Genomic DNA, 117,466 nt, shown 5'->3' on the forward strand with positions numbered 1-117,466 from the left:
TCAGAAGAAAAACAAAAAAGGGCAAAAAAGTTAGGAATAGCCCACTCCTTTCAATTTTCAACTAGTAGGTCCGAAAAATTTGGCGGGAGATTTTTCATCTAGAGAAGATTCCAACTTTCAGGTTTTTAATTTTTCAATATTATATTTTGAATAATGTTATAATTGCCATCTAATCTACTAAAATAATATATAAAATATACATATCATTATTTAATTTATTTATATTTAACTATATTTATTTTTTAAAAAAATTCATTTATCTATGTATAGATTATATTATTATATTAACTAATTAAATAATAATAAATAAATTTATAAATATTTTTACAGATGTAGGTAGTTTTCCTATATTAATTTTTTATTTTATGTTATTTTAAAAAGAAAAAAAAAAGCAGGCAAATGGTTTTAGGTTAATATATATTATTAATTTTTATTTTTTTTGGTAAACAATATTTACATTATTAGTTGGTGAATGTTTTATTACACACAATAAGTTCGACACTTTATCGGTGTAATTATTTGTTTTTAAAATATATAGCCAACCTACCATCAATTATTCATATATTTGACCCTTTTTAAAAAGTAACCTTATTTAAATATAGATTTCCTGTTTTTTTGCTTTTGGAGGAGAAGGCCAATGTGCAGTGCTGCCTTTTTGTTTTCACTCTCTTATCAAATTTAGGGTTAAATATACTTACTTTTACTGAAAAGGGTTAAACAGACTTAGCTCATGAATTATTAAGCTTTTGCATTTTTACCTCTCGACTTATCAATAAATATCATTGTTCTTCCCCTGAAAAAAAAAAATAAATAAATATCATTATCAAAGTGAGTTCAGTGATTCGAGCTTAAAACTTTGGTTATGTAAAATCCAGGAAATTGTATTACACTGTAGTTTGCTTAGAGAAGAGGAAAGGAAAAATGGTCCAATTTTCTCTTTTAAAATAAAAATAAATAAATGTTATCCATGAAGTTAAGGCAAAATCTTGACAACAATCAAAACAAATTAAATACATCAAATTACTAAATAAGAAAATCCTAGATTATTCAGTACACTATATATATATATATATATATACCCTCCCTTTTATATAGGATGTGAATCTCATCATACAGGGTCTACAATCAATATTAAAAGAAGGATATACACACATGGTGTACTGAATAATTTTTGTTAATATACATTGATCTCGAAATATTATTTATAAAACATTTAAAGTGCGATTAATTGATTTCTTATCATGCTTCCTGAAGAATATAAACAAAGTATTATTCATAATGCGAATTTATTATTATATACTATGTTTATTACCATTTAATTGGTATAAGGGAGCAAAGAATAAAGGAATGCAGATTGTAGGCTCCAGTGTTCCCTGAAAACGCTGCTTTAATGGATTTAAGGTTCATTAATCTATTTATATATATATTGTTGGTGCAGGTAAAAAGTGAGTGGCAGAGAGACGTCCTTTTGGAGTGAAAGTAGAAGATAGGGAACTATTTAATATTTATATATATAATCAGCTTTTGTAAAACAAAGTATCCGTACGGTTTTATTAAAATGTTTTGTATATCTCTATCTCTTGAGAAGTGAGAATTCAACTTTGAACTCAAATTAAATAATATAATGGTCATAGGGAAAGTCAAAAATGCATGAGAATGCCAACCAAGAGTAAAGCAGATCACAGCTAAATTGAATACGAAGCAAAGCCAATCTCAAGTGGCGTACGTGGAGAGAGTTATTATTTGGCAGATAAGTAGGTCTGAAATCCTCGTAAGCAAAGCCGCGTTTATGTGTAGTAGTAGTTGCATTTGCAGCTCATTGACAGTATAGGTTGCACAAAACATCATTAACTCCTAATCATCACACAACTCTATAAGTAATTATATGGAGTAATTGTGATTAATAAATTATTTTTTACCCAGAGGTTAAGCAAGCTTGATTGCTAGCTAATCAAAAACAAAATAACCAAAGAAAGCAAATGTTTGAATCTAATTTACTGCTGTACCCCTTAGATTAGCTTTGGATTTGATACATGCCAAGTTTTGTATATGTAGGTTTGAGGACAAATAAAATGGACAAATGGCATTCACATGATTGTATTATATATATTTATTTATTTATTTTTTTTGCTAGAGGAAAAAGGTTGAGAAAAACAACCAAAACACCCAAAGGCTCCAAAGCCTACAAACGGGAGTTGACCAACAGGCCAATCTCCTGGGTTACAAAAGACGGAAAGATTCCTGGAAGAGAATCTATGGGAATACTCCCTACAAAATTAATAGAAAAACACCATCTGCTCACGAAGTGGGCTATAAAATTAGCTTCTCTAGGGATCCAACGGAAAGTGACATTTTGGAATTCTTTTTTGAGATTAATAATGTCTGCTATGATTCCATCTGACATCCAGTGGGTATAGCAGCGATGATGATTCTCAAGACGCAGGATTACGTTCCTTGCGTCGGACTCTGTCCAAATCTGCCTCCAACCTCGCTCTTTGGCAAGAAGCAGACCCTGCAAAACTCCATAAGCCTCCGCAACCTCGGGAAGGTCGGTTTGAAGCTGAGCTGACTTAATGGCAAGTACTGAACTTGAGTGGTCTCTAGCGATTATGCCAATGAAACAAATACCGTCCTTGACCGCTGCGTCGGTGTTGATCTTGATAAAATGAGATGAGGGTTGAATCCAAAGGTCTCTGCGATAATGACAATCCGTGCCCGCAATACTCTCCTTAGAAAGAGTAAGTTTAAACTCTGAAAACATGTGTCGAAGCATGATCATAGTCTTTTCAATGGAGAAGGCACTGTTTTCCATTTTAACTGCATTTCTGATCTTCCATAACTGGTCCAAAAGACGAGCGGCGTAAAGGAAGAAGTCCTCCTTGTCGGAGAAGTGCACGGGCAGAAATCCGATTGGGTTGGCCAGAAGATGGAGTTTTTCCTCGACTGATAGATGAGCCAAAGATTCCCATTTGATGTTCCAGGGAGAAGAGAACCATAGCATCTTAGCCACATCGCAATGAAAGAAGAGATGATTGTCTGATTCCTCACTGTTGCATCCGTGTATGCAGTCCAAACAGCTCACTGCAATGTTACGCCTTCTTATATGTATGTATGTATTCTACGCACACACACACGCACACACACACATATATATATATATATATATATATTAAAACTTCCTTCGATATATCTTCGTTTACTGATATGTTGATTTTATTTGATATTTAATAAATTTTGTTCGTTAAAAGTGTTGGATCAAGTTGTAAATGATGCGATATAAATTACAAAACGTGTTCAGTGAATAAAAACTGAACTTCAGATTCAATCATTCATCCCGAATCACTTATCATATATATGTATTCAAATGAATTATATTTTTATTGAAATTTTACTTATTTAATTTATTTAGAGGGCCTTAATTAAAACTTTTTATAAAAATTGAAGGGTACTAAAATGTATTTAATTTAGTAACGTGGGACAGTGGGAGACATATATATATATATATATATTATAAATACAATCACATAGAGGAATCGTATTTATTTAGCTATGATATTAATCAATGTCTCATAATGAAAATTAATATGTATGTGGAATTAGAGTTGTATGAAATAATTTTTCACTAAATATAAATCTTCATTGTTTTAATTGTTATATTTGGATGCAATGGTGCGGGTACGGTTCAGGCCCAATCAGTCGATGACGTACCAACCATTGACAAGTCACCTTGCTGTGACGACTTGGACTTCCATGGCAAACATTTTTAGTCCTCTCGCGGTTGGTGATGGTTATGCAAAATACTAATTTAAAATAAAACTAATTAAATTAAAAACAAAAGAGGGGGAAAAAAAAAAAGTCAGTCTAAAAGGTTTTTTTTTACTTTAATCAGGATTATAATATCTTATAAATTAAAGGGTGGTGGAATTTCAGAGTTGAATTCAAAATTTTATGGTTGAATTAAATTTACGAATACAAATAATCTAAAAATAAGGGTAGGTTTCTTTTATTATTATTTTTTTTGCTTGGAAAAAAAAAAAAAATCTCATGGTAGTATCGGCATTAAGTCATATTTCTATGCTATCAGATATTACGGTATAAAATCATCCGAAATAATAATGGTATTTATCATACCTCGTAATTTAATTTTTAAACTTGTAAATATATAAACTTAGGAGTTTCTTTCCGATAACCTACCATCAACGCTGATACTCATTATGGGTAGTTTACATTGCAAACAATTGTAAGATTTCACAAGATGAAAGTTTTTAATTTGATGGTATTGTAATATAAAATTTAAAATATCTTGGCGTATAAATTTATTCAAATATGGCATATTGTCTAGATCTCACTGTAAATGAGACATTCCAGCCTCCAGGGCAATACATGTTAGATTTGGAAAAGAGCTATTCAAATCCAGCAAACAAATCTTAGACACTCAAAATGTAGCTGATCTATAATTCTATATGCATCAAATGCTTCGACCTAACCCACTTAACTTAACGTTTTATTATTTTTATTCATTTATTCTCCCTCTCTCTCTCTCTCTCTGGTACAACCAGGGATAAAGCCCCAAACAAACAAAACTAGACACCAACCAAACGCAGATAAGGAAACCCAATACAATCAGCTAACAAACAGATCTAACCTCTCTTGGAGAATAAAGCATAAACTCCCAAAGTACAATAACGACGAAAATTGGCAAAAAAATCAGCAACTTCTTTATTAACCTCCTTGAAAATACGAGTAACCTGAATTTCCTTATCCTTCTCAAGCAACTCTTAACAAGGTATTTTTTAGGCGGTTTGAAACTTTCAGGGACGAGAGATTCTAAACCCCAAATGGACTTTATACGGTCTCAATCCCTAGCAAATGACTATGGATGTGGACTGCGTGTAAAATGAAATTATTTGAGACCAAGAGAATTTCCAAGTCCAGCCCAATCTTATTAGATCAACCAACTTCAGCCCAAGATGTGTTTAATGAAGTACCAAGGCCAACAAATTGCGTCAGTTTGCCAAAAACTGGTAGACAAATTGATTATTGATACTATTTCAAAAAATAAAATAAAAATTGATTGTTGATATTTAAATCCCAGCATTGATTGGTCTATAACTACTCTATGGTCTCCAATCTTGATCCAAAACTTTGTAACCAAATTTAAGCAGTACAAATTAAAAAACAGGTACTAGGTATGAAAAACCTAGTGATTTTAATCGTACAAACTTCTTGATTTCCAATCGCCATCTTAAAATCAACAAATAATAATAAAAGATTTTATTACGGCAATATCTTAGATAGTGAATATATTATGACCTTTTTAATTTTTAATTGGGAGTAAGGGATTTGAAATTGGGACTATTAGCAAGAAAACATTAATTTTGCTACTGCCTATACCCGCAAAAATTGTTGTAATGCAACTAGAAACAAAGTTATAATTTAAAATAAAATAAAAAAAACTAGAAATTAAAGTTTATAGCATGGATATAATTGTAGCTATAGCAGTTTTAACTAGTGTTCTAAAAAACGTGAAAAGAAGACGCCTAGACGTGATGTTTTTAGATAATTCCTCACATAATAACAAGGTTTAGAAAACTTGACCGTCTAATAGGTGCCTAGGCGCCAAAAAAAATAAACCTTTTTGTTCAAATTTTTTTTTCTAAAGTTATTTTTTAAAAAATGTTTAAAAAACAATTGATAACAATTGAAGATGAGTTGGATAAAATGTAGATATTGAATTTGAATCTGATAAATAATTAGACAAAAGTTAGATTATGGCAATAGCTAAAGTATGTATTAATCTAGGAATTATTAGATACTTGTAGGTTTGTAATATATATTTTTTAAAATTAATATGCTGTTGCAAACTTGGAAAACATGAATTTTCATAAATATACTATCATCAATTACATACTAATTTATATTTATTGCACATAAAAAAGTAATATAGACTTATATTTATTTTGACATTTAAAAGATAAATTATGTTGCTCATTTAGTAGGCTTATAATAATTAAAATAATAATATAATTATGAAACGTATTTTCACTACTAGGCTCGTAATGATTAAGGCTTAACCTTATCGTTCTACAACGTTTTATGCCTTTTAGAACATTAATTTTAACTGTGAAAATTTTTAAAAATCTTTTTTCACATTTAATTTGTTTTAATGAGTTCGGATAAAAAGAAGTTTGACAGGTGCTTAAATCACATAGTAAAGCACATTCAAGATATTTAAAGCCTTTGGAAACTTGAGGCTAAGTATTAGATCTAGAACCCTAGTGTTTTATCTATATCTCTCTCTCTCTCTCTCTATATATATATATATAGAGAGAGAGAGAGAGAGAAAGAGAGAGAGAGAGGTATATTAATTACAGATAGAGAGACTGGAAGCACATAAGATTTTTGCCTGAACAATTAGTGGGCTTTGCCACAAAACTATTCCCAATGGGACACCTAGAACTCTATTATTTTCAAAATTGATGAAGGGCTTCAATTTAGAAAACCTTAATCAAGCGCACTTTATTACTGACTAGAGTGTTTATTATATATTATCCCAAATAATACATCTATTCCTACCCACATGTTTTCTTTTATGAAACTTTGACGAGTGGAGACTGTTAGGAGAAAATCTTCAGTGCAACGGTGGTACCAACTGATTTGGTACCACTTCAAATAATTGAATGCCATTTGTTAAAAATAATCATAATTTAATGACATATGCTGAGTTTGCTATGTCATTTAAAAATGTCCAGTTTACTATTTTAATTTTTTTTTATTCCAAAAAAATAAACCTTTGTAGAAGAATAAATAAATAGGAAATGGTAAATATTTTAGCCGGCCATTTAAGGTTTCATTCTTTTCCCCTTTAGCCATGCTTGAAGTCACTGGCTGCTACTGTGAGACCGGTCGAAAATTTTCAAGGAGCAGGATTCCGACTCAGACAATGAGCTTCGCTTTTTAAACTCTTCTTGGTCTATATGAAATTGTGGTGGTGGTATTGATTTGGTGAACTAAAATGGAGGATTTTGGTAGAATTAGTATGCATTTCAATATGTAATTTCTATGCATTCCATTTTGAAAAGATAATAGATAAAGAGGTTTAGAGAATCGGGGTTTATCCTCCAGATTCACAAACAGCCGACGGCAGGCCATTACTGTTACTTCTGTTGCCAAGTAATGTTGGTAGGAGAGGAAGAGATTTGAAAACTAAACAAATATTAAAAAAAAAAAAAAAAAAAAAAAAAAAAAAAAAAAAAAACTGGAACAAAGCCCAGCAGCCACCGCCGGCGATTCTCTAGCGGAAATGGCTGCTGGTTGCCATATGAGTATCTACCCTAGATCTAAGTTTGAAGAAGAAGATAGAAGGTAAAGGTATTTGAGTAAATTAAAATGAAATTAAATATATAAAAGTAAATAAAATGGCAATTTGAAAAAAAAAAAAAAAAAAAAAAGCTGATGTGGCAAAATTTTAGCAGATGTCGTTAAACCATTTGGAGTGGTACCAAATCAGCTGGTACCACCGTTGCACTGAAGATTTTCTCGACTGTTAGGGATGGGCTCAGGTACTAGATACGAAAAACCTAATGGTTTTAATCATACAAACTTCTTGATTTCCAATCGCCATCTTAAATCAACAAATAATAATGAAAGATTTATGGTATGGCAATATCTTAGATAGTGAATATATTATGACCTTTTTTTTTTTAATTGGGGGTAAGGGATTTGAAATTGGGACTATTAGCAAGAAAACATTAATTTTGCTACTGCCAATACCCGCAAAAATTGTTGTGATACAAACTAGAAACAAAGTTATAATTAAAAAAAAAAAAAAAACACTAGAAATTAATGGTTATAGAAAGGATATGATTATAGCTGTAGCAGTTTTAACTGTGAAAATTTTTAGAAATCCTTTTTCACACTTAATTTGTTTTAATGAGTTTAGATAAAAAAAAAAGTTTGACAGGAGCTTAAATCACATAGTAAAGCACATTCATGATATTTAAAGCCTTTGGAAACTTGAGGCCAAGTATTAGATCTAGAACCCTAGTGTTTTATATATATATATATATATATATATATATATAGAGAGAGAGAGAGAGAGAGAGAGAGAGAGAGAGAGAGGTATATTAATTACAGAGAGAGATTGGAAGATCATAAGATTTTTGCCTGAAAAATTAGTGGGCTTTGCCACTAAACTATTCCCAATGGGACACCTATAACTCTATTATTTTCAAAATTGATGAAGGGCTTCAATTTAGAAAACCTTAATCAAGCGCACTTTATTACTGACTAGAGTGTTTATTATACATTATCCCAAATAATACATCTATTCCTACCCACATGTTTTCTTTTATGAAACTTTCACGAGTGGAGACTGTTAGGGATGGGCTCAGATTCAAATGAACAGTGCAATGTACAATTTGATTACACGTATTCAAAAAATAAAAGAGTATTCAAACTGCAATCCCACTATGATATTTATTTATGCATATACATATGACCGCAAGTCTAAGAAGAATGGTTTAATCATTAAATATATAGAGAGAGTAGCTAATTAAATATTGTAAAATGGTTTAGATTTTCTCTGCGTTCAAACCAATTAGCATAATGAGTCGAGAGAAAAACAAATATATGTAACCTAGCTTGCATTGGTGGAACAACTTTCAGCTGGACTGCAGCATAGAATTTGGTGAGATTAATTATATATAATATTATCAAAATCTCAGTTGATTTTAATAATTCTAGAGCTTAGTTGTCATTCCATGGAATTATGGTTTGGATGTTTGTGGGTTAGTTGATGCTATCCGTTTAACTTACCCTCCTAAATAGATTCAAACTTTTATTTTGTATTATATCAAAACAAAACACTGCAGCTAAAACACTATCAGCTTGCAAAGTTTGATGTGGCAGTAGAGCAGTTGAAATGACCACATGCAGGCAAAGTTCGTGGAACAAGTCGCTTGCCAAACTCCAAATCCATTCATAACCCGGATTGGTTTATGCAAATTAAACATAATATAATATAACCCACTTTTTCTTAATTTTGGGTCCCAAAAAACAACTTTATATTCCAAAGTTTAGCCATAAATTCAAGCAAGCAATTTCTTTTTCTTTTTTTTAAATATTACTATACATTTGTAGCTTGCAGACTTGTTGTAACTTCCAACAAGAAATTTTCTTTTTCCCCAGTAGATTGCAGACTTGCATAACTTCCAAAAGAAGTCTTCTTGGTACTAGATGGAATTTTATAGTCAAGTTCATTGTGGTTTTGTCTATATCATGACAAAAGTGAGGCTGATGATAAATATATATTACTAAATGCTTGAATTTTTTCGAATTTATATTGTTCAAACATCTTATCAGTGATGACCAATTAATTTATTAAAGTTGATTTGCATTTTGGTAAAGCTAGGAAAATATATGCACGTACTTGAACTTAGGGAGAGACACGAAAGTAGCAGCTTCAATTAATGGGTGGGGATTTTGTGATGGTTAAGCTAATTAATTCTGTCATGATGTGTTTTGTCGATTAATGCATGTTTATTTTCCAGATGATACATACATATATACAAATTAACATTCATACATCTCGGGAATAATATTTGGTTGGATCCTAGCTTTTGAAGTAGGAAATTGCCACCTGTCTTGCTTATCCTACTTATTATTAGTCGGCTTTTGACGAAAACAGTACACCAAGACCATCACCAATGGTTCACCACCATCATCTATTCGTTGTGACAATTCCATAAAAAGACGAACACAAAAATGTACATAACCGAAAAAGAAAATGGTTGTTATATAATACATAGAAGCCATTTCATCTCTATATGGGGTAAAAACAATTAAATTCAAAAAATATTTCATCCAAAACCCAAGGAGATTATTTTAATTCCATGCCTGTATATGAAATATGATTGATATACAGCTTAATTAACTTTTAATATTGTATTGTATTCTCACTTTGCCTGTCTACTCCTAAATGGGTTCAAAGTTAACCTACTATTAGAATAAATTCTAATACTATCTTATCACTTACAATAAGATATACTGTTATTTTTCAAAAACAAAAGGAATTAAAACCTCATAATGATCTTTATAATTAATATAGCTCTCTTGTATGATTGTACGTATACCTTTCCATATAAGACACTCTGAAAGCAATTTGAGCTTATAAATGTACATTTGAATTGGCAATATTGAAATCATTCCCCCAACTATATAATCTAATTTGATGCATGTCCCAAAGCAGTACTAGTCATAAAACTCATACCACCATCATAAATGCGAACTCTGTAGGTAATGATTTTAAAAGAAATAATAAAATTGAACAATTAAAAAAATATATAGTAAAGAAACACAAAAAAATAAAAACTTTGCATGCCCAAATCATCATTTAGCCTACTATGGTCCTATATATAGATATATATATATATATATATACATATATATATATATATATGTTAACCAGCATGGGATGGTACCGTAGGCGTGGTGCAAGGTAAACGTAGAACAGTCTAGTGTCCCACACAATTACCTGTCCAAAGTCTTTTAAATCTCTAACAAATTTGGGACGCTGGGTTTAATGCACCTGGATGCTTGGTGGCTCATCCTTATATCTATTTGCGGCTAAACGCAACCAACCGACCCATTCGAATTGGTTTTAAAAAAAAATAAAAAAAAGGAATTAATATAAGAAAATTTTCCAGTACAACAATTATATTACGTTTAATTGTGTGATAAATCAATGTCTACCATTCCATATAATAAACATTTAGGTGGAAATATCATATATGCATTTTAAATTATAAATATTTTTAAAATTTTCTATTCACAAAATTTATAGTATATAGAAGGTAAATGCATGTTTATATAAATTACAAAAAAAAAAGAAAAAAAAATATTAATAAAAGAGAAAAATTGAGAAATGAAGAATAAAAAAATCTTCGCAATCACCGCATCACCAACCGGTAATAAGTAAGACTATTGAATCAGAGTTGCCCTGTTGACCAAACAGCAGTCAACCCCACCTGTACTAAGTGCAATTTTAATTTTCCATCGTTCTTCCAGTTATGTTCACCTCCGTCAAAATTAACGCCGTTAAGTCTCAAATATAACAAAGTTTCCTCACATAAAAACTGAATCAAGCAGCCTTGAGTCTTTTCCATTCAGGACTCTGTCTCTGTTTCTCTTTGTCACTCTCTTCTCTCTCATGGAGAAGAAGAAAAATTAGAAAAGCAAGTGATAGAGGTTGAAAAAGTATAGTTCAACCAAAAATTATTAACAGAAAAAAAAAAATGAAAAACTTGGTGAGGTATTTGATTCTTCTGGGACTGCTTGCAATGGTGGTGGAATCTTCTACATGCAATAGTAGAGACCAAGAACTGGTTTCCAAGGCCTTCAAATTAGTGTCTGGTTTCAATATCTCCTGGTTTCAACATGTCGGTTCGAACTGCTCAAACCCACCAATCAGAGAACTGAAGCTGTCGTCCAAGAAGCTTAACGGGTCCATAGCATGGGGTTTTCTCAGAAACATGTCTCGGTTGCAAAACCTTGATCTTTCAAGGAATCTTCTGAGGGGGAAAATTCCAGGTTGGTTATGGTACTCTATTCCAAGCTTAGTCGAAGTTAATCTGTCAATGAACAGGTTCGGAGGTAGCATTGGATCCGAACTCGCCTCGGGAAATGGTTCTTCTTTTTCCTCGATTCGGGTTCTTAATCTTTCAAATAACAGGTTCACCAATTTGGCTCGGCTTTCTGTTTTCCCCAAACTTAAAGTTCTCGACCTTTCGCATAACGATCTGAGAATTCTGCCTTCTGGGTTTGAAAAACTCACCGAGCTAAAGAACCTGAACATCTCGACCTGCAATATTTCTGGCAGTCTGAAACCCATTTCCGCTATTCGTTCGTTGAAGTACTTGGATGTTTCAAACAACAAGATGAATGGTACTTTTCCCGATGATTTTCCTCCTTTAGGTAAGCTTGAGTTCTTGAATATTTCGGTCAACAACTTCAGTGGATTGGTCAGCTCCGATAAGTACCAGAGATTCGGGAAATCGGCGTTCATTGATGCAGGGAATTTCAGTTTCAATGGTTCCAAAACGCCAATTAGCTTCAATTCTTCACATCCACCACCACACCCACCACCAGCTGTGCAATCAAAAAACAGAACATTTCACTCTCCTCTGCAGTTCATGGGTCACCCCCACAAAACCATAAACAGAAACGACATGGGAGAAAAACCCAAATCAAAAGTCAAAAAAGCTTTGGTTCTAGCTTTGTCTTGTGCTTCAGCATTTGTCTTGGTTTCGCTGGCTGTTTGCTTAGCAGCTTGCTTTTACAGAAGAAGAAAGCAATTGGCGAAAAGGAACAAATGGGCAATCTCCAAACCGGTCCAAGTACCTTTCAAGATCGAGAAATCAGGACCGTTCGCATTCGAGACCGAGTCAGGCACATCATGGGTCGCGGATATCAAAGAGCCATCTTCGGCTTCCGTGGTCATGTTCGAGAAGCCGTTGATGAACTTAACATTCAAGGACCTGATTGCGGCCACGTCACACTTCGGCAAGGAGTCTCAGCTCGCGGAGGGAAGGTGTGGACCCGTCTACACTGCTGTTCTTCCCGGAGACATACACGTGGCGATCAAGGTGTTGGAAAACGCTAGAGACGTCGATCAGGATGACGCGGTTGCAATGTTCGAGTACCTTTCGACATTAAAACACCCAAACTTATTGCCTCTCTCCGGTTACTGCATTGCAGGTACTGCACCCAAATTTCTCTCTAAAATCTTTGACCTAACGCATTAATGCAACTCACGGGTTTTAATGCTTTCGAAAATCGAAATTCATTTTTCACACGTAAAATTTGAACCATTTGCTATGATTGCATATAATCGAGATTCGTGTCCTTTTTTTTTTTTTTTTTTTTTATAATTTTTGACGGTCTTAGATTGCGTTTCTGTTTTTGTTTGCCCTTTTTGTCAGGGCAAGAGAAGCTGGTACTCTACGAGTTCATGCCCAACGGCGACTTGCAGAGGTGGCTTCACGAGCTCCCTACCGGCGAGCCCAACGTGGAAGACTGGAGCGGCGACACGTGGGAGCACAACACCGCCATCAATGGGTCCCACTTGTCGTCCCCGGAAAAGAAAGGTTGGCGAACACGTCACCGCATCGCCGTTGGCATAGCCCGTGGGCTGGCTTATCTCCACCACGCGGGTTCCAAACCCGTGGTGCACGGCCACCTGGTGTCTTCCAACGTGCTGCTGGCCGAGAATTTCGAGCCCCGGATCGCTGATTTCGGGTTGAGGAATTTCGGTCGCCCAGATGTTACGGAGCGGGAAATGTGCGTTAGTCCTCCAACGGATGTGTACTGCTTCGGCGTCGTTTTGATGGAGCTGTTGACGGGTCGACCCGGTACGGCGGAGACCGTGGTTTGGGTGAGGAGGTTGGTGAGGGAAGGACAAGGTGTGAACGCGTTGGACCCGAGATTGAGAATCGGTGAGTCGGAGGAGGGTGAGATGGTGGAGAGCCTCCGAGTCGGATACTTGTGTACGGCCGAGTCACCTGGGAAAAGGCCCACCATGCAGCAGGTCCTGGGTTTGCTCAAAGACATACATCCCCCACGATGGACTTTGGGCTGAGTTGACTCGTCCCATCAGCTGATCCAAGCCCACGTTTCATAAGCGGCGCGTAGAGTTATATAGCCCCCACCAAAATAGCACACGCCAACTTGCATTCCTCAAAAACAGCCTAGTTAGTTGTTATTTTTGCCGTTTGATTTTGATGTTAGGCCGCCGTTTAACAATGAAAAAGGCGGTGGTCTTAACGCGACTACTTGTCGCGTGAAGTGGCTTTTATAATTTTTTTTTTTTTTAAAAAAAAATTACACTACCATGTTTTGTTGTCACCATGCTCACGGATTCTATTCTATTTTGTTATTTTGTTATTTTGTGGAATCTAATGTATAGATAAAAATGTTATATTAAACAATTTTTTTTTTTAAAAAAAAAAATGCAAAATTAGGTGGCAGGGTATGGGAAGGCATGGGAACGGTGGAATAGATGTAGAGGTTTGGGCGGGCATAGAGGCCACAGAATCCCACTTACTATTTGTCTCTTCTCTACGCCCGATTATCATTCATTTTTTATCTCTTTATTTATATATATATATATATATATTTATATTTTTTTCTTTTTGTTTTCCTTTTCCTTTTCCCTTTCTTTCTTTCTTCTTTAATTTTTTGTATTTTCTTTTTTGTTTTCATTGTGTGCTTTATTCCTACAGTGTTTCTCTTTTTTCTTTTATTTTTTTATTTTCACCTTTTGTTAGGATTCTTCCTTTAAAAAAATTTCAAGGAACTATTCTAATATAAATCGTATATATTATATATAAATCAAATAATTCAAAATAAAAGACTTTCTCAATTTAAGATACATGGACGTTGTTATGAAGAAACACATCTGATGCTTGAACTCATGCTGTGTACTGAGCATTTTCAATAGATATTGATTTGTACTAAATTAGTAATGCAAGATAACGATTGACAAGGTATTTTGGAATTTTTAATTTTGGACGACGTACTTGTTGAGTGTGTTGGTCAAATTTGTAGGCTATTTTGTCTGCTGCCACTCTAGTCAACATTCGTTTTGGTTCATCCCACAACAATATTGGAATTTTGTTTGGAAAAAATGTGTTAATTGCTTTCCAGAATGTATACAATATGATGTTTCAATGAATTCTTTCCACTTTGTAATCAATCAATAGGAGAAAAGCTACATCTCTTTTCTGTCTATTTTACATTCTGTTTATGATTAAATTTTATGGACTCCTACTAAAATTCAATATAATTATATGAAATCATCATTTGTTTCATCAGATGACTTTTTTTTTTTTTAGGTGATAAATTTTTAAGTCATTATTATATATGTTGATATAATTTAATAGAGATCAATTTCTTATATCTCTTTCTGTCTTTTTTTCCATATCATTTATAAATATTTTTTTTTTCACAATAAAAACTGTAAGGAAATTCTACTGTATGATGAATTATATCTAAAATTAATATTTTTTTGAATAAAAACGTCAACTTTGATATATAATGTACACAAAATCAGCATTTTCATTTAAAAAATATCAATTTTTGGATATATTTATACAGTAAAAAATAATATATATATATATATATATACATGGAAATTCTATGGTGAGGACGGTCCGCATGAGGACCGCAGTATTAGTGATGAACGATGGTTTTTTAAAAAATCGTCACCAATACTATGAAAAATCGTCACCAATATTATGATCCGTATGAGAATCTTCTGCAGTATAGACAGACTATATATATATATATATATATATATATTATAGCTAGTGGCCGGTGAGAGGGGTGGAAAGTGGATGGAGGTCACTGTCCAAGTGGATGCGGGAAGGCCTAAAGCTGGTCAATCTGAGTCGGAAGAACAGGTAGAAAAAGCTTTGGGTAAATAATGATGGAAAATCAGTGGAGTCTAATACATATGAAACATTGAAGGTGACACTTCTAAAGTGAATTGGAAGTACATGCAGCGTGTAATCAAACACGTTGAACAAAAAAGCAAAAGAGATAATCCAGTGAGTGATATATCAGAGTCACTCTATTTATTCTAAAGCAGATTGTGATGGATCTATAAAGAGAAAGCTCTCCAAATTCCGTGCACATCTGGGACTTCCAAATACCAATTCCATATATATCTATCTATAAAATCTATCTAGGTACTAGTCCATCTAACCATACATATTCATTTCTACCCCAAAAAAAAAAAAAAGAAAAAATATATATATACTATACAAATTCATGGATTTCAACTATATTTTTGGTAGTTACAAAAATTTAGAGATGGGCTTGAGCTAAAAAACATGGATTATTTAATATGATTCAACTATTTATAAAAACTATCCTTCTGATTCCACACATAATTTGATATTGCGGTAGTTGTTTGTAAAATTTTCATTTAGCATAAGGGAATAAATATACAAATTATATTCTATATTATTAAACATAGCTTAATATATATATATATATAATAAACTCACATCCTAATACAGTTTAAGTTTTGAAAGGTAGTGTTAATTTAATATGGTATGATTTTAAATGCTGAAATAATTCAAAAATGTTGACTTTAGCAAATAATTATTAACTATTATTTATTTTTAAATACGAAAAGAAAAGATAACCGAAAAAAGAAAAGAAAAAGGGTATGATGATTCTACCTACATATCACAATCTGATAATGAAGATTAGCCTTTATTTATATGAACTAAACAGATACGCTAATTAAAGTGACAAATTCACTATCTGCCTTATGTAAAAGGTCTGCCAATTCAATCCCTCGCCCCAATATAAAAAGAATAAAAAAGTATTGCGAGGAATTGGTGGTGTACTTTTTGGAAGCCAAATTAAAGAAATATAAATGTAAATATAAAAGCAAACGAGTGACAAGGTTGGTATTTAGTAATTAATGAACAAATTGCTTCTGGTCTACGTTAGGAATACCTGTTTACCAGATTATTTTGAATCTAAAAAATTAGCTAGGAGTATATTGGCAGAGTCTTAAGATTTTCCTTTGGATTCTGTGTTGTAAATAAAATGAGAAAAGCGTGTTGTGTGTTGAGGAAGTGTTCGAAATTTAGATGGAATGTTTCAATCATTTGATGCGTGTGAAAATGACTTCATGGAATTTACATCTAACGTATCAAATTAATTTCTTTTACAATTATCCTTAAATCATATTCATAGTCAAAATCAAATTAACGCATATATGGACGGACTAACATTTGGTAGCTGGAGATTGCATTTTAGTATTGGATTTTATTTCCTTGATTACAGTAATGAAAACCAACCAATAATTAATCTTGGAAAGGCTAATTAATTTTTGAGAAGACCATCAACAATTTAAGGAAAAGGCTCCAATAAATAATTAAACCAACAAATCTATTAGCTAATAATTAACAGATACCAATTAAGTTTAACGTTGATAAATTTGATGATCATTAGGGTTAAAACAAGTGGATAAATTGTTTGAAGCTCAAGCTTTTTAAATCAGTACATATACAAGCTGAAGCACACGTAGCTTGGAGATGAAGTTGGGTATTGAGTAATCCAATGTAATGTATGGACCAGTAAGAAATATATAATCTTTGTTGGTAACCCCTTTGTTTTCCTGGACAGTTGTAACTTATACTCAAGACAAGAAGTTTCCTACTTTTTTATCCTTTTTTTATTTTCAGCATAGATTTTGGAGACTGTGCATAGCAATATTGGACTGAAAAAGAACATCGAAAGCTAGCTGTTTATGTGGTCCCGATTCCCAAGTTCATCAGATTTGTTCTTCATAACCTTGGCATATTTGCAATACTCATTCTGTGAAAACCCACAAATCGATAAATGCTTCACAAATATTTTGATTTTCATTTTTTAAAGTGTTATTAATACTGGAAAGTTAGACAGAGATGCATGCTTGAAGAGAAAGAGAGAAACACTTTTGTTTTTCATAATTGGTATTTCAGGGAGAGATGATTGAACTTTTGCTTTGTATACTTTCCCTTTTTTAAAGTTTTGGTTTTGGATGAATATTGTTGGGATTTTGGTGCTTAGCCATATACGTCATGGCTTGTGAATGTTATTATTCATGAACTATGTGTCAGCATGTGCTTGGTTTGCATTTATTCACCCACTGGTTTGCATTTTTACGATTTAGTCATGCATGGAGCATCTCCATTTATGATGAATCCTTTTGGAAGCTGTTTACTAGCAAGAAAATAAGTGCAATGCCACTGTATGTATATATATATATTCTATAAAATCTTGAAGGGAAAAAAAAATTCTTAAGATTGAAGATCGAGAACAAAGAGAATGTTCCTCTTAAGTAAGTAATTACAAGCCAAAGCAAAAAATAAAAATATATTTTTAATCATGCATCTAGCTGCTGATATTACAGAAGAGAACTTAGGAACATCTTTTCCTACAACAAACAACAACAAGAATATATATATATATATATATATATATGTTTTTTTTTTTTTTTTCCTGGGTAAGATATAGAAAAAAAGCTTAAAATATAGGCCGAAGAACTAAAATATGGACTGCCCCATCAGTTGAAGCGGCGCCCAAAGGACGAAAAATGTGGGCGTAAATTGAAGGATTTTAAACGAGCCCAAATTCAGCCCAGAACACCCCCAGTCACGTCCATCACTTTTAATCTGGTATTTTTTTTTTTTGAAAAAAAAATTTCTGTTCTTTTTTTTTTATTTTTACCTTCTGCTTTGTAATCGTTTCCTTCCCTCCTTCCCAGCTACTGCGCTAAACTGGTAAATTGGTGCAATTCTTTCGAGAACCTCCAATTCCGAGCTTCAACAAGCTTTTTCCCACCTCAACTTAGCCATTAAATCAGTGAAAAGCCTCTTTCAAAACGTTAATTTCAGTCATCTTCAACTTAGCCCTGGTTTCTTTTTGGATCCAGAACCCAAAAACCCTAGCTCCCATGGCATCGAGGAAGAAGCAGTCCGAGGGAATCGCTTTGCTGTCCATGTACAACGACGAGGAGGAAGACGATGAAATGGAGGATTTGGAGGAAGGCGGAGAAGAGGAAGGGCAGCGAGAACAGGGGGAGAACGACGATTACGTGGACCCAAGAAGCGCGGAGGATGCTTCAATGGTAGATGCGGATAGAATGGTTTCTGGTGATTCTGGTAACGATGATAGCACGCCGCCAGTCGTTGAAGATGGGAATTTGTCACCGGATAAGGGCTTCGGGCCTTCCACGCCGCAACAGCCGCAGGTTTCTTCTAAGTCTCCGCCTTCACCACGACTGCCGCAGCAACAATCTGCTGCTTCTTTGGATAGTTTGAGAAGCAGAAGAGGAATTGTGGATTATGGTCATGATGAAGCTGCAATGTCTCCCGAGCCCGAGGTGTTTTTACGTTTCTGCTTATTTCGTGCTACTACTATTATCGTTATTATCTTTTATAATGGTTTCTTATGAACATTAACCGTTAGTTTTTTAAGAAACATGAACAATGTTGTAGAAATTGATTGATTAGGTTGCATTTGATTTGCAATATGAAAATTTTTTTGCATGATTTAATGGATTTTGGTTTGTTGCTAATTTGATTGCAGGAGGGGGAAATAGAAGGAAGTGGTCGTGTCAGGGTTGGTGTGCATCTTCAATCAGCTAATGGTAGGAATTATGCTTTTTCATTCTGCATATGTATTTGAATTAGTTCTTATTTATGTTTGCCCAGATGTCTTTGTTCCTATCCGGTAGATAATCTTTGAAATTTCTACAGCAGAAGTTTTGAAGTAAAATCTGATTATCTTGAAGAAGTATGTTTTGGTAGTTTTATGTGAATAATTGATGAGACTTGGTCTCTGGTCTATAAAAATGCTTGCTATTTCTGGATAGCAGCTGCATTCTGCTTTGCATATAGTTGTCAAGGATCCCGACATCCCGTTGAGTTTCATTAATCTATTTGTTTGATGTCTTCTGTTTCTAATGGTGACTTAAGGTGTGTGTATTAAATTGAATTGGAAAAATATGCAATAAGCAATTTTCTTTTTGATGATCATGATTTAAGAAGGTGGAGAGGTTCTTTTCATTTTACAATTTGTTGAATAATCTCTCTACTTTTGATCTTGGCCCTACTTTCTGTTACCAACATTTGTGAAATTGTTGGCTTCAGGTGATTTTCATGATAAAACACCTCCTGGAACAGTTCAGGTTCTAACTTCTAGCAGTCAAGACACTCAATTGTTTGATCCATCACAATCTGATACAGTGAACAATGATGTGCATGATTCAGAGGGTGGAGATGCTACTGGGGCTCTATTAGAAGAACAAAAAGATGTTGATCCACTAGATAAGTTTCTTCCACCACCACCAAAAGCCAAATGCTCAGAGGAGCTTCAGGTACGTACTTTGCAAATGCTCGTCTGGTTTAAAAATTAAAGTTACAGGGTTAAGTGAAAAGGGGGAGGGGTTTGGTCTTTGTTGATTTCGTTATAACTGTTGTTTTGAAGGCTTTTTATTTTTTTATTTTTATTGTTTTGTGGGTCAGTTGTATATCTGTTCCTGTGTCATAAGTTTGTAAGTTTTATAAGTGTTACTTTTGACTTTTGAGTGTTGTGTATAGGTCTCATCTTGATACTGATATATGTGTATATATATATATATATATTAATGTTTTTGCAGAGGAAAATTAATAAGTTTCTTGATTATAAGAAAGCTGGCAAAAGCTTCAATGCAGAAGTACGCAATAGAAAGGACTATAGGAACCCTGACTTCCTGTTGCATGCCGTGAGGTATCAAGATATTGATCAAATAGGATCTTGCTTCAGAAAAGATGTATTCGACCCTCACGGATATGACAAAAGCGACTATTACGAAGAAATAGGTCATTGTTAATTCATTTATTTGAGTTCCATCTTAGTTGTTCTCTGTTTGTTGAATTTAATATGGCCAGTCAAATTTAGATTATGTCAGTATTTGATGTGGACAGAAGATTCAAAAAGTGGTTCTACAAAACCCTTCTGCTTTCTTGATGGTTGCTTCTATTTTTTAATTCATCTTTTAGTCTACCCAAGACGATCATAGGATGCTTAGATAGATTAAAAAGAAAAAATGAAAAACCTCCCATGCACATTATGTTTTTGAATCTTCTGATCTCATCAATTTCTTTGTTTGATGGATGTTGATTTCATAAATTATCTGACTAATTTATATTCATATAATATTGGCTTGAATTGAACTCCTCTTCAATGCTTACATTTCAATGTTTTACAAAGCAGAGGCTGATATGAGGCGTGAGATGGATAGGAAGGAACAAGAAAGGAAAAAGAATCAAAAAGTTGATTTTATTTCAGGAGGGTCCCAAGCTGGAATAGTTGCCACTGCACCCAAAATTAATGTGCCTATTCCAGGTTAGAAAAGCAAGAAAATGTTTAAATTCTGTTTATACTTTTTTGTTTTTAAAACCTACCCAATCCCAATTCTAAAAATTTGTCACTTGAGCCAAGGCTCGACTGTAACTCCTTATTCCTGATCTAATGGGAGAAGATGGATTTTCCATATATATATATATATATATATGTATATGTATATGTATATATATGTAATGTATATGTATATATATATATATATATATATATATATATATGTATGTATGTATGTATGTATGTATGTATATTATTTTCTTAAATTTTATTCTGTTACATTCTTATGTCAAGTAATTTTCTAGGTGTTTCGGCAATGGCTGCTAGTGCTCTGCATTCTTTACCACCAAGTGCTGATTCTGTTGCCAGGGATAGTAGGCAGAATAAGAAGTCTAAGTGGGATAAGGTATATTATCTTATGGATGTAGTACAGATATCTTTCCTGTGGTGTAAGATATAATCAATAAAGTTTCCTTTTGTATTGGTTTATGTTGTTCAGGTTGATGGTGATAGAAGAAATGCTCTTCCCTCTATAGTGCAGGATTCTTTATCTGCCGGAGCTCATGCAACTCTGTTATCTGCTGCTAACGCTGGTGCAGGATATATGGCTTTTGTGTAAGTTCTACTTATGGCTTTTGACATGTAGTATTGCTCATCTTTCTATGATGTTTATTTCAATTCACATGTTTGACTAGTTATATTGATACTGAATATGTCATATGTCTTCCTGAGTTTCGGATTGCATTGCTGGTTTTGTGTTTAAGAAGGAAATTAACAGAAATATGGAGACTCACTGAATAAGGCTAATCTCCCTGAGGTATTATGATACAATACTGAGGAGAATTCTGTACTTAACATTACTTGTAAAGCCTCCCAGTGCTTACGATTCACAACTTGGCCATTTTAGTTCATATATCAAACTACCTGAAGCTTGTTTGCAAGTTTCAGGCCCATGGTAGGAAAGGTAAACTAGATTATGTTTTTAGTTCTTTTTTATCCTATTTATGGGTTCATATATGTGATTACAGGTTTTCTGTTATGTTAGCTGGAGAATTTTTACCTTCTTAATTTTTTCTATAGAGTATGAATAGAATTCGGAAATAATCAAGACATGAGAATGAATGGCCGGGGTCCAATTTTCTGTAATAGTTGTAGTCAATGATAAAGCTGAATTATTGTTACCAATGGAAATCTAGGAGGTTGGACTTACTGTATGGAGTAGAATAGTTGTCTAATAGTAATCCTCTAATTCTTTCTTTGACAGGCAACAAAGACGAAGAGAAGCAGAAGAGAAAAGATCTAGTGAAAGGAAGTTGGAGAGAAGATCTTAGCCATATTTTGTAATCCTAATAAGAGGATAATAAGTATACAGTTTTGATATCTGAAATGGATAAAGTGGCCACTTCCCGGGTATTGAATTTTCCCCACTTAAGTTAGAGATGATGCTGTAGGTTTGTAATTTCGTTATCATGCATTATGTAAATGGGTAAGGGAGAAAGTTTGTCTCGCATCATAGCTGATATTGATTACTAATCCAATTGTTGTTCAATTCACTTCCATTTAAAATTATACTGCATTTTATTGCGGTGGTCACCTGTTACTGAAGAATTGCACATTCACAGTAGTCACCTGTTGCTGAAGAATTGCACATTCATATAGTAGACGAAGAGAACAGTAAACGCGGCATGCACATTATATTAAAGGGAAAGGTGATATATGAGAGAGGAAAAGGTGAAGAAATATTTTTTATATATACATATATATATATATATATAGTTTTATTTATTTTAGATACTGTAGTACGAATTAGTGGCAGACCTGCTTCCGCAATCTCGTACTCGATGTGCTCTTGGGGTTGAAAGCCCAAAGAAGTAAAAAAGCAGCTAGCGCATGGGCTGGGTTATAAAATAAATAAAAACGAGACCTGATTTTTGCACAGCTAGTGCTAGCATATTGGTGCTTAAAACAAATATTTGTGCGCAGAATTAAAAGGGTTTCTAGAGCCAGACTCCTGGAAATACAAAGTAACTATTTCATTCTTTCTTTTATAGGTAGAGAATTGTTTCATTCTTTCTAAAATCACAGAGTTGGACGAAGATAACAGCGAAATTGCTTGGGCCGTCCGGCCATAGGACTTTGAAGACCACATCACGACATACCATCTGTTAAAGAAAACAGAAAATGAAGATTGAGAAGCTTCGACGACGGGTCGTTATTTATCATACAAGAAAGAGGGAGTTTGTAATCGGTAGAACAGTAGATGGCAAATGAAATGGAGGTGGGTTTTGGGCACAGCCCAGAGAGACAGTACAAAATGTTGTCTTTATTCCGATTAGGGGAACATATAATATCTGCACCAGCCCTACAATGCCTTCAGTAGTTGTACTAGTTACCTTATCAACAAGGCAACAGAAGTGTCAGAGACAGTCTGCGGACTCTCAATCTCATCTTCGGCCAAGTAAATCTTACCGCCAATCATTTTTCCACTTTGGCTTTGATCTCCCGCGTAAAATTATTGGTAAGGACTAAGGAGTAGGTCATCAGTGCTAGTCTATATGGTCGTATAGATGGACCCAATGTTTCTGCTAATCTTTGAAATTTGGCATTACAACCGAGATTTATGAGCTTGTAGATGACTAGGTATATTGTCCAAAGTTAGAGACAGCCGTGTTGAAAATAAGGAGAAAGTTTATACATATATATATATACACACATATATATATACACACAATATGCTATCCAGCTTTCCTTCTCCCTTTAATATCTACGGTACCCCCACTACCCTACTATCCTATTCCGGTATTATTCTATTCATTAATAAAAGCGAAATTAGGTTTGGAATTATGTCCACATACTCAAAAAGTGTAGTGATCCATTTTGGATTATGTTGTTTTAAGTCAAAATCACCTTTTTCACCACGCATATGCGCAGCATGACCCATTTCAACTTCTGTAGCCGAAAGGAATCCCCTTTGAAAAAATGACCCTACCATCTTAGTTAACTCCCACTCATTTCCATCTTATACCCAACTAATAACTTCTTTGGCCATGGCTTCCTTTCCTTTTTTTTTTTTTTTTTGGGTAGATAGACTTCCATTTTTTCTTGGATATATATATATATGCATGGAGCATACTTCATCTTACAATCTTATATTAATATATATTCTTAACCAGTCCTTTCATTCTTAGTCTCTAGTTTCCTACTTGGATCGGTTGCTGATCAAAAAGTAGTTCTGGTCAGCGTCAAAGGAATCGATATCCAAGACCCTCGGACAAAATCATCATCCTGGCCTCCACTCATTCTTTATGCAGTACCCCATCTTCAAATGTGATAATCTTTTTTTCTGTTCTCTCCTCATTATAACTTCACTTTAGTTTTTATTATTATTTTTATTTATATGATTAATTAAGGATTCGATGCTTACTTATTTAAACTAAGTGCATTTGGAATTATATATATATATATATATATGTAAATTTGTTCATTGTTTCTTTTGAGATTACTTCATCATTGTCATCATAGCTTTGCTACTTTTGTCTCCCTTTTAAATATCCCAGAACATTTATATGGGTTAATTTGCAACTTTTCTTTTGGGGTCACTTCTTTATGTGTGTATATATTTTGTTATTCTGTGCGTGAATGTTGAAACATATGCTGTCATAGACTTTTCAGTTCAGACGTGCAATTTCGAAGATAATGCTTGTACTTTGTACTGATGAATCAAGTAGCTAGCAAGACCATTTATAATATTTATAAGATCAAGAATCAGGATATATTTTTTTTTTAAATTTAATTTTTCCATCTACTTCTGAAATAAGTGATATACATGTATATATGGAGGTGAGAGTAGGTATGTCGTTTTTTTATACAAAAGAAAATAACATCAATAAAATTGTTCCTTTTAGGAATGTTACTCTATTGTGAAATTAGAATTAACACCCTCTAGTTTATTAAGTTTTAACAGAGAAATAAAAATTGCTTGACTTAAAAATGAGTATTTTTATCAAATCCACCTACGTATTCTTTTGAATGTCTCATAATCTCTAAGTGAAGTACTTTGGCGATTAATTGTTATTATTTTATTATTATTTTTAAAATGTAAAACCAAAATTTTGGAACTTTGCAACCTGGCATTGTTAGATCACTTCCAATACATTAGATTATAATGTAAGTATCATAGCCAGATTAATAATTTTATTATTGGCATGACTCTCCATACAATTGTTAAAATGACGAAGCCAATATTTTTTCATACGGCACTCTAAGGACAACGCTTAAAAGTTTTTCATCCTCTCACCAAGTTACTATAATTAAAGGATACGTACATTTAAAAAAAAAAAATTAACAATGTCAAATTGTTATGCTACCATAGTTGGTTATTGCTAAAATATATCATCCTCCATTGGAGATGCAAAAAAGTGATGGGGAATGCTAAATTTTAGCATTGAAGATGTTCATCACATGGTGTTAATAATATTGTTTAGGTAGAGATGTTGGAGAAATAAGAAACCAGCATTGGGCATTGTAGGCCCTTGAAGATGTAGTGGTACTCATAATCGCCAAATATGTGTATAGTTGTTGCCGCAATGCATGAATATGTATATCAAAGTCATATCAATTCTAATCCATTGACTTTTTTAATTATTTGGCAATTGTCAATTTGCACCCATCGTTTTCTTCTTTTTTCTTCCCTCGTTCCTTTCATTTATTCTGGCGGGAAAAAAGATTCACCCAAAAAGCATCACAAATCTTTCATTTTCAATTTCCTTTTAAACTATATGAATCACACATATGGACAATGTTAAACACATTTTCTTCAATTACTAGTTCTGTTGTTGGTGATATTCAGCTAGTTTCTTCATACGCGCGCTATAGTTCTATTATACATTGGGTGTTTTGAATAAAAAAGATTACAAAAATTAAAAAAGAAAAACTAGTAGTAACTCCTTTTTTTTTGGAGTTTTGGTAAAATATACCATTAGCAGCAAGATTTGTTTTGCATGTTTTATAATTTGAATTTTTAAGACAGATGAAAAGGTACCGTTTGATTTGAAAGACAAAGAAACAGACAGTATAACTTAAATATGTTAAAATGAAGTGTGGCAGAAGATGTAGATCCCCTCATGTACGACCAATGTATGTTATTTATATATGTGTGTATATATATATATAGGTAGGTATTTTATTGATTTCATAAATAAATAAATGTCGTATAATTTGGCAGAAGTTAAAAGGAGGGAAAACAAATGGGTGGCAGAGGCGTAAATAGCATGGAAAATGGGTGGCAGAAGAAGGTAAAAAAGCGAAAAAGTGAAGAGCAACATGTTATGTTACATGCAATGTAGGGAGAGGGCTGCAATTTCCATGCAAAGCCTTGTCCTTGTTTTGAAATAGAGACGTTGGCGCATCGTACACTGTTTCTTTACACACGTTGTGGTCTACTCATCAGTCAGATACTGTTTCAATTAACTGCCTCTCTTTCTCTCTCTCTCTCTCTCTTTTAATTATTATTATTATTTTATTTCCTCTATTTCAAAACATTAAGATTTTCTTTTTGTTATTATTTTTTCTTTCAATTTTTCTTTGTCTCCTATATGAAAAAAATAATAATAATAGATTTACCACTAAGCCACATAGCTGCAAGTTAAATATATGAATAAATTAATCCAATACAACAATCTCACAACTACCCAAAATTTGGTAAATGCCAAAAGGTATTATAACCAATTATTTACTAACAAATTAATAGGACCTATATACAAAAGTAATTGAGACCTAATACAAAACCAATAAAATAGTATCTCATCAATTAGTATTTGTTGAAATTTGATCAGCAAATTTATTAAGTATTCTTACCTCTGCCTTTCTATTTTTTGTTCCTTCTTGCTTTTAGAAAAGCCTTTATGTTTCATCTTTATTACTATAGTCTTCAGATTCATACCATACACCATATATTTGTAATAAATTCATGAAAACAAAAGCTAGACAAGAAAAAAGAGTACAAGTAATTTACAATTTTGAGTTAAAAACACTTGCTTGCTGGTCAAATATGGTTTTATAGTCAATGTAGTAACTGTTATAGATGCCAAATAAGGATAGGCCACACAGAATGATAAAATCTAATGGGATATGAAGTCAAACGGACGTCGGAGATGATTCAGCCAAATTAAAGTAATTAGTATATATACATGGTATTTTTCACATGGTGAGAGAAAGCCAATTGCTTTTAAGGAAACAAATCATGAATCTGTAACAGATAAGATGAAAAACAAGAAAAGCTTCACTAAATTTAAACAAACCCTTTTATTTATTGTTTTCCCTTTCTGAGTGATAAAAGTTTTATTTTTGAAGCACAGAAAAAGTAGTTTGAGCTGTAAATGTTAATGACAACATTGAGGGCAACGGTCACATTCAGTTTGGAAGTTCCTTAGGGGGCAATTTGGGAATTTAAATAAAAGTTAACGGAACTTTTTTTCTGGTGTGAATCAAAAAGCAGAAAGAGGGAGAGAGGAAGAAATAAAAACTAGAAAGCAAGCGTATTAGTGGGCGGCAAGTGCTTAATTTTCTCACTGCCTTTGTATTCTCAGCAGTGAAGTCTTTCTCAATCTGAACCCTTTTTTTTGTTTTTTTTCCTTTTTTTTTGTTTTTTTTTTTTTTTTTTTTGCTGAGTCTTTCTTTTGTGTTTCATTGGCTTTCTCTTTCTTTCAGCTTTTCATTCATCATCATTGACTCTTCTGATTCATCTTAATCTCATTTGCTTCACTAGCCGTAGCTCTCTCTACCTCTGAGAAGATCTCTTTTTCTATCATCTTTTCTCTATTCTTTGTTGGGTTTATTGGATACCCATTTGGATTTTTGAGGCAAAACAAGGTTTGTGAAGCGGGAACAAATAAGCTATGGCGGCTCCTAAACCAGAAGAGATAAGCCATCCACCATTGGACCAACTTCAAGGCTTAGAGTACTGTATTGACTCAAACCCATCTTGGGGTATGTCCACTTCTAGTATTTTTTTATTTTTTTTATTTTTTATTTTTATCATTCCAAGTTTCAGTTTTGATTGATTCACTTTCTCAACCTATTGCTGCTTTGAATATGAAAACAGGAGAGGCAATAGCTTTGGGTTTCCAGCACTACATTTTGGCTTTAGGAACTGCAGTAATGATCCCCTCATTCCTTGTTCCTTTGATGGGTGGCACTGATGTGAGCTCATTCTTTTAATCAAACTGTTTTTGTAAATTTACATTGATCCTGGATTCTCTGATATCCTTGAAAGACTTCTTCTTTCAACTTTAGATTTGAATTTGTGTAGCTTCTCATTATAGATATTATTATTTTTTTTTTACACAGAAGGAAAGAATCTTTCTTAATTTTTTTTAATTTTGCTTTTATTGGTTGTCAGTGCTGTGTTCTTGTAGCTGATCTGGGATTTAATGTTTTTTGCTGATCATCAGGGTGATAAAGTGAGAGTGGTACAAACTCTGCTTTTTGTGGAGGGAATTAATACACTTCTACAAACTCTATTTGGAACCAGATTACCAACTGTGATAGGAGGATCTTATGCATTCATGGTCCCGGTTATATCCATTATTCATGATTCGTCATTGGCAAACATCGAGAACCCTCATGTTGTAAGTCCATCCATTTTATTCTTTCTTCTATGCCTGCTTTCTTTCTTTGTTAATAATGTATTGAATTAATGTTTCTTTTCCTTCATGACTTGTTTGCCATTATAGATTTTAAAAATATGACTTGTTATGTCTAATTATTATCTTGTTCACATTTCTAGAGATTTCTTAACACCATGAGAGCAGTACAAGGTGCATTAATTGTAGCATCAAGCATACAAATTATCCTAGGATACAGTCAAATATGGGCCATCTGTTCCAGGTGAAAATTTTATAACTCAGCATGAAGGACAAAAAGACTTCTTCTTGACTTCTTTTTTAAAAAGTAATATTAAGTACCTTTATTTTCGTCATTGCAGGTTCTTCAGCCCCCTTGGAATGGTTCCAGTTATTGCCTTAGCGGGTTTCGGCCTGTTTGATAGAGGTTTCCCAGTGGTATAATAAAATAGAAGCTGTCATTTTGCATTTTCTTCTCTAAATTTTCTAAGAGACATAAAATTGTGATCTTTGGCTCCGAACCATTGCTTTAATCTCTCTTGCTTCACTGGATGCCCTTCAGGTTGGAAGGTGTGTGGAAATTGGCATCCCCATGTTTATCCTATTTGTGATCTTCTCCCAGGTGTGCTTCTACTATTCTTACGGTTGTCCTAGTCAAAAAGTTGAAACCAAGTTCTTACTTTCTGTGTGTTTATTCTGCTGTGTACAGTACCTAAAGAACTTCCACGCAAGACAGATACCAATACTAGAACGATTTGCTCTCCTTATCTCAATCACAGTGATATGGGCTTATGCACACCTCTTGACGGTCGGTGGCGCATATAAACACCGGCCAGAGCTAACTCAACTCAATTGCCGAACAGACAAGGCCAATCTCATTTCTTCTGCTCCATGGTTGGTAACATAACCGGTGTCTATAATGTACAAAGTGCTCTGATGGTGCTAAAAATATTGTGCACATTATAAGAATATATATACATATATATATATATATGTATATATAAATGTATGGTACTCAACACTCTGAAAATGAAAATACACACCAGCATACATAATTGTTACTCTGTAGGCATTCACCCATGTTATATTAAACTTAAGAAATGTTTACGAAGTTTTCTCTACAAACAGGATAAAGATCCCATATCCTCTTCAGTGGGGTGCACCTACATTTGATGCGGGTCATGCTTTTGGAATGATGGCTGCTGTTCTAGTCTCATTGATTGAGGTATAACTCATAATTGAATTTTTGTTAAAAGAGGAAAATTCATCATTTATAATGCAACTAATGCTTTCTTTTGACAGTCAACTGGGGCATACAAAGCTGCATCACGTCTAGCAAGTGCCACACCACCACCGGCTCATGTTCTTAGCCGTGGTATTGGCTGGCAAGGGATTGGTATCCTATTTAATGGACTATTTGGGACATTAACTGGTTCATCAGTTTCTGTGTAAGTACTAGCGCTTGTTGCTCTCAATTTCACATTTAATGGAATTTGGGGACTAATTTTTTTAAGAAATACAGAGAAAATGTTGGGCTTCTTGGAAGTACTCGTGTTGGAAGCCGCCGGGTTGTCCAAATCTCAGCCGGTTTTATGATATTCTTCTCAATATTGGGTGAGTCATGCATAAAAAGACATGTCCAGCTGCAAAAAATTGGAACTTTGTTCGTATTACTAATATGACTTCATGATCTATGGCAGGAAAATTTGGAGCTTTGTTTGCATCAATTCCTTTCACCATATTTGCTGCTCTATATTGCGTTTTGTTTGGTCTTGTTGGTGAGCATCTGTTTTTTTGTTTTTGTTTTTCTGTCTCTCTTTGTTTCTTTGTTTTTGTCTGTTTTTTGGTTTGCTCTATTTTTTTTTCTTTTTTTCTTTTTTTTTTTATTAGCACCACTTCTCTACTTTTTGTCTCCATCTGATAGTGAATCTATTATTACTTTTCAGCTTCGGTGGGGCTATCATTTTTGCAATTCACAAACATGAACTCGATGAGGAACCTCTTCATCACTGGTGTTGCACTCTTTTTAGGTTTGTCTGTCCCTGAATACTTCAGGGAATACACTGCAAGGGCCACACATGGCCCTGCTCACACCAGTGCTGGATGGGTGAGTATCTATCTCCTTCAGTTCTGCATTATTTTTTCCTTAAAGTTTTATTTTTAAAAAAAAAAATGCAAATTTTTAACAAAGATCAACTTGTGTTTGTTTCTGATGGTGTGCAGTTCAATGATTTTCTTAATACCATCTTCTTCTCATCGCCAACGGTGGCGATGATCGTGGCGGTCTTCTTAGACAACACACTTGATTACAAAGACAGTGCCAGAGACAGAGGAATGCCATGGTGGGTGAAATTCCGAACATTTAAAGGAGACAGCAGGAATGAGGAGTTTTACACCCTCCCTTTCAACCTCAACAGATTCTTCCCTCCATCTTGAAGGTCTTTTGGCAAATTAATTACCAAAGAAATATGTTTTAGAGGAAAAGCATCATTTCCAGATAGGGAAAGGAGGGAATCAATGATGATGATTGATGAGGAAAGTTGAGAGAGTATAGTAGTTGCGCAGCTGATACTACTTGTGCAACAACTGCCTGGGAGGCGATAACAGCACTTTCGCTTCCATTTTTCTCTTTTATTTTATAAATATCTCTGACTAGGATTGTTCAGGTTTAATCCAAATTAATTTATTTGTTTGTCCCCTGCATTTTCAAGTTTTGTTCAATGGATAAAATTCACCATACATCTACTCAAATTCTAATTACTCAAATTCTAATTTTATCCTACCAAATATTTGCTGCCCCAATTTATCGTACTACATGTCATTAACATCATATTCAAAAACCACACGACAACAATGCAATTTGTCAAAGCTATAATTTTCATGGCTTAGGTCTTTAATTAACAAGTTCATCTGTATTGCACAGCATCTGGATTCAGAGAAGGGCAAAGTCTGAGCAGGAAAAACAGTTGAATTTTCATTTTTATTGAATTTTATCCAATTAAATGATTTTATACACATTTTAGCTGCATTACATGTAAATAATTTTATTGTCTTTTCTTTTCCCCTTTTTCACCATTTCGTATTTGATTCCTTAATCCTGAAATCTGCAAATTATTCCTAAACAGTTATAAGTACATTCTTGCCTTTGAAGAAAGTAAGAACTAAAAATTTAAAAAAAAAAAAAAAAATCTAAAAAAGGGAGTTGAAAACAGTGAGACACGTGTCATCTGCTTAAAGGATTGAGGAGTTGAAGGAAATGTACTTATTGGGATTTGCACATGCATTCTGGGCACCTTGGCTGTCGATAAATGCTTCGACCAAAACCCCTAACACGAATCCTCTGGCCTTCCTCAATCATCTTTTTGACTCTGTCTTCAAAACTGTTCCATTCAATGGTGCTATTATCTGACAAAATTTGTGCTAGCCTCTTCTTGTTAGGCCTCAAACTAGGAGCATGACCTTCTCCATAATATGTTCGATAACCAGACACCAACGACGATAATTGGCTCCCAGAATCAGTCATTGCAAAAACATCAGCACTTGCACATGCTATGAAGTCCAATGCTGCTAGCTGAGAAGAGAAGTTTCTGAAAGGTGCAAGTTCAGTGTGTGTGAGGAGAGATTCCTTCGTGACCAAGTTAGGATAGAGGCTGGTGAAGGATTGCATTCTGGATTTTCCACCATATACATGAGAGCCAGCTAGATAAATGTATGTTCCCCGCTTAAAACCAAGACCAGCTAGAACAAGTGCTGCTTCTTCTGGTGTCAATGGACACCTCCCCAACTTTCTTAACTCTGTTGGAGAAACAGGCCTGTCAAATATTGATGATATCAGAAATAAATATGTCATAAGACTCATAATTAAAACATGCTCAACAGATGTAAAAGATAATGCAGGAAATTTGTACTTTGAATTCTTCAAACGCTCAATGAGCAGAGGAAAATGGATTTCTCTGTAGGTCTGAAGTTCCTTTCTCTCAGTGCCACCACCTCCAAATTCACAAAGAGAGTAAGCAACCATATCAACTTCAAACCTCAGGTGTAAAGCAAGATATTTGGAAGGGCCTTTTGCAACTTCATGCTCCTTGTAGGAAAGGCTAGGCATGAACTTTCCAAACAATTGTTTATCCAACATACTATTTGCAGCATCGTATTTTCTTATCCTTCTAACTAACAGTGAACCAACTTGTTGAATCTTTGGCACAAACTTTAAAGCATGGAAATTACACTTGCATCTCAATCTCTGCAATTAGTAAAAAGAAATATATTCAATTTTAACAAAAACCAATTCAAACTTCTATCTGAAAACTGAGACACTGCCATGTCTACCCTGTAATGGTTATATGAGAACCTGAAGCTCAAAAGGCAATGGATCAAAGCCAAGCCGATTTCCAAATCCCAGGAAGTGAACAACTCTGTTCTTCAGGAGGATAGGTAGTACTATTCTTATATAATCAACTGGCTTTGCCTCTTTCACAATATCAGAATCAGTAATCTGGAAAAAGAACATGTTATTAGGCTTGCAAAACTTTTCTCAAGAAAGTTTACCTTAATCATGCAAAAAAAAAGTTATGAAGTAGGACAATAACACATACAAGACTACCAACTGCTTCAATCTCCACTGATTTCAAATCAGGAGGGAGTTCCTTAACAATATCGATTTCATCCTTCATAATATCCATAAAATATGTCTCTTGGTAAATATCACCAAATTGGCTGCATGTTCATTAAGCAAAACACCAAGCACTCAGTTAATGTAACATTGAATGCATGGATGAACAATTGGAGAAAATAAACCAAAATTACTATTTCTTATTTACCAAACTAATACAATAATAAGAAAATATAAAACTACTTGAATGGGTCAGGATGTCAGGTTGAGCACCTAGGATCCTTCCATACATTGCTGTAAAGAAATCTTGGCAGAACAAGAGTTGCATTAAGAAGTGATGCCACGGCGACAGCATTACAAATCTGCAGGTTATAATAGCCTGGTCAACCCATTGGTCAACAATGTAAGGGATAATAGAATCATTAAGAGAAGATACTATTTAATTACTGCTGAAAAAATTAACTAAAGTGGAGCAACATATTAATGTGAAAAGTAAAAATCAAACAAAAGGTTGAAACTCTCATTTTCACCTTTTATATCAATAAAAGTGAAGTTCTTAACTTTTTTCCCATATGAATGTAAACCTATCAGAAATGAATCACATAGACATAGGATATTTGATTTTGACATTTCATTTATACTGTCTCACCAATAGCATAACAGAACCTAGTTCAGAAGCCTTCAACTAAAAAGTAAATTGTTCTTAGAGAAGTCACTGACAGACTTGAGCATACTGTCCTTTAGGGATCATTTTTGTGCTTCACAATATGTATAGCAAACTCAAGGTACTTGTATACTCACAGCAACTCGTTGTTGATTAAGACCACCATTCGCACTGACTAATATGTAGCCATTACTTTGATCATGTCTCCCTGTCCCAAGAACATAAATGGAACTGCTTATTTTATGGGATCACAAATGTCAATAAATCAAACTTATTTAAACTTGATAGCAAAACTATTAGTTCTCCAAAACAAAATTATTTTGTATTACATTACTCATAAAGTAAAAGGTCAAGTAAGGATCATATACCTCGACTTGTAGAAGGTTTTCTATCAGCACAAGGTTTCCATATAGATGCCCGGTCGTATGGTTCATTCCAGAAATTTGACGGCTCTTGCCTAAACTCTTTCTAAAGAAGGTTCCAATTTTAAATTTTACAAAGAAAAACAAAGCATTTAATCACCTAATTTTACAAGCCTCCGTGAAAATATTTTCTAGAATTGAAAGTCAAGAAGCAAACCTCTGTAAGAGCACTAGAAGCCAAATTAAGAAGCCGGTCATACATATGCACTGGTGATTTTTCTCTTTCAATGTAGCTATCTCTGTCATCTTCCTTTGGACAAAAGAGCAATAGATCAATATCTTAATTAATCCCTATAAATCAAGAATATTTTTCATAAATAACAGCTAATAAATTATCTAAAATTCTCAAACTATGGGAAAGATGTCTGCCACATAACAGTTACTTTGTATATGATGCAGACCACTCCCAAAGTGTGAATTATCATGCCCACAGAGCAGCTAAAAATCCTGAGCCTCCAGAAAACAAAGATGATTGCATACTCACTTACAAAAGTTAAAGTCTTGAAAATAAGAAACTATAAAAGAAATAGACATATGATAGGTAACCATAAAAGCATAAAAGACCTGCCTTGCATCATATGCAAACGGAAGATGATAAATTGCATTTGTTAATGAAAACGGTATTGATGAATTAATTTGAACAAACCATAACGATAGCAGTCAGACCTAATATCTCAACCAACCTAGTGAACATAACATTGATGATACAAACAAGAGTGTATGACTAAGGATACAAAAGTGAAGAAATGAGACAATAAATTTGAATTTATAAACAGAACATACAATATGCCAGTAGAAATTATATCACCGTCTTTGTGCATAAATGTACCTTAAGCCCACTTGGTTTATCGGGAACTGAACTAGTCTCAAGACTTGTTGAATCAAAAATAGAAACCATAAGAGAATCTAGCAGGAAAAGGAGACCCATCAACCCAAACATGAAAAAAATCGACTTTACATGCTTTCGAAGCCATAAATGCTTTTTCCCTATATAGCTAGTCTTACAAGTAGTATATTTTGCATTATCATTTTTCCAACCATAAGGTAACACCATCTTGGAATTCCAATGGTTATCTCCCCCTGACATTCTTCTCCCAATAGAAGGATCATTGCCATTTTCTGAAGATCTAATCTGACACTCTTTCATCCTTAACGATAAGTCATCGTCCAGGGGCTCTGGACGTGGACTTCTTGGGGAATTTTGCTTTCCCATATGCTATTTTTTATTCAATAAAGCTTCAAGAAGCAACAGAGATGGTCACCAGTCCTTACAAAAATCGCTGAGAAAACTTTGACATTAACAAAACACAATAGCAGAACTAAACTTGTAAAACAACTGTAGAAAGAAATTCTAGGATCCTGAAACAATCATCCATTTCTATGATTCTCACAATCTAAAACTTGACCTACCAACCCATTATAGACCCATATTAAGCAAATTCAGGTTTGGTGTGGCACAAAAATTTGAGACCCAAAATGAAATAAAGAAGGAAAAAGTTAATGGAAGAAGAAGAACATCCAAAGTATGAATTCAAAGTGAAGCTAAGAAGCAGTTGAAAGTGAAAATATACAAGTAGATGAGTGATTTGTAAGCGAAAACTGAAAACTCAACAATACTTTAAAACTAACCTTACAGAACAAGAATCTTATGTGGAACAGCTACACCGCACCTAACAGAACAAACTTCGGTTTTGAGCTTTCCTGGGTTTCCGTTTGATTTCAAATGTTCCAACATAGAGCACCAGATGAAGAATTTCAATTATAGTTGGGAGTTTTCATAATTTGTTAGATATGGCGGGCCATTTTAACCAACTAAAGGTATTATTTAAAAATTAAAAAAAAAAAAAAAAAAAAAAAACAAGTGTTGGGATCGTGACCGTGCTAGAATGTAGAAGATGCTGATCTGGACGTTTGATTTCTTTGGTCAAATTAGATTGCCCCAGAATTACCATGTTTGCCAAATCTCATGGGAGATTGAATGCCAAAAATAAAATTTCCATAAAACACATATACATGGAGTAATACGGAAGAAATGGATTGCTGAAACACAAAGAAAATCTTACCATTTGAAGCCTATAATTCAAACTAAGTCGGCCGTTTTCATTGGTAAGTTTGGATATAGCGTAGAACAAGCCCTTTTCGTAGGACTTGCCCAACCTTCCAAATGGTCGATGTTATCTAGTTTTAATATAGCAGAGAAGGGCATGGTGGTGGCCGGATGAATTAGGTGAATTAACTTATCAGCAAATTAAAATTGTTGACTGTTGGCGCACATTAGGTGTTGAAATGATGCATTTGAAAGTATTATTATTCAATTCTCACGTTCACATAGATATTCGAGTTAACCTTATACTAATTAACTCTCTCAAACCTCTTTCGTAAGCTTTAGTTTGATCTTGTTTAGTGCAACTGCAACATGTTTCATGGTTGGCCTCTCTTCTGGTGACATTGCACAAAATGCTATAGCCAATCCCATTACAGAGCATAAACAATCCTTCTCCTTGGTACAATATTTTTCATTTGTCCTGAGCAATTTGGAATCTATAACTTCAATTATTGCATGTGGCATTAAATTTGCAACCCATTGCTTTTAATCCGTTTCTTCAGCAAACATCTTGTCTGTTGGCTATTTTCCGGTGAAAGTTTCCACAACCATAATACCATAGCTATCTCCTTTTCTTGAAAGAATACCTTCCAATCCATACTCTGTATGAGGGAAAAAAAAATTATATATATAAATGTATATGTTCATTTTGTAAAGATCATATAAGTATTTATGTACTTATATTTGAAAAACTGATTAAAAACATGTGAATTGAGAACATCACCTGGAACCACATATCCAATTGTGGCTAAGATCATGGTTTGAGTTATAGAATCCCCACCACCTAAGAGTTTTGAAATGCCAAAATCAGCAACATGTGCAATTCCAATGCCCATGCAACATCTATCAAGACTCCCATTAGGCATGTAATTCAGTACTATGGCGTTGTAATCAACCTTATTACTCCAGCTGCAAATGATTCTAATAAGGTTTCGATGACGAATATTACATGATACTTCACATTGAGCTTCAAAATTCTTACAAGCCTCTTCTTACTCCAGATTGAAAACCTTTATTCCACCAACCATGCCATCTGAAAATTTTCGTTTATATACAGAGTCAAAACTCCCAATCCCAAGCAAATTGTCTTCATTGAATCCATTTGTGGCCCTCAACATTTCTTGGTAGGACACCCTTCCCCATGCTGCTGGTGGTAAAATCGTAGTTTTCAGTGAAATTTTAAAGCTCCTTCTTCTGCACAGAATGAAGATAATAAATACCAGTGCCACAAGGAGTATTGTTGAGAAGATAGCAGGTACAATATATTTTACTACTAATGCGCTAGCTTTCCATGATTTTTTATGTCTAGCAGCTTGCAATTTGGAACCTGTAGTCTAGGAGCACCGCATAGAGGTTTATTGCCCATGAATGATTGAGCAGAGAAATTATCAAAAGGTCCGTCAGATGGTATTCCTTGTTGTAAGTTGTTAAAAGATAAATCAAGATGCTTTAGGTGCAAGAGCTTCTCAAATGACTTTGGAATTGTTCCCAGCAGCTGATTATTACCTAAAAATAAGTCATACAGGCTCTGATGATTACCTAAAAATATGTCATACAGGCTCTTTCCCTGACAAAGTTCAGATGGAATGAACCCTTGCAATTTGTTGTGATTGAGATACAAACCATGGAGCTTTTCTAGTCTTCCCACTGAAGTTGGAATTCGTCCACTCAATCCATTTTGTGATAAGTTTTGAGTTAGCAAGCTACTGAGGTTGCCTATTTCCTCAGGAATGTTAACCCACAATTTGCAATTGCCCATATCGAAGTATGTTAACTCAGAAGTTGTAGTATCCATGGTCAAGTTTTTAGCCATCAATTTAAGCCACTGGAGGCTTCTCAATGTGGTAAGTGAATTAGGAATAAATCTGGAAAATGAGTTATGATCCATGTGTATGAAGGTAAGATTGGAATCACTGGAAATGGAACTGGGAATTATTCCAAAGAAATTATTGATTGACAAATAAAACTCCTCTAGCTTTGGAACCCCCAAGGCCTATGTTAGATGGAGGTCTACCAAAGAGCATATTATCAGTGAATGACATTCTTCTTATTGTGGAGCTGTTGAAGATTGTGGACGGGATGAGTCCATTAAGTTTGTTCATTGAGAGTGACTAAGACCTCTAGATTATGAAGATCACCAATCTCATTTGGTATCGTATCTGCTGTCAACAATATTATATGATTAACTAAAGTTGTTTTCAAAAAGTTTATTTTCTTTTACATTTTTAATTTATGATAGTGCTACAGGATGTGGTTATTCATACTTGTCAAATTGTTGGAGCCAAGAAAAATTTGTCTTAGTTGGGTCAAATTTCCCATATCTTTTGGTACACTTCTATAAAAATTGTTTAAAGACATTGATAATGTAAGAAGCTGTCTGCATTGCCATAATTTGGATGGAATATGACGAGAAAGCTGATTGACAGATAAATATAGTCCTCGAATTCTAGGAAGATGTTCGCACATATTATCAGAGAGGTTACCATTTAGGCTATTTCCTTTAAACCCCATAGAAGCGAGAGAAGACATGTTGAAGATGAATAAAGGAATAGGCCCTTTAAGGGCATTGAATTGTACAGGCAACTCTTCTAGTAGCTGTAAATTAGTGATATCCTTTGGAATTTCTGTAGAAATTAATGAATATTTACAACAATCAGATCCAAATTAAAAATTAAATACGAACCAAAAAAATGCATGAAAATAAAGGCTAATATCCAATAATATACCTTTGGAATTGTTATGGTCAAGATACAACAGCCTTCACTCTTGTTAGGTTTCCAATTCTTTTTGGTATTGCTTCCTGACAAATATTATGCACGGAAGAAGAAGAAGAACAAAACAAAACACTTATCTATTATTGCTTTTTTTCTTTTCTTTTTTTCTTTTTTTAATAATAATCAGAATATAATCTTTTAGTGTATACATTATATACAGTCAACCACGACTAAAAGTCAACTAACTAAGAGGAGTCTTCCATATAGCTAATTGTTACCTGACAGCTGGTTATTGTTGAGATTAATAGTATCCACTGAAGGTGAGTTGACACAGAGTTTGGCATGGAACCTGAGAACTTATTACCATACAAAAGAAGCAAGCTTTGAAGTTTAGGTAAGGACCCCAACCATGATGGAATCTCTCCTTGGGAGCTGTTGTATCCCAAGCTTTTAACTAGAGACGACGAAAACCAGCTAGTTCACTTGGCAAGCTACCATGAAAGCTGTTGTTTCTGAAGCGCAGCTCAACAAGGAATGTGAGGTTTCCAAGATGTGGAGGAATGGTTCCAGCCAGACCCATATAAGAAAGATCTAAAACTGTTACTCTCAGGTGACTTGCGCTGCAAGTAACACCGACCCAGTCGCATACTGAGTTAATGATAGACCAGATGCTTGCCAACACGTTATGTGGATAAGTTTCTGATGTGGGATTTGAAGGCCAGAAGGCTAGCTTGATCTGTGGTAGTATTGGTTTGATCATGAGCATGAGCTTCCATGGAATTCTTCAACAAGAAGATGATAGACAAACAAAAAAAAACGACTTCTCTCCATTGAGTAGTGCCTCTGGAGACTAGAGAAGATGTGGAATAGAGAGTTTATGCGGATATTTAATGTTGAGTGACTTTTAAATGAAGAAGAATCAAATAATACAAGGTTGGCTTAATTTAGTAAGCTAGTAGTCTAGCACTGTCCCCTGAAATTGTATTAGAGGAAAATTGACTTCACATATTAATTAATTAATCAAATATTATATTCATTAACATTAACTTCCCTGACGATTAGGATTTACATTTGACAATCATAAAGAAGTGTTTTTTTTTATTTTTTTATTTATCTTTCTTTTGCTGTACCTTAATAGAATCTTAAGCAAATTTTATTTTCACAAAGATTGTCTTCGAGTGGAGACAAGAAAAGGAAATGAAGTGTACTAAGGAAAGAAAATTAGTACAAATAAGCTCACCCCCTTCCATGTTTACTTGGGTTACACAGCTTCTTTAAATAAATTGATTTTGGTTTTATTTGAGTGTGAAGGCGACAATTTTCATATCCATCCTCTCTTGTAGTGGCATTGCACAAGAAGCCAGAGCCATTATTATATAAGAAAAACATTCTTTTATTAACAGAATAATCTTCATCACTTGCACTTAGTAAATCTGCATTTATCAGTTAAATTTTTGCATGTGGAAATTTACTTGCAATCCATTGCTTTAAATCCATTTCTCCAAAAAATATTTCATCAATTTACTTGCAAATACTTCGCATTCAACATCAAAACTCTTTAAATGCCTGTTCCACCTACAAATATCCATCACCATCTGAAAGTTTTCCTTATCATATGCCGAACCGAAACTCCCCATGCCAAGTAAAATCTCTTCATATGAATCCATTTGGTAAGATACTCTTTTCAATGTTGCTTGAGATAATGACAAGGTATAGTCTCGGATACAAGCTCTGCTTTTTCTTTTTTTCCTTTTTTTTTTTTTTTTTTTTCGGGGGGGTTTGTAATTAAGAGAATAGTTAACGAGATACTTTGGTATAGAATATACTAGTTTGCGGTTCAGGGTCAAGTTAACTCATTAGCTTTAGTCCTGTTGGAACTTGGAAATTTTCCCTTGTATGTAGCTTGTTGAAAGATACATTGAGATCTTTCAATTGCAATAGTGTAAAAGAATGAAAGATTAGATTGGTCTTTGATAAAAATCCAAAAGCTCAATAATTAATAGGTGACCAAATGAATCAGGAATAGAGCCTTCCAAATAATTGTTTGCCAAGGAAATAACTTTGTAAATCTTGAACCAAATCCTTCCTCGTCCTTTTTTGTTTTTTTATGTTTCCAAAACTGTGATGCACTGGATCAGCCCCAAAAAAAAATAATAATAAAAAAATTAAAAAAGGCGTTCAAATCAAAATGTTGAAAGAAAGCCCAACCATCTAATCAGGATTTGAATCAGGACACGTGTTGGTGTCTGGATGTTGATGTTCAGCTTGTGTACATTCACTACAGTGAGAAGCTGAGTAGCAGAGTAGCAGGCTGGCCACAGAGAGCAGTCACAGTAAGCCAAAATTTTTTCAGCTTTGACCAAAAATTCCTCATATTGCCTATTCAATTCATGAACCTTGGTCTTACCCTCTGGCTTGACCACCGACGTACCCACCACCACCCCAAGTTAATGGATGGGTCTGAGACCCTCATGGCCTGGTATTGCCTGGCGGTCATGAGTCTGAGAGTCTATCTCTCAACAGTGTAAATGGAAAAATACAATAGGCCGGTCTCAGACAAAATGATTAGACTACTTTCACACTTTGCCTCTGTGGTTTTCTAAAGAAACCGTTTTAGCACCCCAAAAAAGTAAATAAAGTGGTTCCCCCAAGTCTTAAAGCTCGATTTTATTCCTCTTCTTTGAAAAAATGGAATTTTATTATTATTTTTACTAATATCATATAATTATTCAGCTGCATAGTTGGACCATGATTTTGGACTGCTTAATGTTTTTCATGTGCATTTATGATTTCTGAAAAGAGATTACATTTTTCATTTTTTTTTTGGGCAAAATTTTCAACCTCTTTTTCCGGCTACCCAATAACCAAATATTTAATAGATAATGCCCTTTGTCATGATAAAGATAAAGGGAATGTAATGGGAATAATAAAATACACAAAGTTCATGAAATGGTCAATGTAGTCTTTCGAGACTAAAAATGACAATCTTACCCTGACAAAACTCTATGCAGTAGCGGACTGTACGATTCACTTCTCTTCTTTTACCTATTTATTTTAATTATTTTTATTTTTAAATTGTGTATGTATAAAAGATAGATTTGTATTTATTATAAATAAATTTAATTGAAAATGAGATAAAATAAATAAATTTATATTTATTATAAATAAATTTAAATAATAATTGATTAATTTATTTAATATAATTATTAATTATATTATTTTTAGATTAATTTATTTAATTTAAAATTAATATATTAGGATCTATTTATTAAATATATCAATTTTAATCCGATATAATTACATATTTATTAAAATTTATTTAAATTATAATTTTATTTACTAATAATATGTTTTTTAATAAATAAAATTTTTTTATAAAAATATTTTTTTATTGTTAATTTTTTTAAAATAAAAAAATCTTTAATAAAGCATAAAAAAAAACTCATATCAAAACTCCTCCCCACCATACTATCAAAATTCAGATAAAAAATATCCATATATTTTATTTTATATTTGAGACTTATGTATTATGGATTAGAATTTACAAATATAATTAGAAGATATATTACTATAAAATTTAAATATTATATCTTAATTTTTTTAATATTTAAATTATTTTTATATTATTTTTTGATTATTATTTTTAAATTATTTTCAAATAATAAAGCTTAATTTTCAAATTTGTATAATAAATATATTAATAAACAAATTAATTCCAATAAATAAATTAATTTTTAGATTAACAAGTTAATATTTAAGTTAATAGGTTAACAGATCGATAACGATCTATTAAAATAATTGTATTAAATGGATTATATCGGGTTTACCTATTTATAAATATGTTGGATTAGTATTTTAGATAACTAACATGATTAATAATTGAGTTGAATTAGAATTAACTATTTTTGATACTGTATTAAACAGATTGATACGAATCCGACATGTAAACATGAATTGCCACCTCTATCATGACCACTAAACCCATATGCCTTTACTCCGTCACCTACTATTGATGTGGCAAAATCACTGTCAAATTAAGTTGGGCAGCTTAAAAATAAAATTGAGTTGCATATAAATTCAAAACTTCCTAATGAGCGGCAAGCTGGCACCCAGTTGCCAAAATACCAGCTTGCACTTTGGACTTTTTTGGACATGGCCACTATAGGTTTAATTTATACTGGGGCCTTGAAGGGAGGGTTCAGCAAACAAACAGATACCTATATAAGCTAGTGATATTCTTATTCTTTCAAGATCTGCATGCAGCTTAGATGAAACTTTTTTTCAATATGCAGTTGATTCACATATAACTCATGTAAATCTCATAAAAAATTTTGTGGTTTCCTTTTTCTTTTCTCATTTTCTTGTCATACATTTTGCATACCATATTTCACCCTCCCTTCTCCGCTCTTCTATAAAAGAAGCATTTTCTCCTTTGCAATACATGTACTATCTTTTCTCATCCTGTCAAACAAATTCTAAAAAACAAAAAAAAGAAAAAAAAAATAATCCGAACATGATAACAAATTCCATATTCATTTTCTAACTGATGCAGCTTAAACATATGTTAGAACAGTATAAGTTGATGTGATATGACTTCGTTTAATGGAATTGGAAAACCTAGATTTGTCCATCAAAATGAGAGCATGCCAGGTTAGGCTTGTGGTGTAACACAAGTTGTAATGAAGAAAAAAACTAGTTTTGTATGTTAAAACACAGAATGGAAATATGTAAGAATACCAACTCACGAAAGTGCTTTGCCAGAAATATTGATGTGGCGTTGAAGTGTTTTGATTGGCTACTGCGTTATGGGTATATTTGAGAAAATCCTCAACAGATGATGTAAGAAGCATAAATCTTTATAAAACATGGAAGAAGTACTGTCCGTAAGGTAAAGTGAACTGAGCTTTGTAGTTGGTTCTCGAAATTAAAACCAAAAAAAAATAAAATAAAATTGCTGTGCTCTGTTTTCTCTGTTCTGCGACTCTGCATGTTGATATCTGCTTCAGGTCCTAAAAAGTTTGAATTTTTTTGTGAAAAATAATAAATATAAAGGAAAAGGACAAACGGGCAATTTAGTCCAATCATATTGACGTCGGCAGGTTATCTCACACTCAAGGTTAACTCTCGTAATTCCCTCAAACAATGAGGGTCTTTATTGAATCAGGAATTGAAAAAAAAAAAAAATAATTAAAAAAATAAAAAAGGAAAACCCAAAAGGAAAAAAAAAGAAAGAGCTGTAATCACATGGGCTTGTTGTTTGTCTCTGGCTGGGACCTGCCTTCTCTTCCTTCGTCTACCTCCTCAACCACCATCACCATCACCATGAGGATGAGCATGACCATGACCATCATCTCCATCAACTCTTAGTCCCTTACTAAGATTCCCCATCTCCTCCTCCTCCTCCTCCTTCTCCTCCTCCTCTTCCACCCTCCGCCCCTTCTGTCCCGCCGGGCCTCCCTATGGCTGACGATAAGGTATTCTCGCTCCATCTGCTTCTCTTACCCAATTCCTTTTCCTTTTCACTCTCCCGGAAAGAAATTTTGGGTTTTTCTCTTTTGGGTTGTTAGGGAAACAATGGCTGGAGAATTTTAAGTCAATATCTCAGTGGAATGTGATTTGCTCTCTGCTCAATTAGAGAATGGACATCGAAATTCCACGTTTTGTAGCGATTATTCTCCGCCACCAAAAGAGGAGTTTTTATTTTTTTTGTTTTTTTTTATTTTTTAGGGTTTATCTGTAGGTGTCTCTGGTTGATTTCATGTCGATCTCGTTTGCTGAGCTTTACCGAGAAACATTTGAGTACACCATTTGGTTTTTTTTTCCATCCTGATCTCTGCTCTAAGCGACGTGCTAGTTTTATTTCTTTTTTTCGCTCCTGATTTCTGCGAGATAGATGTTCGTCGAGCACAAGGGTTTGCTGCTGTTTCTGATCGCACCCTGCCAATCGGAAGCATTTTTAAATCTCAGTTCTTGTTTATATTTTCATGGGTTTACTTGGGGCACTCTTGAACTTGTCCCGTAGTTGGATCATAATAGGATTACCTCTAAGCTTGATCTGGTTTCGGTAATAGATGAATGTCTTTTTAATCGGTTTCGTTTTTTCTGTTCTTGATGGCTTCCACTGGATCATGCTAATCCTTCGGGAAATTTTTTTTTTAAAATAAATTTTTGTAAGGGATTTCCATGTTTTTTAAGATTTGGTTCATGAGGTGGGTGGTGGGTCTAATCCTTCAATTTTTTGGTATAAAATTCTTGTGCATAGGCTTTTGAATTTTAGTTCTCAAGTCTTTCTCAAACTACTGTAATTCTGTCTGGATCTTCTCTACTCGTCTGTAGACCAGTGAATACTCCAAAAGCTCATGTTTTTCTATTTTCTAGTTTTTGTGTTTACCTTTTATAGCTTGTGCAATTAAATATTGCAGGAAATTTCTGCTTCTGTAGTTGATGGGAATGATCCAGTCACTGGCCACATCATTTCGACGACTATTGGGGGCAAAAATGGAGAACCCAAACAGGTACGGGTCTAGCCTTTCAACTCGCTCTTTCCTTTCATGATGAAATATATATGTGCTTGTGTGTATGTATGAAATTTAACTTATTATGGTACTTTAGATGGTCCGATTGCTGACCAGGTTCATTGTCTGCTCTCTTGAAGTTGATTTCTTTGGTGTGATGCTTCTTGCAGACAATTAGTTATATGGCAGAACGTGTTGTGGGGACTGGGTCGTTCGGAATTGTTTTCCAGGTACACATCTAACTGATATCCTTGTAACTGTTGCTCTCTTGGTACCACCTTTATCTGTCATGTCTCATCCTCATTGTTATCTTCTCTTAGGCAAAATGCCTGGAAACTGGTGAGACAGTGGCTATAAAAAAGGTATTGCAGGACAGGAGATATAAGAACCGGGAATTGCAGTTAATGCGTGTAATGGATCATCCAAATGTGATTTCCTTGAAGCATTGTTTCTTTTCAACTACGAGTAAAAATGAACTTTTTCTGAACTTGGTCATGGAATATGTCCCGGAGACAATGTATAGAGTTTTGAAGCATTACAGCAATGCAAATCAGAGAATGCCACTTATTTATGTAAAACTTTACATGTACCAGGTATATATATGATACAAACTTACGGACTTGTTTTTTAATATTCTTCCTAATGCTAATAAGGGCATTGTTCAGATTTTTAGGGGGCTTGCTTATATACACGCTGTACCTGGAGTTTGCCATAGAGATTTGAAGCCTCAGAATCTGTTGGTATGTTCTTTGCTGATCATACCTTGAAGAAAAAAGTTGTGATTTACTAGTAGAAATCTCTCTGGTCAACATTTGTGTACTTGTACAATATGGACTTATTATATCAGATTCTATTATTATGATTTGTGACTAATTTTCTGAGTTCGTTCTTGGCTCTTTACAGGTCGATCCCCTTACTCACCAAGTTAAGCTCTGCGATTTTGGAAGTGCAAAAATGCTGGTATGCTGACCTATTATTATCAATATTATAATTGTTTTCTTTCTCTTCCATTGTCATGGTAGGTTGGTTACTTTTAAGTTGTCTAGTTTTCTTCCCTATGCTTATTTATAGATATCAACAAGGTATCGCCAATTCATTTCTTCAAAACAAATTACACAAAGACAAGGAAGACTTGTTGTATGACTATGAATATGACAGTTAGCACTAATGTATAACTGAGTTCAATCTCATCTTGTAGACTACTTTACTGACTGCCATGGATTTAGTCTAACGAAATTGAGTCTTTAAGCTTGAGTACCTTTCTATTTGATGGTGATATCAAGGAAAATGTTCACATAAATCTCTAGTTCTTAGAGCTCTGTTAATTAATTTATTTTGACATCTTCTTGTCTTTTATGTCCTTAAACCTATTTTAACATGTTCTTTGGCTTTTCTGTTGATCATGTCGTGCACTTACTATTAATCTCCTCATCTTCAGGTCAAAGGAGAAGCAAATATTTCATACATATGTTCACGTTTCTATCGAGCTCCAGAACTTATATTTGGTGCCACAGAATATACAACTTCAATTGATATTTGGTCAGCTGGTTGTGTCCTTGCAGAACTCCTTTTGGGTCAGGTTAGTGTTTTTGTTATATAGCATTCAAAAACTTTTCTTTTTTCTGATCATGTTTGTAAAAGCATTTTTGTTCCCTTGAAATCTCTGATTTTTTTGCTATCTTTTGGCAGCCATTGTTTCCTGGAGAAAATGCAGTGGACCAGCTTGTAGAGATTATCAAGGTATGTGCCATTCTCAAGCTTGAATTGTTATGCTTATTTTCTCTGTAAGTCAGCCTTTTAATTGTTGGTTACAGGTTCTTGGCACACCAACCCGAGAAGAAATACGTTGTATGAATCCGAGTTACACAGATTTCAGGTTTCCACAGATAAAAGCTCACCCTTGGCACAAGGTTGTCTATTCTTTCCTTTGATATGTTTGTCACCCTTCCAGGTTTTTGTGGATGGGTGTCTATGAAATGGCATTAAGAAATTTTCTATAGTAATCCTAATGAGATGAACAGTTTTCTTGCTTGTCTAGTATTATATTGATGTTTGTAGTCTAAAGGACGTGATTAATTTGGTTAATAATGGAGTACCTAATACCAATTGTGTGTGCGCTCTTTTTTTCTTTTTTCCCTTTGACATGGTACATTTCCATTCACTGGTAAAATCTTGATATTAGGTTTTCCACAAACGGATGCCTCCAGAAGCAATTGATCTGGCTTCACGACTGTTGCAATATTCACCAAGTCTTCGCTGTACAGCTGTAAGTTCAAAGTCTGCTACTTTTTTAATATACATGTAATTATGTCTATTATGAGTCCTCAGTCTCAATCTGTCTGTGAATAAAGTCAGTCAAGAGGTTTGAATTTGATAATTTTTTTGCCGCCCCCCCACCCTCTAGAACATTTGTGAATGGTTTTTCCCCTGATATGCATTTATGCGTCATTTGTTAATACTTTTTCAGTATTTGTTATTATACGTGGCTGTCAATTATTAAAATAATGAGAGCTTTGACTGAAAAAAAAAAAAAAAAAAAACAATTATTGTTATGTACTCATGTTATCTTTTGACATTGTCTGATGGAGATTTACTTTTTCTTTGCAGCTAGAAGCATGTGCACATCCTTTCTTTGATGACCTTCGTGAACCCAATGCTCGACTACCAAATGGTCGCCCATTTCCACCGCTCTTCAATTTTAAACAGGAAGTATGTTGTCTTATCTTTTGTTATTTGTTTTTGTAGTCTGAATATGCTTTTCCATTAGAAGATGTGTGCGATATAGTATATGATAGATTTTATGTCTTTTTACCTACGTATCAATGTGAGATCTCTTTAGTTGACAGTTAATGCATGGATGTGTCTTAATCTATTGATCCTTCTATCATGTAAAGTGATTTGTGATTATAAGTTGGTTATTCAATTTATCTTTTTTGGGAATGGAAATGGAATATGGTTGATAGATGATGGATTTGGATAGCATTTCATAAATTTTTGCTTTTAAAACATTTTGTCATAGCCAATTGCTAATTGGATGTGTTTGTTCTTGCAGTTATCCGGTGCTTCTCCAGAGATTATTAACAAGTTAATACCTGAGCATGTGAAGCGTCAATTAGGTCTAAATTTCTTGCATCCCGCTGGCACATAATTGTGGAAAAAGGTTATATTAAGTTGATATTTTTCCAGTTGATGTCTGACCTAAAGGTTGTCATCATTGTGGTTAAAACCAGTATATACTTCTAGGCCCCTACCAGCGTTGTTTCTCACTCTCCCAGACGAGTACAAAGACTAAGGCAGCTGGATAACTGCATTTCCCTAATGGGTTCTTTTTTTCCTTTCCTGTTTTATCCTTTTCTCCATCCCCTTTTCTTGAAACACCTTTTTGTTTTTGTACATGTTCGATAGTAAAAGATAGCCTGGAGTTGGAATGCAAAGCTGCTAGCAGAGGAAAAACTAGTTGAAAGGGTGTATCTATATAATAGCTAGGAAGAGGTCCCACTATGGAATGGCTGAAGCAAAAAGGGATGGATTTGTTGGGTTCTTGGGTTTGGTTTACTTAAAATGTTGTTTCTTATTAGTGCCGAGGTGATTTGTGGTGGATGACTTGGAATTGCGGACCAACGTTGTTACTTACTGTTTGTGAAAACTTAAAAAAGTAATAATTTTTCTATTTAGTATACTGTATTCTTATTCTGTCTTTGGTTTAATGCGCTCATGTTTCTAGTATTTTGCTTTGCTCGAGTCTCAAAGCTTTGGTAAATACTGTTTATCATACTTCCCAAAGTAAGTTCTTTGTTGATGTTAGTTTTTGGAGTTAATTAGAGGAAACAAAATTAAGTGAGGATTTTTCATATATATTCTATGTGAAGGTAAAAAAATATGCAGACATTGTGTTTGGTTTTCTTTCAAAAGAAAAGCTATGAGAAAACTATGAATGTTTTACGTAGTTCTGTTTTTCCTTTTTTTCTCAAGAAGTTTCCATACTCCATAAAGTAAAAGCAGTGTGACCCGGGGGCTGTTGGCTAGGAACTAGGTTGATGTTTTGGTCAAGAACTGCTTGTGAGTGAAACTAGAACAAAGTAATAGTCGGTACATTTGGACATATCTTCACTAGATTGAACTTTGTATCTTCGCCAGATTGATTTTGAACCATGTCAATGCTGAAATAAAATGCGTGAAGGCTGTCTGAAAAGCCATCAGCTGAACTAGCGCTTGGAATTCAAAGTTGTTAATAAAAAAATGCACTGAAGGTAAGTGATAAGATGACCCAAAAAAATTAAAAAATAAATAAATAAAAAAAATAATCTAAAGATGAAAGCATCGAAAAAAGTGACTATCCTTACCGGCGAACACCAAGTTGGCGCCACTAGCGAGCAATCCCAGACGGAGACTCAAATTTTCTTCACTCCTCTACTACAAGTAACACCCATTCTACCTGCACTTGCACACCGCCAATATAATCTGAGCCCTCGATCCGTGTCCCTTTTAAAATTGGGGTATAAATCAAACGGTTAAGACAGGATGATACGTACATGTAGAGTGTTTAGAATCCTGGTCCCCACAACATGGAATCCAGAGCCGATGGAACTCTGGGAGACAGTCGCTGTCACTTCCCAAATCTCGAGCTGTCTGCCCGGTCTTTACCAAATTTTAATAATCAAATTTTATATTTTTCTTCTTTTTTGTTTTGTTCCATTATAATAACAGTGAATTAGTTAACTTTTATTTATTTATTTATTTTATTTGTGTGGGGTGGTGGTTTTCGAGGAAAAGTGAGATTCCAAAAACAGGTTCAATGAAAGGAAGTAAAAGGAGGAGTTGAAATTCCACCGAGGAAAAACCCCACTCTGCAATGGAGGTGAAAAAGGATCAAAAGATCCAACTTTTCCAAAAGTTTTCAAGAAAACTTGTCTGATGCTTGCTTTTCTTCTTCTTCTTCTTTACTACTTTGTTGGTTCATTTCCATCTTGATGATGGAACGCGTAAAGGTTGCCTTTTGCCTTTTCTTCTTCTTGTTCTTCCACTACTACTCTTACTTCTACTTCAATGTTGCTTTCGTTGGAGCCTCTGACAGTCATTTATCCCCCAAGGGTGTCAACTATGAAGGTCTACAGCTGCAAAAGCCATAAACCATTACTTAGCTTTCTTCCGGGCCTACTAGGAATAAAGACCCGTTTCTTGTTTTTTTCTTCTTTTTACTGTATTTTCGTTTCCTTGAACCCTTTTTTTTTTTTTTTTTTTTTTTTTTTTGTAACTTAAAAAATCAGTTCTTTATTTACTTTGAAGTTTGTATCTTTGTCTTGCATGGAGCAGTGGCTGCATTGATGCCGATGAAGAGTAAGATGAAGGATGAGTTGAGGGTGATGGATGGTTGGGATATAAATTCGGTTGATCCATGCACTTGGAACATGGTCGGTTGCTCTTTGGAAGGCTTTGTTATTTCCCTGTATGTATACCTCATTTTCATCATGATTTAATTCTTTTCTGGAAATGAAGCGAAACAAAAAAAATAAAAAATAAAATAAAATAAAATATGTTCCCCCTTGTAACAAAAAGAGCGGATATTGACAAATTCCCAAAGGGAGTCCTTTCCCAATTTACTTTACTTGTTAGTATGTTTGACTTTGAGGCTGTTAATTCTTTGCAATTGGGTTGCCTTCACTGTCATGAATGCCAATCTGAAATGGGATTTTGTATCTAACCTTGATAGTGAAATGACCAGCATGGGATTATCTGGAACTCTTTCTCCGAGTATTGGGAATTTGAGTCACCTCCGGACTTTGTAAGCTGACTATCTTTGGACTTCTTGTCTTTTTAACATTTGGTTTTTCTTTTTTCTCAATTGAGCTATCAATTCTTAATTAACAAGTATCCAAATTGTTTTCTATTCAAGATTAATGTGGACTTAAACTTTTCAATTGATAAAGCAAAATGGTGGAAAATGACTAGAGGTAGAGTTATCATAATTTTAACTTTTATATGATTATTGCATGCATTTTTTTATTCATATGTAGAGGAGACAAAAGTTTTTGGTAATCATAGTTAATAAAAATGTGGGTCCTTTTTAGATGGGAGGGGCTGCCTAGGTTGTTTCTAATGAACAAATTAGCATGCCATAGATACACTGCTAGGGATCATGATACAATTTTCCTTATTTCCAATCAAGTAAAGTCACGGTATCTTTTGAACCTTAACTTCGATCAACCATAATAATAATAAAAAAAGAAGAAGAAAGGCAATTAAACAAATAAAGAGAACAAACAATTAAACATTTAACCAATGATTCTTTTATTTTGATTTTCATAAATGCAGGTTGTTGCAGAATAATGACATAACTGGTACTATCCCAGCTGAGATAGGAAAACTTTCAGAGCTTCATACTCTTGACCTTTCAGGTAACAATTTTGTCGGAGAAATTCCAAGCTCGTTGGGGTTTCTGACTCGTCTAAGTTACTTGTGAGTATGGCTTACACTAAATTGGACATTGAAATTTTAAGTATTGATTTTCAAGTGTGTTTTCATCTGTCCATTCATAATTTGAACATTTTCCATGCCAAGTTTTACAGGCGGCTTAGCAGGAATGAATTAAGTGGACAAATTCCTAAGCTTGTTGCAAGTCTCACTACTCTTTCATTCTTGTATGTATTACATCGAATTTTGACTTTATTATCTTACTGATTATTTAGAGTGATTCTGATTTTGATCTATTATACTGCATAGGGATTTATCATTCAATAATTTGAGTGGCCCACCTCCAAAAATACTAGCAAAAGACTACAGGTGAGAAGTTCTTGGAAAGACGTTCCATCTTGTAATCACTGTTCTATGTCTTACCAGTAGTTACCTGACTCTAGGCAGAATTATGATAGGATAGTTGGGTTATTATATGTCTGTGCCTTGGTCATTTAGAAGGCTGTGTTCATTCTACTGTAATGATAACCCATAGCAATGACACGTTCACATTTTGTTGTTAGAATATATTATGCACAGTAGTTTTGCAATATTATTGAACTTTTTTCCTCCTTTAGTTTCAGTTTACAGTGTACATATTTTATTGCAGTATAACCGGGAACAACTTTCTCTGGACTACTCCATCAGCTCAAATTTCTCCAGCTGTTCCAAAACCAGTAGATAGTAATATAAATCCAACTTCTCGAATCCTTTTCTGTTGTTCAATTCATCCAATCTTTTTCTTTTTTCTAGTTATTAGATATGGATATGTTGATAATGGTTTATTTGCAGGCACAAAATCACTGGAGAAAGTCAATGGTCATCATCACCGATGGGTGCTTTCTGTTTCCATAGGTATTAGTTGCACATTTGTCGTTTCGGTGATGCTGATTGTTTGCTGGGTGCATTGGTACAGATCTCGTCTACTCTTTACATCTTATGGTACTTCCTAAACTAGGCTTATGCTTCTTTTCTTGCAAATATATTATGGTGCGTATTGTGAAAATTTTGTGATGATTTATATTTGCAGTGCAGCAAGATTATGAATTTGATATTGGTCATTTGAAGAGGTTCTCATTTCGTGAACTGCAAACAGCTACAAGCAATTTTAATCCCAAAAACATCCTAGGGCAAGGTGGATTTGGAGTTGTTTATAAAGGATGTCTTCCGAATAGGACACTGGTAGCAGTAAAGAGGTTGAAAGATCCAAATTACACTGGAGAAGTACAGTTTCAAACAGAAGTTGAAATGATTGGCTTGGCTTTGCATAGAAACCTATTACGCTTATATGGATTCTGTATGACTCCCAATGAGAGATTGCTGGTTTATCCTTACATGCCAAATGGTAGTGTTGCTGACCGCTTGAGAGGTTCGTTCCATTTTGTTGCTTGTGTAAGCCTGTGGGCTTCTGAGCGAGAGGCATGTGATTCTACTTGAGGAAATAGGAATTTTGTTATGTGATTTAGATATGAGATAGTATTGTTTTTAACTTCTTGGTTTTTTGGTTAAAAAAAATAAATAAATAAAGAGCTTTCGGGGAAGATTTTGTTAACTAAATTAAAAAGAAAATATTATAAGATGGACATTAGAATTTCTAGAAGATATTATCTTTATAACTAGTATGACATATTAAAGTGTCTTTCATGATTGCAGCAGTTTAACAATTGTTGTGCAAAAATGTTCAATTCAATGTTGGATCTTTTTCCATGGATTTAATACATGGTGTGTGATTCATTTTTAGCTCTAAAATCTAAATTAGAACCAATTACTGCTTATATATTTTATTTATTTGCCAGTAGTTCCTTATCAGCTTGATTTCATTTGCAGAAACATGTGGGGAAAAGCCATCATTAGATTGGAGCAAGAGACTGTATATTGCGCTTGGAACTGCTCGGGGACTTTTATACTTGCATGAACAGTGCAATCCAAAAATTATTCATAGGGATGTGAAAGCTGCTAATATATTGTTGGATGAAAGTTTTGAAGCTATAGTTGGGGATTTTGGTCTTGCAAAGCTGTTAGATAGGAGGGATTCACATGTTACTACTGCAGTGCGGGGCACTGTAGGACACATTGCCCCAGAGTATCTTTCGACGGGACAGTCTTCTGAAAAAACTGATGTTTTTGGATTTGGTATACTACTTTTGGAACTCATAACTGGACAAAAGGCATTAAATGCTGGAAATGGTCAGGTTCAGAAGGGAATGATTCTTGAATGGGTAAGTAATTTGTAAACTTCTTTTGATAATTCATATAAGCTTACTGCCTCATGGAAATGGTTGATAGAAGTCTGTTAGTCCTGTATAAGTGCCAAAGACTAGCATCAACTCCATGGCCATCTATCCCTTTTCTCAAAACAGAAAATTTTCTTGTACAAGTGTATCCAAGTGGACAACACATTTTCAGTTGGTAATGAAACTTTATTTTGTTTGATAAACCTTAATAGTATATAAAATTATGTAGATTCTAATGTGCATTGCTAATTGTTAACCTTGCTTCGCAAATTGTTTCCCTGCTTTGCTCCTTTGGTTCCCATCTTCGCATTATCCTTTGTTTATACCTGATGGCTTTGCATTATGCAGGTAAGAACCTTACATAATGAGAAACGGCTGGGAGTTTTAGTAGACAGAGATCTAAAAGGATGTTTTGATCCAATAGAACTGGAAAAATCGGTGGAGTTGGCTCTGCAATGTACTCAATCAAATCCGTACCTCCGGCCAAAGATGTCAGAAGTCTTGAAGGTTTTGGAAGGTCTTGTGAGTCAGTCAGGACATGCCGAGGAATCACAAGGTGGTACCAACCTTAGTGAGGCAAGGGCTTGTAGTTTCTCCAGGAATTACAATGATGCTCCTGAAGAGTCATCTTTCATCATTGAAGCCATGGAGCTTTCCGGACCTCGGTAACTAGACTTTCAAAGTTAAAATGTAAATGAATTTTGCATCTAATAGTTGGTATATAAAGGGTATTTATTTTATTTTATTTTTGTCTTTTTTGATTTTCTATGGAGGGGAAAAGGAGAGTAACTGGTTGATTGAGTGTCTGGTTTCATTATGTGCAAATAGAGATAAATTTCAATATCTTTCAAGGTTATGGTGCTGGTCTTAAGCCAGTATTCTATAGAGGATAAAATTGACACAAGGGATGGTATAAGTGCTAATAATATCCATTCCTCTGGTATGGTATGGGATAGAAAGGTGAAAAGAAGTAAAAAAAACGTTTAGCTGCTGAATCACTATTTTAACTATTTGTAGTTTTTGTAATAATTCCATTTATTTTGTTTATTACCAAAATTTTTTTAAACAAGGAATGGACTTTCCTTCTTTGTTTCTGTCTCCCCCTTTCTCTTTTCTTCCACTTTTCCTCTCTATCAACGTCCAAGCATGGATACTTTTTCTCTTTTCCAGCTAATAAAGTCATTTGATTTTGCGACCATTACTAAATTAGACTCAATTTCGGAAGTACTCAATTATTTTTCACTGGAATTAATATGTGCATACTAATCATTATGGCATATTCCTTTCTCTTTTTTACGTGTTCATTATATTTATTTATAAATTTCTAATAACACGAATAATGTATCTAAACATGAGAATCATTACTGTGTATATGATATTAAATAACAAATTAGTTGGACTAGTATTATAATACAATGCCCAAACTGTTCAACTACAAATGATCCCCATTTACCATAAAAAAAAAAAAAAAGAAAAAAAAAATTCCCCCTTTGACCCTCATCATCTCTGACGTCAAAGATTTAGGAGCTAATTTATATTCAAAGTCGATGCTATATTTTATATAATTGAACTGTAACATTTCAGTCCTCAGATATCTTCTGTGAGTGAGTATTTTAGTTGGAAGAAGACAGTTTCATATATAGTGGGTCTACAACAGTTTGACAATCCTAATGATCTAGGATTAACTTCAATTTTGGACCCTCCATTTTATTCTCAATTTCAAAATGGTCTATACTTTTTTCTTCTTTAATTTTTTTTTTAAAATTAAAAATGTGGTTTTTGTCAAAGAAGTATGTAAAACAAATGCTTAAAATGTTTTATTAAAAAAAAAAAAAAACAAATGCTTAAAAAGACGTGTTACGTTAAAAATTGAAGCTTTAATTGAAAATTTGCACCTATATGTATGGCTAAAGTGATGGCGTAATGGATGGCAAAATAAAGTGACATCACAATTCCGACATGTCCAATCCATCAATAAATTGAATTAAAGACCATTTACCAAACAAAAGAAAAGAGAAAGAAAAAAAAAAAATTATACCCCCCAAGTAAAACACGAACAGATAGTTTTTATTTATTTATTTATTTTTTAAGATGAGTTTTATTAAACCCAAAAAAAAAAAAAAAAAAAAAAGAGACTGGTCACAAATCAAGATGTGGCTCTCTAGCCACAAGATCATGATTCACAAGGTCTACAAACTGAGAAAGGAAAATCAACCAAATTTACAAAACTAGAAACACTATTCCTAGAGCCCCAATTACAGACAAAGTGATCCTAAGAATTTGACTCCAAGGGGTCCAAGCAAAAAGACAAATTCAAAAAGTTATGACTTGAGTCCAAAATGCTCTTCAACACCCATCAAACATAAAGCAGAAAACATAAAACCGATGGGTTATGTTTTACCAAACATAATGTCATAATGGGCTGGCAGGCAGAATATATATATATATATATATATTCATGGCAATGGCTTTTTTCTTCTTCATTTTTTTTTTTTTAATTTTTAAAACCACATTAACAGTATCTCAGTCTCTAGTCTTAATTATAGGTAATGACGTGTACAATTGCTTATACTTATCCGAGAAAAACTTGTCGGTCCAATCCTTCCTTCCTTGACTTTTTAAGCCAAACAACTTGGTATTTTCATATATAATTAAATCTTCTTCATTCTGGGTCATACTCTACTTGCCTGCGCAACTTCCTTGGCTTGCTGCAACACGCAACGTATGCATGCATCTAAGCTGAAAAAATGTCATTTTTATTTATGGAACATTAATGAAATGATTAAGTAGATTCCATAGGATTTAAATTCAAGACTCATATAAATATATATATATATATATTTTTTTTGTGTTATTATTATTTTTATTTTGGGAGTGGTTGTAAGTTGTAACTTCTATTTATTGTGAAGTTGTAAGCACTTATCACATGTCATTTTAGGAATTAATTTGGCATCGATGTTATGATGTTGTGGATGGCGAAGAGAAGAACGAAACGACTTGAATTATGAAGATTATGACAACTATATAATATAACTTTCATAATCAACAACCCAACAAAACCCAGAATAAAAAATAGACCGAGTAGCCTAATTCACAAGAATCCTTAACTTGCTAGCAGTTGGTAACGATGGAGTGAATATTAGTTAAAAGACATTCTTAGCTCAAAGCGTAATATATATATATATATATATATATATATATTATGATTAATGAATGCACAAGGAATATTGAATGAATGAATACACACAAAATGGAAAAAAGGTAACTCAGAATATGTTCTTTAATTATGTAATTTACTCAGCTTACTCTGACAATTAATTATCAAATCGTGTACTTTTGGTATACCTTCCTTCCCCATAGCCCACAGAAACAGAAAATTAAAAATTTTTACTATCTGGTTAGATAGCTGATATTTGAATCTTCTCAGAATTTTTCCTTTGCTTTTCTTATATTTCTCGCATTCTACATACATATACATGGAAGTATACAAGAAACCTCGTTTGGTATAATCCTATATTTGGTTTACTTTTGGAGTCGTCTTGGATTCTTGTGGTAGTGGTACTCTTTATAATTATTATTATTATGTTTTTCCACTGGATACCTTTTCAAACTTATATAATTTATAAATATAGAGAAATTTACAAAATGTTTATGTATTTATTTGTTAACAGATATACTCTTTTTTTTTTTAAATACTTTTGTCTAAATAATAGATTAATTCATTCTATTAGATTTTTTCTCCTCAATAAATGATAATATCTTTAAAAAAAAATGTTAATATCTATGAAGCAAATTGTTCTTATATTTAGAGATATTAATTCCATATAAATATTCCATATACTAATACATATATCCATACAGAAATTCTATGGTGAGGACGGTCCGCATGAGGACCGCAATATTAGTGACGGTTTTTCATAGTATTAATGACGGTTTCTTAGAAAATAGTCACCAATATTATGAAAAACCGTCACCAATACTGTGGTTCGTATGAAGACCGTTCGCACCATAGACGAACTGTATATTCATATATAGGTATGTAATAAATAGAATTTTGATATCACAATATATATTTGCCTAATTATTATTATTTTTTGGGTAAACAATTTGCTTAATTAGTTGTTGCACATTTAATAATTTTTTTTTCCTCATTTGTAAAATTTATAAGTACTGACTAAGGTTGTTTGTATATAAATTACCTACACAACAAATGCAGACATACATTTATATATATATATATATATATATGCCAAATTCCCTTTTTTCCTAATTTTTATCCTTATTTAGATGTGTTTTTTTGTTTCTTTTTTGGTAAATAATCATTTGGATTTGTGGGGTTTTTTTTTTTTTTTTTATTATGAATCTTTGGATTTGTTATTAAACAATAATAAGGTGCAACATACACATCCGTCCTATCAATACAGCTTTCTTGTGACATTTACAACTTTGTGACCTTTTGTCCCTTTTTTTTTTTTTGGGTAAATTTGTAATTTTTTGTTCCTTATAGGAAGCAACAACAATCAATCACATTCCATAAAATTAAATTAAATTTTGGTCAAATTTGTATATATATAAATAAATTAAAGCGTGTTGAATAAAAATTCTAAGCATGCAAAATAACTTTTCATGATTAAGATAAACAACCAGTATTTTTCAGAGCTATACTTTATATATACTATTTGTCACAGCTATACATATATTAAATATTATATTACATTCCAGCCTAAAATGCAAATCCGGTTACATTAACTTTTATCATTTGCTAATCATGCCATATACATATATTAAATGATTAAAAAACACAGCAAACAAAATTAAATCAGAGAAAAAAACAAAAACAAACAAACAAAAGATTTAAGAATCAAAGTAAAAAAAAGAAAAGCGATTCAAAATGAGATGGTCAAGAATTCTAAAATTTGGCTAAAACAGAAGAGACAGCATACTAAACCTACGGTGTACAAACCCCAAAACAGAAAAATCCAACAATTTGGTTTGTTTGTTTTTCTGTTACGGCATTAAGAAGCAGATAATTTGCAGAGAGAGATTTTATAATTATACTTATTTGAAACGTCATCCAAAAGTCCAATATAATAATATAGTTTTAAATGTATTACCCAATAAAAAATATATATATATATATATATATATGAAAAGAAACCAAACTGGGTAGATGGGAAAACCATGATTTACGTCTTCATTATTTGTATTTTTTTTTTAATGGTTAATTTTTTTTTTTTTTTTTGGCTCTAAAATTCAATTCATATTTGTGCCTGGATGATCATATATGTACATCATAAGTAACACGTAGAAGAAATTAAAATATTATCCAAAATCAAGCGGCATAAAGTGTAACTTTCCCTTATCCTTCTCAGTAATTCCCAATGCTCACCCAGTAATCTTCCTGGTCTTTCACCAAAAAAATAATCTTCCTGGTCAATTTCAATTTCAATTTTTTCACTTAAACCTCAAAAGAGACTTTTTTACTTTTTTATTTTTTATTTTTTATTTTTTTATTTTTATTTTTTACTATTTTCTAGTTCCTTTCTTCACCTAAGTTGCACACTGTCGCCAATATATATTGAGCACCCAATTCCCAGAGAAATGAGATCACACAGTTGGTGCAAGATGAAATTTTGAGAGAACCCCAGATCTGATATTCCTCATATTTTAATCTCTGGGGGATAAAAACCGTTCCTTGGCTGCTGGTCGGAGCTCTTTTCCGCTGGAATTGAACTGGTCTGTGGCAGATAAGGAAGGCTCGGGTATTTTGTTTCTTTTTCGTAGATTTAGCCGTTAGATTTTGTTTAAAGTTCCGGTGAAATTCAGTTCTTTTATTAATTATAATGTTGGAAATTGTTAATAGGAGCATGGATGGCTTATTTGGTCACTCCCAGTATTATAATATTGTTTCTTGCATATCATAAAAATATCGGATATTTAATTGGGTTCATGTGTATACTTCTTGCACATTCAATTTTTTTTATTTTTTATTTTTTTACCCCTTGATATTTGGAAATTCGTTTATTTAATTGGGTTTATGTCGTTGTTGGGATTTTGGTGAAGTTTGTTATCTTTCTGTGGGTTCTAAGACGCGTTAACTGAGTAATGGATGAAAAGGAACATGATCTGCGGGATAGTCATGAGGTGTCGTGTCGAGTTGATAAAAGGGTGACTGAGACTTCGGGTGATTCTGTTGATAAGCCTGTTGTCGAGACTGTCAGCGTGGCTAATGGGGATGAGCCCGGTAGCGTTAGAGCTGAAAATAAAGATTTGGAAGCAATGGGTCGTGAATCAAATAAAATATCGGCAGAAGAAGGTCATGGTGAGGTATCAGGTGAAGGTGAGCAAGCAAGGAATGGGGATTCAACAAATCCGGTTGTTGGGGTTGTGTTTGAGACTACAGTTGTGATTAATACTGCTGAGTCTCCAATGTGTGGTGGAGATAATAGGGGGCTTAATGCAAAGGTTTCTGAATTGGGATCAACTAAGGTATCAATGGAAGAATCAAAAAAGATTGTCTCTGGAGCTGATAAGCAGTCGTGTGTGATTGATGTAAACTGTGGGAATGGTAAAGGCTATGGTGATAAATGGGATGCGGAAAAGATTTGTAGGATTTGCCATTTGACCTCTGATCAATCGCCCGACAGACCAACAACAACAACAACAACGACAACAACTACTGTAAAGTCTGCTGTAGATTTAATTCATCTGGGCTGCGGCTGTAAAGGTGAGCTCGGTATCGCTCATCGTCACTGTGCAGAAGCATGGTTTAAGCTAAAAGGAAACAGGTAAATGTTTCCATTTTTATTGAAATATGGATGTGTATATAGATTGATGTGTGTGTGTGTCTTCGTGAATTTGCAAATTACATTGTTTTAAAAGCATATTTGGGTTCGGAATTACATTATGGATTTGGGTTAAGTTAACTAATGACTAGTGCTTTCTAAATTATATACTCATAACTCATATAACAGTTATACAAGTATCACGAAATAATATTTCACTTATAATATAAACCATATCCTAGCTGCTTCATTTCTTTTTTCATCTTTTCTTTTTCCATACCCAGTTACTTTGAATTACATAGTCTCATTCAAAAATTTTGTCCTAGGAAGTGATGAATGTGAAACATCAAAAATTAAAATTTATAAGTTTAGGAATAAAAGGCTGGAAATGCATTTATACAAGAATGACAAATAATCAGATTTTATTATTATTTATGGTGATCTAAGTTCTTTATCTCTTTCACCCCTTTTCCATTTTCTGCCTAGTTTTAAGTTGAATTGTATCTCATTTCACTATCACTGGAAAGAAATGTATCTCATTCAATTTCACGGGAGAGGAGTGTATCTCATTTCAGTTTGATATGATATTTTACCAACTTGAGGCTTAAATACATTTTCCTTCTTCTAACTACCAAATGACCTTGTGATGGGGTTTATGGACACGTCATCATTTGTCTTTCTCTCCTCCTCATGAAGCAGAATCCATAATTTTGGTTCAAAAAGATGTGATCTGATTTATGTTGCATGGAGATCCTTTTATGAAGATGTTTAGGTTATTTTGACTTTTAACGAATGCTTTCCTATGATGTGCCTTCTTAAAGTATCTTTAAATTATCATCAACCCTAAAAGCTTAAGCTACTGAACTATGAGCCTTTAATATATGTTAATTTATCATCAATATCAAAAGCTTAAGTTGATAGGAAGTAGAGCCAACCATATATATGATGCCAACATACCACACATAACAGGTATAATAGATGAGGGTGGAAAGATAGGTGAGACCAACAATAAGAGAAAGGGTTAGGTTCTGTTCCTGCATCTCAATTTATGCTAATCTATTGATTTTGGGCTTTGTTGAAACATTGATCCAATATTTCTTGTTGGTTGTTGTCTTGTCCCTGTCTTGAACTCCTCTGTTATGCTGGATAGGCGGCTTTGTCTCTTGCTCTGAAAATAGTTGATCTCACTGTCTGAGCAATTTCCGTTATATAAAGGTAGCCAAATCCCATCCACAACGTGGGAAGAACTTTGTAGTTGGTTTGGGCCTACCATCTCCACTTTCATATCACAATTACTTTGAAAGATGAGGGAGATGGATTATGTGACCTTGACTTTAGTCAATCTTTTGGTTAGTTAGAAGAAAATTACTGACTTATTCTCTGGTTTTGGGTGAGTTCAGTCAGTCTGGTGACTCATTTTTAATTTATACAACTGGCCAGGCAATGCTGATTGTGTTAAAAGGCTTAAAACATATGTTGTTAGCTTAAAAATAATAAGGAAATCATGTATAGAGGATACGACTTCTAAAAGGAAGAGTGGGAATGTTATTCTTATATTTTCTGTTTAATGGAATATACTGAAGATTGTTTACTCCTTGTGAATTTGCATCTTCATTGACTTATCCTAATCGATGTTTAAATGCTGAATTCTAATTTTTTTTCTGTTTCTTTTTGTTTTATTTTTAGCTAACTATTTTACTTAGTAAGAATCCTGAAATACACCATAAAGTCTCTGATAAGATATCTTCTTGGAATTGCTTTGAATAAGAACCTAATGTAATGATATAAGATAATCCAAATTTATATACATTTTCTCTCTCCTTTTTTTTTTTTTTTTTTTTTTTTTTTTGGGTTTTTGGGGTGGAGGTTGTTGGGGCTCCCCCGGGGGGGGGGGAGAAGATTTACACAGGTTGTGCAAAATTTATAATTTATATTGATTTTCTCCTTTTTTTTCTTTTTTGTGAATTTACACAGGTTGTGTGAAATTTGTGGCAAGACTGCTAAAAATATAAGTGGCGTAGGGGATAGCAGATTTATGAATGAGTGGAATGAAAGAACATTCACTGGTAGCAGTATTAATTCTTCTGGTAATAGTGGAGGATGTTGGCGTGGACAACCATTTTGTAACTTCTTAATGGCATGCCTGGTAATAGCTTTTGTGCTTCCATGGTTTTTTCGTGTAAATATGTTCTAGTAGGGATGTGAATAAAATATGAAGGTTATTTCCTTGCATAAAAAATCTTTCAATCCCACATCGGCACCAGGTGCATCTTGTCCATTCTTCTGGTTCAATACTGTCCTGAAATTGCAATGGAAGTTCGTGATTTAGCACCCCATTATAGTCTGAGATCTATATTTTGCTCTTGAAGATATCGTTGGTGTCATATCTTTGGTGTCTGATAATTAAATTTCCCACCGAACCCCTGCATTTTAGGATCAGATTGTGGAATTAGTTGCTTCAGTGCTGCAAGAGTGTGACAGGTGATAATAGATATTCCTTTATTGGTGTTGATATTAATTTTCATGTTAGAGGATGAAAAGAATTGTTTTGGATAATATTAGCTGTATCTTTTCTAGGTTTTTCCCCTTTTTTTTTTTTTTTTTTTTTTTTTTTTTTAAATCTCACTCTCTCCCCTCCCAAAATTTTTTCTGATTCCTTTGTGCTCATATTGGCATGTAAATTTACTGCAGAAATCACATTGTACATATTAAACTTTTTTTTTCTTTTTTGTGGTCTGAATAAAAGCTTGATTGTTTATTTACCATAGTTTGTTTATTTGATGACACCAAATTGATCATGAGCATGCTTCATTGGTTGGGGCTCCGAAACAATATGGACTTTGTGCCCTATTAAAATGAAATATCCTTTTATGGAGAGCACCATGACTTGAATTGCTCTTTGGCTGTCTGATCCATCTTATGTAACTCCAAGGAGTGAGGCTAAAATCGATGGCTTTCACTACAGCCATAATTTTGTTTTATTTTATTTTATTTTTCTCTCCCCCAGCATATATTAGCCAACTATAGCTGGAATTAGTAAAAGAGAACCATTAAATTACATAAGAGATGAAAAATATTTAAGACTCAAAATGCAAGAGGCTGTTAGGTCCATGTTTACGCTTAGATTCACCTCCATTCAAGCATTTGAACGATGTTACAAAACCATGCTTTTGCTTAAACTGGGAAACAAACTGAAAAACAAGGAGAAAAAAAGTTATGTTCACTTGGAGAGTGGTAAGAAGCAGAACTCAGAGCTATGTCCACAGAGTTTCCTATCCGTAAACCTACCTAAAATTCATTATGATGATCCATTTGACATTGCAATATTTGTTGAAATTGAGATGGATTTGGTTTCAGCTGAGCTCATGATTTAGCTAATTGAAATTATAACAACAGCTGAACTATATGTAACAATATTTGGATATTGAACATGAGTCGTTTGACATAGTCAAATGGTTTTAACAATTAAAAGAGGTTAATAATTAGAGATAAAGGGGGTGAAAAAAAAAAGAAAAAAGAAAAGGGGTTCAAATACTTGAGCAATTAAAAGTTGTTGAGAATGAAGATGTTCTATGTTTACCAAATGAGGTAAATTTATGAGTGAGCTGTGTTATAATTTCTCTGTGTTAAAAGAAAAATCCAAGATTTCATTGGTATGGTAAATATCAGTTAAATAAATGGTTTGTTGGTGTGGGATAAGTTATAAATTGTGTCCCCAAGTGAAAATCCAAAAAGGAAAATCATATCAAAAAACTATGTAATTAAATATTGATTAAAATGCCTGGTCAACTTTCCGTTGTAGTCTAGATGGTTAGGATATTCGGCTCTCACCCGAAAGACCCGGGTTCGAGTCCCGGCAACGGAAATTTTAAATTTTTTGTTTTTTAAAAATTTTTTGCCAGTCCATCAAACAGTGAAAAACCCTAACCCCTAATTATATATATTTGGGAAGCTTTCTTTTATCAATCTGCTTCTTCTGGTGGTCTGCTGCTCACTCTCCTCTTCACCAAAATGCAAATGGTTTCCCTCTCCATCTTCAACCTAACTTTGATTTTCTGATCAATTTAAATTACATACTTTTGTTATTGTATGAATTTTGGTTATGACTGCTGTGTGTGTTTGAAAATGCAAGCAGGCTTCAGAGAAGAAGCTGGCAAACACCATGAGGGAGATCAAAGTCCAGAAGCTTGTCCTCAATATCTCCGTCGGCGAAAGCGGTGACCGTCTTACCAGAGCTGCCAAGGTTCTTTTCCCCCCCCCCCCCCCCCCTCTTGTTTGTTTCCCGTGAAAAGATTAGAAAAACTCAAAACTACCCAATAATATAATAACGGGGTTTTCTTATTGTTCTTAGCGAATTTTTTAATTTTATTTTCTTCGTTTAGGTTTTGGAGCAACTGAGTGGCCAAAGTCCAGTCTTTTCCAAAGCTCGCTACACGGTTCGATCGTTCGGGATCAGGCGTAATGAGAAGATTGCTTGTTATGTGACGGTGAGGGGCGAGAAGGCTATGCAGCTTCTTGAGAGTGGCTTGAAAGTTAAGGAGTATGAGCTTTTGAGGAGGAACTTCAGTGACTCTGGCTGCTTCGGCTTCGGCATTCAGGAGCATATTGATCTCGGAATCAAGTCAGTACCCTTTTTTGTAATTTTTTTTTTTTTGGTGATTTTTAGATTTAATATCCTACTCTGATAGTGTTTATTTAGTATTTATGTATTGTGGATTGTATAGAATATACTATTATGTTTCATTTGAGTATATATTTTTGGTGGTTAAAATGCTTGTTGGTTGGAATATTGTGCAATGTATATGACCTTGAATGTGGTTCTTAGGATTTTCTTTGAAATTTGATGTCTATTGCTGAATGCTTGAAATTAAGAGATATCTACATGCTAATGCTCATTGTGCTTCCCTGTATTTGTTGTGCTTCAGAAAACTAAATCTGCATTTCACTTGTGTCGTTATATTTTTTTTATTAAGAAAATTTGGTGTTTGCTAGGGGATTCTATTTTAGAGCTACTTTCATGAATTGAATTTACAATTCAACTTTGATAAAGCTTAATGAGCTTGGACATATTAATTTAGTATTTCCTCTGTGTTAAAAATTATGTGCTACGTAGAGTTAAATAGAGCCCAGATGGGTCCTGAATCTTCATATTTGCGTGACAAAAATAAAATGATGGTTTTTCCTTATATTTCCAACAAATACAAGGTTCACATTTGCTTGCAATTTTTTGTTTGATAGCTGCGTAAGCTTAGTTTTAACGATAGCAATTCCCACTTATGAATTTGCTTCTGACCCATCGTTTTATTTAGTGTTCTGGTATTTGTTGTACGAGTTTTGTCCCACGCATTTCATTCATGGGCTTGATTTTGTGTTGAAATGCCAATGGCATAGTCTAAATCAAGTTTTGTTGACTTGGAATAGGATGTAGTATGGGATAGGCTAATAAGGATTAGAGAAAATGTGATAGCACCTAACATTTGCCTCTCCTCCTATCAGGTATGACCCTTCGACTGGAATCTACGGCATGGACTTCTATGTTGTTTTGGAACGCCCAGGGTACCGTGTCGGTCGTCGTCGGAGATGCAAGTCCACTGTTGGCATTCAACATAGGGTTACAAAAGAGGATGCAATGAAATGGTTCCAGGTTAAATATGAAGGAGTCATCCTGAACAAGTCTCAAGCCATTACAGCTTAGATTGATCTTATTCAACATTGTATTTGTTCTTATTTTAGAAACCGAATTTACTTAACATGTTTTTTTGTGCCAGGAAAGTGTTTCCTTAAAAGAGATTTACCAGTCGGTTTAAAGTGTTCCTGTTATTAATTTTATTCTTGATGGTTTTCCTTGAGAGGTTTATTTATATCTTTATGGGTTTTTATTACCATTATTTTTTTCCCTTTCTATTTTTCTTATTTTATTTTTAAGGAGAGGGAGGTGGCGTGTTCTTTAGTGGTCGGTACTATGGTTTCACTAGCTTTACATTTACTCTGATTCAGACATAGGTGATGAATTTTAACCACCTTGATATGGAGCAATCTAAAGATGCTGATTTGACAAAATAACTGGAATATCTTATGAGCAGTATCGTGATGCCCTATCCTGTAGCAAGTCTCGTATAATCAGATGGCTGACCAACGGGTTATGCTCAATGATAATTTAGCTGGGTGACAACCAGAATCATAAAGAATAAAGAATCTGTAGGCCGTCAAAATGCATGTGGTTAATTGCTGCTTCATCTCAATGCGGTAGTCATATTTTGCCATTGTCGTTTACAAGACAATTTAGATCTGTATCTCGGGTAAACTACTAAACTGGTAAGGAAAAACAAAAGAAAAAGGGAATGAAAGAAACATATCTGCTGCATCATATAATGGAAATTAAATAACCTTGTTGCTTTTGGTATCTAATTATATCGACCAGCAACCACAATTTTCTCGCAGCAAGGCTTCACATTATACTAGGATCTCAACAAATTCACGAGCTCGCTCTTCTTCAGTTTTGAGTATCCTCTGATTCCTCTTGACTTGGCTAACTTTTTTAGTTCAGGAAGTTTCATCTCCTCTGGTTTTAGCAAATCTGTCTCCGTTCCATTTGTGATTGGCAATGCTTCACTGCTCAGCTCAATAGACTTTCCTCTTGGGGCTGTTAGAGATGGAATTGGGGATATCTTCACAAATTTAGATGGTGGCCGAGTTAACTTGAAGTCCGTAACTGGTGGATTACGCTGTATTCCCGGCTCTTTCTTAGGCACACCTCTTCTCTTTGTTAACACCTTACCCTCTTCCTTGTTCGTAGCTTTTCCTGAAACAGTTAAGAGAATCTGTTAACAAATGATATATAAAGACTAGGATCATATTTTTAAACTGGCATTAACATTCTTGCTTTCAGAGTGGTGAGACTTTAGGCTTCTGCGTTACGTATTGCAGAAGTAGCTAAGACATGATAGAATGTTGCCAATTACAACATTTATACACTACAACAAAAAACATCGGTTTTGACCACCTTTTGCTTGCTTCTTTGATCTGCGAAGAACCTTTAGAATTGATTCGGCAGAGTTATTAGAATGTATCTCCTCAGCATTCGTAGGTTCTTCCTTTGAAATTGAAGATTGTATCCGTCTGAATAGCGCGATTATCTCTTCCTGGTTAGATGAGTTTAATTTTTTATCAACAGGTGATTTCTTATTTTCTTCCTTCTTTTTTGTTCTTCTTGAAGCAGAACTTCTTTTTGGAGGAATGCCTCTTCTATTTTCATCGGCTCCTATGCATGAAAGAGTTAACTGAGTGTCCGTCCGTTGAAAGGATGAAGGTACATCTGCAATCTCAGCCAAATTTAACAAGCTGCATCAAAGAATGATCCCTCAGTCTGGTTGACAAAATTTAATGGCCACCAAAGTTAAAGGTATGCTGCTATTGAAATTCAAAACAAGCCAATAAAAGGGGAATGATGGATTTATTTTTGCAACCGAAAGTAAAATATGTGAAAGCATTTGCAAAAAAATTTAAGTTAGAAAATAAAAGAAGAGAAAATTCTGAATCTCCTTTTTTTGTTTTCTCATAATATAATATATAAACTATTTTTGCATTATATGTCAGGTTAAAGTATTTTAATTTAATAAATCTACAGAGAAAATCACTGCTTGCGGGACATCTACAAAAGTGACCAGCAGCCAATCCAGGATCACAGCCTGTACGCCCTGATGATACTTTTCCAAAGTGGCTTAACATAGTTTTTGTCTCCAACAACAAACATGATTGGATCTATTAATTCTACTAAAAAAGAAAAAAAAAATGATTGGATCTATTTGCAATGAAACTCTATGAATCCCATAAAGAAAAAGTTAGGTAATGACGCCATAATTAGATTTAGGGTGCTTCTACATGCACCCACTCTTTCTTTTTTAAATGTTTTCTTCATAAGCCAATGCATTTCTTTCTACAGCCACCTACCATTAAAGGTAGAATAGAGACAGAAATTATTAGGGTTCATGTGAGACTGGTAGTGTACTTGACTTTATTTAACGAAAACGGTTATCCTAATCATAATAAAGTTGGCATATAAAACAACTTTATTTTGTTCATTGTTTCAAATTGATCACTATAGAGATTTCTCAACAGGGTGGACCATAAATGTTGGAGAAATGATGAGTACAGCTATTATTCTCACTTGAAGCAGCAATTGGTGGAATCCTGGAACTGTTTTAAGAGTGCACATAGGACTTCATTCAGATCCATAAAATGTCCCCGAGTCTAAACTAATACATAGTTTGTGGGTCTACCATCTGTCTAGAAATTTTAGATTCTTTCTGCAAACGAAAGAAATCCCAACAACTCCACTTCCACTCAAACACCAAAACCCAACAAATGTTTTATTATTACAAATATGAATCATGATTCAAAACTATTGAGAAAAATATGAATGGTGTTCCACACCTGTAAGATATCTGAATCACATTTTCTTGAAGCAGAATTTAAATGGTCATGGTCATGGACCCAAATGCAGTTATGATTATGGATAACAATTTTAAAGCATTTCTAAGAAGATTTGATTCTTAAAAATGGTAATGGTAATGGTAATGGTAAAATAAGGTTAAGGGTGCAAGGTACCTCTTAGAGAAAACATGGGGTTTCCTAACTTCCACTGCTTGGTGATAACGGAGAAACCAGGAAAGCGAAACACAGAATGAGAATAAAAAACAATCAGACCCATTTCTTTCTTGGAAAATTTGAGATCGCGGAAAATGAGTATTCCCGGAATATTTGGGACTGAATATGCAGGCGATTCTCCTTCTGTCTTCTCAGCCTCTTAACATATAAATTGTAGCGAAGCTATAATTTTTATTTCAAAAATAGCTGGTCCACATCTTCCCGAGGCGTGTATAACCACGCGCCCAATCCTTTTTCTCATATATATATATATATATATATACACACACACACGCACACATTTATACTTTTCCCTAGTCCAGTGGTTAGTTTTTTATGTGGTATATTGAGATTTGCCCCCGCTATTGTTTGGTTGCAGCGAAAGAACCATGTTGATGGTGGCGAAATCGTCACCGAACTTGTTCTGGGCCTCACCGCCTTATCGTGATTCTAAGTCCGATACTGTGAAGATCCCAAATGGTTGTATTTTCTTTAAACCCTCTTCAAGAACCTCCCTGTTATCTTCAAATTCAGGCTGTTCTTGTGCCATAACCGGCACTTCTGCATTGCTTGCTGAACCCACCAGCTGTGATATTATAGATTACAATGCGAAAATTATAAAGTTCTGCGAAATGGGTAATCTGAAAAACGCCACGGAATTGCTTTCTTGGTCACAAAAATCCGAGCTTGAGTTGAAGACTTACTGCTCCATATTGGAGCTCTGCGCTGAACATAAATCGCTAGCGGATGGTAGAAAGGTTCACTCAGTTATTTGTGCGAATGGTGTAGAAACTGCAGGATATTTAGGTGCAAAACTTGTTTTTATGTATGTAAATTGTGGGGATTTAAGAGAAGCCAGACGGGTTTTTGATAAAATTTCAAACGAAAAGGTTTTTCTTTGGAATCTTATGATTAATGAGTATGCAAAGATTCGTAATTTTAGGGAAGGAATAGACTTATTTAACAAGATGCAAGAGCTTGGAGTCCAACCAAATTCTTACACATTTTCTAGTGTTATGAAGTGTTTTGCAACCTTAGGAAGTGGAAAAGCCGGCGAAAATATTCATGGGTATCTGTATAAATTGGGTTTTGGGTCGTACAACACAGTTGCAAATTCTCTAGTAGCTCTATATTTCAAGAGTAGAAGAGTTGAAAGTGCACGAAAGGTGTTTGATGAATTGAGTGATCGAGATGTTATATCGTGGAATTCTATGATAAGTGGATATGCGTCTAATGGTCTTGCGGAGAAGGGAATTCAGATTTTCATAGAGATGCTCGGTTTAGGAATTTACATGGATTTGGCTACAATGGTCAATGTTCTAGTGGCTTGTGTAGATATTGGAACTCTTCGGTTGGGAAGATCGCTTCATGCTCATGCAATAAAAGCTTGTTTTGCTGGGGAAATCAAGTTCTGCAATACTTTACTGGACATGTATTCAAAATGTGGTGACTTACATGGTGCGATTCAAGTTTTTGAGAAGATGGGTGACAGAAGTGTGGTGTCATGGACTTCAATGATGGCAGGTTATGTTCGAGAAGGTCTCTCTGATGAGGCAATCAGATTATTCCATGAAATGGAAAGAAATCGGGTTAGCCCAGACATCTTTACTATCACAAGCATACTTCATGCTTGCGCTTGTAGTGGTTCCTTAGAAAATGGCAAGGAAATTCACGATTATATTAGGAAAAATAGCATGGACTCAAATTTGTTTGTCTGTAATGCTCTTATGGATATGTATGCTAAATGTAGAAGCATGGAAGATGCTCACTTGGTTTTTTATAATATGCCTGTGAAGGACATCATCGCATGGAATACAATGATTGGGGGTTACTCCAAAAACAATCTTCCCAATGAAGCTCTGAAGTTGTTTGCTGAGATGCAACAAAAATCAAAACCCGATAGGGTAACAGTAGCCTGTGTCCTTCCAGCTTGTGCTAGCCTAGCAGCTCTGGGTAAGGGCCAGGAGATTCATGGTCACATATTAAGAAATGGATACTTCACAGATCGATATGTTGTGAATGCGCTTGTTGATATGTATGTGAAGTGTGGGGTATTAGTTCTTGCACAGTTACTTTTCGATATGATTCCTGTGAAGGATCTGATTTCATGGACAGTGATGGTTGCTGGATATGGCATGCATGGATTTGGAAGTGAAGCAATCTCTGCCTTTGATGAGATGAGAGATGCAGGTATTGAGCCTGATGAAGTCTCCTTCATTTCTATCCTCTATGCTTGCAGCCATTCTGGATTAGTTGATGAAGGATGGAGATTATTTAACATTATGAGAAATGAATGCAAGATTGAGCCAAAGTTGGAGCACTATTCATGTATGGTGGATCTTCTTTCCAGAACTGGGAATCTGTCAAAGGCATATAAATTCATTAAAACAATGCCAATTAAACCAGATGCCACGATCTGGGGTTCCTTGCTCTGTGGTTGCAGGATCTATCACGATGTAGAACTAGCAGAGAAAGTTGCAGAACGTGTTTTTGAACTAGAGCCAGAGAATACCGGGTATTATGTACTTTTAGCTAATATATATGCGGAGGCAGAAAAATGGGAAGAAGTGATGAAGCTGAGGCAGAGAATTGGCCGGAAAGGCTTAAAGAAGAATCCAGGATGCAGTTGGATAGTTATCAAGGGCAAAGTAAATATCTTCGTTGCAGGAGATAGTTCCCACCCACAAGGGGGAAAGATAGAGTCACTATTGAAGAGGTTGAGGGCGAGGATGAAGGAAGAAGGTTTCAATCCTAAAATACGATATGCTTTAATTAATGCAGATGACATGGAGAAGGAAGTAGCTGTCTGCGGGCACAGTGAGAAGTTAGCCATGGCTTTTGGAATACTTAGCTCGTCGCCAGGACAAGTCATACGGGTCACCAAGAATCTGCGAGTTTGTGGTGACTGTCATGAGATGGCCAAGTTCATGTCTAAGATATCCGGGAGAGAGATTGTCTTGAGAGATTCTAATCGTTTTCACCATTTCAAGGATGGAAATTGTTCTTGTAGAGGTTTCTGGTGAATTTAAGTGATGGTAAAGTCAAAACGAGGAAAATTAGATGTAAAGGAGCTCATTGTGTAGACTCTAGACACAGCTCGCTGCCTTCTTACTAGTTGATTCTCAGTAAGTCGCGAGTGAATTGTTGTAAATTATGGTTCTTGATTGACATAACCAAATTCTGAATGACCATTTTGGATTAGGTATTCTTTTTATACCAGGTGAAATGAAAAAGGTGCTTATGCTTACCGCAAGCTTTTAGCTATTTGTGAATATGCTGAAAGGTCATTTACAATCTAGGAACCATGGCTGATCCTTTGCCTGTGGAACTGATGTTTGCTTGAAGATGCCTTCTACATCATGACTGTAGGTTGTGGAAAAGTGAGCCTTTAGCTGTGTTTTTATGAGAACTTTCCTTTTTAGTTCAAAAGTACAGTCCTCAGTTGCGAACCCATTCTAACACCCAGTAAAGATTTTGAATTAGAATTTCTCGACACCAAAAGTAAGAAAAGAAAACAAAATCCATCTTCAGTTCCATTGAGAGGCTCAGTTTATTACTAAATGGTGATCGTACCTTTTATCATCTTCACATAAGCACTTCAATGCGTTAGATTAGATGCGAAATATATTTAATATTAATAGCAACGCTAAAACATTTTCTATGAATGATATTTGTCTAGATATGCTCGCTCTTGCACTTTCATTAGGCATGTGATCCGATCGAACATGTATCTATGGGGCTAGGACAGAGGCTCTGCAAGGATCAGTTTGTCAATTTGAAACAATCCATGCCAGAGGAATCAAAAATCCATTTCTATGCCCGGTCAATATCATCTACATCACCTATATCTTTCCCCCCCTCTCTCTCTCTCTCTCTCTCTCTCTCTCTCTCTCTCTCTCTCTCTCTCTCTCCTGTCCCTCTCTTTATAATTCCTAGCTCATTTTAAATATTTAGTCAGAGTTCCTTGGATTTTATTTTTTATTTATGAATCTGCCAGGTTTGGAAGAACAAATGTCAATGGCTATATACCAAAACATTTAGAACTGTAGCAAACATGTATACTAAACAAAAGAAAAGCTAATCTCTATGATTTTTTTATTTAAAAAAAAAGAAAACTAACCTGGAAATGAAAAAAATTGGCAGCAGAAGCAAGTTTTTGATCGAAGCAAAGCCAGACAACTAGGATCCAGCCAAACATGCTCATGGTCCATGCTTTGTTAAATGGAGAATTCAAACGTCATGCCTCATATAGTTATCCACTTACAAAAGCCTCAATCATATCAATTAGGCTGTTGTCCTTTTCTCCATCTAAGTGAATAACCTAAACAAATAATTTGTTTTCAAGTTGTGCCAGCAATGAAGTACATTATTCCATTCCATCCCTTCTATAATTTCGAAGAATATTAACTGGGCATTCCTAATCTGTATTCTAAAAAAGGACATTAGAAAAGGTCATAACTAGTTCAGAAAGTATTTGCTGCCAGCCTCAGGAGCTTAGGGAACGAAATCAAAAGAAACAAACAAATTCATGATTTGCAAAGTAGTCCGGGAAACTTACAGAAGCTCATCCCAATTTTTTTTTTTTTTTTTAGGCTTAATTGTGTGAATACCCTGTTTAAGCTTCTTGATTAATTCCGAATAGATAGATGTCAAGAAATTTAAATAAATAAATAAATAACGCAGGCTGAATGAAATGGAAGCACAGATTATGAATAGAGAATGAATTAATATGAAAAATGAGAAAAAGCAAGGCTTGTAGCTCTAGAAAATTACATATTTCAGGTTAACAAATCAAACCCCTTTTCCCCTATATGGCAGCTAATAATAAAATCAAAGTGATCACACATGAACATGATAGAAAAAATGGAAACCTCACTGCTCTTTTACTCAGCAGGTAATAAAAAAGCAGTGAAAAAAATAACACACCAATATATTGATTCCCTCTCCCTCTCTCTCTCTCTCTCTCTCTCTTTCTCCCTCTTCTTCCCACTCTTTCTGCATCTCCTCTTCTTCTTCATCGAGTATAATAAATTAATAAAAACGAACCCGTCTTTGATGACCAATTTTTTCCCAATCTAAATTCTAGAAAACCAACCTACTAGCAAATTTCAATTTCAGCCACACCATTTTGAGAGAAGAACCAAGAAAACAATTAGAAAAACAATGGAAGAAAGCCCAATTGCCACACCAAGTACAACCTTACTTGGTCCGTGATGATGTTCCTTGTGACTAGAATCATCTGAATCAGTGTCATCATAATCTGAATCACTGCTATCATCCTCCGAGGAAGCTTCTTTAGACGGAGGGGGTGATAATGGAAATCCATGTTTATCACAAGAAGCAATCCCAAGCTTCATTTTTGATGACAAAACTGAATGGTTGTAGCACAGATTGGTATTCCCACCCACTTTGAACACAACCAACCTCTTGATGAACGAGGCATTGAAAGGCATAACTCCATGGAAGTTGTTGTTCGCAAGATTTAAGTACTTTAAGCTCTTCATCTCCGATAAGTACCTCGGAATCGTCCCGTTCAACTGGTTGGAGCTCAGATCAACATGAACCAAACCCGGTATAGCCGACATCGACTCGGGAACGGACCCAGATAAAGAGTTGGACGCTAACGACACGTTTCGAAGCGAAATGAGATCACCAAACGAACTGGGTATTTCACCAATGAGACCATTAGATGAAAGATTCAAGCTTACAAGGTTTTCAAGGAGGGTAATGGAGCTTGGTATCTTTCCCTTGAGCATATTACCCGAAAAATCGACATGGGTAAGGTTCAAACTCAAGTGTCTCGGAACACTACCAGTGAGATTGGCATGCGAAATGGTTACAGATTTGAGCTTCTTCAAGTTTCCAAGAATGACATAAGGACCACTGGCATTGACCTGTACATTAGAGACTGTAAGATCCGTGAGGTTTTGGAGGCGAGCGAGCCAGATGCCGGTGAGCTTCCGAAGGCTAGCAATGCATGTGAAGGAGCGCAGAGAGGCAACGAGATCGGCAGGGAAGCGAATAGGAGCAATGGGGCAATTGACGAACTGGAGGGACTGGAGAGTGGAGAGAGACTTGAGGGCGGTGAAGGACAAAGCGACGTCGTCGGAGCAGTTGGAAAGGCGGAGGGAGAGGAGGTGGCGAAACGGCTTGGAAGAGTCGCATAGTGTGGTATTGTTGTGGAGGAGGTTTGGTTGGGTGCAGGGGTCTTTGGAGGTTGGGATGTTAAGTGATTGCAAAGCTCTCAGCTGCTTTGGGTCTAGGCTTGAAGATGAAGAAGATGAAGGAGAAGAAGATGGTGAAGAAGGAGACGATGGAGATGAAGAATGAGAAGATGGTGAAGAAGAAGGAGAAGAAGCAGAGGAGGAGGAGTTTGATGGAGACGGAGAGGAGGTGGGTGAAGGGGTTGGGGTTGGAGAGTGTACTACTGGTGGAGAAACAGAGAAGCTGGTGCTGCAGCAAAAGAGGATCAGAAGGAGACTCAGTAGAAGCAATGGTGGCGGTTCCATTGCACAGAGAGAGAGAGAGAGAGAGAGAGAGAAAGTGAAGCTGAGCTCTTCAGCTTAGCTAATGGAAGAGAGTGTGTGGGTGTGTGTGTGTGCAGGTAAGGTAGTGTAGGAGCTGAGAATTGAGTGCGCTTGGGAACAGAGAAGGGATGGGTAGGATTTAGATTTCAGGGAGCAAGGTCTTTGAGAGTATTGAAAATACTTTTATGCCCTTGAGTTTTGGATATAATTGCAGGATTTTCAGGTGGGACTTTCTTAGAATGTGCATCTTTTTTGCATTTTGTTTTATTCATTCTTTTCTTTCATATGCTAGTCTCCAAAAAGGTTTTCCAAACTTCAGAGGCTGAAGTTGGGTCTCTAAAACTATTTTTTGGTAAATAGGTCTCTACTCAAACTTATAAAAGATTGAAGCTCATATTAAAATGCAATTGCATTGAAGCTGGTAAGGGGTAAGATGGATGTCTACACACTACCAACTCAAATTAATTACTATACAAAACACCATTTTTTTTCATTCATGAACATACAGATCCAAACTTAATGAATAACTTTGTCAATCAAAAGTTTCTTCACTAAATACAAGTTTGAAAGACTTTAGCTTCTTGTTATCAAAAAAGATGGAAGTTCAAGGTTTGCTTCTTCAACAATCAAATTGAAAATATTACTAGTTATAATTCGCTTAGCTTTTATCATTCTATTTGTAAAATATATTATATATATGTTGGAGGTTGGCGATGTAAATAATTTACAAGGCAAAGGGTATTTATTTATCAATTTAGGTGACCACATGCAACCACTACCGTTAAGAAAACAAGGACAGAGTTCTGATTTTTTGGTTTTTGGTGTTAGAAAAAGGAACGAGGGTCAGATGGGATAGATTTCAACAGTTTAAAGGGGTTAACCTGTACTTATTGTTAATTTAAATAATTAATATCTGATAAGAATGGTTGTCCTTTGAGGTGGGGTTTATGAAATATAATAAAAGTACAAAATGATAATTTTGGGTGGATGTGCGTGCGTGGTTTCCAGCTATTCTTTTTATTTTATTTTAGGCTCCTTTTTTTCATTATTTCTTTTTGGGCCCTACTCTTTCACTCTTTGGCCTTTAATGTATTTTTAACCGCGACAGCTGCACCCTTATGGCAATTCTTGAATTTGATAGACCCTCACCACCAAAATTTACAAATGAATTATGGGCCACAATTCACAATTTGCAGTTGTCGGTATAGTATAATGTACTAGCTGCATATGACACATTTAGTTATGTTCCTTCCTTTTCCCCTTGAGGAATGCGAGATAACATATATTGACCAAAAACAACATTATTGGTATATAATATGGTACCAATTCTGGGGTTTTCTCTCTCTCTCTCTCCCTCTCTCTTGTTTTTTAGTAGATAGAGAGTATCTCATTAACTTTCCCTTGGTATGTGACATAGTTATATGAAATCCACTATTGATTTTTTTAAACCCATCAGTTTATTTTTACTGTCATAACATGATTTGTCTAATTTCATTTAATTATAAACTATTGTACTTATAAATAAGAAAGTTAATAAACAAATTGCCAAACAGTAAAAAAAAAAAAAAGTTGATAAATTTTCAGACTAATATTAACTTCTTGTAACTATGATACATTGCCAAAAATATTATAATGCTAGTAGCTTTTGGACTTGAAAGTAATAATAATAATAATAAAAAAAATAAAAAATAAAATAAAAAAAACACAACAACAACAACAATAAAATCAAAACAAGTCCTCCATGAAATGGAATTAAAGTTGGTGGTTGACCAATCAAATCGTGAACTAATAATAAAAGCTTAAACTCAAATACTACACATTTTAATTTGGAATTATGAATTTTGAGTTAAATAGTCATCTCTAAATGGCACAATTAGTATTAAATATGATGCTAAAAGTTCCATCCACATTCTATTTATAGCAGGAGAGCTTGTTCTTTTTTGTTTTTTGTTTTTTTTGGGTAATAGAGATCTTGTGCTTTCCATTCACAAAAGCAGGCAAAGTTGATAAATTCATAGAATTGGCAAATGTTATATTATAATATTCTACTTGGGAATTCAGTTTCCCTACTTGTTACGTCTCCAAGACTTTCCTTGGCGGAAAGTGAAAGCCACCATTATACATATTTATGTAAGATTTTATTTGAAAGGAAACCACTATAAGGGTCCCGGAACCTACACAACCTGACGTGGTCCGTCCGGGAGACAAGACAGTCCAAACAGTTGCCGAACACGGCAAGGTCCAGAATGGGCTGGGTTTTCGACACCCACAGAATCGGTCTGGGTCTCTAGGAGCGGCATCTTCCGAACCGGTCCTGGATCTGGGAACTTTTGATCGTTTTGGGCATATCCAGGTCTCCATTCCCTTCCTGGAGTCTGGGCCCATTTGGGATATCCTGGCTGGGTACTGAATATTAAGAGATTTGAGAATAAAGTTGAAATATGTTGTTTTATTTTTTTTTGTAATTTTATTGAAATATTATTCAAAAATAAAAAAAAGTAAGTTATAATCTATAAGATTTGTCTTTTTCAATTAAGACATAAACATTTAAACTAAGTTAAAGAGCAAACAAAAAAAAAATGTCTTAATGAATTCAGATAAGTTTGTTTTAAAACTGACGTAAGGAAAAAAAAAAAAAAAATCCCATAGCATGTTTATTTTATTTTCGGTAATAATAGTATATGTATTCTTTACTTCTAGTAACTAGTAATGGTGAGAAAATATTATCTACTAGTAGACAAATACACACCAAAGAGAAAATTTCAACACTAGAATAGACAAACTTTTATACTTTAGGAAAACCAAATATAAATCTTGCAATCGTAATTACATATATTTAAATTTTAAAAAAATTATTAATTGTGTTGGCAGTAAAAGTGTATACTGTGATGACTTGACTCGCAGCTACCTCAATGGGTCACTTCCAACAGAATGGACTAAAATGAAGTACTTGCAACAGAATGTAAGCACATTCTTCCTATACAAACTGTATATCTAATCTTTACATAAATATACCATATGCAACTCTTGTACTGTCAAAACTTTTTTGCACAGTTTTAACATTCCTATTGATATTTTCTGCTGCGAACTTTCCTACAATAACTTTAATTACTTGGTCATCAAGTTGAACAGAAGACAAGTTAGAATAATTGTTTGGATGATTGGCTTACTTCATGTTTAACTTTTTTTGGACCTTAATTAGATTGTTTTCTTGAAATTTAAACCTTTCAGTGGCAATCAAATCAACAGCTATCGAAATTCCAGCTTGAAGAACCAGTAAGACCATTCTCATATTCCATTAAAGTGCCCAATAATTCTTATTTTTACAACGTTATGTATTATATATCTGTGTCATTTTAAGCAGAAGCAGACTTCTTACATGCACAGATACACAAACACTCAGCTGTCCATGTATGTATATATCTTCTTAATTCTCTAAACTATTACAAGTGAAGTGAAATTAGAAGTATGGTTGGTTCAAAAAGGATGAATTTGGTTTAGAGATTTTGATGAGTTCATCTCTGCAGGTCATAAACAATCAATTCATGTAAGTCGTAGGGGGAGATGATGAGAAAATTGCAATTAGTGCTAAAAGGAGCTTTTCATGTAAAGGTGACATGGGAGAAAGATATGGTGATATATTGGAAGTCAATGGGGATTTAGCAGGATAGGAGACTTCATGGATGATGATGAATCTGATACAGAATCCAAATATGTGGTTAAAATATACTTCAGAGGGAAATTTTGGGGACTTGGCCGCTCTCTGCACTACAGCGCATGGATCTCAATCCCTTGTCTCTCAGATATTATGCTTTTTGTCTTGACAATGGGAATTACTATCTCAAACTCCATTTCACCGATATCATATTTGCTGACAATATATCATATGGCAGACTTGGGAGACGCATATTTGATGTTTACATTCAGGGTAATTGCTTTCTCTACAATCCTACTCGATAACAATAGGGGGTATATAATTTGCAGGGAAAGATAGAAAGGAGGATTTCAACATAAAACAGGAAGCCAATGGAACTGGTGAACCCCATGAAGAATTCTTTAATGACGTCAGTGTTACCAACTATAACTTGGAGATCCGCTTGTATTGGGCTGGGAAAGGGACTACTTTCATCCCCTGAAGAGGGTCTTATGGTTATGGTCCTCTCATCTCTGCTATATCTGTATGCCATAGGAAGTTGTTGGTGTATATTCTTTCACAGTATTTTTAGTCGCCACAATGGAATAAAACAGTTTAGAAACTTGAACTTTAAATAAAAGAAACCGAATGAAGGTAGAAACAATAAAAATTTTGTATGTTTGTTTCCTGTTCGATATAACATGTTAGCTATTCCCGGATATGTCAAAGTTCAGTCATAGGAATTAGGATACATAAAATGCACGCACATAAGCTTTCTGTTTGTTTTAAATGTCCTAGTCTTTTACTTTCTCTTTTTGAGGCACAAATCATTATATATTTTGGAAAGGTCATACTTATTAGTGTAAAACTACCGAGGAAACAGAGGAATAAGTTTCTGTTATTTCTACATTCTTGATGTCCTGCTTTTCCAATTTCCTTAGGTGGTGAATGGGGGATTTTTCGGTGGCAAATGAACCTCTCATTTATACCAATTATTTTAATTTTTTCATCTGATACTGAAGCATGCATATGGTTCCTTCTTTCCAGGTTCCAAATCCCATTGTGAAGGTGAGAAATCTTAGACATCATTTCTTGTTTTCTACGTATGTAAATACTGTCTTTATGTTCCCGTGTTCTATACCGAACAATCAGAACCCCATTAAAAAAAGAAGAAGAAGAAGAAGAAGAAGAAGAAAAGAAATAGAACATGTTATGTGGTTGATGTGGTCACTTCGATTTCATGCCTAATTTTTCTGGTATTCATTCATCATTTGGAGACGCCGTTAAGGGGATAAATATACTAGAGCAAGAGGTGAGGGATTCGTAAGTACTCCATTTGTAATCATTCATAAGTACGCCGTTATGGGCATATTCATGATGGTCTAATGTAACTGTAAATAATACCGAGGGTGAGAGATAATATAAACAAACTACATTAGAAAAAACAAAATAATTTTTAATTTAACAGGAGCTTGCTGAAAATACATTATACACGAGTATGGAATAACTGGCAGGGACTGGGTAACGTCGGGCGAGGGAGGGACTTGAGGGGTTCAAGGGTGCCATATTGGCTTTAGGCAGGATTGTGGAATATGCTTATTATATGGGTCAGTAGCTGCAGGAATTAACAATCTGCCAAAAGAACCCTCTTATTATTCACCACAATAAAATAGTTGCCACTGCCCTCCCCTGTCCAAGTCTTTATCTTTTTCTTCATCTTTTTATTATGATTCCTAATCTCAATTGCCAAAACTCGAACTCGTACTCGTCTTTTGAGTTTTGTTTTCTTCGATACATCTGCGGCAATTGGTAATAAGCTGAGGCGGCAGGTATACATATTTGAGTCCATTTTAATGGTTTGAAGACAATTAAATGGTTGTTGGATAACCGTGTCATAGAGAAGCAGCTGAGCAACATTATCATCTAACGAGTCAGTTTGAGCCAAAAATATTTTGGTTTCGCTCCAAAATCCCAGGACATGTTGAATGCCATGAAGGGGTCCAATAGTGAATAGCTTAGTCCATGAATCTTTATCACCGTATTCACCTAATAGCCAAATATCAAAACAACTTCTTGTTCTATTATCATCCCTATTCCAATGTCCATGTTGATTAACAACCAGAGCAACGGAGTCATTGAGAAGCAGAGGAAAAGGACAATGGTGGTAATAATAATAGGGAAATTGATAAGAATAAGTAGGAATAATATCATCAGGAAAAGGGGTGATCAGAATCACCTCATTTGTGACGTCAAACGAGACAATTACATCCCTGCCATTAGGGCCGACAAGGCGGCTGAATCCTGGCCAGTGACAAAATCCATTGGCATATACCATGTCAATTTCATGTGAAATAATCCCGGAAGATTGAATGATTTTCCAAATTTTCTTCTTGTAGCTGTAGATCTCAATCTCCGTTTTAAACAAATAGCACTTGTCGCTGAGAACGATGAAGGGCCTGTAATCATTAGTTTTGGAATCAAACCCACATCCATAATTAGTCACATATAAATCATCTTCCTCACCACCATCATCACAATCACTTAAATTCTTATAATGATCGTAAGTTGGAACATCCTTGATATCTCCAGTTGCAGGGTTCCACAAGGCGAACTGTCCACAATTATTTTTAAAGCCGACAAACGAAACAAGAAGGACACCGTCACAGCAACAGTAGCAGAAAAGGCGGTGGGCTTGAGGTTGAGGCTGTGTGGGTGTGGGTCTGATGTGGATAACTCTGTTGACTGTTGCATCATCATCATCATCATCTTCGTCAGAAACGGAAACTACGCGAGTTCCTTTAAATGGGATGGAGATGAACATATAAGGATCCCTGTCACCGTCGAGGAGGGAGTATTTGGCTATGAAGTCGGAGCTGTTGATTAAGGAATACAATGACTTGCACACCCTCTTCATTTTTATCACATCCACCACCGGCAACCTCATCAGAATTTCTCTCACCAAGTCTTCTGTCAGATCATATACATTAACAAAAGACTCACTTCTTGATGATGAAGATTCAGATGATAATGATTCCCCAAACTCATGATTCATCGCCATCACGATAGATGATTCATACGATATTACGATAATCTAATCTAAACTCTATAAGAGAAGATGAAGGAGAAGAAAGAAAAGAATACCATGGATGGATGGAGTTTTAGGCATAAGGTTTAGGGATTTATTTGTAGGCTGGCCTTATTGCTCCTATCGGATAAAAACAGCAACGCCACACCACCCATTATTTATTCTTGCATATGCAGACTTACAGTAATTGTAGAATTATTTGTTTGCTGAGCTTTAAACTTTAGCTTACTCTGTAAGCTTATCCTAGTCCATCAATACATTAAACAACTGTTTCTGTCTGTATTCTTCTACATTAGTAAATTCCATTCAGGAAAATTTGTGAAAAAAATTGATGGAAACTTTTACATTTAAATTTTAATTGAATAATTAAATTCAATACTGTAAGTTTAAAGTTGTCTGTATTTAATTTTATAGTTATAGATATAATTTTACTTTTTATCATTATTGATAATAACCAACAATTTATATAATTAATTTTAATTCAATAATATTTAATTTTTTTATTTGTTATATTAAAATTTGTTTATTTTAAAATTATCATTCGACATATAAATTACATTAATATAGGATTGGATTTAGGCATAAATTTTATAAAACTTTGAGTGTACGTTCAAAACAAATATATGAGTAAAATTATTTTAATTAAAAAAAGCACCTAAAACCTTTTGAAAATTTATAAATTACTCAATTAGTAATAATTTGTTAAATAATATGTTAAATCCAAATTTAAAAATAAATATATATTTTACCCTAAAATATAAGTTAGAAAATATACCACACTCACACTGTTAATATTTACTCATACCACTCACAGTATTAATATTTACTCATTCTTGCTCTATTGTAGAGTCAGTTGCAAATTCTATTATATATTTAACATATCCCATGAATATTATTTAAATATCAAATAAATATTCAAGGATATTGGAATACTTTAAATATTTTAAAATTACTATTACTAGTTCGAGTTCTCAAAATTGGACTCTAGAGGAGTCCAACTATACCGTGACTTCAATTGGCCTATTGCCCAAAATTTGGGGTTTTTCTATTTATATTCAATTTTATGAAATTAAATATTTCATTAACCTCTATTAATAATTGAAATGTAAACGCAATAAAAATTTCTAGGAAAAACTTCCAACGCACACCAATTTTATAGTAATTACTAAAATCAACTCTAAAATAGTAATATTTTAACTATTCGTTTATAATTAGCAAACTATATACCAAATAAAAGCTTGTAAGCTTGTAAGACAAGGATTGACAATACTTAACTCATTAACCAAACTCATTACCAATGGCTGAAAAATGGCCAAAAAGTTTTGGCTAAATTTAGATCACCATATCTCTCAAACAACTTAGAATTTGAAAAAATAGAGGTTATATTTGAAATTAGAGGGTCCAAAATAGGGGGATAAAGGTATGGTTCGACTTGGGTTGGCTAGAAAGTAACCAAATCATCAAAAAATCAGTTTGTGTCATTGCTAGCTTCGAATGCCCGATCTAGAAGTGTTCGGGAACTGCTCACCATGATTTTCTGGTTGCAGGTTGGAAATTCCATGGGCTTTGCCCAAGTCTGATGTGTGTGGTGTATGAATGGTCGAAAAGTGGCTAATTCGGCCCCGGGGGGTGAAGAAAAGACAAAGAAAAAGAAATTGACATGTGGCCTTGTTAGATTGTGACATGTGGCATCTATAAATTTGTGATATATGGCATTTGTCAAAGATATTTTCAAAAATTCTTTTACACGTTTTTTGATAAAAACTATCCTAAAAAGTCTTTCTTAGAAAAATGATTTAAACTTTACAAATCTATAATTTTCCAACTGTAAATCTAAATTAATCAGGTCATTAGTTTATGAACTTGTATTAACGAGCAATATACGAATGGTACATAAGTCGAAGCCATAATTTATACATATAAAAAGTCAACCTTGACCTCGCTTGATCAGTCTAAACTTCACTTTGATCTTACCATAACTTTCTAATCTTAACTTTGATTTTGTCGTATTTCTAGTTTATGAGCAAATGATGTGTACTTCACAATGATGCCGTGATCAAAGTGAAACTCTAGCATGCTAAAAAGTTGACTGTAGAATTCACTTGGTCAACTCTAATCAAACTTGATAAAAGCATGAAAATTTTCCCTACACTTTGGTATGGGTTACAAAAAGTTTCTAAATAGGCTACATACTATAGTTCACAATAAATTGATCACCTTATTGTTAGGTGTACTTTAATGTGTCAATGGTAGATTCTACTAAGCTTAGAATGGCCCCTATTAAAAGTTATATGTAATATTTAGGATGAAATGATCTCTATTTTTTTTCTTTTTCTTTTTATGAAGCTTTTTTGAATACAATAAACTAAAGTCTTGTTCATATAAGATACTGCGAAGCTTTTTTATATATAATAAACTATAATCTTGTTCATATGACATACTGTGTATCATATGTACCATGTTGTATAGAGAAAGAGCAGTCTGCACACTCTTACCAAAACAACAAAAAAAGCAATCTGTATACAGTGCTTAATCTCATTGACTAACAATATTAATAAATTATTTAATCGATGAGATTAAGACCAATAAGATGTGATGACTTTAAAGACCAATAACATGTCAAAACTTGGGATGTTTTTGAAGCTCTAAACCAAATATAATGAAAAAAAAAACTTAAAAAAAAAAAACTTGTCTGTCTAAGGCCCACATCATAAACAGCAACCACTTTTTCAATGGACTTTGCAGCCTCTTTTGTTGTGATCTTTTGATAACAAAAAATACACAAAACTAATACAAAAAAATAAAGAAAGACAAAAGCACGAAAATTGAGAAGAAAAAGATGTATTAAAACTATGGAATTTATACATAAAAAAAGTTCTCTCAAACTCTCTCTTGGAGTCTCAAAACCTGTATTGTCTATACTGTGTGTTATGTGATACAAGACTAAAAAAGATTTAACATCTATTTATAATGCTCTAGACTCTACGGTTTCTAGGGTCGAAACATTAATGGATTGGGCTTTTGGGAGAAGGCTGGACCCCCACAATCCTCCCCCTCTAGCCGTATTTTAAAAACGTGATGGTCACCCACCATCTAAACCAGCTATGTCTCTACGAAGCTTCAACTTTTTTGGTGTGACAACCTTTGTAAACATATCTGCTGGATTTTTCTTTGTGTAAATCTTTACCAATCTGAATAATTTATGTTCAGTCACACCGCGTATCCAATGATAACGGATATCAATATGCTTTGTCCGTGAATGATACATTGAATTCTTGATCAAATCCATAACGCTCAGGCTGTCATAATGTATCTTGTAGTCATTCTGCTTTATGCTCAGTTTATGGAGTAAACGCTTTAACCACATCATCTCCTTATCGGCTTCCGCTGCAGCAATGTACTTTGCTTCTATCGTGAATAAAGCTACACACTTTTGCAATCTTGACTTCCATGACACAGCTCCTCCAGCAAAAGTGTAAATATGACCTGAAGTACATTTCCTACTATCAAGGTCTCCAGCCATATCTGTATCTGTATAGCCTTGTAGAACTGGATCACCTCCCCCATAACATAAGCATACTTTGGATGTACCCTTAAGATACCTGAGAATCTACTTGATTGCTTCCCCTTGTTCCTTTCTAGGATTTGAAAGAAATCTACTCATGGTACCAACTGCATAAGCAATGTCCGGTCTAGTACACACCATTGCATACATTAGACTTCCCACCACTTAAGAATAAGGCTCTAAAGCCATCTCCTTTATCTTTACTTTGGAGAAAGAGCACGATCTCTTGCTCAACTTGAAATGGTTTGCTAATGGAATGCTAACTGGTTTGGCCTTCTCCATGCCAAATCTCTTTATCACTCTTTCGACATACTTCTCTTGAGATAGCCATCACTTATGATTCTTCCCATTTCGGGCTATCTGCATTCCTAAAATCTATTGAGATGGTCCTAAGTCCTTCATATCAAATGACTTGGAAAGTTTCTTCTTCAGCTGACTAATTTTCATTGCATCTTATCTAACGAATTAACATGTTATCGACATATAGCAAAAGTGCAATGAATTTTCCATCTGAAAATTTCTGAATATAAACACACTGGTCTACATCAGTCTTCTTGTATCCTTGACTCACCATAAAAGAGTCAAACTTCCTGTACCACTGCCTTGGTGCTTACTTGAGGCCATACAAGCTCTTCGTTAGCTTGCAAACGAGGTTCTCGTTCCCTAAAACCTTAAAATCTTCTGTCTGCTCCATATAAATCTCCTCATGTAAATCATCATGAAGGAACACTATTTTCACATCCATTTGCTCAAGCTCTATGTCTAAACATGCTACTAAACTGAGAATAACTCGTATCAAATTCATCTTCACCACTGGTGAGAAAATCTCATTAAAATCAACTCCTTTCTTCTGAAGGAAACCTTCGACGACCAATTGGGCTTTATGCTTCACCACCCGTCCGTTGCCATCTTTCTTGAGCTTGAATACCCATTTGTTCTTCAGTGCCTTCTTTTCTCTTGGAAGCTCAACTAATTCATAAGTATGCTTCTTGTGCAAAGACTCCATCTCATCTTGTATTTCATGTAGCCAATTTTCTTTGTCTTGATGAGAATTAGCTTCTTGAAAATTCTCTGGCTCCCTCTATTCAGTAAGCAGAATATATTAAGATTCTGGATATCTCTTTGATGGAACACGGCCTCATTTAGATCTTCGGAGAGGTGTACCATCATTTGTCTACTGTGATGGTCCTGCAGCTTGAGCATCTCCCTGCTCAACATCATATTCTCTCTCCTATTCTGCTTCTGGTAATTCTCTATGCACCTTGTCGTCATCTATGGCGGGTTATGCTGGTGCTGGATTAGGAACAAAATCATAGGCACTGGTACTAGAAGACTTCATTGGCTTCTCAATGTCTTCTATAGTTTGGTTTTCTTGGAATACTACATCCCTGCTTCTGATAACCTTCTTTGCTTTTGGATCCCATAATCTGTATCCGAATTCTTTGTCTCCATATCCAATAAAGATACATGGAGTAGTTCTTACGTCAAGCTTTTGTCTAAGCTCCTTGGATACATGTGCAAAGGCTAAACATCCAAATACTCTTAAATGAGAGTATGAGGGATACTTACCAGACCACACTTTCTCTTGAATTTTAAAATTCAGTGGTACTGATGGCGATCTATTAATTAGATAGCAGGTGGCATGAACAACTTCTCCTTAGAATGACTTTGTTAACTTAGCCATACTGATCATACTTTTGACCTTCTCCATAATTGTCCAATTCATTCTGTCGGTTACACCATTATGTTGTGGGGTGCGAGGGACCATCTTCTCATGCTGAGTGCCCTGTCCTCTACAATAGGCATCAAACTCTCGGGAAGTATACTCACCTCAATTGTCTGAGTGAAGACACTTTAGCTTCTTTCTTGTCTCACGCTCTACCATGGCATGAAACTCTTTGAAGTGATCTAAAACTTGATCCATCGTCTTTAGAAAATAAACCCACACCTTCCGAGAAGCATCATCTATAAAGGTCAGGAAATATTTGTTGCCTCCTAAAGATTCCTCTTCTAAAGGTCCACAAACATCAAAATACACCAGACTAAGCAATTCTGATCTTCCCGTTGAAGAGAATTTAAATGAGACTCTGTGTTGCTTACCATACAAACAATGACTATAAGGATCCAACACAGCATCCTTGGAAATAGTGATAAGCTTTTTTATTCTTCAAGGTAGACAATCCTTTCTCACTCATGTGACCGAGTCTCTGGTGCCACAGATTTTGAGATATCTCTTCTTCTGTAATATTGAGGCTATCTGCACAAATCTTCACATGAGTCTTGTAAAGTGTTCCACAAATATGTTTCTCAAGCAACAACCATAGCACCTTTTGTCATTTTCCATGTGCTGTTGTAAAAATGGTTACCGAAGCCTTCTTTGTCAAAGGCTATTCCTGAAAGCAGATTGAACTGAAGGTCTGGAACATGTTGGACATCCTTCAAAATAATTATATGTCGAACATTGGTCTTTATCTGAATATCACTAGTTCCAACGATCTTAACGAAGCTATTATTTCCCATTTTTACTGTGCCAAAGCCTCCTGCTTTAGATGTTTTGAAAAACTCTACATGCGAAATAACATGGTAGGATGCGGCAGTATCAACTATCTACTTGACTTCTTAGCTTGAAGTGTGAAGGCATGATTCTTCTTATGTAGAATAATATGCCACTTCTCCTCTAACAGTGACCAAAGTTTCACCATCCTTTTCTGGCTGACCGCTTTTCTGCCCCTACTCTCGCAACATCTTTCTGCAGTACTTCTTCAAGTTTCCTTCTCAGCCACAATAATGACACTTATATGTTGGCCTCCTTCCATCTGTGGATCTATCTCTACTTTGGCTCCTGCCTCTCCCCCTATCATGAATACCTTTTTGCTGTCTCCCCCGTTTCTCTATGACAAGGGCATGTGATTGAAGTGATTGATCATTGCTAATGTCCTTTCTTTTATCCTCCTTATTAAATAGGGCATCCATCACCATAGCCATGGTAAGTTGCCGTTAGGGACCGAATTGCTGAGAGAGACTACTAGTGTCTTCCACCTGTCTGGAAGAGAGCTAAGAAGTAAAAGTGTGAAGTCCAACATTGGTTGGAAAGGGGAATGAAACACTCCTTATAACTAGGTGTGGATACCTTTCCCTTGTGAGGCCTTTTAAAACTGTGCAGGCTGGGCCCAAAGCAGACAATATCGCATGCGGGTGGTCTAGGCTGTTACAATTGGTATCAGAGTCAGTACCCGGAATGGTGTGCCAGCGAGGACGCTGGGCCCCAAAGGGGGAGGATTGTGAAGTCCCACATCGGTTGGAAAGGGAAACAAAATACTCCTTATAAGTGGGTGTGGATACCTTTCCCTTGCGAGACCTTTTAAAACTGTGCGGGTTGGGCCAAAAGCGGACAATATCGCATGCGAGTGGTCTGGGCTGTTACAAAAAGTGCTTGCTCTTCATCCCTAGTTGTAACTCCACCGCAGACAATTAGTTTACCAAGTTCTGAAACATACTGGTGTGCTCGACTACAGAAGTTCCATTCTTCAACTTCAAATTCACAAAATGCCTCATCAATAAGGCTTTATTCTAAGTATTCTTGGCTTGGTACATGTCTTCCAGCTTCTTCCTGAGGGTGTATGCATCTATCTCCTGTGCAACATGGTAGAAGACACTGTGGTTGATCCATTGTCGGATTTGATCGATCGTTTTCCTATTCATCTTCTTCCATTCTGCTTCTTTGGTGGGATCGAGATTCCTTCCTTAGTATCTAAGAGGTCAAATAAATCCTTGCAATTTAGAAGATTTCCATCCGAGGTTTCCAAAGTGCATAGTTGGTGGCAGTAAGCTTGATCATAACTCCTGAATATGACTCGTTCATTGACATCTAGTCCTGCAAAAAATTGGAGCTGAATTTGGCAAAATAGAGTCCACCATTGCATTCAGAACGGTAAAAAATATTGGATTTGACTCTTCTAGGGTCAAAATATGAATCTTTAAAATTTAAGATCAAAGTGCAATTTCCAAAACTTCTGGACCAATATGCAAATATCAAAACTTATGGGAACACCTGCAAATACCAAAAATATAGGGGTATTTCTACAATTTTAGAAAAGTATGGGACTGTTGCTGACATGTTGAATGATGTGGCAGCGAGTTGGTGGATGATGTTTCACAGCTCAGCTCGGATCGAAACTCATTGTGGCTCGGCTCGGATTGGTTGCAGCTCAGCCCGGCTTGACTCTACTTGAGGGGCATGTGGATGGCACATGGTCGTTGACCGGCACGTGAAAAACCTGCACAAATCTTTGACATGCGCGTGTAGGCGCATGCGGAGTCGGATGGAGGTCCCGTTGGGCTCATTCTCTTCGTCTTGGCGAGATCTACCTCCTGGTATGCTCAAATCTTTTGTTTGAGCTCTTTGACGGCGAATTCTATATTTGAATCTTGGCTCTGATACCACTTGTTGTGATCCTTTGATCACGAAAAATACACAAAACTAATACAGAAAAATAAAGAGAGACAAAAGCACAAAAATTGAGAAGAAAAAGAATTTATACACAAAAAAAACTTCTCTCAAACTCTCTCTTGGAGTCTCAAAACCTATATTGTCTATACTGTGTGTTATGTGATACAAGATTGAAAATGTTTAGCATCTATTTATAATGCTCTAGGTTCTAGGGTTTCTAGGGTCAAAACCCTAATGGGCTGGGCTTTTGGGAGAAGGTTGGACCCCCACATCCTTTTATATTAAGTAATTTTCATTAATGTATGAAACCAAATGATACTGTTGCAACTAGTGATTAAATACTTTACGTAGATTAACCATAACTATATGATTTACTTATAGGATTTATTTATATTAGTATTGGCTTATTTATTGATTTATATAGTAGGTTCTTTGAATTTGCTCTCTATAATAGTTTAGTTTGACTATTGAACTAAAGGATTAGCTCTTTCTAGAAACTCAATTGGCTTATCTAGTTTATTATTATTATTATTTTGTGTATATTTAAAGTACGGATAAGCCATATGACTTGCATATGATTTTTGTCTTTAAAAGGCTGAAGGATTATTAGTAGTATAAGTTAGAGTGATTTGGGATTATCTTGGATCTATTTAGGAACTTGAAAGAAATGCTTAGAAAATAGTATGTTCATTAGACATTGGTATTAGGATTGTTTTATTTTATTTTGCTTTCTATTTTGCAAGACCATAGATAAAATATTTTAATGGTTGTTTTTGGAAGTTAATTATTCTGATCAGTCGTGCTTATTCAATATAATTAATATAATGTGTAAGATCTATAGGTAATTATAGTCCGAAACATATTGAATGATGATTTGATTATATGAGCATGTTAGATTAAATTATTATTACCGCACTGGCACTAACTAGCTATCTCAATGTCACTTCAAAAGATCATGATGTGTTATATAAGCCTAACCAATGCAAGTTTAATCAATAGCCCTCCAATTGTGTCGTAGAAGAGAAATAAAGAAAAAGAAAAAGAAAAACCTAGAGACAAAAATAAGAAAAGAATATGTTTTCTCGACAAAATTCCTTAACCTTTCATTAACAAAGATAAGCCATTTATACAAGCTGTTTGAGCCAAAATATTAATTTTTCATTTTAATATTTTCAATTCATTGAAGTATTATTTTTGGGAGATTAATTAAATGGCTTTAGTCACATGTTGATTGGAGATTGAATGGTCATGTAATTGTCAAATGTATAAATTGAAATTTTGAAGTTGGAGTTTGGAAAAAGTCCCATATTGGAAAAGCATGAAGCAACTCAAAGTTCTCTAAATATATGAATTGAAGCTCCATTGACTTGGAAAAAGACCTCTACACACCTTCACAAATGACTACAAGAATATAGATTAATTAGTTTATTCTCTTTAGAATTTACTTCCTTTAGTTTATTATTTTTAGTTGTTTTCTAATTGAAATTTTATTTTCAAAAGTCCTTTAATCATTAAGGCAATTGGACCTTGTAAGATTATTATTGTTCTCTAATAATCAATACAATCGTCTGAGAAATTTGATTTATTTTCTTTTATATCTTTGAACTGTTACAGGTTTGAAGTGGCACACCCGCAAATTTAGGAGACGATAGATTGTTGGAAGTTTTCCAACATTGTTCCAACATATCTTTTTGGCACGCCCGGTGGGACTACACAAATTTTCAACTAAAGACAATGGTTCAGACTCGATCAAGATCTCTGGAGGCCGACACCCGTAACAACAACAACGAGGAAGAAGTTGCCAAGACTCTTGACTCGACGGAGATGTCCACCCAGGAGTCAATCCGTGAACTATCCTGAGATCTGAAGGAAGGTCAAAGGAAGATGGAGTTATTCCAAGAAACCCAATGATGTGATTCCGCCCGAGCCTGCTCCACCGATAACCCGTTGGGGTGCTGACTCGACACGGATGAAGACTAGGCCAATCACAAGAGCTCAAATTAAGAGATTTAAGGACAACCTGGGAGTATTTATACAAGGGGTAATCAATCTCAACAGAGCTCATCCATACTTGAAGATACAAAGCCTATTCTAAGCATCCAAGTGGTGGAAGCCGATACGGAACCGGGTGACGGTTTTGGTACATTTTTGGAGTCCGGGAAGCATGAAATGGTTCCAATGCTTTATGGGTTCAATACATATGCCTAAGAGGTCATGGAATCAAGTTAAATCAGCCTCAAATGCAATCAAAAAGGGCTTGTACGGACAGCATAAACAATTTGGCCGAATTTGCTGTATTGCTTGCTGACTTTACTATATTTTACTGTCTTAGCCTTTTCTTATTTTTCCAAGCATGGGCAACGTGTGGGACTTCATATTCAGCATATTTGGCATCCTAAAAAGCATTTAGAAGCTGATTTGGAGCTCAAAGAGGTCAAAGATTGATCAAAGTTAACTTGATCAAAAGGCTAGCATTTTTAGTTTCCTAATTTGTTTTTACTTTTTGTTTTAGGAAACTTCCATTACTTTTTTAGTTTTTATTTATTTATTTTCTGGACAAATAAGTTTAGGAAAGTTATTAATTTATTATTTCCATTGTAAATTAATTAATTCCTTTATTTTGAATAAAGGAATTAATTAATCAAATTTTGTTTAGGAAACTTAGTTTAGGACATATTAGAATTCGGCCAAGTTTCCTAATTCCTATAGGAGTCCGGTTTTGAATTAATTTTTTAGGGTTTTTTTCTTTGTAATCTTAGCCTATTTAAAGGCTTATTTTTCAATAAGAATGCAACTTTGATTTGATCAAGAAAATACTTGTGAGATTAATTATCTCTTTGTTCTTTGAGAACACCTAAAACACTATTAGAGAATTGGTTGTTTTAGCTTGACTTATCAATAGGTTTTCCATCCCCTATTGTGGCGTCTACATTATACCAAAGTTTCTAACCACAGGTTGGTTAGGGGTTGAGGTCCATTCCATTAGAACTTGAACTTAATTAAAGATCCGGGCTAATATAATACGGGTTTAGGAGCAGGTCGTCCTAGGTTCGTATCATTTGGTATCAGAGCTAAATTTTGTTCAGGTTTGATCTATCTTTATTTGCTTTATTTGTTTTTGTGTTATTCTTCAATTTTAGCATTAGGTTAAGGTTGGATCCATCCTATACACGTTCAGCATCTTAAAAAAAAAAAAAAAAAAAAATTCATTCCTAGTTGAATTAGGATTTCCTAGTTTTATCATATTTTTGTTTCCTAGTTTGTTGATTGTCTTTTATCATTGTTCTTGTTAATTTGGTTTTTGTATATTTTTCTTTGCTGTTTTAGTCTTAAATAATTGCATTCATATATTCAAAAAAAAAAAAAGAAAACAAGAAAAAAAAAAAAGAGTTTGCAGCAACAGTTAAAAAAAAAAAAAAAAAAAACTGCACATTTGTGTTTATTTGGAGGTCACGGGTTTGGTGTTTGTTTTGGAGTTGGGATTGCAATTTTGGTAATTATTCTTGCTACTGTAGTTTTTTATGTTCTGTGAGTGAAAAAAAAAAAAAGGTAAAGCCGAATATATAAAAAAAATAAAAAAAAATAAAACAAAACAGAAAAATATTTTGGTTTGTTGGAGTTTGATTTGTTTGCTGGAAATTTGTTGGAGCTGCTGGTTTTTGATTATTTATTCAATATTTGAATTGCTGGGAAATTATTTCTGCTGCTGGATATTTGAGTTTGAGTGCTAAATTATTTGGATTAAAATTAGTTAAGGGATTTGATACAAAAACTCGAATTACAAAGAACAACAACCAACAACTTTTCTATACTTTTGTTCTCTTTGATTCTTGATCGTATTTGAATTTCTTTTCCTGAAATTTTATTCTTGAACTCATAATCTACTACCATCTGGTTCAGTTTTCAAAAATTCCAACGTTTTACCATTATTTTGTGTTTTCTTGTCTAGAAAGCCGAAAAATTAGGATTTGTTGGATTCTTTTGGTATTGCCTAGTTTTTGCTACTGTTTTGTTGATAAGTTTAATTAAAACATATTAGTGATCTAATTGCTATTTTGTGGGTGTTTTAATTTGAACTTTGAGATAATTCATTGAGTGGAAAAAGGCAAGAGTGTGTGAGCTTAAAAGAGGGTAAAAAGCCGAAACAAGTGTGCAAACACGAGTGTCGAGTCTTCATTTGAGTGAAACACGTAAGGGAGTGAAATTGGTAAGGTCCTATTTTATTTCTATTGCATTGTTATACTAACATGACAGAATCAAGAATGAGGAGAGGAGATCCACCTTTGAGGATCAATGAGGAGGAATCCATAGCATTCCATGGCGATGCCCGAGCTACCGGGAGTGGAGACCAAGTGGACATGAGAGCTGTTTTGGAGTCAATACAGCGGGTTAGTGCTCAAGTTGAGTATGTGAATCAAAGGATGGGAAGGTTAGAAGTTTCCCAAGGAATTCCGAACACAAGAAATAGGCAAGAATTCCATGGAGGACGAGGCCGAGGACGAGGAGGTCGCGAAAGATCGAGAGAGGAATTTGATGAGGAGCCATTCGGTGGATACTTTGAGGAAGGTATGGACGAAACTTTTGCTGTCCAAGATAGAGCTGGCCGTGGAAGATATAGGAGGGAAGAAACAGATGACAATCTTAGCAATATCAAGATCAACATCCCACCATTCATGGGAAAAAGTGACCCCGAAGCATATTTGGAGTGGGAAGAAAAGATGGAGATGATATTTGACCGCCATAATTATTCGGAGGCTAAGAAGGTGAAATTGGCAGCAATGGAGTTTGGACATTATGCACTCCAATGGTGGACCAATGAGCAAAACACCCGAAGGAGAGTTGGTGATGACTTGATTAGTACATGGCGACAAATGAAAGGAGCCATGCGGAAGCGATTCGTACCATCAATTTGGCCAAAATTTTCTGTATGGCTAAAATGAAGACCATCAGCACCAGGCCGACTACCACAGCTTGACATGGAGACATGGACATAATGTCTGGAACTGAATGAACAATGGCCATGGATTGGATAGAGAGGCTGTCGAGACCATCATCCATGAGATGATCGGCCCCGCTTTCAGAAGAGTTGGTCGACCATCCTATAGAAGGCCTTCCCCGAGGCCATTGATCGGATAGAGTTTCCAAGGGGATTCAGATTTCCTGAATTTACCTTGTTTTCGAGTGAAAAGAATCAATCCACTGTGGAGCACATCGACTGCTTCACTATCCAATGTGGAGAAGCTGCGGCCAATGACTTCTTAAAGCTTCGTCTATTTGCTAATTCTTTGATAGGTTCTGCTTTCTTATGGTACATCAACCTGCAACCAAACTCGATCCATACGTGACAAGAATTAGAGCAGAAATTCCATGAGCAATTATATAGGATTAAGTCGAAGATCTCCATGGCTGATTTGTCGCGTTTGTGTTAGATGGAAGGAGAATTGGTGGAGAATTTTATTGCCTGGTTCAAGAGAGCAAGGATTAGATGTCACTTGGATATACCAGAAAGAGAGTTTGTCAAGCTAGCCCAGAGCGGATTGAGCTACAAGCTTAGGCAGAAGTTTGAGGGGATAGAGTTTCATGATTTGTTCGAGTTAGTCTCTCGAGCATCTAGATACGAAGGTATTTTGAGGGAAGAGTATCAAAGGAAGAACTCATCTCGAGGATCATACTATAGAGACCCAAATACTGAGATTTACTCGGTCGAAGCTGAAGACCAAGGAATCGAAGATGCCTCCGCTAAGATAGTGGCTACTAGGCCATATGTATGCAAAGCTCTAACTAGACGAACAAGGAACCAGAGGATTCCTCAATTAATCATGGATATAAAAAAGAATCAGCTCGAGCCGGAGAAGGTTTACAGTTTTGACATTTCCAAAACCGATCAAATTTTTGACCATCTATTGGCCGACAAGGTTATTAAATTACCTAAGGGCCATGTTTTTGCCCACAGTTAAAGAAACTAAAAAGAAACCGTACTGTAAGTGGCATGGTATGTGGACGCATCAAACTGTGCACTGTTTGGTGTTCCGAAATGCCATCCAAGCACTAATTGACAAGGGTACCTTAAAGTTTCCGGAAAAAGGAAAGGATGTGATGGAGGTTGATACAATCCTTTCCCATCGGCTGAAGTGGATATGGTTTCAGCAAATATTTCAGACTTGACCATACCTAGAGTCAAGGTTGATCTAGGACAACCCTCATCTGGCAGAGTCTAGAAAAGGGAAAACAGACAAAGGAAGGAGTATTCGACCAATAAGGCCGAACCATCTGCTCAAGTGCTTTGTACACGTTGCAAGCATGAAGTTGATGATGGGAAGAAGCAACCTTTAGAGATGTGTGAGTAGAATGTGATAAAGTTGTCACCAAAGAATTATGGGCCTCAGAGTCCAAAGTCAGTGTTTCAACGTCTGGGACTGAAGGTGTGAGATGGGCATTGGAAGCTAAACCATCAACACCGGGGGGGCAATTTGACTCCAAGCTTTAGGTTACATTTTCGAGAGATAATCGAACAAGATTGGTTTCTCATAAAATTGAGAAGTCAAAGACGTTCCAGCCACTAATTACAGAAATAGGCCAGTGGTACCGTGCGGAATATAAGCATTATCAGCCGCTCACCAGGACTTAGAAAAGATGGATGCAAAGGCAGCATACTGAGGCAAAGAGACTAGTAGAAGAAGTAAATGTTCATAAGAAAGCCATCGAAAAAAGGCCAGTTACAATATTAAGCCAGCCTGAAAATAAAGAAGAAAACAATAATATATTGAAGGAATTGAAGTCATGTGTCTGCAGCACGGAAGGAAGACTGAAAAACTTAAAGAAGTTAGCTGAAACCACTTACAAGAAAGTGGTCATCTCATCTAAATCTAGCACTTTTGGGGTGAAGAAATCTGCAAAGAGATGGATAAGAAAGTAGAATGTTGAAGTACGGTCGTGCTTAAATGGGATGGATAACAATCTAGTGGAGAAAGACATGGTTGATTCTTCAATCTGCTAGTCTTCAACGATCAAATTTGGAACTATAGAGAAGGCGATGGTTAACATGGTTATCGTGCTGCCTTTATCATTTGGATCCTCACCTGGTCAGGAGCATATGATAGAAAAATATGGTTATTTAATGGGGGTCACGACCTTGAAGGATGCTCACAAGTATTGCGAGAAGTCAAATCAAATGTTGGAGCTAGGAGGCACGGCTCTGTACATATAACATCAACAAGTTAATAACATCAGGCTGAAATTTACATGGCCATTCATTTGATATAATTTGAGCTAGCCAACTTAGTTGCTTTTTAATGCTGAGTATGAAGAACTCATGCCTAGGTCGAAATCAGGTTGAACTTTATGGCCTTCGTCAAATAGAATGAATGATTTCACCACCTTCAAGGTTGGTTGGATATAGTTGGGTCGTGGCCATGTCGTACAAAGCTAGATTAAAGGTGTAGGGTTAAATCCATTGTCAGAACCCGTCCAAAATCCCTCACCGGAACCCCAGACAAATCCTGATCCCAGGAAAACCCTACCGAACCCTCCAATGGAAAATCCGGCAGAATCTCCCCTAAGAATTGGACTTACCATAATTTTCCTGCACTGAAAATATACTTCTATATACACCACTTTATTCCTCCCACCTTACTACAATTTAATTCCACAAATTTGCAGCACTTTAAATGAATAACAGGGAATCAGTGCATAATCAATTAAATAATATATCCAACATAGTATACAGAGCGTTAATAAAGTTCTAAGTATGATAATTAATACAACAGAGTAGAAAGAAAATTACATAATAAGAAATGAAGAAAAGAAAACTTCTCGAAGTTCCGGGAATGATCAAACTGTCGAGCTCGCCCTGATCGAACAATATCTACCACCTGAGTCTAAGGGAATGAAATTTGAAAACATGAGATGCTAATCATCTCAGTAAGCAACCCATTCTACTAACTACTAATAATTAAGTAATTTAGTAATAAGTAAATGAATAAATAATTATTAAATAAATAAATACATGAATGGTTTAGTAATAATGGTTGAAAATAATTTTTTTCTCTCCAAACCCTCACAGTCACTCAGTTGGAAATGTTCCCTTTTTAAAACGTTTTCACAAAATTCGATGTTTTATGCCCCAAGATTCAAAAAATAATTAATCAAATAATTTACAAATAAAACACAACAGATTAAGAATCCAAAATTAAAATGAGAATAATAATAGAAATGAAAATAAACTTTTATAACAATTCTAAAAGATTAACAACATATCATCAACAGATAATACAAAGATATCAATAAAACTCATATTAAAACAATTTAGAAAATAATCAAATAATTAGAATAACTCAATTAATTGAACAATTAAGTAAAGGAATAATTTAATCAAAATAAAACACCCATTTAAAATAAATGTTAAGAATATAATAAAAAGAAAGAAAATATAATATATTAGAACTGATTTCAAAATACCAAAACAATTTGAATAATAAATTCATAAAAGCATTTTTATAAAAATTGCGTAACCTATAAATTTAAATAATTAATAAAACACTGTTGACTACATTTTTATTAAAACAGATTTTTAAAATATTTCATATTTGAAAATCATGTCGTGAAAATCATTTGATGCACACACTATATACCAGTGGCGCCAATGGTACCTAGTGTCCCGAGTACCGCTAGATAGGAGGTTAAAGAGAGAAACCGGCATACGGTCGCGTGGTATCCCATTGCGCCAGTGCAAACAGGCGTCCTGGCCATGGCGGGGGGTGGCTACGGCCGATATCAATTTGCCGACTCTTGGTCCGATGGCAACCACAAGACAACCCATAAATCACCTACGCGCAACTCACACCCACCTGCGCGCTAATCATATCCATGTGGGCACTAATCATATCCACATATACAGAACACCAGTACGTGTGTGGTGCATCTAAAAACTCGTAAATCATAAAATCAATATTTGTATAAAATACCACCGGGTTTATTTTATCCATTTAAACCCATAAATTTTTCACATTTCTTTTTAAAATCATCATCATAAATCCATCAACTCTCAATTTCATCAATTCAAATATACGAATTTTCCCAATGGCATAAAGTCAAATCTTTAATATTCCAATGTATAAATATTTTTAAACATAATAATTCAAACCCATATCTTTCTCAAGTTCTCAAAAAATTAATTTAAATCAGCATATCCTTTAAACCCACATAAACTTCATAAATAATTAAATTCCACCATTCCTTAATATATAATAAATTTAAAATAAATAATTTCCTTCAAATCCATACAATCAATCCATACCAAAGTAATATTAAATCACATAAATTCATGAAGTATTAAAATCATATAATTATGCACAATAAATCTAATAATAAACATAACAATAAATTAAAGGTATTAAAACCACAATTCCTTTAATTCACAAATATATTTTTGGCACCAAAACACACATTAAAATTATGATAAATTAACAATATAAAATTAAAGAGTAATTTTATTAAATCACTAACACATAAAACATAATTTCCAAATAATCAATTAACACAAAATATATAATTAATCACCCAAAATAATTTTTGAAGGTGGGTCACTCACCTCGAGCACACGTATCAATCAAGATCCTCCACAGGATCAAATCTACTACCCACACGTGCACCTAAAATATCAACGTTACATAAAATCAAATATATTAATATTTTAATCGGGTAATTCACAAACGGGTACCTGGGAGAACGAGCACAAATGACAACCAAAATTACGAATGATATACCAAATTGAAGCTTGTGAAGTTAGGATTACGAATATGGTCTTACTTTCCGGAGATTGGACCCTTGGTGGCCGGAATCTCGCCGGAAAGCTTTTGGATTTTAGGCCTTTGATTCTGACAATCCGTTAAGAATTGAGGAAAGTGGACACTGGATATGGGTTCAGGGGGTCGGAATTAGTGGGAAAGGATGGACGGTGCAACTGGAAACTCACCGGAAAGTCGATTTCCCGATGAGCCACGGTGGTCACTGGAACCCATCACTGCTGGCGGCTCGTCTGGTAGCCACTAGTTGTGATTTTTGGTGGGAAGGTAGATCGGAGGATGGGTGAATGGATGGGACTGGCGGTGAGGCAAACGGAGGCCGGAATAGGGAGAAATCTGAGTTTAAAGCAATCGGCACATCCGCCCGAAAAAGTCTCGATCCGGGCACGTCGGCGGTTGGTTGGCCGTGATTTGTGGCTGGCCGGCCGATTTTCAGGTGGGTGTCAAGGTGGGGTGGCACGTGTACTGTTCTAGTTGCCGAAAAATGGTAAATCGGCGGTGGTCGGTTGGGTTTCTCTCTCTAGCTCTCTCTTTTTCTCCTCGCCTCTCTCTTTCACATGGCTCCCATCCGGGTTGAGCCAATAAGAAGCCATCCCATGGGTGCCACTGTGCACTCACGGGACTGGCTAAGGGCTTGACATGTGGCATCCAATTTTACACACTAATAAAATAATATAAAATAATACGGTATACAAAAAACTTTGCGAGTCCATAGCTTTTTAACCAGATGTCCAAATTAAGCGTGCCATTAGTCTATGAACTCGTATCAACGAGTACTTTACAACCATACAAAAGTCAAGACAAAATTTTACAACCATAAAAAGTCAACTCTCGGCACCTTTGGACAGTTCGGATCTCGACTTATTTTGCCCATAACTTTTACCCGGTAACTCCAATTTGGATGTGCTACTAGTCTACGAACTCGGGACATCATGTACTTCGCTACGGTATCACGGTCAATTAGAAATTTCACCCGGAACAAAAAGTCAACTTTTTGACCCACTCGGTCAACGGTCAACCTTGGCCAACGTGCAAGAATTCTGACGTATTTTGGGATGGGGTTGTTACATCCATGCTATCGATCAGTTCGAACAAGATGGACACATGGTTGAACAAGTACGATCTGTATTGTTAGATAAGTCAGACCCATGTCGTCGGAGACGGCCTCTTCTCAGAAAGTAAGAATGGAGCCAAAGCTGCAATATCCACAGAGGATGCGGGCCATGGTAGCATTGACGTTGATTCTCCGGTATAGGTGACCAAGAACAAGCGGTCCAAATGCATGGGGTGAACCAACAGCAAGAGCTTTAGCTATGCTTGTTGAACCCTGTAAATGTGAATTGCGTGAAAGTAGGATACTCTAAATTCGGGAGTCCAAGAGTTTTATAAAACGTTCTTGATGGAAAAAAATGTAAATGAAAGATCATTTGATAACCAGAGTCATTCTTTGATAAGTGATCACTATGAGTTAGACTCAATAGAATTTGATCAATCCTTTTTTCTGTCATTAAGGTGGAGAACTAAACCGCTCCACCGGAAATTCCCTTTGCCCCTACCGTACTCCAGCTTGGTAGTTTCGACCGCCTGTCTAGGGTTGAGCCCTGGGATTTGAAATCTAACCCAGCGAAGAAAACGCCTACTTATAAGTCAGGCGATACGAGGGAAAAACTTTTGTTTAACATTTCTGGAAAGACCACCTATTTGCTCATTTACCAAGTTCGGCACGAAATCATAAATAAGCTCTACCAGGGATTGCCAAGCATTTGGTACTGAGTTTCCTCCTTCGTTTTTAGTAACAAAATGAACCAGAAGTAAGACCAAATTGAGAGTTAGCAGCATAAACAAAGATGGATTTGTGAAAGCCTACTTCCTCTCTCTGATCTCCAAAGCCATTTTGTCCCGATACTGGAAGCCGCGTTTGAAGATGAGTGGATCGGAAATCTAACCCAGCGAAGAAAATGCCTACTTATAAGGGAGACATTGCCTAACAATGTTACTTAAATTTATTAACTATGCGGCTTCTAATTCTTTATAATCGGATCTTTATTTACACTGGTATTTTCATTTTCAATAGGACCACCAAAACTATCCATTGATTTACTTAACCCACACCTGTATTCTAACCCCCTCCTAAACAACATCGAATCGAACCGACATTTTTCCATAGAGCTTTCTTGCCCCTATTTACATGAAAATACAATAAATGAATAGTCATTTGATAAAAATCATTTGAATATTCCGATTAGACTTTAGAATCATAATAAGGGCCAAAATCAAGGAACTATTCGTACGTTGTTGAATAGAAGTAAGGGATCTCAATCTTTGATAATTTTGTCATTGTTTAATTGTTTTGAAATGGGTCCATTCAATGATGTAAAATATTACAATGTAATAAAAGAATCAATTAAAAGAGATCCTATGAATAATCCAGCCAAAGTAATAGGAATTAGACCTAAGACAATTCCAAATAGAAAAACTTCAATCATTTCAATGTCTTTGAACGGAGAAAAGGAGAGGTAATATATCTATTCTATCCTTAAATATTAATCCGTATTACCCATGAATCTTAATGACCAAGAATTGGAAATTGATCGGGTAAGGAACTATAAAATATATGAACTACAACAGAAGGGTTTTTTTATATAGAGAGAGGCGCTTTCACATCTTCTTGAACCCGAAACGACTGGGGAGAGGAAAGGTTCCTTTTTTTTAGGGTACTCCCGGGAACAGATCCAATGGAGACGGGGTGGGGCCTGTAGCTCGGAGCTTTGCACAAATTAACAGGAAAAGAAATAAGAGTTCCATCGCCTGAGGCTGATCAGGGTGGTCTTATGTCTGATCAACTCCAAGATGACCAGAATCATGATGATGGAAGCGAAATGCTTAGCAAAACTCCAAAAGATGACGAAACCTGGCCGGAATTAGAGATCTCTAGACTAATTCAATCGAGAGCCGATATGGAATCGAGGTTTCAACAAGGCGGTGGGTTTTCAGATGAGGCAGTTTTTATTATTATTGAAGAGTCTTGTTGCAGAAATTTTATCTTATTCTGTGGCTATTTGCCACAAAAAGTGAAAAACCAGATAGAATTGAAGATTTTGGTAGGCGGCACTCTGTACTTTCAGTATCAGGTGCCTCTGTTATAAACCTTTCCATCCCATTGAACAACTGAGCCACAACTAGCCCCTCATCACCCTCCCACAACCCACTCGCACCTCCATCAAATTAATGGTCCTCATCTGAATGTACCCTTTTGTCACTTGCATTGAAGGCATGCAAAAGATGTACCTGCACAATCACAAAAGAAGAAAAGAAAGATGCTCTTGATCTGAGGGTGGATTTTCTTTGGGTTGAATGTTTTTCAGGAAATGGTTGTAAGAAGCTTTATGCTTTGGAAAGTTGGCTTCATCATAATGCAGCATGCTGTCTCGAGATAGAGCAGTAATGGACAAAAGTTCGCCATGAGGTCTAAGGCCGAGCAGAACAGCTAGGTCCATCAAGGTCAGTGTCATCATTCTAAACTTGAAATAAAAAACATTGGAAACAGAAGACCAAAAGCAAAGTGCAGCTGCAATACGGCCCTTGTTGTATGGAATGTCAAGACAGGATAGATGTATCGCGACATAAATTTCAGATTTCTTCTAGGTACTGCTGTAATAGGGGTCCAATCGATCCACCCATGTAATCCACTCCGGAGGTGTGACCGGCCACGACTTGAAAGGTTTAGAGTCTTCCCACTTAGCCCAATCCAAGGATGTTGAGGAAAACTGTAAAACTCTATCTGGGCAAGTTTGGAATGCGACTTCAACTTTACAAGGCATTTTGTCTTTGAATCGAGGGCCAAGGCTAAATTCTTTGTAAAGTTGGTTTCTCTCGATCAAAATCCTATCGTCAATAACATCTTTGGTGTGATTGATAGCCTGCTCAAGCTGCTCCACATATGACAATTTGTCTTTATTGGTGACCTGCCACATATAAAAAGAATATTTCAATATATATATATATATATTTAATATGCTAAATTAAGGCCACTAGTACTTTTGGCTGTGGAAATGAATTGTGAGCCTCATTATTTTTTGTTTTGCAGCCTTGGTAAAGTTGTGTCCTCATCGATCCGATTACTTGAAAAAAAAAAAAAAAGAAAGAAAAGAAGAAGAAGAAGAAGAAGAAGAAGAAGAAGGAAAAAAGGCATGTGAATGCTTGGCCGAATAAAGACATGTGAGCAAACTTTTGAAATAGATTCACGTGAAACCATGTGTATATATGCATGGTGGATGAATAAAAGTCATGTGGGCATATGGGCACCTATGAAACCGTGTACACATATATACATATACAAACAAAAGAAAAAGAAAGAGAAAGGCTAGGATGTTTTGACATGTGTGTATACATATATATATATATATATATATGCATGGAGCCAAGAGAAAGTTTGTGTGGCTAAACAAAAGACATGTGGATACCTTTTGCCATATACATATATGGAGCCGTGTGCCTTGGTGAGAATTTTCATGTTTCACATGTTTATATATATATAAAGAAAAAGAAAACAAAGCATATCGAACCGTGTGCTTTTATGGATTTTTTCCAAGCTCTACATGTATATCTATATATATATATATATAAACAAGAGGATGTGAATAGACGTGTTGGTGGGAGCATTGCTTTGTGCAGGATGCAACAGATAAACAAGTCAATATATACACTTATTCGGCTGATTAGTGAACTGAAGAGTCGGCAGCAAACACAGGAAGCCATGCATGGAGAAGGTCACGAGTGCAGTAAGTGAGGCAAGAGAAGCTGAACTTACCTTTCTGTAGACAAGTTATCTCTTTTGATGGCACCGTTTGGAGGGAAAAAAAGCTTTTTATTAGAAGGCTGATTCTATACAGAGGCAGTACTTGGGGTGGTATTGGCTGCCATTAATAAGAGGTAGAGAAGCTTATCAACAAGTGATACAAAAATAAAAAATGAAACAAGTGCAGCAAGGGTGCGTGTACTATTAGTATGTATAGATTTTGATGATGAAGAAACTTCAAGACTTACCTGTGGAGTCGTGATCTTGCACCAGATGAGATTTATGTGTGATTTATTGATAGTAGGAGGCAGGATGGAGAGAACTTATGCTTGAAAGAGGAATGATGGAGGACCAGCTGTGGATATTGAGATGGGAATTCTTTATATTTAATATAATATGTTTAGGGTTGTTTTCATGAGATATATATTGATACGAACCTAGGACGACCTGCTCCTAAACCCGTATTATATTAGCCCGGATCTTTAATTAAGTTCAAGTTCTAATGGAATGAACCTCAACCCCTAACCAACCTGTGGTTAGAAACCTTGGTATAATGTAGACGCCACAATAGGGGATGGAAAATCTATTGATAAGTCAAACTAAAACAACCAATTCTCTAATGGTGTTTTAGGTGTTCTCAAAGAACAAAGAGATAATTAATCTCACAAGTATTTTCTCAATCAAATCAAAGTTGTATTTTTATTGATAAATAAGCCTTTAAATAGGCTACAAAGCCATGAAATAAAACCCTAGAACATAAAGAAAACCGGCCACCACACATTAAGAAACCTAGTTGGCCGAAACTATACTTCCTTTCCTAATCTAAGTTTGATTAATTAATTCCTTTATGTTAAATTAGGAATTAATTAATTTACAATGGAAAGAATAAAATAAAAACCCTCCTAAAGTTATTTATCCAGAAAATAAATAAATAAAAGCCAAAAAGTAATGGTAGTTTCCTAAAACAAAAAGTAAAAACAAATTAGGAAACTAAAATTGCTAGCCTTTTGATCAAGTTGACCTTGACCAATCTTTGACCTCTTTGAGCTTCAAATCAGATTCTAGATGCTTTTTAGGATGCCAAATAAGCTGAATATGAAGTCCCACACGTTGACCATGCTTGGAAAAATAAGAAAAGGCTAATACAGTAAAATACAGTAAAGCCAGCAAGCAATACAGCAAATTCGGCCAAATTGTTGATGCTGTCCGTACAAGCCCTTTTTGATTGCATTTGAGGCTGCTTTAAATTGATTCCATGACCTCTTAGGCATATGTATTGAACCCATAAATCATTGGAACCATTTCATGCTTCTCGGACTCCAAAATGTACCAAAACCGTCACCCGGGTCCGTATCGGCTTCCACCACTTGGATGCTTAGAATAGGCTTTGTATCTTCAAGTATGGACAAGCTCTGTTGAGATTGATTACCCCCTGTATAAATACTCCCAGGTTGTCCTTAAATCTCTTAATTTGAGCTCTTATGATTGGCCTAGTCTTCATCCGTGTCAAGTCAGCACTCCAGCGGGTTATCGGTGGAGCGGGCTCGGGCGGAATCACATCATATATGCAGTATAACGAAATTTGGAAAGGATTTGAGGAATCTTTTTAAATTGGAAACTTGGGATGGAGGCTTTTGCGAAAGTAAAGTATTCGGGGTTAATAAGAAGGAATTGTTTTACTAAGAATTGTTATGAAAAAATATTTATTTTAAATTTTTGTATTCTAATTATTTTGGATGGAGCTAGTTTTAGTTTTTTTGTATTTTAATTATTTTTAGATTTTTACTATTTTAATCACTTTTCACAAAATTAAAAAAACTGTAAAATTAAAAAAAAGAAGAAGGGGCGACGCATTAATACATAACAAAGTCGCCTAACATATTTGACGACCTTTAATTTGCTATTTTTAGCGACTCATATATTTAGCGATTCTTTAAAAAAAGTCACTAATACATTTTTAGTGACAGTGTGGTGAAGCGTCGCTATAAGTGGATTGTTAGCATGCGTCGCTAAAAGTCAATATACGTTACTAAAAACTCAACGATAGGCGACTCTCCTAGTGTGAAGTTAAAAATCTATCTGAGTCACTAAAAACTCAAAGATAGGTGACCCTTGTGATGCATCGCTAAAAATCAATATGCATCGCTAAAAACGCAAAGATAGGCGACTCTTATGGTGAGTCCCTAAAAATCTATCTGAGTCACTAAAAACTCAAAGATAGGTTGCTTTTATGATGCGTTGCTAAAAATCAATCTAAGTAGCTAAAAACTAAAAAATAGATGACTTTCATGATGCGTCGCTTATTGTTTTATGGCTTTAATGACATGACGTTAGGGGACTCCATACGATACGTCATTATTTATTTTTTGCGATGCATTTATTGCATCATTTATCAATGCGATGCTAGTAGTGGTTTGGAAGATGTTGATGCATAAGTGGTCTAATATCTATCAATAGACAATATCTATTTAAAATTCTTCTTTAATGGATTTTGTACAAACTTTTAAATAGAATGAGTTGGCATATTGAGAGAGGAGAGAAAAGAGATTGTGAATTGATAAGAAGAGAGTAGAAAGGAGAGAGAAAGAGACTATATTTATGACTCACACTGTTTGACTAACATTTGACAAGTAGAGGGTCTGTTAAACATTTTCTATTTTTTTTTTAATGTCATCTCAGCTTGATGAAAGTCTTGCACAGTACCATTGGAGATGTTTTTTTAAAAAATTGTCTTTTAGTATAATGTGACAAAACATTTTTTAGATAAATGTGCCCTATTAATAGATCATTAAAGGTGCTCTATGTGATGACCAGTGTGGAAATCATCAACTTAGTGTGTGTTTGGAGTTGCTTTCAAACCTTTGATTTTGGATTATGGAAGAATTTTTCATTACATATAGTGTTTAGTAAAACTATAGATTTTAAGTTCTTAAATAATTTACCCTTTCTAAAAGCTAGAATTTGAAAAGTAATTAAGCATAGCTTCTCAGATTCTCTTTCTAACATAATCAGGATTTTAAAATTAAAATTACTATTATATCCTCTAACTAATAATAAAATTTCCTTTTACCCATTTAAGTAATAGTAACAATATATACATAACAAAATAATTATTCATTATAAACAATTAAAACAATTAAATAATTTTTTTTACCAAACACTTAAATTTGAATTTGAAAACTTTTTACAATATTAGAGTAATAATTTACCAAACACTAATAAGATTGTTCCCAAAAAAACTAATCGTTGCTTCAGTAGAGCTTTTGCTAATTCTTTTATAATCTACAACAACCACAAACTTCTAAGTCTAAATTTGCAAACACTTAAAAATTTTGTACATAAATTGGTGAAAATTATTCAATATATATATATATATATCTTACATCTATCTGCTCATGAAACACATTTTCCATTCAAGAGTGATGAAACTTACCTCATTCAAAAAATTTATTAGATTATAAACAACTTGATGATCGTTACCGTCCACTTGGAAAATGGAACAAATGAACCACTAAAAGTCTTATTCCTATATATTATATCATGCCTAATAAATTGAATAATTTTTTCAATTTATATATAACCATGCATTGTCGAGTAGCCAAGGTGTGGTAGCGTGGCCTTGCATATATATTGAGCAACTAATCATTACAATGATAACATTATATTAGTTTAATTACAGGAATTATGGATATGGAGTGTTCAACATCATTATGACATGTTATACGATTAGGTTATTTGGCAGCCATGGACACAATTAATACACCAAGTTGTTCAGAGGAAACAATATAAAGACTCATAAATTCATATGAAAATTGATCCTCCGTAAATTTACCACTGTATTACCCAAGATTTTCTCCCCATAAATAAAAAGAGGGTTGGCCGGAGATTGTTCAAATCAGGTGAACTGGACAACACTAGCAGCCAGCATCCAAACATGGATTCCGGCACCCAAACGCTGATCCCGGCACATCCTTCGACCAACTAGCCAGAAATATTGCGGTCGAAGTCACCTCGATATCAACCTCCATAGTGGCCAATGCATGTTGGCATTAGGTTGTTGGAACATGGCCAATTTCGTCTAACTCCGAGAGAGAGAAACAGAGAGAGAGAGAGATGTCTAACTCCGAGAGAGAGAGAGAGAGGGAGAGAGATAGAGAGAGAGAAGGAGAGAACCTTCGTGCATGAAGGGAAGAGAGAGAAAGAGAAAAAGAAAAAAATGGAAAATAAAATGACATGTGGCCTTATCATATCATGATACATAGTAGCTATCAATTGATGACACTGGCACTTGTTAGAGATCTTGTCAAACATTTCTTTGCACGTTTTTTGATAAAAATTGTCTAGAAAGATAAGTCTCAAAAAAATAATTGCAACTTTATAAATCCATAACTCCTAAACCATATGTCTAACTTAAGCATACTACTAATTTACAGACTTGTATCTACGAGCACTGGAAGACATTATAGAAGTCAAAGTCATGATTTATACATATAAAAAGTCAACTTTAACCTCGCTAGATCAGTCTAGACCTAGACCTAAACTTTATATGACTATAACATTATGATTTCAACTCCGATTTTGGCATGCAACTAGTCTATGCACTCATAATGATGTGTATTTTGCAATGATGCCTTAGTTAAAATGAAACTCTAGCCGTGTGAATAAATTAATAGTGGGATCCACTCAGTTAATCCCGATCAACTCTAGTCAAACTTAGTCAAAAATTCAAATTCAAATCATTTTCTCAAATCAGAATATTACATAACTAATGTTTAGCCAAAAAAAAAAAAAAACAAAATGATAACTAACAAGTATTAATGGGAAAAAAGTTATAGATTTTAAATTTCTTTAATTATTTTAGATTGTTTAGATAATTTTTTAGTTTGAAAAATATAGTTTCAAATTGTGCAGGTATATTTAATAATTAAGTCATTATCATATTGTTTTTTTTTTTTAAATTGTTGTGAAACATTCACTGAAAATATTTGTTAAAAAAATCAACATGGAAAGACAAAAACCTCAAAGACAAATGGTAACAAACGTTGATTTTTTTATTAATTACTATTTATGTATTTTATCAAGGGTTTAGTCAAAAATTTTATCTGAAAAAAAATAATAACTTTTTTACTAGGAGGTGCCCCTTGAAAATTTTCCTGGATCCGCCGTGGTGCGCAAATGCATTATTGTAAAAGTTGGAGGCAATTTATACCCATATTGTCAAGAGGATTAGGTGGGAAATCAAAATACTTCATTCTGGTGTGTAAATTCCCATAGGGAAAAATAACAAGAGTAGATATATATATATATATATACTAGTCTTTGCAGAAAACTGACATAAACAAAATTTTTGTTATTTTAAATTTGGAGGAGAACTTGTTCACGCGGATGTATTAACTATTAATTAATAAACCATGCAATTCTGAAAGTTGAAGAGAATTTACATCTTATCAAGAGAATTAGGTGGGAAATCAATTAACATACTTCATTTGATGTGTGAATTCCCATTGGGAAAATTGCATGTGACGAAGTTGGTAAAGTTATGTAAACAAAAGGAATTTTTTCCGTAGTTTGAGACATGACAACTTTATTGTTCATCAAGTCACTATCTTTTTAAAGTTTATCTTGTTTTTCATTATGATTAAATCAAGTTACTATCTTTTTAAAATTTACCTTGTTTCTCATTATGATTAAGTTAGAGAAAAAATAATAGAAATTAAAATTTGTATTATATAATTTTAGAGATGCAATGAAATATATATACATACATAGAGAGCTACAACCCACTTCTCTTTCCCATTTTGGTGTTTTGTTAAATCAATTACTTCTATTTTCTCATAAATTAGACAAAAAGTAAACGCAACCCAGTGTTCACATTTGCGTTCTCCTCATGGCATGATTGCCCTACTTTTGCTTTTCCATTTTTATTGTTTTTATCATTTTAAGTTTTTTTTTTTAATCTTTTATCAATTTTATTTTGTATATTTTTGCAACACACACACACACACACACACACACACACACACATATATATATATATATATATATCTCAAAGAATTCTTCTATGAGAATGTCTTAATGATTTTTTTATTAAAATATTACTTATTATTCTTTAAATTAGTTCAAGGGTTGAGATATAAAATTATTTTTAAGTTTTAAATGAACCCAAGCAGTATTTACTTTGTCCTTCTACAATTTTAGTATATTACTATATTCATTTAAACCACAAAAATATCTTTCAATCTCAACCTTTGAATCAATTAAAGGACTTATGATAAAAGACCTAATAATTTTTCCATCAATATGTCCTAATCCAAATTGATTGTATATATAATATAGGAGAATTCTTCTGCCAAAACGTCTAATTGATTTCCATCAGCACTTCACTTATCAATATATATGTGTGTGTGTATATATATATATATATATTTATTTAAGTTGATATTAAGAAGAATGTATTTGGAATTTTTTCAATCACCATGTCTCTGAATGACATGAACGTGACATCTAAAAAGTTCGAGTATTTTTGAGAAAATTGAAATAGAAAAATAAATAAAATTAATTGTGTACAAATCTAACTATTATCAAACGATTGTATTAAAATTACAGAGAACAAAATAATTTCAAAATTCTTTTAATACTTGAAAAAAGACTTAATAAAATGAAATTTTATTAAAATTACTTTTTCAATTTTATTTTTAATCATTTAATGATCATTAAAAAAAAAAAAGCTTTCAAATTACAAACATTATAAAGCATTTAATTCTGGCCTTGTCTATTTGTAGAAAACTTGCATATAAAACAAACTTGTTATTTTAAGTTCAAGTGAAAAAAGAAAAAAAAGAAAAACAATTGCGGATGCATTAATATTATATAGAGGTGGAAAAAAAGACAGCTACTTACCCTTTCTAATTTGTCAAGATGGATCCTACTTTTAGAACCACAGCTACTTACCCTTTCTATTTTTTATCAATTTTTTTATTTTTATTTTTACCAATTATATGTGTTTATATATATATATATATATTTAAGTCCACATTAGAAAGAATTTAATTATATGTGTGTGTATATTATATATATATATATATATATATATTTAAGTCCACATTAGAAAGAATGTAAGTTATATACTGAACCATTTTTGAATTTGGGATTTTAAAACTATGAGTAATACATAAAGGATGCGATGATCAGGGTAGTTGTGTGCTATTTGATGTTTTAGCTGTGTGCTATTTGATGTTTAATTCCATGTCATTTACTCTCTTTTTTACTACAATTTTTCATAAATTTATAGGATTTCAATAATAATAATGTAAAAATATACATACAAATACAAATAATAAATAATAATTTATAAGTACATTTTTATGTATCAAGATCTCTTCCAAAATTTTCTACCTAAACCTCGGACGCCCCAACTCTCTCCAAATTTTAACTCAACATCGAAAATAAACACTTTAATAAATTCATCACCTTCTACTTAATACAGTTACGTAATTTTACAGCACTTCATAATTATACCAGTATATAAATAATAATAATAATAATAATAATAATAATAATAATAATAATAATATGAATCAACCAAGATTTATAACATATCCAATAATAAGAGATGCAGCCATAACAATATTTTTAATAATAATAATAACAACAACAACAAATAAAGAACTTGGTTTCTATACTCTAAATCATACAATCGACATTTCAACAACTAAAAAATATATAGATATGAGTTTATGTTGTTAAAAAACAATAAATTTTAAGATATACTTAAATAAAATAAATTCTATTAAAATACATATATAGAAATATACTTTAAATAGAATAGTTAAGGTCGTGACAATAATTCCAATAATACTACTACTATTCAGAATCAACGTAAGTTCTTGTTTTCTGTATACACATATTTGTAAATATGAATATGTATAGAGCCTCTCAAATGATTTAAGTAACCTGCCAGTAGGCTAATACTTCTGTCTGGAAGCTCATACACCTACCTCGAAGACTGAATACCTATCCGAAAACTGATACACCTGCACAAAGGCTAAAATATCTACCGAAGCCTCATTTGAATTTTTTTATTATCGGTACTGTCCAAACCTTTCCACTACTTTATAACATTACATGGATACTTCTAAATTCAAAAAGGCATCAATTCAAACAAATACAATAATTATGCATGTAACACCCCATCCCAAAGTACAACGGAAAATTTTCAACTTTGACCGTTGACTATTGATTTTGACTTTGACCGTTGACCGAATGGGTCAAAAGTTGACTTTTTGTTCCAGCTGGAATTCTAGGTTGACGGAGGTACCGTTATGAAGTACACGCTGGCATGAGTTCATAGACTAGTAGCATGTCGAAAACGGAGATATTGTTTGGAAGTTATAGGCAAAATAAGTTGACGTCCAAACTGTCCAAGGGGTGCCGGAGTTGACTTTTTATTCATGCAAAGTTGAGCTTTGACTCATGCATGGTTGTGAAGTACTAGTCTATATGAGTTCATAGACTAGCGGCATGCTTAATTTGGACATGTGGTTTGAAAGTTATGGACCTGTAGAGTTTTTCAAATACTGTATTATTTTAATATTATTTTTAAACGTGTAACGATGTGCCATGTGTGATTTAATAAATGTGACCATGTGTCACCATGATGAGATGCCACATGTCAACCATGCTTAATACCAAATTATTTTATTATTGTTATTTTATATAATAATATTTTTTTAATATTATTTAATTATTTAATTTAATTTTATCTTATTTTATTTTCCTTTTTCTTTTTCTTTTTCTTTTTCTTTTCTTCTCCCCACGTGGGGAAAAAGGGGGGGGGGACACGAGAGGAATTTCTTTCTCCTTCTTCTTCCTTTCCTCTCCTTCTCCCTCTCCTGTCACCGTTTCTTCGTTTTCGGCCACCACCTTGCCACACATGCCGGTCACCATCCAAGACCACACGCCGGCAAGCTCATCAGCCAAATTTGGCGGTCACTGGCCGCTGGACGCGCCCCGATCGGGCCGGAGAAGCCGTCGGTCTGAAAATTTCTCTCTCCTCTTTTCTTGTGTTTTCCGGCCAGTCCAGTCCAAATTGCCACCCTTTTCCCCCTATTTTGGGTCCTCTGAGTTCAAATATGGCCTTCAATTTCCAAAATTCGAAGCGGTTTGTGAGGTGCGAAGGAATCAAGACCTGCCGAAGCTTTTCGGCCAAATTCCGGCCGCCACCGGCGGAATTGGGGTCGATGGAGACCGGTAATGCGATCCTCGTTCCACAAGCTTCGATTCGGTATATTATTTGACAATTTTGGTTAACGTTTGTGTTTGACCCCCCAGGTACCGGGTATTATTTACCCGAATAAAATATTAATTTATTTGACTATGTGTGAATTGTGTTCTAGGAGCACGGGTGAGTCGTGGAATTGATCCCATGGTAGATCTTAGGTTAATTGCGTGCTCCAGGTGAGTGACCCACCTTTAAAAATGTTTTGGGGTAATTAATTATATTTATGTGGTGTTAAATTGATATCTGAAATTTATGCTCATGTGGTGGAATTTGAATATAATCGGAAAAAAAATATTATTTTATATATATATTTACCCATTAATGCTAAACGAAATTTTGGGTTACTAAAAATTTCCCGATTATTATTTTATTGGTATTTAATTGTATTTATTATACATGAACAAGTATTTTCAGTAATTAATTGTGTTTGGATTTTTATATTGTTTTTGGGCATAATTGGTTTGAATATTTTAAGAAAAAATTATTTGTTTAAATTGGTGGTTTAAATTTTTATAATTATGCCCTTGGTATTTTATTTGTTGAACCTCGTGTTACAAGAAAAATTATTTGTTTATTCATTACCGATGTTTTCGTACCGGATTGTTAAATGAAAATATATGGGATGGTAAATATGAAAATTGGTATATTTCTCACGGTAATTTTGGAAAGAACGGTACGGTTGATTTAATAATTATTTTAGATGCATTCATACAGTATTGGTGTTCTGGTGTATGTATATGTGGTTAGCGCGCAAGTATTATTTCTCCCGTGAGTTGCCATTGGGCCGAGGGCAGGCAAGTCTTATATATTGCGCATCAACCGCCCCCCTCCTTGGCCGGGATGACGGTTTCAGCAGCGGTACTGTCGGGACGCCGAAGTGCCGTATGCAAATTTCTCTCTTTAATCTCCCCGCCAGTCGGTGCTCGGGACGCTGGGTATCGGAGGGCATCATTGGTATATGGTGTGGTGCGTCAAGTACAAATTTTTCGGATAGAAATTTCAAACCCCAAAGAGTACAAAAATTATTTATTATAATTTATTACATTTTAATTATATTTGGGGTATTTATTTATTTGTTGTTTATTAAATTATTTGATCCCTTGGTTTTCGGGAAGTACGAATATTGGGTTTTGTGAAAATGTTTTAAAAGGGGAACATTTCTAACGGAGTGAATAGTGAGGATTTTGAGAGATAATATTACTTCAATTGTTATTATTATTTATTTAATTGTTGATATTAATTAAATTCCTTTCATTGCTATATTATTAATATTAAAAGTGTTCAGTAGATAGGGTCACTCACTGAGATGATTAGCATCTCACGTTTTTTAAATTCCGTTCCCCTAGGTCCAGGTTGGGAGACGTTGATTGTCCGGGGAGAGCCCAACGTCTCAGTTCGTTGCCGAAAGTCCAAGAAGTATTTCTTCCCTTTTTCCTCCCCATCCTGTATTACTTCTTATCTGTCATCATATAAATTCCACATTTATTTGTATAATGCTCTGTTTACTGTATTGGACATGTAGTTATTATTTATGCACTGGGTTGCTGTTATTCTTTGAAGTGCTGTGTAAATTTATGGAATCAATTTGTAGTATTGTGGGAGGAATAAGGGGATGCTTTTAGAAGTGTGTTTTCAGTGCAGGAAATTTTTGGTAAGTCCTACCCTTAGGGGAGGTGCTGCCGGATTTTCCGTTGGAAGGTTCGGTGGTATTTCCCTGGGATCAAGGTTTGTCTAGGGTTCCGGGAAGGAATTCTGGACGGGTCCTGACAATGCAATTGATGATGATGATGATAATAATAATAATATAAAAATATAACACGTAAACGATACATTCATAGCGGAATTACACTCTATATATCAATACATGGTCCCATGATATCAGTCATTTATAGGTATACAACCACCAATAAGGCCAGAGGTGGTTGCCTATATGGCCATCTAACCCGCTGATCTCGTAGGCAGTAAAAATAAGATACTCAATCATTCATGAGCCTAATTGAGTCGTTACCCCGGTATGGTATGGTACACTTGACACATAATCGTTACAATGATAATGTTATATTAGTTTAATTACAAGAATTGTGGATATGGAGTGTTAAACATCACTATGACATTTTATACTATTAGGTTGTTTGGCAGCCATGGACATAATCAATATACCAAGTTGTGCAAAGGAAACAATAGAAAGACTCGTAAATTCATATGAAAATTGATCCTACATAAATTTACCACTGTATTACCCAAGATTTTCTCCCTATAAATAGAAAAAGGGTTGGCTGGAGACCATTCAAATCAGGTGAACTGGACAACACTAGCAGCCAGCATCCAAACACGAATTTCGGCACCCAAACACCGATCCTAGTGCATCCTCTGACCAACTGGCCAGAAATATTGCAGCCGGAGTCACCTCGATAATAGAGATCTTGTGCTTTCCATTCACAAAAGCAGCAAAGTTGATAAATTCATAGAATTGGCAAATGTTATATTATAATATTCTACTTGGGAATTCAGTTTCCCTACTTCTTACATCTCTAAGACTTTCCTTGGCTTAAAGTGAAAGCCACCATTATACATATTTATGTAAGTTTTTATTTG

General features: G+C 34.5%; 14 protein-coding genes and 1 non-coding gene across 35 annotated transcripts; 9 read left to right on the forward strand and 6 right to left on the reverse strand.

The window, feature by feature from the left end:
• Window positions 1-2,182: 2,182 nt before the first annotated feature.
• On the reverse strand, window positions 2,183-3,187 carry LOC125420089 (uncharacterized). The gene has a single exon (XM_048466647.2). It carries the CDS (start codon window positions 2,999-3,001, stop codon window positions 2,183-2,185), a length of 819 nt encoding a protein of 272 aa, XP_048322604.2. The 5' UTR covers window positions 3,002-3,187.
• A 7,954-nt stretch (window positions 3,188-11,141) lies between these two features.
• Window positions 11,142-14,182, forward strand: LOC107411182 (calmodulin-binding receptor kinase CaMRLK). Its single transcript, XM_016018741.4, has 2 exons — window positions 11,142-12,756; window positions 12,981-14,182. Exons 1-2 carry the CDS (start codon window positions 11,295-11,297, stop codon window positions 13,634-13,636), a joined length of 2,118 nt encoding a protein of 705 aa, XP_015874227.2. The 5' UTR covers window positions 11,142-11,294; the 3' UTR covers window positions 13,637-14,182.
• A 3,896-nt stretch (window positions 14,183-18,078) lies between these two features.
• Window positions 18,079-22,554, forward strand: LOC107404218 (protein bfr2). Of its 3 annotated transcripts, none has more exons than XM_048465279.2 (9): window positions 18,079-18,236; window positions 18,326-18,943; window positions 19,150-19,210; window positions 19,713-19,939; window positions 20,222-20,423; window positions 20,818-20,949; window positions 21,267-21,367; window positions 21,461-21,576; window positions 22,226-22,554. In XM_048465279.2, the coding sequence occupies exons 2-9, from the start codon at window positions 18,515-18,517 to the stop codon at window positions 22,290-22,292; spliced, it is 1,335 nt and encodes a 444-aa protein (XP_048321236.2). In that variant the 5' UTR covers window positions 18,079-18,236; window positions 18,326-18,514; the 3' UTR covers window positions 22,293-22,554. The 3 variants fall into 3 exon arrangements, 1 of the variants encoding a protein (XP_048321236.2); XR_007238361.2 differs by lacking the exon at window positions 18,079-18,236 and adding an exon at window positions 21,726-21,925 and having other exon boundaries at window positions 18,276-18,943; XR_007238362.2 differs by lacking the exon at window positions 18,079-18,236 and adding an exon at window positions 21,729-21,925 and having other exon boundaries at window positions 18,276-18,943.
• A 4,754-nt stretch (window positions 22,555-27,308) lies between these two features.
• LOC107410791 (nucleobase-ascorbate transporter 2) lies at window positions 27,309-31,293 on the forward strand. The gene is made up of 14 exons (XM_016018265.4): window positions 27,309-27,550; window positions 27,670-27,948; window positions 28,064-28,161; window positions 28,413-28,589; window positions 28,748-28,848; window positions 28,946-29,021; window positions 29,146-29,205; window positions 29,293-29,477; window positions 29,712-29,808; window positions 29,886-30,031; window positions 30,106-30,197; window positions 30,284-30,361; window positions 30,530-30,690; window positions 30,807-31,293. Exons 2-14 carry the CDS (start codon window positions 27,858-27,860, stop codon window positions 31,017-31,019), a joined length of 1,575 nt encoding a protein of 524 aa, XP_015873751.3. The 5' UTR covers window positions 27,309-27,550; window positions 27,670-27,857; the 3' UTR covers window positions 31,020-31,293.
• Window positions 31,294-31,763: 470 nt separating this feature from the next.
• Window positions 31,764-36,618, reverse strand: LOC107404219 (O-fucosyltransferase 8). Of its 12 annotated transcripts, XM_048467421.2 has the most exons (11): window positions 36,345-36,618; window positions 35,911-35,982; window positions 35,111-35,187; window positions 34,439-34,531; window positions 34,228-34,327; window positions 33,997-34,067; window positions 33,469-33,557; window positions 33,179-33,299; window positions 32,935-33,078; window positions 32,492-32,826; window positions 31,764-32,395 (listed from the first exon to the last, which is right to left on the reverse strand). In XM_048467421.2, the coding sequence occupies exons 3-11, from the start codon at window positions 35,177-35,179 to the stop codon at window positions 31,846-31,848; spliced, it is 1,572 nt and encodes a 523-aa protein (XP_048323378.2). In that variant the 5' UTR covers window positions 35,180-35,187; window positions 35,911-35,982; window positions 36,345-36,618; the 3' UTR covers window positions 31,764-31,845. The 12 variants fall into 12 exon arrangements, with proteins under 12 accessions (XP_048323378.2, XP_015866652.3, XP_048323379.2 ...); XM_016011166.4 differs by lacking the exon at window positions 35,111-35,187 and having other exon boundaries at window positions 34,439-34,527; window positions 36,345-36,616; XM_048467422.2 differs by lacking the exon at window positions 35,111-35,187 and having other exon boundaries at window positions 36,345-36,616.
• A 28-nt stretch (window positions 36,619-36,646) lies between these two features.
• Window positions 36,647-38,180, reverse strand: LOC107410603 (receptor-like protein 55). The gene is made up of 4 exons (XM_060812973.1): window positions 37,942-38,180; window positions 37,382-37,579; window positions 37,110-37,294; window positions 36,647-36,828 (listed from the first exon to the last, which is right to left on the reverse strand). The coding sequence occupies exons 1-4, from the start codon at window positions 38,178-38,180 to the stop codon at window positions 36,647-36,649; spliced, it is 804 nt and encodes a 267-aa protein (XP_060668956.1).
• A 6,137-nt stretch (window positions 38,181-44,317) lies between these two features.
• LOC107411141 (shaggy-related protein kinase eta) lies at window positions 44,318-49,291 on the forward strand. The gene is made up of 12 exons (XM_016018675.4): window positions 44,318-44,573; window positions 45,522-45,614; window positions 45,785-45,844; window positions 45,935-46,207; window positions 46,280-46,354; window positions 46,518-46,574; window positions 47,053-47,193; window positions 47,304-47,354; window positions 47,429-47,524; window positions 47,797-47,880; window positions 48,222-48,323; window positions 48,667-49,291. The coding sequence occupies exons 1-12, from the start codon at window positions 44,559-44,561 to the stop codon at window positions 48,760-48,762; spliced, it is 1,143 nt and encodes a 380-aa protein (XP_015874161.1). The 5' UTR covers window positions 44,318-44,558; the 3' UTR covers window positions 48,763-49,291.
• A 368-nt stretch (window positions 49,292-49,659) lies between these two features.
• LOC107411129 (probable LRR receptor-like serine/threonine-protein kinase At5g45780) lies at window positions 49,660-55,043 on the forward strand. 7 transcript variants are annotated; one of them, XM_060818482.1, is made up of 11 exons: window positions 49,667-50,814; window positions 50,928-51,060; window positions 51,325-51,396; window positions 51,927-52,070; window positions 52,181-52,252; window positions 52,335-52,394; window positions 52,675-52,748; window positions 52,857-53,006; window positions 53,095-53,433; window positions 53,892-54,283; window positions 54,647-55,043. In XM_060818482.1, the coding sequence occupies exons 1-11, from the start codon at window positions 50,661-50,663 to the stop codon at window positions 54,965-54,967; spliced, it is 1,911 nt and encodes a 636-aa protein (XP_060674465.1). In that variant the 5' UTR covers window positions 49,667-50,660; the 3' UTR covers window positions 54,968-55,043. The 7 variants fall into 7 exon arrangements, with proteins under 7 accessions (XP_060674464.1, XP_060674463.1, XP_048332465.2 ...); XM_016018660.4 differs by having other exon boundaries at window positions 49,669-50,720; XM_060818481.1 differs by having other exon boundaries at window positions 49,660-50,814; window positions 51,337-51,396; window positions 52,675-53,006.
• Window positions 55,044-59,802: 4,759 nt separating this feature from the next.
• On the forward strand, window positions 59,803-63,845 carry LOC107411476 (uncharacterized). Of its 2 annotated transcripts, none has more exons than XM_060812691.1 (3): window positions 59,803-61,086; window positions 63,058-63,229; window positions 63,348-63,845. In XM_060812691.1, exons 1-3 carry the CDS (start codon window positions 60,404-60,406, stop codon window positions 63,384-63,386), a joined length of 894 nt encoding a protein of 297 aa, XP_060668674.1. In that variant the 5' UTR covers window positions 59,803-60,403; the 3' UTR covers window positions 63,387-63,845. The 2 variants fall into 2 exon arrangements, with proteins under 2 accessions (XP_060668674.1, XP_015874556.3); XM_016019070.4 differs by having other exon boundaries at window positions 59,822-60,060; window positions 60,362-61,086; window positions 63,058-63,845.
• A 1,030-nt stretch (window positions 63,846-64,875) lies between these two features.
• On the forward strand, window positions 64,876-64,948 carry TRNAE-CUC (transfer RNA glutamic acid (anticodon CUC)). The gene has a single exon. It is a non-coding gene; the product is annotated as a tRNA-Glu (tRNA).
• A 14-nt stretch (window positions 64,949-64,962) lies between these two features.
• On the forward strand, window positions 64,963-66,932 carry LOC107411305 (large ribosomal subunit protein uL5). Its single transcript, XM_016018866.4, has 4 exons — window positions 64,963-65,103; window positions 65,219-65,326; window positions 65,466-65,704; window positions 66,580-66,932. The coding sequence occupies exons 1-4, from the start codon at window positions 65,095-65,097 to the stop codon at window positions 66,776-66,778; spliced, it is 555 nt and encodes a 184-aa protein (XP_015874352.1). The 5' UTR covers window positions 64,963-65,094; the 3' UTR covers window positions 66,779-66,932.
• Window positions 66,933-67,301: 369 nt separating this feature from the next.
• On the reverse strand, window positions 67,302-69,958 carry LOC107411294 (uncharacterized). Its single transcript, XM_016018853.4, has 3 exons — window positions 69,691-69,958; window positions 68,087-68,398; window positions 67,302-67,885 (listed from the first exon to the last, which is right to left on the reverse strand). The coding sequence occupies exons 1-3, from the start codon at window positions 69,791-69,793 to the stop codon at window positions 67,542-67,544; spliced, it is 759 nt and encodes a 252-aa protein (XP_015874339.1). The 5' UTR covers window positions 69,794-69,958; the 3' UTR covers window positions 67,302-67,541.
• An 8-nt stretch (window positions 69,959-69,966) lies between these two features.
• LOC107411287 (pentatricopeptide repeat-containing protein DOT4, chloroplastic) lies at window positions 69,967-73,003 on the forward strand. The gene has a single exon (XM_016018842.4). The coding sequence runs from the start codon at window positions 70,119-70,121 to the stop codon at window positions 72,750-72,752; it is 2,634 nt and encodes an 877-aa protein (XP_015874328.1). The 5' UTR covers window positions 69,967-70,118; the 3' UTR covers window positions 72,753-73,003.
• Window positions 73,004-74,435: 1,432 nt separating this feature from the next.
• LOC107410761 (receptor-like protein 51) lies at window positions 74,436-76,383 on the reverse strand. Its single transcript, XM_016018235.4, has one exon. It carries the CDS (start codon window positions 76,236-76,238, stop codon window positions 74,844-74,846), a length of 1,395 nt encoding a protein of 464 aa, XP_015873721.1. The 5' UTR covers window positions 76,239-76,383; the 3' UTR covers window positions 74,436-74,843.
• Window positions 76,384-81,307: 4,924 nt separating this feature from the next.
• LOC107410843 (F-box protein CPR1) lies at window positions 81,308-83,191 on the reverse strand. Its single transcript, XM_060814767.1, has 2 exons — window positions 82,127-83,191; window positions 81,308-81,936 (listed from the first exon to the last, which is right to left on the reverse strand). Exons 1-2 carry the CDS (start codon window positions 82,946-82,948, stop codon window positions 81,814-81,816), a joined length of 945 nt encoding a protein of 314 aa, XP_060670750.1. The 5' UTR covers window positions 82,949-83,191; the 3' UTR covers window positions 81,308-81,813.
• Between the last annotated feature and the right edge of the window lie 34,275 nt (window positions 83,192-117,466).

The sequence above is a fragment of the Ziziphus jujuba genome, chromosome 1 (assembly GCF_031755915.1).
Source record: "Ziziphus jujuba cultivar Dongzao chromosome 1, ASM3175591v1".
Taxonomy (NCBI): domain Eukaryota; kingdom Viridiplantae; phylum Streptophyta; class Magnoliopsida; order Rosales; family Rhamnaceae; genus Ziziphus; species Ziziphus jujuba.

Excerpts from the sequence above, each read along its gene's own strand:
- LOC107411476 (XM_016019070.4), top strand. The coding sequence starts at position 60,404 with ATGGATGAAAAGGAACATGATCTGCGGGATAGTCATGAGGTGTCGTGT. Across the intron at positions 61,087-63,057 it reads TTTAAGCTAAAAGGAAACAG|GTTGTGTGAAATTTGTGGCA; the intron begins GTAAATGTTTCC and ends GAATTTACACAG.
- LOC107410761 (XM_016018235.4), bottom strand. The coding sequence starts at position 76,238 with ATGGAACCGCCACCATTGCTTCTACTGAGTCTCCTTCTGATCCTCTTT.
- LOC107411129 (XM_060818480.1), top strand. The coding sequence starts at position 50,661 with ATGTTGCTTTCGTTGGAGCCTCTGACAGTCATTTATCCCCCAAGGGTG. Across the intron at positions 52,071-52,180 it reads CTGACTCGTCTAAGTTACTT|GCGGCTTAGCAGGAATGAAT; the intron begins GTGAGTATGGCT and ends CAAGTTTTACAG. Across the intron at positions 52,395-52,674 it reads ATACTAGCAAAAGACTACAG|TATAACCGGGAACAACTTTC; the intron begins GTGAGAAGTTCT and ends ATTTTATTGCAG.
- LOC107411182 (XM_016018741.4), top strand. The coding sequence starts at position 11,295 with ATGAAAAACTTGGTGAGGTATTTGATTCTTCTGGGACTGCTTGCAATG. Across the intron at positions 12,757-12,980 it reads CTCCGGTTACTGCATTGCAG|GGCAAGAGAAGCTGGTACTC; the intron begins GTACTGCACCCA and ends CCTTTTTGTCAG.
- LOC107410603 (XM_060812973.1), bottom strand. The coding sequence starts at position 38,180 with ATGGATACTACAACTTCTGAGTTAACATACTTCGATATGGGCAATTGC. Across the intron at positions 37,580-37,941 it reads CTTTGTCAGGGAAAGAGCCT|AAGAAGGAGCTTTAAAATTT; the intron begins GTATGACATATT and ends CATTCTGTGCAG. Across the intron at positions 37,295-37,381 it reads ATAAAGGTTTTCAATCTGGA|CTGGAGTAATAAGGTTGATT; the intron begins GTAAGAAGAGGC and ends AATCATTTGCAG.
- LOC107411294 (XM_016018853.4), bottom strand. The coding sequence starts at position 69,793 with ATGGGTCTGATTGTTTTTTATTCTCATTCTGTGTTTCGCTTTCCTGGT. Across the intron at positions 68,399-69,690 it reads CCCCATGTTTTCTCTAAGAG|ATGTACCTTCATCCTTTCAA; the intron begins GTACCTTGCACC and ends CTGAGATTGCAG. Across the intron at positions 67,886-68,086 it reads ATCAAAGAAGCAAGCAAAAG|GAAAAGCTACGAACAAGGAA; the intron begins GTGGTCAAAACC and ends TAACTGTTTCAG.
- LOC107410791 (XM_016018265.4), top strand. The coding sequence starts at position 27,858 with ATGGCGGCTCCTAAACCAGAAGAGATAAGCCATCCACCATTGGACCAA. Across the intron at positions 29,478-29,711 it reads CTCATTTCTTCTGCTCCATG|GATAAAGATCCCATATCCTC; the intron begins GTTGGTAACATA and ends CTCTACAAACAG. Across the intron at positions 30,032-30,105 it reads ACTGGTTCATCAGTTTCTGT|AGAAAATGTTGGGCTTCTTG; the intron begins GTAAGTACTAGC and ends TAAGAAATACAG.
- LOC107410843 (XM_060814767.1), bottom strand. The coding sequence starts at position 82,948 with ATGGCGATGAATCATGAGTTTGGGGAATCATTATCATCTGAATCTTCA. Across the intron at positions 81,937-82,126 it reads CGTTTGACGTCACAAATGAG|GTGAATACGGTGATAAAGAT; the intron begins GTGATTCTGATC and ends TTTGGCTATTAG.
- LOC107411305 (XM_016018866.4), top strand. Across the intron at positions 65,327-65,465 it reads GTCTTACCAGAGCTGCCAAG|GTTTTGGAGCAACTGAGTGG; the intron begins GTTCTTTTCCCC and ends TTCTTCGTTTAG. Across the intron at positions 65,705-66,579 it reads CATATTGATCTCGGAATCAA|GTATGACCCTTCGACTGGAA; the intron begins GTCAGTACCCTT and ends TCCTCCTATCAG.
- LOC107411141 (XM_016018675.4), top strand. Across the intron at positions 46,575-47,052 it reads TTGGAAGTGCAAAAATGCTG|GTCAAAGGAGAAGCAAATAT; the intron begins GTATGCTGACCT and ends CCTCATCTTCAG. Across the intron at positions 48,324-48,666 it reads TCTTCAATTTTAAACAGGAA|TTATCCGGTGCTTCTCCAGA; the intron begins GTATGTTGTCTT and ends TTGTTCTTGCAG.
- LOC107411287 (XM_016018842.4), top strand. The coding sequence starts at position 70,119 with ATGTTGATGGTGGCGAAATCGTCACCGAACTTGTTCTGGGCCTCACCG.
- LOC107404219 (XM_025068556.3), bottom strand. The coding sequence starts at position 35,494 with ATGGGAAAGCAAAATTCCCCAAGAAGTCCACGTCCAGAGCCCCTGGAC. Across the intron at positions 33,079-33,178 it reads TTGAAGCAGTTGGTAGTCTT|ATTACTGATTCTGATATTGT; the intron begins GTATGTGTTATT and ends TTCTTTTTCCAG. Across the intron at positions 32,827-32,934 it reads CATTGCCTTTTGAGCTTCAG|AGATTGAGATGCAAGTGTAA; the intron begins GTTCTCATATAA and ends TACTAATTGCAG.
- LOC125420089 (XM_048466647.2), bottom strand. The coding sequence starts at position 3,001 with ATGCTATGGTTCTCTTCTCCCTGGAACATCAAATGGGAATCTTTGGCT.
- LOC107404218 (XM_048465279.2), top strand. The coding sequence starts at position 18,515 with ATGGCATCGAGGAAGAAGCAGTCCGAGGGAATCGCTTTGCTGTCCATG. Across the intron at positions 20,424-20,817 it reads CGACTATTACGAAGAAATAG|AGGCTGATATGAGGCGTGAG; the intron begins GTCATTGTTAAT and ends TTTACAAAGCAG. Across the intron at positions 21,577-22,225 it reads GCAGGATATATGGCTTTTGT|GCAACAAAGACGAAGAGAAG; the intron begins GTAAGTTCTACT and ends TTTCTTTGACAG.